At 40.3% G+C, this 121,314-nt stretch overlaps 3 protein-coding genes across 4 annotated transcripts; 2 read left to right on the top strand and 1 right to left on the bottom strand.

The window, feature by feature from the left end:
* The first annotated feature begins 6,858 nt into the window (after positions 1-6,858).
* gpr141 (G protein-coupled receptor 141) lies at positions 6,859-27,919 on the top strand. Its single transcript, XM_062957875.1, has 3 exons — positions 6,859-7,497; positions 22,394-22,549; positions 26,024-27,919. Exon 3 carries the CDS (start codon positions 26,027-26,029, stop codon positions 26,960-26,962), a length of 936 nt encoding a protein of 311 aa, XP_062813945.1. The 5' UTR covers positions 6,859-7,497; positions 22,394-22,549; positions 26,024-26,026; the 3' UTR covers positions 26,963-27,919.
* A 12,924-nt stretch (positions 27,920-40,843) lies between these two features.
* nme8 (NME/NM23 family member 8) lies at positions 40,844-91,216 on the top strand. 2 transcript variants are annotated; one of them, XM_016994675.2, is made up of 16 exons: positions 40,844-40,974; positions 47,774-47,845; positions 47,931-47,988; positions 53,093-53,199; positions 54,770-54,841; positions 57,609-57,725; positions 62,367-62,433; positions 65,502-65,572; positions 65,918-66,010; positions 74,190-74,386; positions 77,073-77,251; positions 79,951-80,095; positions 81,701-81,808; positions 83,575-83,726; positions 86,302-86,446; positions 90,875-91,216. In XM_016994675.2, the coding sequence occupies exons 2-16, from the start codon at positions 47,813-47,815 to the stop codon at positions 91,122-91,124; spliced, it is 1,794 nt and encodes a 597-aa protein (XP_016850164.2). In that variant the 5' UTR covers positions 40,844-40,974; positions 47,774-47,812; the 3' UTR covers positions 91,125-91,216. The 2 variants fall into 2 exon arrangements, with proteins under 2 accessions (XP_016850164.2, XP_062813075.1); XM_062957005.1 differs by lacking the exon at positions 57,609-57,725.
* A 4,503-nt stretch (positions 91,217-95,719) lies between these two features.
* On the bottom strand, positions 95,720-119,032 carry sfrp4 (secreted frizzled related protein 4). Its single transcript, XM_062957028.1, has 6 exons — positions 118,172-119,032; positions 117,986-118,069; positions 107,437-107,502; positions 104,130-104,328; positions 100,070-100,133; positions 95,720-97,977 (listed from the first exon to the last, which is right to left on the bottom strand). The coding sequence occupies exons 1-6, from the start codon at positions 118,617-118,619 to the stop codon at positions 97,789-97,791; spliced, it is 1,050 nt and encodes a 349-aa protein (XP_062813098.1). The 5' UTR covers positions 118,620-119,032; the 3' UTR covers positions 95,720-97,788.
* Between the last annotated feature and the right edge of the window lie 2,282 nt (positions 119,033-121,314).

Genomic DNA, 121,314 nt, shown 5'->3' with positions numbered 1-121,314 from the left:
ACATAAGCATTGACTTACAATTTAGACAATGATTCAATGTGTCTACTCTAGTTGTAACTTTTAAGAAATTTTAGAGTGGTTAGGGGGCTCTTAAACCTCAAAGTAGAGGACCATCTGTTCTACACCACCACCCTCTGTGAGGACTTTGCCCAACATTTTCGGCCAATCGGTCGGATTTGTGATGATTTGGATACCACTATTATTACACCCGGCGGATGTAGCCATGGCACCACCTAGTCCGGTTTCTATGGATTCATTTCAAGATTCTGGAGCGGGTGGTGGCTAAACAACAATTTTTGGATGAAGCGGATTTTCTAGATCCATTTCAATCTGGCTTCAGGCCAGGACATATGGCTTTGATTACCTTAGTGGATGACCTACAAGGTGAACTGGCAAGAGACGTGTGACTCTGCTGGTCATCTTGGATCTCTCAGTGGCTTTTGAAACTATCGACCATGGTATCATTCTGGAGCGACTGTCAGGGATGCGTCTGGGAGGCACTGGTTCCGGTCTTATGGACCATCTCCAGAAGTTGGTATTGGGTAGTCCTGTTTGGCCCCTTGGCCGGTAGGCTGTGGGGTCCTGCAGGAATCATCACTAAACCACTGGGAGAGATAATCCAGAGTTCAGTATCATTTCTAGGCGAATGATGTTCAACTTTACTACTCCTTTCCATTGGATGCCAAGGAAACCGTCCCGCACCTGAACTGTTGCCTGAAGTTGGTAATTGACTAGATGAGGGTAAACAAATTGAAGCTTAATCCAGGTAAGATGGAGGTACTCCTGGTCTTGTGTAAGGTCGATCCAGGAATAGGGCTACAAATTGAGTTGGACGGGATTACATTCCTCCTGAAATCCCAGGTTCATAGTTTGGGGGTGGTTCTGGATTCTGCCTTAAACCTGAAAGTGACCACAGTGACTAGGACTGCCTTTGCACAATGAAAACTTGTGTGCCAACTGCTCCCATTCCTGGAGAAAACTGACTTGGCCACGGTGGTACATGCACTGGTTACATCCCGTTTGGACTATTATAATGTACTCTATGTGGGACTGCACTTGACAAATGTCCAGAAAATCCAATTTGTCCAGAGAACAGCAGCCAGGTTATTTAGCAGAACTGATTCCAGGGAGCACATTGGTCCCCTATTGAAACAGATCAATTGGCTTCCAATTTGTTTCTGGCGCAATTCGAGGTGCTGGTTTTAATCTATAAAGCCCTGCACGGTTTCTGGCCAGGTTACTTGAGACACCATGTCCTTCATTACAGACCGGGCAGACCTTTAACGTCTAGTAAAGACACTCTCTTCTTCACTCAGTCCAGGGTCAACATGCATTCTTGGGTACAGCTTTAAAGCTATGGAACCCGCTGCTGGAGGAAATTAGATCGGCTCCCACATTAATGTATTTTAGGAAAGGTGGGAAGACCTTCTTTTTGGAAGCAGCTTTTTTAAAAAATATAATCTTTATTAAAGCTTTTTTCCAATATACACATTAAAATTAAAATAAAAAGATAGAAAGAAAAAGAAAAAAAAAGAAAGAGAAAGAGAAAGAGGGTAAAGATAAATACAGAAGAACAGATAGAGGAATAGATAACTGAAAAGAAAGAAAAAAGAAGAAGAAAAGAAATAAGGTAGAATGTGATATAGAAATAGAGGAAATGGGGCAAAAAAAGAGACTGAAAAAAGTAATTAAATAAAAAATAGAAATAAATAATAATAATAATAATAATAATAATAATAATAATAATAATACAGCCGCTATTAGGACCTCAAGATTGAACTTCAAAGACTCTGGCAGAAAACAGTGTGGGTGGTCCCAGTGGTGATGGGCACACTGGGTGCCGTGCCAAAAGATCTCAGCCTGCATTTGGAAACAACAGACATTGACAAAATTACGATCTGCCAACTGCAAAAGGCCACCCTACTGGGATCTGCACGCATCATCCGAAAATACATCACACAGTTCTAGACACTTGGGAAGTGTTCAACTTGTGATTTTGTAATACAAAATCCAGCATATCTATCTTGTTTGCTGTGTCATAATAATAATAATAATAATAATAATAATAATAATAATAACAACAACAACAACAACAACAACAACAACAACAACAACAACATATAGAGATAGGTTCATATAAGGTAATAGAATAAACAACAAAAGTAGAGAAAGAGAAGGGAAATTACCACTGGAGCAGAAAAAGGAGGAAGAACACAGGGAGAAAGAGAAAAAAGGAGGAGAAAAAAAAGGAAGAAAACCTCCAAGAAGATGCCCGGAAGTCAAAACCATACAAATCTCTTGTTTTTATGGGGGTTTTTAAAAAAAAAATTTCTATCTGGACCCCCCCTCCCCTCACCTCCCTGCCCCATTTTCTCTATTTCTATATCACATTTTTGGAAGCAGCGTTTAACTTGAAGGCAGACATTTTAGGCACATGGGGTATTTTAGACTGTTTTAAATTTTTATTGCTTTAATACAAAATATCTGTTTTTAGTTGATGGTTTTATGTACTGTATATATATATAAGATGATGTGAGCCACCTTGAGTCCGCTCTGGAGAAAGGTGGCATAGACATCTCCAAAATAAATAAATAAATAAACTAAAAGTGAGATCTAAACCTGTATTATGTGGTTGTTCATTGTGTCAATACCTACCCACAGGTATGTATACAAGCATGCAGACACAAAATAGTTGTGCATTGCTTTAAAAAGATAGTAATACAGTTTGATAAAAAAAAACCCATCTATTTTTGTTTTATTGACTATTCTAAAGCCTTTGACTGTATGGGTCATAATAAATTGTGGCAAGTTCTTGGTAGTATGGGGATACCAAGTTACCCTGTCTGTCTCCTGAGGAATCTGTATAATGACCAAGTAACAACAGTAAGAACAGACCACGGAACAACAGACTAGTTCAAGATTGGGAAAGGAGTACGGCAGAGCTGTATACTTCATCCTTCCTATTCAACGTGCATGAAGAACATATCATGCGATGTATAGGGCCTTATGAATCCAAGGCTGGAGTTAAGATTGCTGGAAGAAACATTAACAACCTTAGATATACAGATGATATCACTTTGATGGCTGAAAGTGAGAAGGAGATGAGGAGCCTTATAACCAAGGTTATAAGGAAGTGCTCTGGCTTGGGCTGGTCCATGAGGTCATGAAGAGTCGGAAGTGACTGAACGAATAAACAACAAGCAGTTTCAAAAAAGAGGGCAAAAGATGACATATTTGTATATTTGTCTTTGCTGATTTAAATATGGAGATGCAGATAAACATATCAATGTATAAAAGAAGGAGGTAAAGGTAAAGGTTTTCCCCTGACGTTAAGTCCAGTCGTGACCGACTCTGGGGGTTGGTGCTCATCTCCATTTCTAAGCCGAAGAGCTGGCGTTGTCCGTAGACACCTCCTAGGTCATGTGGCTGGTATGACTGCATGGAGCGCCGTTACCTTCCTGCTGGAACGGTACCTATTGATCTACTCACATTGGCATGTTTTCGAACTGCTAGGTTGGCAGGTGCTGGGGCTAACAGCGGGCGCTCATTCCGTTCCAGGGATTTGAACCTAGGACCTTTTGGTCTGCAAGTTCAGCAGCTCAGTGCTTTAACACACTGCGCCACCACCAGGGGCCCTGTATATAAGAAACAAACCTTAAAATATTTTTGTAATTTAAATATAAATGCAGTATCTTTGACCATTAATGGCACCAATTGACCTATTTAACTCTGCCACTGGTTGCTCAGGTAATAGCTGCTGATTGTCAGCTGCTTTCATTTCTGTACAGTTGGTTTTTATTTTTGTTTAAAAAAATAATAGACAGCCCTTCCAAAGCTACAACAATGGTAAATATGTGTCTCTCTGTCCCCTTCCACACAGCTGAATAAAATCACACTTTTTTTTTTTTGCTTTGAACTGAAATATATGGCAGTGTGGCCTCAGATAACACAATTCAAAGTTGACATTGTGGGATTTTCTGCCTTGATATCCTGGGTTATATGCCTGTGTGGAAGGGCCCTCTGTATGTTACTAAATACAACAAACAGTGTTTTGTGGAAAATACTAAGAATTGTAATCCTACGTCATGTATAATATCTACCATCCTTAGAGGATTTCTCAAAACAGGCAACTGTCCTCTATACAGTAGGATATATGGCCACCCTTACTCACAAAAACATACAAACAAACAGAAACAATTGCACTGAAGCACTACACACAAATTTGAGGGTGGCTTATCCATAGACTACTTCAGCTTTGATCAATGACTCCATAATATAAAAGTTGCAAAATTTATTTCCAAAAGAAAATACAGATGATGGTTTGGTGGATATTAGAGTTTCTCTCATAGCACTGGAGGAAACCAGTGCCTGCCAGTGGGATATTATTCTTAAGGCCCACTGGCACTGCTGTTTTCAGCAGTAGGCTGTTGTATGATTTAAATAAAATCTCTCCTCTTCCACTGGGTAGTTCAGGTCATTATTTGAATTCTTTGAATGTTCTTCTCTGTTTGCCAGACTCAGAAACCATGACAACCATTTGCCAGACTTCTAGCAGTGAGTTTTTATTTTATATTTCCTTTTATGCCATATATCGAAATCTCCTTTATCACAACTGGAATATCTGGGGATATTGATTATTTGCTCAGGGCTAAATCCTGCCAGGCCCATAAATCTGTGTGGAGTAGTTGACCTTCAGAGTCAGATGGAAAGAAAAAAGGCACAACATTGAATAGACTGGATTTTCAGCTTACTTCTCAAAATCTAAACATCCACCCACCTAGGGCAGGTTCTTATATGACAAGAGTAATTTTCAAGCAAAACCAAAAACAGCATCTAGCTGCACTAGATTTCTCACAAAATATTAGTCATTCTCTCGAGGAGGGAAGTGAGTGATCCAATACCAACTAGTAGATGACGAGGGAGGGGGTATGTATACTCACGGATTCAATAAAGGGATTTTGAATACTCAAGGACTTGAGTGGGGAAAATAAAAATAGGAAGACTTTGGGTTACCCGTATGCACTACCATCATACTGCCATGGAAGCCATCAACACCAGAGCACAGTGCAAACAGAAGAGAATCGGTGGTGGTGGGTGAGAAATTACAGCAGGAGTTCCCAACCTTTTTTTTTGGCAGTGCCCCACCTAAGCATCTCTAAAACCCTAAGCACCCCTCAGTTTGGAGTTGGGTAGCACTCAACTCCTGAAAATGCAGTCCATGTGCTGCAGAAATGGACTCCCACCAGAAGTGCCCTTACATCATGTTCTGGCCTCCATGGGACTCCATTTCCAAAGCGCATGAAAATGAAGTCCAAGTTGCATGTGATGGGGTCCCATCTTGCAGACCATGAGCAGGGATGTAACCCAACATTCGACCTCATTGGAAGTCCCCTGGAGAGTTTCCAGGCAGCTGGAGCCAGGGACACAAATATGACATTCCTCCCTAGCAAAATGGTAAGAAATTAATCTAAACCACCTGTAATGAAGTACGAATTTTTGGTTTGCAGATGTTATGTTTAATTGTGTATTTCTGTTTTTAAAGGGTAAATATGACAGTTATTGCATCTCAGCACTCAGAGGCTGGTTGACATGGAGAAGTAGGCGGAGCCAACTGCCGTTTTGTTGAAGAAGTGCAGAGTTTAAAAAAGACAGTCAGTCTGTGTTCTGATGAGGCACAGAGAAGATTGATCCTAAATTGAGGGGATCAAGGGAGACTCAATTGTTCAATTTGAGTCAGATTAAAATAAGTTTGGTGACTTATTTAATGTAGTCTGTGTCCTGGTAAGGACACAGAGAATCTGTGATCGCATATCACAGGGATGATTATGGTTTAAAAGTAGCAGAGAAAGAAGTTCTAACTATTATAAGTAAAATAAGTGACACTTTAGGGAGTTTGACTCATCTTATTCTAGCGTTGTAACTGTTAATAAAAATACCTCCTAGTGAGAAACATCATTGTAACCACTAAGCTTTGTGCCTGAATAAACTTGTTCTTGTTTTTCCAACATCGAAGCCTCTGTCACATATATTATAAACCAAGTTACATTACCATCTAGAGGGAATAAGAAGAAGAAAGAAAAATAAAGTAAAAGGTCTCCTCTCTGAGTCTTTGGTGGTCACATCTTTACAAAGTGGTGGCAGCGTTATTGGTTCCTTAAAATTGGTAGCAGAGGTGGGATTAAAAAATTCCCCCCTGCCTGAAAGAACCTTTAGTCGTTCTTAGCTCCTTTACACCACCAATCTCCCACCTCATATAGTTTAAAAGCAATGAATTAATTAGTAAAATTAATATATTTTGTTAATCTCTTTTGTTAACCAGAAATAATCCTGGTGAAAAAAATGAAGAAAAAGCTAGGATAGCAGTCTGTGTAGCCAGGTTTGCTGCTTTTGTGGCAGGCACATTCAGGATGGAGTTCACTCGTGCCAGGCATGTAGCCGGGAAAGGGGGGGGGGCTTGAGGGGCTTCAGCCCCCCCCCCCCCCCCCCGAAATTTTCACAGTGGTCCGCGAGAAGGCCTTACTGGTATGTGGCAGTGTTCATACCATGTGTCGATTCACTCATACAGAACCTTACTGAAAGGTTCATGTCAAATGAAGACATTTTAACCAGTTTCCAGGTTCTCCTCCCTGGGTTTCCAGGTCTAGACTAAGTTCACCATATGGAACAACTGTTAGAATACTTTGAAAAATGACGCAGCACTTGCTTCCATCAAGGCTGAGTACATAATGTGGTGTAATATTACACCATCAATTAAGAAAGATACTGAGGTACTTAAAGTGTTGGAACTGGGTGACAAAACCTACTATCAATCAATAAATTTCCTTTTGACTGTGTTAGCTATTTTACCAGTAACGACATGCAGTGTGGAAAGATCGTTTTCAACCATGAAGAGAGTGAAAAGTGTATCTAGAAGTTTAATGACAGACCAGAGACTTAATGGATTAGCAATGATTTCCATCCATCAGGACATCACTATCAAACCAGAAAAAGTGATTGACAAAATGGCCGGGGAGAAGAAAAGAAGACTATTGCTGTAAAGTAAAAAAATAAGTCAAAAAGTATTCTAAACATTTTGTTAATGAAAGTAAATAAATAGCATTTATTATTTAAACTGTTATGTTTATTCAAATCATGATCTGATCACCATGCTCAATATATCCCATATGCAAGGGGGTATTGGGATAACAATACAAAAGGTTTGCTAGGGTAGATCCTCTCTCATTCAGACTCAGCCCCCCCCCCCCCCGAATCAAAATCCTGGCTACGTGCCTGACTCATGCAGTTGTGGGGCTGGCTTTATAACTTTAACTGGACATTTTAACCAGCAGACAATGAGTATAGAGTTACAACAGGGAAGTGAGTACCTTGTGGTTTGGTGGTTCTCGCAATGTTTCAGGAACAGCAGCACTTCTTCACAGTTCTTGAGCTTTCAGTTGCTCAATTTATTTTTTCTCTCTTCCTTGATGCACCTTATCTTTACAGACTTATGAAAACAAGGTAAGAATGTTAAAATATGTTTCACATTTGGACTATAGTTCTTATCAAATCTTTAGAATGTATGTTGATGAACTGACATTGGAAATGCTTAACATTCCTCTCCAAAAAGAGAGGTTGGGGCAAATACAGTAGAGTCTCACTTATCCAGCACTCACTTATCCAATGTTCTGGATTATCCAACGCATTTTTGTAGTCAATGTTTTCAATGCATTGTGATATTTTGGTGCTAAATTTGTAAATACAGTAATTACTGCATAGCATTAATGTGTAATGAACTACTTTTTCTGTCAAATTTGTTATATAACATGATGTTTTGGTGCTTAATTTGTAAAATCATAACCTATTTTGATATTTAATAGGCTTTTTTCTTAATCTCTCCTTATTATCCAACATATTCGCTTATCCAACGTTCTGCCGGCCCGTTTATGTTGGATAAGTGAGACTCTACTGTAATTTTAGAAGTACGCAAAAATGAATTGGAATAAGTAACAAGCAACACTGAGTTGAACTTATTAAAGAATTCTTTCTTCATATTTTTAACGTGCTTGATAAATTCATAGCACAGAAATGATCCTTATCAACTATAACTCCCATAATTCTCCAGTCAATATTGGTTAACTGGGAAGTATGGCAGTGTTCTAGCAGCCATGAAAGCCTTTGACAATACAATACAATATTGGTCATGTTGGCTGTATAATTCTGGGAGTTGTAGCATTTCAAAACTTTGAACAAATGTGAAAGCAACGGCAGCTAAAGAGCAAAAACATGTTAAGCTGATAAATCACTGGCTCAGATGTTTCTTCAGCCACCGGGAACTTACGCAAACTACTTTCCCTACTTCAGCCCTTTCTCCAAACAACAATCACATTGTATAGTAGGTGAGTACTTTTATTCATGCATTTCTCACAGGTGACTTAGGCTGAGAAGCCTTTGAACACATCTATGACTGAGGCAAAAACTGAACCGGGTATTTTTTAAAACTTGTAGCACATTATTTCTCCTGGCAATAAAAGTCTCAATGAAGGTAAAGGTAAAGGTTTCCCCTGACGTTAAGTCCAGTCGTGACAGACTCTAAGGGTTGGTGCTCGTTTCCATTTCTAAGCCGAAGAGCCAGCGTTGTCCATAGACACCTCCAAGGTCATGTGGCCGGCATGACTACATGGAGCGCCGTTACCTTCCCGCCGGAGCGGTATCTATTGATCTACTCACATTTGCATTTTTTCGAAATGCTAGGTTGGCAGGAGCTGGGGCTAACAGTGGGTGATCATTCTGCTCCTGGGATTTGAACCTGGGACCTTTTGGTCCGCAAGTTCAGCAGCTCAGTGCTTTAACACACTGTGCCACCAGGGGCCCCTCAATGAAGTCATAGGAAGTCAATATAAGATCATATTTTATCATTTTAGCGGTAATTTATTACTTTAAGGGAAATAAAAAATAAAGGTTACTTTTTTAAAAATTTTTACAAAAAATATAAGTTAATTACTGAGAATATTATGACAGTAACAAGGTGCCAAGAAAATGTAGTGCAGGCCTCCTTCGTGATAGCTTCTGTGTCTGGCTCCATCCTCTTCAGACTTTCTGTCTGCTTTTGCACAGAAACTCATACACAATTGAAATCCCTACCTTATCAGGGTTTCTCAATCATGCTGAGACTTTCAAATATTTACAAACAAACCAAATACACTTTGAAGTGCTTTTCCTATTTTCACACTGAATGTTCAAAGGTCTGAATAAGAATGCTGAAGGATTCTGGATGTGGGGTTGTTTGCTATTCTCCATGCCTACCAAGCCTTCCTCTACCACCCAAGGATTTTATCTGGTCTGTGTTAAGTAAGGCAAATCCTTGAAAGATCTACAATATGATCATCTGAATAGTTTAGTCTGCCAAATACATTTCCAATAGGGATTAGCCTAGAGGGAGTAATACTTATAGGAGAATCATTGTGCCACAAAGGTTATTCCAAGAATCAGCACAAAACAACATCCCAGGGTCTTGCTGTCTTTCTTTCTTCAAACAAAATGCAAGCCCTGAAGACCATCATCTTCTTCTTCATTCGGTCAGTCGTTTCCGACTCTTCGTGACCTCATGGACCAGTCCGTGCCAGAGCTCTCTGTTGGCCGTTGCCGCACTCAGTTCCTTCAAGTTCATGCCAGTCACTTCAAGGATACCGTCCATCCATCTTGCCCTTGGTCGGCCTCTCTTCCTTTTTCCTTCCATTTTCCCCAGCATCATGATCTTTTCCAAGCTTTCCTGTCTTCCCATAATGTGTCCAAAATACTTCAACTTTGCCTCTAATATCTGAAGACCATATCCTACAGTTATTTTACTTGTGGCTCCCGTAAGCAAATAGCAACAGGTTTTAGGAACCCTAAAATGTTAACAATCAAGGAAGATAATATTGCAGCTACTGTAGCTAGCTCTTATCCTTCTTTGCATTTGGCCATCTTAAATAGAAGTACCAACTGACCAAAGCAAACAAAATAAATAAAAGAAGGCAGAGAGGTCTAGAAGTACAAAGGGTAGGAAGGGCTAGAGGATTTCACATTCAAAGTTCTTTATTGTCTGGTATCTGATATTACAATTGCAAAGAATTTGCTTGTAATATTTAACATTGTAAAATGTCACCCTTGTATGTCAGCCTTTCTTGTATCATATTCCTGACAAGTAGCCACCAGCTAGTTAAAGAAATGAATTGGATTCAAACAAGTTTCTTTAAGTTTCCATTGAAATCAGCATGAGCAGTCCCACTGAATTGAGTCAATCGAAGTGTTAACTAATAATGCAATAACATGTATGTTTACTGAGAAGGAAGCCTACTTGTGTGTCATGGATTTTACGGGTAAGTGAATGTACAGTAACAATTACAGGTTTTGTCTGAAGCAACATTTTGCATAATATGGGAACGTTTTTAGAGTCAAAGAAAAACATATTGCATAATATGGAACTTCTTTAGAGTCAAAGAAGCCAGATTTGCTTAGTTTCTTCTGAATTTTTCAGCAATTTCCTTTGTCACAACTAATCTTTTATTTTTTCCAGGATAATTATATTATCATCAGATTAGAGAAATCAATATCAGCACAATGACTGATGAAACATTATTTTCTCATTATTAGTTTAAAAAAACCTAGCAATGCTTAATAGCTATGAGCCTGCAAAAAAGGAGATAATTTTAAGCTGGTAAAATATGTCATTATTTTTTAAAATGAATTAATAAACATGGCTTCAGAAAATTTCAAAGAAGACACTTCTTCGCTCTGGGTGTGGGCTACTTCAGAGCTGTGTACTTTAAATCAGTGGCTCTCGCACTTTTGAATTTGAATGCAATGGTTCTTCACTGGATTTGGATTTGAACTTACAGAATCCCTATCATTGGGCAAATTGGCCAGGGCTTCTGATTGATGAAGTCCAAAATATCTGGAGGACTGAAGTCATGGAAAGAGATAGGGCTGGACATTTGGATTGCTGGGTTGCCCATGAATACTTATGTTAATGTAGATGAACATTTTGCTAGAGTAATCTTGCAAAATAAGGATTGTGGAGGTGAGCCATAATTATTTTTGACTATACGTCTCCTTTTTCAGTCCCTCTTTCTCTTTTCTTGCTCTATCTTTCTTCCAGAATAATTTGTCAATCTATATATTTTAGAGTATTGCTAGGTAAAGGTAAACGTTTCCCCTGATGTTAAGTCCAGTCATGTCTAACTCTGGGGGTTGGTGCTCATGTCCATTTCTAAGCCGAAGAGCCGGCGTTGTCCGTAGACACCTCCAAGGTCATGTGGCCGGCAGGACTGCATGGAACATTGTTACCTTCCCGCCAGAGTGGTACCTATTAATCTACTCACATTTGCATGTTTTCGAACTGCTAGGTTGGCAGGAGCTGGAGCTAACAGCAGGGACTCATTCTGCTCCCGGGATTTGAACCTGGGACCTTTTGGTCTGCAAGTTCAGCAGCTCAGCGCTTTAACGCACTTCACCACCTGGGCTCAAAGAGTATTGCTATTCAGCTGTAAAAAAGTATCATCCAAATACATATACCAGATTTTAGCAAGTAGTCATTAATATAAAAGCTTCTGGTCCATTTAAAATATATATATATATATATATATATATATATATTCAGTTGTTTCTAGCTACGTCATCAAACTATGACACATAATAGCCACTTTTAAAAAAAAGGATGTGCTAAAGTAAAATAGTGTCCACATAGATAGGATTGCACATTCTTTTTCTGTTTCAACAGTCCTAACTGGCAGGAAATGGGTTTTGAAAAACCCCTTTTTGTATTTAGACAAAAATAAACAAACTCCAAGCATGTATATTCCTACAGCATAGTAAACAACATCAAGATTTCTGTCAGGACAGTTAAAGGGGATTCATAGTATCTCAACAGATTACCACTGTGTTATAAATTCCAGACAAATAAAACAGATCCTAAATTAAGTTATTTTCCTTGGCTCTGGTCCTACTTACCTGTTCAAATGTATTTCCCTCTATGAAACAGTTTGTAGATTAAGATCTTACGGGGAAGTCCTGCTCTCGGCCCCACCGGCCTCACTTGGCTGTGGAACCATGCGTTCGTCCCATCATAGGAATATTTAAAAGTTAAAGTGAACTTTGAAAGCGCAATGACCCAGGACTGTTTATGGGCAATGGCTATGTCTTTGTGTGATATATGATGTTATTTTATGTGATGTGTTTAATAATGTTTAATGTTTTATTAGGGGAGGGCCAACTTTGATGTTTTATGCTGTTTTTATCGAGGGCATTGAATTGTTGCCAACACTGTGAACCGCCCTGAGTCTTCTTCAGGGTTGAGAAGGGTGGTATATATGAGAGACCACAAATTAATAATAATAAATAAATCTGTCACTGTCAATATAATCACCACTCAACCTTATGCATTCAGTAACATTGGAATTTAGCATTGATATTCACGTGGATCAAACTGAAGAAATTATCTGGGTTTGCGGTCACTGTTCTTATAATGTACTAGCTGTGCCCGGCCACACGTTGCTGTGGAGAAGTATGGTGGTATATATTACAGTAGAATCTCACTTATCCAACATTCGCTTATCCAATGTTCTGGATTATCCAACGCAGTCTGCTTTTTATTAGTAAATGTTTTGTAGTCAGTGTTTTAAATTCATTGTGATATTTTGGTGGTAAATTTGTAATACAGTAATTACTACATAGTATTACTGTGCATGGACTACTTTTTCTGTCAAATATGTTGTATAACATGATGTTTTGGTGCTTAATTTGTATAATGATTACCTAATTTGATGTTTAATCGGCTTTTCCTGAATCCCTTCTTATTATCCAACTTATTCACTTATCCAACATTCTACCGGCCTGTTTATGTTGGATAAGTGAGACTGTACTGTATATTTATAATCTTATATTATCTGATTAGAACTGGATTATATGAGGCCCCTTGTACTCAGCTGTATAAAATGCACACTGAAGTGGATTATATGGCAGTGTGGAGTCAAAATAATCCAGTTCAAAGCAGATAAGATTATAAATGGGTTATATAGCTGTGTGGAAGGGCCTTGAGTCTACACTGCCATATAATCCAGTTAAAATCTGATAATCTGTATTTTATAGGCAGTGTGGAAGAGGCCTAAATGAGGCCTAACTCTGCCTGTCCCCTGGGCGAGTGGGTTGCTAGGAGACCAAGTTGGCAGAGCTTAGCCTTCTAACTGGCAGGAATTGGATAAAAACAATTATTCCTTCTCCCTCTAATTAGGACTTTATCTTTCTTTTCTTTTTGTTGTATGAACGTAGAGGCATGGATGAGGGGTTGTGCTGCCAAGTTTAGTGTTTCTGGGATGTGTAGTTTTGTTGTTTTGTCCTAGGCCGAAATTTCATTACCCTCTTATATATATATATATTTGCATTAGTTCAGTACACATATGGACTCAAAAGAACAAAGAGTATAGAAGGACCAAGAAAAAAAGCAAATCTCAGCAAGTTTAACCATAATTTTGAGGGGTGAACTGGGAAAATGGTTCTATTCCCCCAATAATTTTAGAAGTTATTCCTCTTGGTTTCCATATCTGTAAACATATAGCACACAACACTCTATTTCATATGATAAATTGGCAGTAATGTAATATAGTAGTTTTCACTTGTTGGACTTTGACTGCAGAGATTTTGGATTGCAGAACAGGAGAGAGAGGGACAGAACATCTCAAACACCACAAAACCATCTCCTTAAGACTTTCTTGGAGTTATTTTCCCAACATCAGTGAGAAACACATTATTGCAAAGGGAATAAACTCTCCCCTAGGAGCAAATCTTTAGCAAAGTTTATGGGTCTTAATTGTCTACTCAGAACTAAAACTCCCTCAATACTTGGTATTATAGCAGGGTTAGTTCACAATGATATATTGCTGCTGGTACAATCCGAAATCTCTGTCCCACCTCTTCGAGGGTTTGAGCTAAGGCCAGAGATCCCTGGGAAATATGATAATGGTAGAAGTGGGCAGGCCTGTAGCGAGGGAGTGGTTTTAGGGGTTCAACCCCCCCCCCCCCGAAATTTTTCAGGTTATAAAAAAAACCTGGCTTACTCATGAATTTTAACTAGTTAACCAAATCCCCATGCTAAGTCTATGAGACGCAAAACATTAAGAGTCCCTCCAGGCACTATTTCAAGCAGATATTGACAGGTTTGTAGCGGTGAGAGATGTGTGCTAGGGGTTCAACCCCCCCCCCCCCCGAAATTTTCAAAACCCCTCCCGAAATTTTTTTCTGGCTACGGCCTTGGAAGTGGGAGATGCTCACATCATCCTTTTCAATTAAAAAGCCTCTGTACTTCAATATCGTAAGCACTTTGTACATTACTCCAGGCCTTTGGAGGCAATGTGACATGCCTCCCCCAACCGTTATCATCATTATTGCTGATGACAACAAAAATGAAGAAAACGAAGAAAACTCGACCTCAATCGGGTAGAGCTTTGGATTCTGTAATGAAGGAGTTATTTTCTTTGTTGTCACTATAAAAACCCTCCTCAAAAGCCTTATTGTCACCACATTTTCTAGACAGCTTTGTGATTCTGAGGAGACAAGTGGCATTTTAACGAGAGCACCTTCTGTTTTCTTGAATAAAATGGAGGAAATGAAGGGTTTGGGCAGAGCATGTCACTCATCCCCAACGTATATATTGTACACAATTGTATTAATGTCCTTGGGATATTTATTGGAGGATTGAAGAATAAAGAGAAAGAGCATGACATGACATGTGGCAAAGATTTTCACAGATGAAAACAATATTGAAGTAACCACACTAAAGACACTGTTTGTGTGGTTATGAAATGCTACATTCAAACTTAAGAGAAAGATAATTTCCCCCTTCTATCTCACTCCTTTTTAAAAAAAAATCATACCTTGAAGCACTTTTCTAATATATTTGTCTTATTAGATGTGTTATCATATGTTTAACAGGCTTGGGTCAATCTTGCTGATTCTTAAGAGCACCACCAAACAATGTGTACTTCAGCTTGATACTGTGACAGTAGATGGTGGCAATATGTATCCTTCACTTGCCCATATGCCATCAAAGCATGAGCTTCCTTGGCCTGGAACACTTTCCCGTATTGGTGATACTCAAAAGACATGTAATGAAAGGTATAAAAACAAGAAATATGGTTGTTAATCTGATAGTCTTCATCGCTGATACTTCACCTTGTTGATGGGAAGCTTCCCACCGGAGTGGAAATAATCTATCGGACAGATGGCAAGCTATTTAACCTCAGCAGACTGAGAGCCAAAACCAAGGTCACCACAACATCTGTTATAGAACTCCAATATGCCGATGACAACGTAGTCTGTGCGCACTCAGAAGAAGACCTACAAGCCACTCTAAACACCTTCGCAGAAGCATATGAGAAGCTCGGCCTCTCATTGAACATCGAGAAAACCAAAGTGCTCTTCCAACAGGCACCAGCTAACCCCTCTGCAATGCCAGGAATACAGCTTAATGGTGTCACATTAGAAAACGTTGACCATTTCCGCTACCTTGGCAGCCACCTCTCCACAAAAGTCAGCATCGACACTGAAATACAACACCGCCTGAGCTCTGCAAGCGCAGCATTTTTCAGAATGAAGCAGAGAGTGTTTGATGATCGGGACATCTGTAGAAATACCAAGGTGCTTCTTTACAAAGCCATTGTCCTCCCAACCCTGCTATACACCTGCGAAACGTGGACGGTCTACAGACATCATACTAAACTCCTGGAGTGTTTCCATCAGCGTTGCCTCAGAAAAATCCTGCAAATCTCTTGGGAAGACAGGCGGACAAATGTCAGCGTGCTGGAAGAAGCAAAGATCACCAGCATTGAAGCAATGCTCCTACGCCATCAACTCCACTGGACTGGCCACGTTGTCCGAATGCCCGATCACCGTCTCCCAAAGCAGTTGCTCTACTCCGAACTCAAGAACGGGAAACGTAATGTTGGTGGGCAGGAAAAGAGATTTAAAGATGGGCTTAAAGCCAACCTTAAAAAATGTGGTATAGACACTGAGAACTGGGAAGCCCTGGCCCTTGAGTGCTCTAATTGGAGGTCAGCTGTGACCAGCAGTGCTGTGAAGAGGCATGAATGGAGGGCTTAAGGGAGAAACGTGCCAAGAGAAAGGAGCATCAAGCCAACCCTGACCGGGACCACCTTCCACCTGGAAACCAATGTCCTCACTGCAGGAGAACATGCAGATCAAGAATAGGTCTCTTCAGCCATCTACGGACACACCGCCAAGATGGAAGACAATCATCCTCGAACTATGAGGGATCGCCTAAGTAAAGTAAGTAATCTGATAGTGTGAAACGGGAGGGATATTACACCAATTTCAAACACTGGTCAACTTATTGGGGGGGAGGGAAAGGAATCAAAAGGTGGCATAGATGCAGAGTTCAACAGGAAGGAATCGGGGAGCTAGGAAAGAGACTTACTACTTCTCTATATTATGACATGCTTCCTTCAGTTCTGTCATGTGGTGAGAAAGCTATTAGACAAGTATTACAAAGTTATTTGACAAGTATGCATCAACTGATGATGAAAATGGCTCTCTAGGGTGCTATTGGCTTTTCCAGCAACATCCAGAAGGTTCTTCCTTTTATAAATATAACATACTACTTCCTTCATTTTGTTCATTTCATTTCTATACTCATCCTTTCAATCATGATTCATGCTTGTGGTTCAGTGATGCTGTACCTTACATTCTGTATCTTCTGTCACTATACAGATGACCCTTGTAACAGTCTCCATAATCACTATTTTGTACTACAACTATTGCTATCAGGTATTGCTAATAGTCAACATGGATTTACCAAAAACAAATCATGCCAAACTAATCTAATCTCTTTTTTTTGATAAAGTTACAAGCTGGGTAGATGCAGGGAATGCCGTGGATGTAGCATATCTGGATTTCAGCAAGGCCTTCGACAAAGTCCCCCATGACCTTCTGACAAACAAGTTAGCCAAATGTGGGCTAGACAAAACTACAGTTAGGTGGATCTGTAATTAGCTAAGCGAACGAACCCAAAGGGTGCTCACCAATGCATCTTCTTCATCTTGGAAAGAAGTCACGAGTGGAGTGCCACAGGGTTCCGTCCTGGGCCCAGTTCTGTTCAACATCTTTATTAACGACTTAGACGAAGGGTTAGAAGGCACAATCATCAAGTCTGCAGACGACACCAAACTGGGAGGGATAGCTAACACTCCAGAAGACAGGAGCAGAATCCAAAACGATCTTAACAGATTAGAGAGATGGGCCGAAACTAACAAAATGAAGTTCAACAGGGACAAATGCAAGATACTTCACTTCAGCAGAAAAAATGAAATGCAAAGATACAGAATGGGGGACAATGCCTGGCTTGACAGCAGTACATGTGAAAAAGATCTTGGAGTCCTCATGGAGAACGAGTTAAACATGAGCCTACAATGTGATGCGGCAGCAGAAAAAGCCAATGGGATTCTGGCCTGCATAAATAGGGGTATAGCGTCTAGATCCAGGGAAGTCATGCTCCCCCTCTATTCTGCCTTGGTCAGACCACACCTGGAATACTGTGTCCAATTCTGGGCACCACAGTTGAAGGGAGATGTTGACAAGCTGGAAAGCGTCCAGAGGAGGGCAACTAAAATGATCAAGGGTCTGGAGAACAAGCCCTATGAGGAGCGGCCTAAAGAGCTGGGTATGTTTAGCCTGCAGAAGAGAAGGCTGAAAGGAGACATGATAGCCATATACAAATATGTGAGGGGAAGTCATAGGGAGGAGGGGGCAAGCTTGTTTGCTGCTGCCCTGGAGACTAGGATGTGGAACAATGGCTTCAAATTACAGGAAAGGAGATTCCACCTGAACATTAGGAAGAACTTCCTCACTGTGAGGGCTGTTCGGCAGTGGAACTCTCTGCCCCGGACTGTGGTGGAGGCTCCTTCTTTGGAGGCTTTTAAGCAGAGGCTGGATGGCCACCTGTCGGGGGTGCTTTGGATGCGATTTCCTGCTTCTTGGCAGGGGGTTGGACTGGATGGCCCATGAGGTCTCTTCCAACTCAATGATTCTATGATTCTATGATTCTGTGTATGCAGTTACGGCTACATATTTCAGGAAGCTACTAATGCCATGGATAACTGGCTCAAGATGGGTAGGTTTTAAGGTTTTAACTATTAACCTCATCACAAAGAGTTAAGGATTCACCACATATTGTGGCAAATCCATGGGAGTCCTGGTTGGGGGGGGGGGGGCGTGGAGAAGCCGTTGCTCCATGTGCGACTTGCTTCCCCCATCCCATGTGTGTAAGCGTCATCGCCCAGCTTCCCCCCATTGCTCCTAAGGCCATGTTTCCTGTCCTCTTTCACCACAGAGCCTGGCCAGAAGTTGGTGTGCATCATGGGAAGGGCTCTGTGGTGAAAAGGGAGGAGAGGTGGTGTAGGATGGGGAAATTAACTCATCTGATGAGGTCCTATAGTACATGCGGCTTCTAGCTCTAATGGACCTAGTGAGATTCAAGGAGATGCAATTCAGTAAGCAAAATTCAAGGATATTATTGCTATTATTATTATTATTATTATTATTATTATTATTATTATTACTGTATTATTATTATTATTATTATTTTATTGTATGACACAGCAAACAAGATAGATATGCTGGATTTCATTTCACAAAATCACAAGTCGAACACAAGTGTCTAGGACTGTGTGATGTATTTTCAGATGATGCGTGCAGATCCCAGTAGGGTGGCCTTTTGCAGTTGGCAGATCATAATTTTGTCAATGTCTATTATTTTATTACGACACAGCAAACAAGATAGATATGCTGGATTTCGTATCACAAAATCACAAGTCGAACACTTCCCAAGTGTCTAGGACTGTGTGATGTATTTTCGGATGATGCGTGCAGATCCCAGTAGGGTGGCCTTTTGCAGTAGGCAGATCATAATTTTGTCAATGTGTATTGTTTCCAAATGCCGGCTGAGAACTTTTGGCATGGCACCCAATGTGCCGATCACCACCGGGACCACCTGCAATTATTATTATTATTATTATTATTATTATTATTATTATTATTATTATTATTTTCACATATTGAGTTAGCTTGCAGTCTGATCTCTCTGTTTTATCATTTTATTCATTCTATGGCACACCTGCAATGGAAAATGACTCTTGTACTGATGGTCAAGCTTACCAACTAGTGATAAGATCAAATGTGAAGGTTTAAAATCTTTGAAAAAAAGGGAATACAATGACTCTTATCTATTGTTAGGATTTATTTCTGTTGTAAATGCAAAACACCAGGACAGACAATACCTCATTTGTAACAAAATCTTCCTGAACCGTTCCTTGGCACCTGCTAAGCAGAAACAACAGCTAGAAACAAACCACCCAAACCTAAAGCAACAGGACACCAGTTTTTTCAAAAACCACAGGAAGTCCAAGATACCACTGTGGCTTGCTTACAGAACTATGCAAAGACCAATAATGAAAATGCAATGGAAGCATTGCTTCTCTTTAATTACAAATGTTCCATCCAACATACAATTGCAGAGGATCTCATCAAACCATGTGTGATGGAAGAGAAGGTGGTGAAAACTTTTTCAGTATCCTGTGTTCTAACAACACTGTGTCCAAGTGTATACAATCTCAGACTATATTGAAGATTAATAATTAAGAGAGGAATAAATTGTAAAGCATTTTCAATACAATTGGACAAAAGTACAGGTGTCACCAGGCTTGCAGTATTGCTTGTTTTCATGAGTTATCCATTTGAAGTGTCTGTTGAAGAAGATTTGTTTATATGCACACGTTTGGAGACCAATGCATCCAGGGAAGGAATTTTTTAAATCATCAGCTGTTGTGTGCTTAAACACAATATTGATTGGGATAAGTATATCAACATATGCAGAGACTGAGATAAAACAATGGTGGGAAAAATGAAACGGATGGTATTAAGGATTTTAAAAGGAACTCCACATTGTACCAGTAGTAGTCATTGCATCTTACATCAGCATGCTCTTGCGACAAAGAATGTTTCATCTAACTTAAAAAATGTAAAAATGGTCAATTATGTAGAGTCTCAGTCACTCCAGTAAAGACCTTTTGCAAAGGCTTATGAAAAAATTTGGAAGTCAGCATCAATCGCTTCTAATTCACGTAGAAGTTAGATGGCTTTCAAGAGGCAAGATCCTGGTTTTTTGAGGTGCACAACAAGCTTCTGGTTTCTTCATAAGGGAGGCAAATACGCTGAATGTTTACAAAACAAGAAGTGGCTCATGTAATGTGCACTGCTTACCTCACCAACATATTCTAGAAAACCAAATGTGTGAATGAGAAAAACTATGATATGTATATCAGCTTTAATTTAGATCTTGTTGTCACTGAGATACTGGACTAGGAGAAGAAAGCATTTGAAGTTTTTCTCATTCACACATTTGATTCAGAAATGAAGTCTGGTTTTCAGTGACGTCATTTTGTCTGTCAGTGTAAACATGGTTGTATCTTTCCGCTCAGAGATGTGGTAACTTCATTAAGTTTTGTAGAATATGTCGGAGAACATTTCAGACACCAACAGGAACATTGAATGGTACAAAACCCATTTGTCAATTGAAATAAACCTAGTATTGTCCATGTCAGAGCATGAAGATCTTATTGAAATTCAATGTACCTTTAAAAACAAAATTTGAATCTGTGCCACTTAGTAACATTTGGGTAGGTCTGATAGATGCTTTTGAACTTTGGTGCTGGAGGAAAATCCTGAGAGTGCCTTGGACCGCAAGAAGATCCAACCAGTCCATCCTCCAGGAAATAATGCTCGGCTGCTCACTGGAGGGAAGTCAAAGTTGAAGTATTTTGGCCACATCATGAGGAGATAGGAAAGCTTGGAAAAGATCATGATGCTGGGGAAAATGGAAGGAAAAAGGAAGAGGCCTACCAAGGGCGAGATGGATGGACGGTATCCTTGAAGTGACTGGCTTGACCTTGAAGGAACTCGGGGCGGCGAAGACCGACAGGGAGCTCTGGCGTGGACTGGTCCATGAGGTCACGAAGAGTCGGAAACGACTAAACGACTGAGCAGCAGCAGCAGATAGATGCATAGGTGTCAGTAGCCAGATTTGACAAGTAGTAGTCTACCTATAGAAGCAAGCTTTTCAACTTATGCTTTCACTAAAACAAATTTAGGAGTAAGGTGGGTGTCATTCCAGATTTATGTATTAAGCTATTGGACATTAAGTCAAATTTCAAAGCTATAGAATCATAGAATCATACAATCGTAGAGTTGGAAGAGACCTCATGGGCCATCCAGTCCAACCCCCTGCCAAGTAGCAGGAAATCGCATTCAAAGCACCCCCGACAGATGGCCATCCAGCCTCTGCTTAAAAGCCTCCAAAGAAAAGCCTCCACCACAGTCCGGGGGAGAGAGCTCCACTGCCGAACAGCCCTCACAGTGAGGAAGTTCTTCCTGATGTTCAGGTGGAATCTCCTTTCCTGTAGTTTGAAGACATTGTTCCGCGACCTAGTCTGCAGGGCAGCAGAAAACAAGTTTGCTCCCTCCTCCCCTCATGTATTTGTACATGACTATCATGTCTCCTCTCAGCCTTCTCTTCTGCAGGCTAAACATGCCCAGTTCTTTAAGACGCTCCTCATAGGGTTTGTTCTCCAGACCCTTGATCATTTTAGTTGCCCTCCTCTGGACGCTTTCCAGCTTGTCAACATCTCCCTTCAACTGCGGTGCCCAGAATTGGACACAGTATTCCAGGTGTGGTCTGACCAAGGCAGAATAGAGGGGGAGCAGGTCTTCCCTGGATCTAGTCACTATACTCCTATTGATGCAGGCCAAAATCCCATTGGCTTTCTTAGCAGCTGCATCACATTGTTGGCTCATGTTTAACTTGTTGTCCATAAGGACTCCAAGATCTTTTTCACATGTACTGCTGTCTAGCTAGGCGTCCCCTATTCTGTATCTTTGATTTCCATTTTTTCTGCCGAAGTGAAGTATCTTGCATTTGTCCCTGTTGAAGTTCATTTTGTTAGTTTCGGCCCAGCTCTCTAGTCATGAATGAAGATGTGGATGGTGATGGAGAATCTGTCTTTGAGAAGACTGTAGATGCCAATCTAGGAAGGTACGATGGGTCAGGGGTCAGGTCATTCCCATGACATGGGAAATATTTGGTTAGTGTGGTACCAGTCCTTGCTCATAAATAAATAAAATTTTGAACTGGAGGCATGAAAAACCAATTTAACTGATAATGTAGTATATGAAAATATAGGACATATTTATACTTTTCATGATTTTGTGGTGAAATCAAATGTTTTAAACCTTACAAAGTAAGAAACTGTTTTTACTTCTGACACCTTCCTTTTACTTCAGCTCTAATATCTTGTATTTCTCCTTATAACTGCAGGTGAAACTTCTAAACAGGAGGAAACTGTATTTTCCATCACTCAGTATTGAAAAAAGCCAAGCTAGACCCAAAAGAACAAAGCTTCATGGAAACTGAGGAATGCTCAGAGTGAAAAAAAATTACATACTGTGATTACTCACCATAAGAGATGTACAGGTAAAGATTGTAAAGAAAGGATAAAGAATCAAAGACAGGACTAAAACCTTTAAGCTTTTGAACCCAGCTAACTAAAAATTAGCAAAACAAAAAAATGCCTAGGCCATATCAATGAACATCTCACTGGTAATTTGTACCTAATCAAGTATTTCCAGATTCCAAAACTACAACTACAGTACTATGCACATCTGACTTAGGAAAAATAAATAATAAAAGAACAAATAATAAGTTAACTTAGCCAAGAGCAAATCTCTTTTAAGACACTGAAACCTACCTGTAGGTTTACATGTTTAGGATAGGCGGCACTTTTTATAGCTATTCCCAAGCCTGTAGCTGGGGGTAAAACAAATCTTGGTTTACTCATTAATTTTAATTGGTTAACCAAATCTCCATGGCAAATTTATGAGAAGCAACAATTAGAGTCACTCCAGAACTGCAAGCACTACATTGACCATATTTGGATTCTTCACACTATCATTACTTACGTGTTGTCGAAGGCTTTCATGGCTGGGATCACAGGGTTGTTGTATGTTTTTCGGGCTGTATGGCCATGTTCCAGAAGTATTCTCTCCTGATGTTTCGCCCACATCTATGGCAGGCATCCTCAGAGGTTGTGAGGTATGGAGAAAACTAAGCAAAGAGGTTAATATGTACCCTAGACTTTCCACAGATATATATTAACCTCTTTGCTTAGTTTTCTCCATACCTCACAACCTCTGAGGATGCCTGCCATAGATGTGGGCGAAACGTCAGGAGAGAATACTTCTGGAACATGGTCATACAGCCCAAAAAACATACAACAACCCTATCATCACTTAACTTTCTACCAATTTACATTGCAGTAGCAGCAACAGCTGACATAGTGGAAGTGACCAAATTGGTCTCTTCACAGGTGGCAGGCAAAGGAGATTTGACCTGGATTGCAGGTGAAAACTGAGGAAACTGGAAACTGAAGTGTCTACCATTAACTGGTTCATCTAATCCAAGCCCTGCCAAAGAAACTATGGAACAGAAGCAAAGAGAAGAAGCTGTGTCTAATTTTTAGACCTTGGACTTTATATGAACAGGACTGTTTCTCATGACCAAGTGAAAGCTCAATTAGTGAATAATCCACAGACCCCATTGCTAAGATATCTATTTCCTATGGATAAGAAAAGGCATCTAATATTTCAACCCAAATGGCTCAACAACTTTCCCTACTCTTTTCATGTACAAGATGCACTCTGTAAGTACGGTGTGGTGTTTGGAGAGAAGTTGAGGGCAAAGGTGGTCACCAGAAACTTGGTGCATTGGTTGCTAAACCATTTGTGCAATGGAAAGATTGAATACAAGTCTTCAATAGATACCAAAAAACAAAGTACCATCAGAACAACTTGGGCTTGGCTGAAAACTTCTTGCTAATTCACAGTGGAAAACGTCTTGATGCAACCCGTCATCATAGTAATGGAAATCAGAAGAAAAGCAGAAGAAAACAGAAAGAAACTTTTGCCAATTGTGGAAACTATTATCCTTTGTGGCCAAAAAACCCCTGGTTTTAAGAAAGATCAATGATTCAGAACCTATTACCTGTGAAGAACCTGATGATGGTAATTTCAGGGCCTTGTTGAGATCTCCAGCCAGATGAGAAGACACTGATCTGAAAATTAATCCCGGAAAAATGTTTCAACCCCTCCCCAAAAAAATTTTTCTGGCTATGGGTCTGGCTATTCCCTCTATTCTCTTATTTACTTTCAGGTTCTAACTTTCTTCCCTTCCCCCAAAATTCTTGTGGACTACAGCCCTGCTTCTTAAACTATGGGTCTCAATGTTGGGGGTCCCAAAAATTAGCAACATTTGAAGTTTTCTGATTGTCATCTAGTGACCATTTTGCATATTTAAATGACTCTGTTGTGCAGTGTTTGTAATGGACTCTGCAGAAAATACTTCAGCTGTACTTCATAAAAACGGAAAGCTAGCCTGTTTAGCAAGCCTTGACGATGCTGATTTGTTATCATTAAATCTATATATATCACGGCAGCGGACAAAACAACAAAAGTAAACACCCCACAACCCCGAAAATTGACAGCACAACCCCTCATCCATGCCTCTAGGTTGATACAACAAAAAGAAAAGAAAAATAAAGTCCTAATTAGAGAGAGAGGAATAATTGTTTTTATCCAATTGCTGCCAGTTAGAAGGCTAAGCTCTGCCCACTTGGTCTCCTAGCAACCCACTCAGCCCAGGGGACTCTTTACCTTAACTACCACCAATTCCTCAATACTTTATTTCCCATACCACCATACTTCGCCACAGCAACGCGTGGCCGGGCACAGCTAGTATTTTATATACCTATATATCTGGAGTAAAGGGTAAGGTGGGGCCCCTGGTGGCACAGTGTGTTAAAGCACTGAGCTGCTGAACTTACGGACCAAAAGGTCCCAGGTTCAAATCCCGGGAGCTGAATGAGCGCCCGCTGTTAGCCCCAGCTCCTGCCAACCTAGCAGTTCGAAAATGTGCAAATGTGAGTAGATCAATAGGTACTGCTCTGGCACTCCATGCAGTCATGCTAGCCACATGACCTTGGAGGTGTCTTCGGACAATACCGGCTCTTCGGCTTAGAAATGGAGATGAGCACCAAACCCCAGAGTGTGTCACGACTGGACTTAACATCAGGGGGAAACCTTTACCTTTACCTATATATCTGGAGTCATGTAAAAATTATCTCAAGCTGAAAGGAGTCGTGAGTGGAAAAGTTTAAGAAGCCCTTGACAAGAGTCTTGATAAAAATCATCCCCTTCTATACCTGCATTTTTTTTAAAAAAAGTAAAACCTCATCTGATTTGCAATGACAAGTTTACCATCACATATTTAATGTGGTTGTGCTGTAAAGATGGCACAAGTTTGTATTGCCACGTTGAACTGCAATTAGACTACTGCTAACATAATCCACGAATATGATTATACCTAGGAAAGATACTCTTAGGTATGATCATACTGTACAAAACTAAGCTTTAATGTTTGAACCTATAAAATGTGCGTGCTTTCCATCGCAAGCTAATCACAGGCTGAAAAAGAAAAATAGAAAGGAACGTAGGAATCAGGGTTGTTGTATGTTTTTCGGGCTGTGTGGCCATGTTCCAGAAGTATTCTCTCCTGACGTTTCACCCACATCTGTGGCAGGCATCCTAACGTAGGAACCTTAACGTAGGAAGATTAACGTAGCAATCTTTGGCTCATTCCGACTTCAGGCAAATGTTGCTAGCTGGAGGGCATCAAGGACAAAAAAGTGAGGAAATCCAGGTTGAATATAATAATTCACTTCTATTTCAGTCACAATAATCGTGTCCAGCTACATACACAGTGTAGTGCATATTCAGATCCTTTTTGTATCTTCCACAATACTGGCCATACATTCATAGACTTACACCTTCAAAACTTGCTTTGAAATATATGGTAAATGGAATTGAATGCTTCCTTTCTTTTTGTTTTTCTTAGACCATGACAAAAGGGAATTCTGGAACCATGGCTGAAGAGAAAGGAATGCTGCTCAATATAAACTCAACCCAGTCTCCAATAACAACAACTTATGATCATATTTTGAATCCTGTCTTGATCACTATCTACACAGTAGTGTTTATTGGAGGTGTGTGTGGAGTCATCAGGATGTCCTCTTTGCTGGTGAAAATGAATGCATTATCAGTGACCACAACAGCAATCATAAACCTGGTGGTGATCCACAGTCTCTTCCTTGTGACTGTACCATTTCGACTCTATTACTACATCACAGACAACTGGATCTTTCTAACATTCTTTTGTAAACTTGTGAGCATAATGGCACACTTGCACATGTACCTCACCTTTCTATTCTATGTGATTATCCTATTAATCAGGTGTCTTATTTTCTTTAAGAAGAAGGATAAGGTGGAATTCTACAGGAATTTGCATGCAGTTGCTATGAGCACAGCTGTGTGGTTTCTGACTCTTGTTGCTGTGGTGCCTGTAATGTATTTTTGGTATGGGAAAAAGGGGGAATATAGCAACAGCAAATGTTTTAACTTTCACCAGGAATTAGAGGTCAGCAGAGTGAAAGTAGTGAACTATATTTTAATTGGCATCATGATTATGATAACGTGTGCCCTTTCGGGTTTACAAGTTTTCATGCTTCTGAAGGTGGTGAAGATGATATCAGGGTCTATTTTCCTACATCAAGAGTTTCGAGCCCAGCTGAAAAGCCTTGTTTTTGTTTTAGTCTCCATTTTTTGCTTCCTTCCTCATCACTTATTTCGGATTTATTATATTCAGCACGTAAACAAGAATCCGTATTTGACTAAATACAATGAGGTCTTATTGAGTATAACTGCACTTAGCTGCCTTGATTTGTTTTCATTTGTGATTGGTGAAATGAAACTCTTGAGGCCAAAAATCTGTTGTTAATGTGGTACGTATTTCAGTGGTTCTCAACCTGTGGGTCATGACCCCTTTAGGGGTCGAATGACCCTTTCAGAGGGGTTGCCTAATGTATTTGCATTAAGAAAACTGCCCATAGACCAATAAGGTCAGCTTGTCAGAGAAAGGTGTATAACTTTGTTTCTCAAAAAAAATTCTAGTCAATATAAATATTAAGTTGTGTGTGTTTATGTATATGCACCTGTGTGGATATACACATACCCCGTTTCCCCAAAAATAAGACAGTGTCTTATATTAATTTTTGCTCCCAAAGACATGCTAGATCTCATTTTCAGGGGATGACTTATTTTTCCATGAAGAAGAATTCACATTTATTGTTGAACAAAAAAAGAACATTTATTAAATACTGTACAGTAGTTGTCATCACAAACCAGCATAACCAGACAAACTGAAATCCTATCAAGAATTTCTTGTGACTACCATTATTTCCATGTACAATAATAGTACAATGGTACATACATTTACCGATCCTGCATGTTCTGGTGTTCTGTTCAGCAGGCATGCTTCCAGACAAAAACTTTGCTAGGTCTTACTTTCGGGGGAGGCCTTATATTTAGTAATCCAGCAAAACCTCTACTAGGTCTTATTTTCCAGGGATGTCTTATTTTTGGGGAAACAGGGTATATATGTACACCCTGAAAGAAATTGTAGAGAATTTCAACAGTGTGTCTAACTTCATCCTTGGAGCTTGGGTGAGTCTTTCCAGGTGTTGGACTGCAAGCAACATCATCCCTCACAAGAAGTTCTAGGGATACTTGGAGTTGCTCTCCAGTAACTCGCTTGATTCATGCCAATTTTATCCGCTGTTTCATATTTACATACTATTGCTACCTTAAGAAAAAAAAGTCTGTCTATAATGAAAGGTTGGCAAAAGAAAAAAAGGAATAACAGTGACACAAAATCATTAAAAGTCTTTGTCATGTGTTTCTGTTCCTATTTATTTTAAGTGTAAAGACATAGATAGCACTTAAAGCCTTTTGGATATAAACTTATTGAGGTTTAATGTAGCAAATTATCCAGAGAGTCCTTTCATACTGCACAATTATAATGGTACGATTTCACTTTAGCTGTCATGGTAAAATCCTATTTAATTCTGAGATTTGCAATTTAAGGCTAAATGTTTGGAATTCTCTGAATGAACTCTGGATATGTAACTCCATAAAGGTTGAGGGTGGGGGACTCACAGTCATGATTATGCCTTTAAATTTACTTAAACTTGTACTGTCCTTTTTTTCTTCTGACAATTTTGCACAGCCTTGGAAATTAGCGTTTTGAATGCAATCTGAGCAATTTCAGTTGCTTTTTGAAGTTCTAGTGCAGGGGTCCTCAAACTTTTTAAGCCGAGGGCCGGTCCACAATCTTTCAGACTGTTGAGGGGCAGGATTATCATTTGAAAAAAAAAATACAAATAAATTCCGATGCACACTGCACATGTCTTATTTGTAGTGCAAAAACAACAACAACAACAACAAGAACAATGAAAGAACAATACAATATTTAAAAATAAAAACAATTTTAACCAACATACATTTATCAGGATTTCAATGGGAAGTGTGGTCCTGCTTCTGGCCAATGAGATAGTCAAGTTAATTAAGATTGTTGTTGTTGTTGGTTGTTGTTGTGTGCCTTCAAGTCATTTCAGACTTTGGGTGAGCCTAAGTCTAAAATGTATTTATTTATAATTTATTTATTTACTGCCTTTATTTACTACATTTGTATCACACCCTTCTCACCCCAAGGGGACTCAGAGTGGCTTACAAATTATATGTACACACAATATATTATATTATTAGCATTGCACAATATTAGCATTATATATTACTATATTGAACTATACCACTATATTGTAATATTATTAGTAATATTATATGTGTCACGACCCAGGCTGCAGAGCACCAATAACCATACACAGAGGCCAGAATCTATCTAATATCTTTATTGAGGAAATATATAAAGTTAATAAAAGCAAGTGTAGGAAATAGTTCAGAAGTAGACCTTTCAGGAAAGGTCAAAATTAGTCCAGAGAAACAATGTCCAATATGAAATATTAAGGTCCAAAGTTGTAATCCAGTAACCGAAACACTCACTTTGCCAAGCAAAGTGAGGGGAGAAGACAAGGTCCTTTAGTCCATGAAACTTAGGCAAGGCAAGGAAATAACTTGATTCTTGGATACAAGGCTTAATTCAAGGCAACAAAGAACAAGGAGCAAAAACAGGATCCGTGGTAAATTCGTGGCGAGGTCCGGAAGGCAAGGCTGGGTCCGAGAAGCAAAACAAGGTCCTGGGAAGCAAGCAAGGCTGGAAACGGGAGCGTAGTCCACACACAACCTACTCCCGTAGTTGACGAATTGACTCCGCAAGATTCCTACGAGGGCAAAACACCTAAGTAGGGTCTCGTTTTCCCGCCAGAGAACAATTCTCTGGGGAACCAGAACCGAAAGCCATTCTCTGAGTCCAGATGCATGACTCCCTAAAGATTCCCATGGGAAGCAGGTTTAATCAACCATTTGTTTGGCCGCGATTCTCAGGCTTCTGCGATTAGCCTGTTGAGCTCCTCTCTGTTGTTGACAATAATCACGGCGAGAAAAAGGGGGAGATTTCGGCTCAGGGCTTGTTTGGTAAACTTCTGGGAGGCAAATCTCCTGCAGGTGCAGGGGCTCCATTTCTGGCTGTGAAAGCTCCAATTCTGGCTGAAACGGTGGGAAACCTAAGTTTTCCTCTTCATCTGTCATAACAGCGCTAGGAACGGGACTACATGGCCCATGAGTCATCACAATATGTAATATAGAATATATAATTAATATTATTATATGGTATTATTATTAGTGTTATATTGTATTACATTATAATATTATTATCAATATTATATGTATATACAATATATTATATTATAAAACTGAGGGCGGGGGCCAGGTAAATGACCTTGGAGGGCCGCATCCGGCCCCCGGGCCTTAGTTTGGGGACCCCTGTTCTAGTGTATAGTTTCTCCTATCCTTTGAATATAAAATTGAATATAAAATTCTATACAGTGACACAGAATACTGAACTGTGCCTCTCTATCCAGATTTTCCTGGTTGCCTCATCACAGCATTCCCATTTCGTGTTATCTTAAATTTAGTTGGTCATTATCATCCATCCCAAAACCATATCCAGGCTCCATGAGCTCCATAGATGTCTTCACATTTGCAGGGTGAAAGCAGCTGAGTGTCATTGATACATTACAGATGCTGTGGTCCAAACATTAACATAACTTCTCTCTCCTTGGTTGAAGCAAGGAGATCATGTCCTCAGTTCTGGATCCTTCCATACTGTAGAAACTGGTTGCTACAATATTAACATGGTAATAAATCCATTTGGGGTTATGGTCCACACATTAAAGGATCTATCCAACTCTCTTTCCAAATAAAATCATCACTACAGATAGCTCCTTCAAAGTTCAGACAAAAAATCAAAGTGAATTCACTTATGCTGGAATCACAAGATTTCACTTGCACTTAAAATCTTTTAATCTATCAGACAAGATAAGACATTTCTACCTCTGAAAATGGAGCCTCCGGTGGCCTAGGGGATAAAAGCCTCATGACTTGAAGGTTGGGTTGCTGACCTGAAAGCTGCCAGGTTCGAATCCCACCCGGGGAGAGCACGGATGAGCTCCCTCTTTCAGCTCCAGCTCCATGCGGGGACATGAGAGAAGCCTCCCATAAGGATGGTAAAACATCAAAAAAACATCCGGGCATCCCTTGGGCAACATCCTTGCAGACGGCCAATTCTCTCACTCCAGAAGCAACTCCGGTTGCTCCTGACACGAAAAAAAAACCCCTCTGAAAATGCCTCTGCCAGTGATGGGGAGGGAAGGAACCATTTTTTTCCTTTTCCTGCCTCAAATAATTATATAGTCTCACTCCTGTTTGGGCTTGAGTAAGTACAGGGTGTTTGAAAAAGAACTCCCTATTTCACCATTTAATTAAATGGTGAAATAGGGAGTTCTTTTTTAAACACCCGGTATATCAGGGATTCTTCCATTTTGGTATAGTGTTCAGTTGAGGGGAGTGTTAGTGCCATTTAATTCTATTTTGGTTAGACCTCATCTGGAATACTATGTCCAGTTCAAGAAGAACATTAAGAAGCTAGAATATATCCAGAGAAGAAACTGGTAGAAGGTCTGGAAACCAAATTCTAGGAGGAGTGTTTGAGGGAGCTTGGGAAAGAGAACACCAAGGTCCCATATAATGCAGTTTCAGAATGCATTGAACTGGATTATATGAATCTGCACTATCATATAATGCAATTCATTGCAGTTAAAACTGCATTCTGAAACTGCAATATATGGCAGTGTTAATGGAAACTGAGAATTGGAATCATAGTCATTAGGGCTGTGCATAGATCCATTTTTCAAATGGGCTCTGGCTATTTCAGCTGCTTCGGCCAGCCGTAATGGCACAAGCGTCGCCACCAATTTTTCCCAGCTGCAACACACCACATGGCTGCCGAAAATGATGCTTTTCATTTCTTTCGGCTGCACATGGAGTGCAGAGAGGCAGCCGTGTACATACAGGGTTTCCCTGTGAGACTGTGAGGCCGTGAAGCCTGCTGAATGCCTGATTTAATCAGAAGAAGAAAGTCACTAATGAGTTAATTTGCTCAGTGTTTTATTTCAGTGTCTTTGCTGCTCTTAGGATTGCTTCGCTTGCTTTTGGACACAATTCCAATCTTTTCTTTGGCAATTTCATTTATTTTTCTTAGTTTAATATCTTTCATTCCTTCTTTTTTAAACCATTTCACTAGGGAAGTGAGGGTGGTGATGTGTTTGGGGGGCTGTGAAAGGGCATTTGGGGGTGTTTGCTTAAATACTGGGGTGGTTTACTGAAGGGAGGGGATAGTGTGACTCCCTTAAGTCCCCATGGAGAGAATTCAATTCCTCCGCAAGTTTAGTTGAAAGATATTAGGGGAGACAACCCCAGAAAAAGTGGTTTCTTAAGTGTGATGCCTTTACTCAGGTTTAGTTGAAGTATATTAGAGGAAAGGAGATGTGAGATTGCATCCTACTGCACCCAATATGTCAAATGTCAGGGGGAAGAATGACAACTTTCACCAATTTCTTATACTTCCACACTAGAAAAAACAGGAGCCCCAGAATCCTGTGCCTCAAAAGTCAAGGCCACCCAGAAAAATTTTATCATCAATGGTATTGAAAGGTCACAAATAAGTCCAGGAGGGCAAGCAGAGCTGTGTTTTCCCCATCCCTTCCATAGAATTAATAATCCACCAGGTTGATCAATAATAATAATAATAATAATAATAATAATAATAATAATAATAATAATAATAATAATTTTATTCTTATACCCCGCCCCATCTCCTCGAAGGGACTCGGGGCAGCTTACATGGGGCCAAGCCCGAACAGAACAATATAAAAACAAAACAATAAAACCAATCAATCAGACAATAAAAGCAAGTCATAAAAAACCGCATACAAGATAAAGTGTTAAAATCATGGATTGGGTTCAAAGGATCTAGGCCAAAGTGCTAAAAGTGCAAATATATCATGTCATCAGGGAAGGGTGGTTATGATAGCTATAAAGTGCCATTATAATACTGGGGAAGGCATACACTGTTAAATGGACAACAAGTCGATTATACAGAGATCAGTCGCCAAAAGCCTCTCGGAAGAGCCAAGTCTTCAGGCTCGTCTGAAAGGAGAGGAGGGTAGGGGCCTGCCTAATCTCCCCGGGAAGTGAGTTCCAGAGCCGGGGGGGCCACGATGGAGAAGGCCCTCTCCCTCATCCCCACCAGCCGTGATTGTGAAGGTGGTGGGAGCGAGAGGAGGGCCTCCCCCGACGAACGAAGGCATCTGCATTCCCAAAAGTAGACTGAAGCTGATGTCTGGGTTAATACAACTCTATATTGCCAGTTACCATATACTCGTACTTTCACAGCATGTAACTTTCTTCTCCAAAATCTTGGTTTGATACATCTGTCTATAATGTCCACATTATACCGCATTTCAAATATCGTGTTGCCTTAGGAGAGGTCTTCATTGAAGATTGAACCTATGATTTATTGTAGAGAAGAAACCAAAACTATTCTGCATCATGCTAAAATAGTTTTCAAGAGATTTATAAAACTGAGTGAATATAGCCAGACTGAACCGTTTAGAGGAAAAGCCAGTCTTAATATCCTTTGAAAACCCATGCAGTTTCTCCTAACAGAAAAGTCATTAAGTTTAGCCCTGGAAATCATTTGATTTTGATTACTCTCCAGGCTGTTATTTATACAGCACTTTTGTTCTTTCTTAAGGTCACCATATAGTCTCCAAGGCAACAACGTTTTTCTTGATTCATGCTGGGTGCATTTTTATAGGCAAAATGTTCCCGTAATAAAAACCATTCTATAACACTGATAAAAAAGGTGAGGGGAAAGCTTCTGTCCTCTGCTACCTTGGACTAGTTGAAATCTGAAAACAGGGCCATTTTGTAAATCATTTAGCAAATGAAAGAATCAGTGAAGAAAAACGTCTACACTTGATAAACAACAATACACAGGAAACAACTTCTCTAGAAGTCAGAGTCTGGAGAACAATTTGCGCAGACAACATTGGTGGCCTAGCATTTTCTCTGGTTCACATTCTTGAGAAGCTTAACCAAATCCTCAAATTTCATTATATAAGAAGTTGAGCTTCTTATCATACGGCAGATTTTGAGCATTTCACTCTGACACAATTTGATTTGAATCCTGTACATTCAAGTACAGTATGTCTGTTTCATACCATTAGATAAAAAGGGGCAACTGGCCTTAGACAGACAAGAGGACAAAGCAATAGTTCTCCTCCTATGTTTCTGTTCATGCCTTTGGTCTTTCTCTTCACCCCATTCTACATTCTTCTTTCCAATGTTTGTCGCACAGATTCACATGGTCCGCTTGTTTGCTTCTTGTTCTCTACTTGTCCCTATCAGTCGCATCTCTCATTGTCTCTCCCTCCTGGGCACACAGAAGACTGGACAACTTGGAAGGTGCTGAACAGACTGCGCTCTGGCACCACGAGATGCAGAGCCAACCTTAAGAAATGGGACTACAAAGTGGAGTCCGCAACATACAACTGTGGAGAAGAGCAAACCACAGACCACCTACTGCAATGCAGCCTGAGCCCTGCTATGTGTACAATGGAGGACCTTCTAACAGCAACACCAGAGGCAATCCAAGTGGCCAGCTACTGGACAAAAGACATTTAGTATTAGTGCCAAGTTTTTTTTCTTAAAAAAAAATCTCTATGTTTGCAAATCCATTACAGCTTGGACCCTCGGTTTGCTTCTGACACGAGAAATAAATAAATCTCTCATTGTGAGTCTTGCTTCTCTCATGTCATGTTTCAAATGATAGAATTTATTTATTTATTTACAGTATTTATATTCACATTATATACATATAGGGCAAACATTCAATGCCCATAAACACATCGGACCGAGACAGAGACAGACAGACAGACGCAGAGGCAATTTAACCTTCTCCTGAGGGGATGTTCGATTCTGGCCACAGGGGGGAGCAGCTGCTTCATCATCCACTCTGACGGCACTTCCTCACTTCCTCATTCCAACATCGTAAATTAGTTAAACTTGCCTCCGCACTTTTATAAGTGGTACCTTATTTCCTACTTGATAGATGCAACTATCTTTCAGGTTGCTAGGTCAGCAACGAGCAGGGGCTATATTTTATTTTTAATTGATGGATGCTCACCCCACCACGGGCTGGCCTCGAACTCATGAGCTCATGGTCAGAGTGATTTATTGCAGCAGCTGCTCACCAGCCTGCACCACAGAAGCAGCATGTTTTACGTCTGCCGTGTGGCCTGGCACCTACAACTTTCATATTCAGCGTGGTTTTAGCCACTGAACCCTTGTCACTTCGTTGCACATGTCCAAATCATCTCAGATGGGATTCTTTCATGTTCACAGTGACTGGAGCTACTCCAAAGATGGGGTGGACTGTATCGTTTGGAATCCTGTCCTTCAGGGTAACACCCATTGACCACCCGAGCATTTCCATTTCCATAGTGTGCAGAGTTTGCTCAATGGCCTTAGTGGTCAGTCAGCACTGAGTGGTGTATAGAGTGACTGGTCTCACCACTGTCCTATAGATTTTCGATTTTAGGCAGATTGGGATCTTCGTATCACACATTATGCCTGTCGTTGCTCTCCACTTCATCCATGTGGCATTTACATGCCCATGAGCATCTGATAGTACATTCCTAGCAGAGGTGATCTTTGAGCTGAGGTATTTAAAGCTGATCACTTTGTTGAGGCCAGTGCCATTGATATTGATGGAGCCATCCTCTACCATTGGTCTACATTCCATGTACTCGGTATTTGAGATGTTGAGCTGTAGTCTGAAATATTGCAGGTAATTTTTCCACATTTGCACTTGAATCTGCAACTCTACTCAGACTCGGCAACTAACGTAACATTGTTGGCATACAGTCGTGCCCAAGGATGCAGTTTTTGTATGTCTCTGGTGATTGCGTCCGTGCATAGTATGAACAGCAATCGTGACAGAGCCCATCCTTGATGAACTCCAACTCAAACAGGAAGGACTCACTTATTCCTGCTGCGCACCTTACCACACTTGTTGGAGTTGTGTACTGCATCTTTATCCAACATATATATTCTTCCAGTACTCTTTGTGATTTCAACACCATCCATATAAGATCATGTGGAACCCATTCAAATGCCTCCTCATTATCTAGAAATGTGGGGTAAGGGCCGGGCTGTGGCGCAGCTGGCTAGTAACCAGCTGCAATAAATCACTACTGACCGAGAGGTCATGAGTTCGAAGCCCGGGTCGGGTTAAGCCCCCGACCATAAAATAGCCCGGCTTGCTGTTGACCTATGCAGCCCCGAAAGACAGTTGCATCTGTCAAGTAGGGAAATTTAGGTACGCTTTATGCGGGAGGCTAATTTAACTAATTTACAACATCATAAAAACTGCCAGCAAAACACGAGGAAAGGAATGAGGAAGTACAGCCACTAGTGGACAGTGAAGCAACAGCTCCTCCTGCGGTCGGTATCGTGAAGCTGGAAAAAAAAAGTTAAATGCCTCTGTGTCTGTCTATATATGTTGGTTGTCTGTTGGCATTGAATGTTTGCCATATATGTGTTCATTATAATCCACCCTGAGTCCCCTTCGGGGTGAGAAGGGCGGAATATAAATACTGTAAATAAATAAATAAATAAATAAATAAATGTTACGGTTCTTCTCCCAATGTTTTCCAATCAAAAGTCTGGTGGCATGAATTGTGCTGATGGTCCCACACCCCTTTATGAAGCCACCCCTTCTACCCTGCCATACAAAATACAGATAATCTGTTTTGGCAGTGTAGACTCATATAATCCAGTTTACAGCAGATAATGTGGATTATCTACTTTGATAATCTGGATTATATGGCAGTAGATACAACTTTCCACAGAAAATAAATCTGTGAGCTAATCTTCCTAGAACATTCAAAACAGTGTTGCGGTAAGATTTAACTGTTTGTCAGCTTCTGCACATTAAGGAGAGAAAAGGCATCATCTTGTAGGGAGATCTGTATTTGGTTAAGCAACCAAACTCAAAGGGTGCTCACCAATGGTTTATTTTCATTCTGGAAAAAAGTGGCTAGCGGGGTACTGCAGGGTTTGGTCCTGGGCCCAGTACTGTCCAGCATCTTTATTAATGACTTAGATGGTTTAGAGGACATACTTATCAAGTTTGCAGATGACACCAAATTAGGAGGAATAGCTAATACTCCTGATGACAGGATCAGAATTCAAAATGATATTAACTAATTAGAGAGCTGGGACAAAACTAACAAAATGAATTTCAACAAGAACAAATGTAAGGTACTATGCTTAGCCAGAAAAAAAAATGAAATGCACAGATACAGGATGGGTGATGCCTGGCTCGACAATAGAACATGTGAAAAAGATCTTGGGAGTCTTCGTGGACAACAAGTTGAACATGAGTATGACGCAGCAGCTAAAGAAGCCAGTGGGGTTTTGGGCTGCATCAAAAAGAGTATAGTGTCTAGATCAGAGTTTCTCAAACTCTCCTCCAGATGTTTTGGATTTCAGCTCCCAACATTCCTAACAGCTGGTAAGCTGGCTGCGTCTTCTGGGAGCTGGTATCCAAAACATCTGGAGGAACAGTTTGAGAAACACGGGTCCAGATTAAGGGAAGTCATGGTGCTTCTCTAGTCTGCTTTGATTAGATCTCACCTGGAATATGATGTCCAGTTCTGGACACTACAATTTAAAAAAGATATTGACAAGCTGGAAGGTGTCCAGAGGAGGGCAATTAAAATGATCAGAGATCTAGAGACCATGCCCTATGAGAAGTGTCTTAAAGAGTTGGATATGTTTAGCCTGCAGAAAAGAAGGTTGAGAGGAGACATGAAAGCTATGTATAAATATGCGAAATGATGTCATAATGAAGAGGGAGCAGGCTTGTTTCTTGCTGCCCTGGAAACGAGGAGCAATGGATTCAAAGTACAGGAAAGGAGATTCTGCCTGAACATTAGGAAGAACTTCTTGGCTGTAAGAGCTGTTCAGCAGTGGAACACTCTGCCTCAAAGTGTGGCGGAAGTTCTTTCCTTGGAAGCTTTTAAACAGAATCTGGATGGCCATCTGTCAGGGGTGCTTTGATTGTGCTTTCCCTGCATGTCAGGGGGTTGAACTAGAAGGCCCATGTGATCTCTTCCTACTCTATGATTCTATGATTTTGCATCATGCCACAAAATATCTTCGCTCACCCTGCTGATATTGAATTAGTATTTCCACTTCTTGCTCTTTTTTTCTGACGGACTGATCACTGTTAATAGCTTAATGGGAGGCAAATACAATGCACCCTCAATATCCAGGAGCCCCACCATGGAAAACAACATATGTAGATGTGCAAGTCTCATTATATACATCCATCCAGGAAATAGAGGGGAAATAACCACATAGTGGTTGGAGGCCAGGTTTTGTGGTTAATGTGATCACCTTCCTGACCTCAAACCAGACCTGTAAATCTAATCACTCACACAGTACAACTGGATCCCCCAAAACTGTACCAAGTGCATTGTAGGCTGGATCTATACTGTCCTATATCCCAGGATCTGATGCCAGATTATCGGCTTTGAACTGTATTGTATGAGTCTACACTACCAGATAATTTGGCATAAGCACATAGTCTGGGATCAGATCCTGGGATATAGGGGCAGTGTAGTCAAAGTGTCAATCTAGATGTGCCCATGATCAGCAGATTGCAAAATGTAAAAAAACACAGTTTTAAAAGAAAGCAAAACTAAAGCCGCATCAGCAGTTACAATCATTTTGATTCCATTTAATGACATGAAAAAATACTTTTATATTTATTTGATAGTGGATTTCAGATTACCCATAATGTGCACTGTACACTTTGCTTATCCACTATTGCAACCTCATTGTTTTTAACCTGATGTTTTAATTTTGCGTTGTGTTTTTTAACTTATTGTGTATATTTTTTTATTGGTTTTGTTTTTGTCCTGATGTTTTATATTTTATCATTGTTTGTATTTTGATTTTACTGTAAGCCGCCCCGAGTCCCCTTCGGGGGAGATGGAGGCGGGATACAAATAAACTTATTATTATTATTATTATTATTATTATTATTATTATTATTATTATTATTAATCTCTTCTCACTTGCAAGGTGTGTGTTGAACACAGAAGGAAACTATAAAGTTTTGAGAATTCCTGCAAAGGAGTTTGCTTGACAGAACTTGGCCTTCTGAAAAATGGAGACTGGAATGAGATCAAGGATGGCAACTTTGTAGAAATCTGGACTTATTTTTTTCTCTTGTGCCATAGACCTCCACGCTGTTGATTTCAACACATGGGCTACCAGTAAATCAGTTGAAGGTTTGGAACAATGGGGTTTTAAAACATATTACAGTAGAGTCTTATCCAACACTCGCTTACCCAACGTTCTGGTTTATCCAACACATTTTTTGTAGTCGATGATTTCAATAAATCATGATATTTTGGTGCTAAATTCGTAAATACAGTAATTACTACATAGCATTATTTCGTATTGTACTACTTTTTCTGTCAAATTTGTTGTATAACATGATGTTTGGGTGCTTAATTTGTAAAATCATAACCTAATTTGATGTTTAATAGGCTTTTCCTTAATCCCTCCTTATCCAACATATCCGCTTATCCAACGTTCTGCCGGCCTGTTTTTGTTGGATAAGTGAGATTCTACTGTATTTGGAAAAAAAGACCAGAATGCAGAATTTTGTATTGTGAACTCCCATAGTTCCACCCTATGAAATCCTGGAATTTGCTGTTTTTGCTGTTGTATGCCTTCAAGTTATTTCTGATTCATGGCGACCCTAAAGCATGGGGTTTTTGACAGATAGATAGATTTTGCTCTCTTCTGAGGCTGAGAGAGTGTGACTTGCCCATTGTCATGCATTGGGTTTCCATGGGCAATTGTGGATTCAAACTCTGTTCTCCATAGTTGCAGTCCAACACCAGGGCTTCATTACAAGAAATGCTTTGAGGTAGTTTGGCAGTTCCTTCTTCTGAGATAGATATATATATATATATACTAGCTGTGCCCGGCCACGCGTTGCTGTGGCTTAGTCTGGTGGTGTTGGTCAGTCTACATTAGGTTGTATTGATGCTGTGACCTCCACCCTTCTTTATACTCACATTAGTAGTAGTTTTTGAAGTCTGTTACCTTCTTCAATTTTTGTGTTGATTGATAATTGCTTGAGATCCCTGTTGTTTTTGGTTTGTTGTTAATTGTAATGTCTGATTCTGCTGAGTGCGGTTTATATTTTTATTGTGGTACAATAGTCCTTTTTTTGTTTTGCCTGTGTAGGTGTTTATTATTATTGTTGTTGTTGTGATTATGAAGGTTGGATAAGTTAGATGCTACTGTATTGTTTTTTGGAGGCCCAGTGTAGCACTGACTGGCCTCTCAGCCTCAGTGCCTGGCTCTTTCTTGCCTGTGATGGTGTTGATTCTTATTGTTGTTGTTGTTGTCGTTGTTATTATTGTAATTGTTTTTTTGGAGGCCAAGTGTGAATGTAGGGATTGGGGAGGTGGATGAGTTGTGTTGTCAAATTTTGTATTTGTTATAGTCACAATGCGTTGTTGTGAGTTTTGTGGGTCTGGATTGTGGTTTTGTGGTGTGGTTGTGTTGTTACAACTGATAGGCAAGGTTTTTGTGTTGTGTTGCCAAGTTTTGTATTTCTGGGGCGTTTAGTTGTGTTGTTATAGTCACGATGCGTTGTTGTGAGTTTTGTGGGTCCTGTGTGGTTTTGTGGTGTGGTTGTGTTGTTACAACTGGGAGGCAAGGCTTTTGCATTGTGTTGCCAAGTTTTGTATTTCTGGGGCATTTAGTTGTGTTGTTATCGCATGATGCGTTGTTGTGAGTTTTGTGGGTCTGGATTGTGGTTTTGTGGTGTGGTTGTGTTGTTGTAACCTGGAGGCAAGCCTTTTGCATTGTGTTGGCAAATTTCGTATTTCTGGGATGTTTAGTTTTGTTGTTATAGTCACTGCGCAAACAACTTTATCATTTTATATATATAGATATTCCAGAGGAAATGCATAGGCTGTATTTCAGAGGGTCATCATTGGCTGTCTCCCATCTAAGATCATAGAATAATAGAGTTGGAAGAGATCACATGGGCCATCTAGTCCAACCCCCTGTCATGCAGGAAAAACCCAATCAAAGCATCCCCAACAGATGGCCATCCGGCCTCTATTCAGGTGAGATCTTAAATGTCTTAGGCCTCATCCAGACCAGGCCTTTTCCCCTTCTTTGGCCTGCTTGACAGTTGGAGGCTGTTGGTAACCATGGCAACAGCAGCTCTAACAGTCACTGCATCACCTTCTTCCACAGTTCTCATCTTACCTGAAAGCAGTTACTGCTTATTCAATAACACAGCATCTATAAGTACCCAAACCTGTTCAAAAGGTGATGTGCCATTACGCATTATTATTATATTGTTGAATGTAATGACTTTATTGTTTAGTTTATTTTTAAAAAATATTGTTGTTAATCACCTTGAACGCTGGCAGCATGGCAAGAGAAAAACAGAATAAGGACAATAAGCAATAATAACGTGGGAAGAATATTAAAAACTAAATGAATATATCTATGGCCATGAAGACAGGGTGAAAAGGAAGAAATGGGCCAAGAGGAAGGTGTTGCGACTGCCTTCCACTTTTTCAAATATCCTCAATATCAAAGATCATATGGATCCAGAATAAGTCTCCACAGTCTTTTACGGATTCACTGCCCAAACTCTACCTTTGGAAGACAGTCATACTCGGCCAGGAGCGATCACCCATGATGACTATAATATAATTTTATATTTTAGTCTGGCTCATGCAGGGTTCCTCAACATCAAAGTGAAGAAGTACAGAGTTGGGCAGAAGTTTGATCCATTAATAGCCAGCTCTCCAGCTGGATCTACACTATCCTATATCCCAAGATCAGATCCCAGATTATCTGCTTTGAACTGGGATATTTATTTATTTATTTATTTATTTACAGCATTTATATTCCGCCCTTCTCACCCCGAAGGAGACTCAGGGTGGATCACATTATATATACATATAGGGCAAACATTCAATGCCCATCAACACATCGAACCGAGACAGAGACAGACAGACAGATGCAGAGGCAATTTAACCTTCTCCTGAGGGGATGATCGATTCTGGCCACGGGGGGGGGGGGGGGGGGGCAGCTGCTTCATCATCCACTCTGAAGGCACTTCCTCACTTCCTCATTCCAACGTTGTAAATTAGTTAAACTTGCCTCCCCACTTTTATAAGTGGTACCTTATTTCCTACTCAATAGATGCAACTATTTTTCGGATTGCTAGGTCAGCAACGAGCAGGGGCAATATTTTATTTTTAATTGACGGGTGCTCACCCCACCATGGGCTGGCCTCGAACTCATGACCTCATGGTCAGAGTGATTTATTGCAGCAGCTGTTCACCAGCCTGCACCACAGATATTCCAGTTCAAAGCAGATATTGTGGGTGAGTCTGCCTTGATATTCTGAGTTATATGGCTGTGTGGAAGGGCCCTATGTCTTCACTGCCAGATAATCTGGGATAAAGAGATAAACTGGAATCTGATCCTGGGATATAGGGCAGTGTAGATCCAGCCTCAGAAAGAGGTCCACAGGTGGATAAGGAACTTTACTCAGAGCCTAATTCACCCCATATTATGCTATGTTTTTTTTTTACTAAACTAGCTTGGAGACCCGGCGATGCCCGGGTCATTTGAGAAAGGCATTGTTTGCCTGTGTTCCAAGTGTAGCCTATATCCAATGTCAGCTGGGTTCAGTGGGTGCGGGTGAGCTCCAACTCCCATATGCAAGTCCCATCGTCCAGTGTCCATCCCCCTCCAAACAGAGCCAGTATGTAGAATAGGTCATGAGGGCTCCATGTACCATGTTTGGTCTTGATCAGTCATTTGTGTGGGTCGCGGTGCTCTCAGGAAGTGAGTGAAGGTATTGGAAGTCCCATCGTCCATGGTCCATCATCCTCCAAACTGCACCTGGGTGCAGAGTGAGTCATGGGTGTTCTCTGTTTGAAGTTTGATCTTGATGAGACATTGATGGGGGTGACAGTGGTCTCAGGAAGTGAATGAATATACTGCAAGTCCCATCATCCAAGGTCCAAGCTCTTTCAAACCTCACCAAGATGTAGAGTGGGCCATGGTGGCTCTATGTGCCAAGTTTGGTCTTGATCAGTCATTGGTGGGGGTCACAGTAGTCCCAGGAAGTGACTGAAGATATTGTAAGTCCCCTCATCCACGGTCCCTCTTCCCCCAGACTGCACCAGGATGTAAAGTGGGCTACCCTGCACCTGCGTGTCAAGTTTGATACAGTTTTGTCATTCATGGGCATCACAGTGGTTTGTGGGAGGTGAATTGGATGAATGTACTGCAAATCCCATAATCCTTGGTCCACCCTCCGTCAAACTGCTGCAGCATGTGAAGTGTGTCATTTGGGATATGTGTGCCTGGTTTGGTTCAGTTGTGTGATTTGTGGCAGTTGCTGTGGTCTCAAGAAGTGAGGGAAGGTACTGCAAATTCCATCATCCTTGGTCCATCCTGCCCCAATATACATCAGGATGTAAAGGGGTCGACAGGAGTTCTGTGTGCCAAGTTTGGTCCATTTCTATCATTGGTGGGCATTGCAGTAGTCTGTGGGAGTTAAAGTGTTTGAAAGTACTGCAAATCCCATCATCTGTGGTCCATCCTCCCCCAAATGGCAGCAGGTCATAAAGTGCATCGTGGGGATGAAGTGTGCCAAGTTTGGTGCAGATCCGTCATTCCTGTTGGTCTCAGTGGCCTGGGATAGTGGCGGCCAATCAAAACGCGAGCACATATTCCGCCAGGCCAATCAAAACGCTGATACATACTCCGATTTCACTTTTATTATATATATAGATTAATATTGAGGAGTAGAGAAGAGTGGGGTGCTGAAGTTTTTCAATGAGTATCTCAGAGGTTGTAAACGTCATATTTGTGCAGCAACCCCCAGAATCCCCAATCATCAATACCTCAGTACAGTGGTTCCTAAACTTATTTGGCGTCTCAGCCACACACTCAGTTGTGTAAGGTTTATATAGGATCTGTGTGCATTTGTTTGGCCCTTTGCAAATGGCAGTCTATCTATAAATGCTAGGAATCATGCCACCCTCCGATTGCTAGACTGCAGGTCCCAGCATTACTAATGATAAGAGTAAGGAACGCTGGAAGCTGCTGTTAAGCAGCAGCTAAGGTCACTTGATGCCCACCCTTGCAATACATGGCTCCTTGAAAATTATATTGCCATTCAATAAGAGAGGTTGGGAGAAGCCTTTTTGCCTGCTGGCTCTTTTCATTTAGGTCCCTTCTACACTGCCATATAAAATCCAGATTATCTGCTTTGAACTGGATTATTTGGCAGTGTAGAAGGGGCTTTAGAGCCATGCCACTCAAAGTGGTGGCCCCTGGACCAGGGCCTTGGCAGTTTCCCAGACAAAAAAGAATTTGTGCCAAGTGGGCATAACTATAATGTTTCCTGGCACGTTTGGGGGAAAAATTATTGATATCCCACATATGAGAAGAATTGGTTAGATTCTTTCCCCAAAATATTCCTCGATCATGGACAAGCCATTGGCTACTTAGTAAAAGGTAAAGGTTTCCCCTGATGTTAAGCCAGTCATGATTGACTCTGGGGGTTGGTGCTCATCTCCATTTCTAAGCCGAAGAGCCGGTGTTGTCCATAGACACCTCCAGGTCATGTGGCCGGCATGACTGCATGGAGCACTGTTACCTTCCCGCCGGAGCGGTACCTATTGATCTACTCACATTTGCATGTTTTCGAACTGCTAGGTTGGCAGGAGCTGGGGCTAACAGCGGGCGCTCATTCCGCTCCCGGGATTTGAACCTGGGACCTTTCGGTCCGCAAGTTCAGCAGCCCAGCGCTTTAACATACTGTGCCACCAGGGGCCCCTATATTGGCTACTTAGCTTCCATGATAATATAAAATGAGAGAAACATGTTACATGAGCATATGTCCTGGGTGTTTCAAAATGATAGACCCATTTTCAAAGCAGTATGTATGGTGGGAACATGTTGGAATTACACAAAAAGTGACAATCTCATACGTTATCTACGGTAATTATTAAGTTTTACTAGTCATTTTGAGCCAGAAACAAATCTAAAAAATCGACTCTACAAATTGAGACTATCATTATGTAACAAAAATTTTAATTTCCTTCTGTTCCTGCTTGGAAAGTGATATTTCCTGTTTAATTATGCAGTGCTTACTTTGAAAGTCATTGTTATACTCCAGAAACTTTGTTTTTGTGGCTGCCATGAACTACGTTGAATTGGTCGAGACAAAATGAGATATTCATTAAAAATTATAGCAAAATGTGCTGCAGGATGTCCCACAAAACTAAAGTTTCTACAGTTTAATAAAGTTTTCCCGTGTTTTTATGATGGAACCAATTCAGAAATGACATTTACAACCCAGGAACAAAAACGGTGTTACATAGTGTATCTCATTAGGTCTTATATTATGGGATTGCCTTCTTGCAAATGACTGAAGCAAGGAGCTGCTTGTGAGCTGGGAGAGGCATTTAGCAGTAACCATTTGAACTCTATGCCCCACTCTTTTGAGTGGCAAGAGTTTTATTTATGGGAGGTTTGTGGTTTTAGAGATGATATAATTTCAAATCAGGACTATCTTTTTAAACACCTGTATTTTCCACACTTTATTTATTTATTTATTTATTTACAGCATTTATATTCTGCCCTTCTCACCCCGAAGGGGACTCAGGGCGGATTACATTACACATATAGGCAAACATTCAATGCCTTTTAACATAGAACAAAGACAAGACAAACATAGGCTCCGAGCGGGCCTCGAACTCATGACCTCCTGGTCAGAGTGATTCATTGCAGCTGGTTACAGCTGGCTTGCTCTCCAGCCTGCGCCACAGCTTGAGCCCATCTATATTCCACTTTATCCTCACGATTACTGTATGGCCATGCTAAAAGAACTGGGCTAATGTTTTTTTTTTCTTCCTAGTGTCATTACAGGGGTGAACCTGGATATGGCAAGTCCCGATCATCCTAACCATTCCACCACACTGGCAAATGCCACATCTCTCTGGCCGGATTTCCCAATGTTTAGTGCTCCTTCGCCTATTTATTCTTCTCCTGTCCACTTTCCCCTTGTTCATGGAAAATAGAACAGTATGGCTGGTGGGGACGAGGGACAGGGCCTTCTCGGTGGTGTCTCCTCGGCTGTGGAACTCCCTCCCCAGCGATATCCGGCAAACTCCATCCCTCCTGGGATTTAGAAGAAAACTAAAAACTTGGCTCTGCGCCCAGGCATTCAGCGAATAAGCTCATTGGCTGATGTAATCGGGTCACAAATCTGTAATTGTAGCAGTATTGAATGACTGAGGATGGTGCAATATCGCTGCCTTGCAGCGTTTTAATTTTTGTATACTTTTTATCATGTTTTAATTGTTTTGTTTTATAGTATACTTGTTGCTGGCCCTCGTGGCAGAATGTAAGCCGCTCTGAGTCCCCCCGGGGAGAAGGGCGGGGTATAAATGCATGTAATAAATAAATAATAATAAATATGACTGTATACAATCAAATGTAGATTCTGCAAGTTAGTTTTGGAATTGGGAAGTGATGTGTATTATCTGATTAGCTAATATAAGATTATTAAGATAATAATAATAATAATAATAATAATAATAATAATAATAATAATAATAATAATAATGCATTTGTTACCTGCCCCTCCTTATAGAACAAAGATTAAATAGTTATCATTAGAAACTGTACTGTGGACTCTTCCACACAGCCATATAAACCAGAATATCAAGGCAGAAAACCCACAATATCTGCTTTGAACTGGATTATCTGAGTCCACACGGCCAGCTAATCCAGTTCTATGTGGATTTTATACAGCTGTGTGGAAGGGGCCTGATATAGCTCACCACAATTGCTCTGTCCTTGGCAGAAGTCCTTTTTTGCTTATCTCAACCGTGCTACACCCTCTGCTGGTATAAAATATTTATTCCAGTAAATGTTTTCATGTACAGTAGAGTCTCACTTATCCAAGCCTCGCTTATCCAAGCCTCTGGATAATCCAAACCATTTTTGTAGTCAATGTTTTCAATATATTGTGATATTTTGCTGCTAAATTCGTAAATACAGTAATTACAACATAACATTACTTCTTATTGAACTACTTTTTCTGTCAAATTTGTTGTATAACATGAAGTTTTGGTGCTTAATTTGTAAAATCATAACCTAATTTGATGTTTAATAGGCTTTTCCTTAATCCCTCCTTATTATCCAAGATATTCGCTTATCCAAGCTTCTGCTGGCCCGTTTAGCTTGGATAAGTGAGACTCTACTGTACCTGTATTAAGGATTGTGGTGTCAGTATACTATGCAGAAACTTGTTGGTCTTTGATGACGCTATAATAACTATCCTATATTATATGTGGTAGTATAATCATAATAAGAGTTCGGTCTGTTAGCACAGTGCGATTTGTTTTGTAAGCAATGACAAAGACTAAAGATGGTGATATATGATAGATAAAAAATATTCCTTGTAATATATTGCTGTTTTTTAATTTCAAAAACCTGAAAAATCTCTGTATCTTCTGAGTTCCACATGCTTGGGTCTTATACGACATTTTGTCATCCAAATTATTTGAAGGGATCCAAATTGGGGAGGTCCTTAAAATGGCTGCCCTTGCTTACTGCATATAATCAGATATAAGTTTAGAAATGTTAGTCAAAAAGTCTGAGGGTCATTCCACACTGCCCTTTATCCCAGGATCTAATCCCAGATTATCTGTTTATCCCAGGGTATCTGGTAGTGGGGACTCATATCTTCCAGTTAAAACCAGATATTCTGGGATAAGGTCCTGGAATAAAGGGCAGTGTGGAAGGACCCTGAATTAACTTATGCATAGGTCAATGTAAGTATTATACCCTAGCTCTTATCTTAAAACAAATCATCCTTTAACTGAGTGGCCAAAGACAAGAGCTTAGTCTGTCCCAGGAGAACCTAAAAGAAGATTTGACTGCTTTAGTCTGACTTCCACAGTGGAAGATACTATAAAATTATCTTCAAATCATGTGCAAAATTTATTTGGTTTGCTTCCATTGCCTTTCTACCGAACTAAATGTCAAAATTCAATAATAATATTTCTCTCAATTATTTCAGTTCAATATTTTTTACATTTGCATAATTGTAAGAAATAAGATGGCAAGCAAGAAGAAAGAAATTCAGCTACAGGTACAGATCTTTTTTTCTTAATTATTCAATAAGTCATTGGAATATCTAGCATTTAAGAGCTAACAAAATTCTATGTTTACTGTAGGCAGTAGTAACCAATCAAGCGCAATGGGAGGAGATGTTGCTGAATAAAGGTCTAACAGGTACATTTCCTCTTCTTTTCCTCTTCATATCATATATTATACATATACTAGCTGTGCCCGGCCACGCGTTGCTGTGGCAAAGTGGTGGTGGTATTGGTTAAAAAAAATTATTTGACGTTATTTGCAATTATTTATTAATTTTATTGTAAGTTATATTTTATTTATTATATTTTATTATTTTCTTGTATTATTTTTAGTTATTTTCTGTTATTATAGTATTTTATTGTATTAATTTTCAGTGTTTTTTTATTATTTTTATTGGGTTGCTAGGAGACCAAGTTGGAGGAGCTTAGCCTTCTAACTGGCAGCAATTGGATAAAAGCAATTATTCCTCTCTCTCTAATTAGGACTTTATTTTTCTTTTCCTTTTGTTGTATCAACCTAGAGGCGTGGATGATGGGTTGTGTTGTCAAATTTCGAGGTTGGGGGGCCTGTAGTTTTGTTGTTTTGTGGGTCGCCGTGATGCCATCACTCTTTTATATATATAGATGTCAATGGTACCTTCTGTGCATTTAAAACTATATGTACCACCTATTCAATATCTACATTTCAATATCTACATGAAATAACTGGGTGAGGTCATCTGGAGTTTTGGAGTTGGGTGCCATCTGTTGTAGTTGGGTCAAGGGGCAGCTCTGGTACTACTGCTAGTAGGAGAAAAAGGGATCACAGGGAACAGGGGTCTGATGAAGAACAGCAAGTGAAAAGGATTCGTGGAATACTTATGGCTCCTTCTGAGGATGAAACATTTGAAGGATTCTCTAGTGGGGAAGAGGAGATGCTTTATTTATTTCGTGTCAAAAGCATTGCATAATAAATAAGTGATAAAATAAAGGAATCACAAACAGCTAAATAGTTTTGGACCAAGGAGATGCTAGAGGATGATGAGTTGACAGAGAGTAGAGGGATTAAAAGGTCAACTCGGGAGCAAGAGTCTGATGGGGAGAGGGAAAGAAAGAAGATCAGGGAAATACTTATGGCTCCCATGGAAGATGAAACGTTTGAGGGTTTTTCCGGGGATGATGGGTCTGGGAGTGAGATGGAGAATGCTGATTGGACTCAAGTAAGTGTGGATGATGAGCCAGCTCATGGATCTGCATCAGGGGATTGGCAAGCCTCTCATACTTCTGGGACATGGGGAGATCTAAGTCTTGAACGGAGATGGAGGGACTGGAGAGATGAGGGGCGAGGTCCTCTAACAAGATCAAGATCAGCTGCAAGGAATAAGGAAAGGGCGGAGGTCTCATCAGCATCAGACTCCGATGAGTAAGCTAAAAGTGGAGTTTGGAGAACAGTTGCTTTGCAGAAGGCAAGGTGTCTTTTGCGACGTTGCTTTGTAGCTGCCTGTCTCCTTGGGTCCTGGCTGTACAGTTTTGTGTGTTCCTGTGTCTGGTCTACTTTCTGGATTGGCGTTCCTGGCTCTTCGACTCTGGTCTGTTCCTTGGCTACGACTTCGCTTGCTCCTGCTTCAGCGTTTCCTGCTCTGGCAATCCGTTTGGTGTTCCTGGCTCTTCAACTCCGGTCTGTTCCTTGGCGATGACTTCGCTTGCTCCTGCTTCAGCGTTTCCTGCTCTGGCAATCCGTTTGGTGTTCCTGGCTCTTCAACTCCGGTCTGTTCCTTGGCGATGACTTCGCTTGCTCCCGCTTCAGCGTTTCCTGCTCTGGCAATCCGTTTGGTGTTCCTGGCTCTTCAACTCCAGTCTGTTTCCTGGTGATGACTTCGTTTGCTCCCGCTACAGTGTTCTCTGCTTTGGCACCCCGTTTGGCGTTCCGTTTGGCTCTTCTGGCTCTTCGACTCCGGTTTGTTTCCTGGTGACAACATCGCTCGCTCCCGCGCTCCCTGCTTTGGCGTTCCGTTTGCTTTTATGACAACGGCTTTGGACATCCCCAGCGGTTTCTGGCTTTGTTTTTAAAGCAGTTAGCCCTTTTTGACTCTCTGTGCCACAGCGTTGTGTGGCGTTTGTTTTCTGGAACGTTTTGACTGTGTTTAAACCGGATTATCTGGCTAGATAATCCGGATTATCTCTCTACTCCTATTTTAGTGCCTTTTTGTTGCTGAAACTACTTCCTTTTGTTTATAACACTGAAGTTAAGTGTTTTTTGAGTTCAAACTCTCATTTAATAAACGTTTGTTAACACTATTTGTGCGTGTGGCACTTTAAGAGGAGTCTGTGTCTTGACACCATCTCTACGCAGCTCTACTAGTTTTCCATCTAATTCCAGGGAAACTCCTCAGATTCTAAACCAGTGCCTGGCAGCTGTGACTGATTGGATGAGGGTCAACAAGCTGAGGCTTAATCCAGATAAGACAGAGGTCCTCCTGGTCAATTGCAAGGCCGATCGGGATGGCAGCCTGTGCTCAATGGAGTTATACTCTCCCTAAGGATGCAGGCCTGCAGTCTGGGGGTTCTCCTGGATTCATCGCTGATGCTTGAGGCTCATGTATCAGCGGTGGCTGGGAGGACCTTCACACAGTTAAACTTGTATGCCAGCTGCAACCATACCTCAAAAAGCCTGACTTAGCCACAGTAGTTCATTCCTTAGTTAAAAGACAACTCGAAAACTGCAGTTAGTGCAAAGGTCAACAGCCAGATTATTAACTGGGGCAAGCGTTAGAGAGCATACCAGGCCATTTTAAAGCCGCTCCACTGGCTTCCGACATGTTTCCGGGCCCAATTAAAAGTGCAGGTGATTACCTATAAAGCCTAATACGCTTTGGATCCAACCTATCTTTGAGACTGTATCTCCTTCTATAAACCGGTGTGGGCATTGAGATCAGCTGGGGAGGCCTTTCTCTCAGTCCCACCACCATTTCAAATATGGTTGGTGGGGATGAGAGAGAAGGCCTTCTTGGTGGTGGCTCCCCAGCTCTGGAATACCCTCCCTGAATAAATTAGGTTAACCCCCACTCTTCAAGCCTTTCAGGTGAATTTAAAAACATGGCTCTTCAGACAGGATCATCAGCTTAATGAGCCACCAATTGTACTGCTCCACAGTTTGATTGTTATGGCAGATAGCTGGCTTATTCACAGGTTCTACTGTGCTTTGGGAATTTTTATAATTTTGTACTGTTACATTTTATTAGTGGGATTTTATATGTGCTGTTGTTTTTACTTATGTCATTGTATTTATATTTGTGTATTGTTGTTTATATGCAGCACTTGGAGTGCTTTTGTGAGCTGCCCCGAATCCCTTCGGGGAGATGGTAGCGGGGTACAAATAAAGATTTATTATTATAATTATTATTATTCACAGTAATAGTGGTAGCAGTAGTAGAACTAATTATGTGCCTTCAAGTCAGTTCCTATCATAGAGTTTTGCGATAGAGATTTATGCCATTGCTTTCCTCTGAGGTTGAGGCAGTGTGACTTATTCAAAATCACCAATTTTCTGAACTGTATGGGGATTTTAATCCAGGTCTTCCAGAGTCCTAGTTCAACATTCAAATCACAATACCATGCTAGCTCTCTGCACGTACAATTTTGTGCAAAGATGCATTCAACATTGTATCTAGTTTAGCCTCAATTGCATCAGCAACCAGTATCTGTTATGCAGTAGGGCATATCTTAAAATCAGACTACAGTAACCTCCATTAATCAGCTTTCCACAAGCTGGAGGCCTCCAAGCTGTACTATAATATTCTGTCTGTTCCATACAAGGTTCTGTTATCTCCAATCATCAAAAAGAAAACAAGACAATCCTAATCTTTCATCCCACTTCTATTCCCAATGATAGTTTGCAGTATATTGGCAAGGACTTCTGGCTTGAAGTTGTTTAACAATTAGAGCAACAAAATGCCTCTTCTGCACACAGAAACTAGATTATCAAAGTGTGTATTCTTAGGGTAAACAAGTGTGCGGTTTTGTGTAAATGATCTCAGTGCATTCTGGTTCCCAGAAAAAAACCCAGAGCTCAGAATTCTTTATTTTCAGTCTTTTGCACCTGGCTCCTCTTATCATGGTTTTAATGAAAAACTAAATGGGTTGTATCCTGAAAGGAGTCTATCAATTCCCATGCTAATATTCCATGACCAAAAATGGAAAAAAGTATACTTTAGGCTTTAATTCCCAAACAGATCCGGCCCTAGGTAATCTTCAAGTGTAGGCGAACAGAATTTTGGCGCCCCCCTCCCCAAACCAATCACTGAAAAATAAAAGCGTTGGATAAGCGAAAATGTTGGATAATAAGGAGGGATTAAGGAAAAACCTATTAAACATCAAATTACATTAAGATTTTACAAATTAAGCACCAAAACATGTTTTACAAGAAATCAACAGACAAAGCAGTCTCAACTGCGCCCCCGTATGTTTTGCGCCCCAAGCGACCGCTTAATTTGCCTCATTGTTGGACCGGCTCTGTTCCCAAAATCCCCCAGCCAATGTAGCCATAGCAATGCTGGTTATGGATTCTGTAAGTTATTTTCCAAACAAGTAAATTTTCCAGCCTCTACCAATATTAGGATGCATCTACAATGTTGAATTAATGCAGTTTGACACCATTATAAATTCTATGGAGCAATGCTATGGAATCACAGAAGTAGTAGTTTGGTGCGGCATCAACACACTTTGTAACAAAGTCTAAAGACTTTGTAAAACTACAATTCACATGATTCCCCAGCATCAAGCTATGGCAATTAAAGTGGTCTTAAACTGCATTAATTCAACAGTGTAGATGCACCTTTAGTTTGTGGACTTTTGCTTTTTAACACAGGGCCACATCAACTTCATATTACTATATCATAATGTATATACAACCTTTTTGCCATCTCACAATGAAGGTATTCAGGCAATATACAATGAATATATAGCATAGTAAATACCTACATTTACAGTGCAGTAAGTTTTGGATTCCAGTTCAGGCTGCTTCTCTGGACCCTTCTACACTGCCATATAAAATCCAGATTATCTGCTTTGAAATGGATTATATGGCATTGTAGAAGAGGCCTCTGTGTGGAATGAAGGGCGGGGGGCTTTTTTTTATCCTTTGCACCAGGCAGCAACATTTGATCTGGACCTGCTAGATTGCAAAAATGGAAGAAAATCGTATCTGCTTTTTAAAGTTTATTTCATTGGAATTCATTATTGTATCTCTGTGTATTTTTCAGTGGTAGATGTTTATCAAGGTTGGTGTGGACCTTGTAAAGCAGTGATGAGTTTATTCAGAAAACTTAAAAATGAATATGGTGAAGATAATCTCCTACATTTTGCAGTGGTGAGGATCTAATCACTAAGATTTCTAATACTAACTCTTTGGGGGAGCACTGTGTGTGTGTGTGTGTGTGTGTGTATGTATGTGTGTATATATATATATATATATATATATATATATATATATATATATATACACACACACACACACACACACACACACACACACACACACACACAGTAGAGTCTCACTTATCCAACGTAAACGGGCCGGCAGAATGTTGGATAAGCGAATATGTTGGATAATAAGGAGACATTAAGGAAAAGCCTATTAAACATCAAATTAGGTTATGATTTTACAAATGAAGCACCAAAACATCATGTTAGACAACAAATTTGGCAGAAAAAGTAGTTCAATACGCAGTAATGCTATGTAGTAATTACTGTATTTATGAATTTAGCACCAAAATATCACGATATATTTAAAACATTGACTACAAAAATGTGTTGGATAATCCAGAACGTTGGATAAGCGAGTGTTGGATAAGTGAGACTCTACTGTATATATAGTGTGAATCTATACCATGTATGGGCCAGTTTTAGATGAGCTAGCCGAAGTTCTGAGTTTATTTAGAACAGGGCGTAGCTCCAAGGCAAACTAATTTAAAACCTAGTGTGGTTGCAACACTCACAGACATAAGTGCCATCAACCACTATTGTTTGTATTTGTCAGAATAAAAACGGCAACATCTAGCCAACCTTTTCCCAATCATATTCTAAATCAAAATGTTTATCTTATTTAAAGTAGGTAATTGAATCAACTTCCTAAATTCACACTTATGTAAATCCAGATGATTAATTTATTCTAGTTCAGCTAAAACTAGCAACAAGATTTAGACATTTATTTCTTTTTCCATTGTATATTTCTTGTTCCCAATGAAGCTTGATGACATTTAAGATATTTTGGTTGGTTCTACAGCCGTGTCCTGATTATGACTTTTGTTTTAAATTTATTATTTTGTGTGTGTGTGTGTCAGGAGCAACCGGGGTTGCTTCTGGAGTGAGAGAATTGGCCGTCTGCAAGGATGTTGCCCAGGGGACGCCCGGATGTTTTGATGTTTTTACCATCCTTGTGGGAGGCTTCTCTCATGTCCCCGCATGGAGCTGGAGCTGATAGAGGGAGCTCATCCACACTCTCCCCAGGTGGGATTCGAACCTGGCAGCTTTCAGGTCAGCAACCCAACCTTCAAGTCACTTAGTCCACTACGCCATCTGGGGGCTCCAGATTATAGACCAGATAGTTGCTTCTTCTATAATCACTGAGGTGTGTTTTGTATCATAAACTAGCAAGTTGTAGGATTTATGTTTTTTTAAGTAACTAAAAGATAACTATTGTAGTTAATTTTGAATAATGAAAAAGTCAGTGAAAGAACAACAAAATTGGAACAAAATTTTGGAGAATAAGATGAAAACCAAAAATACTTCATTGATTCCTTTACATTAGTGGAAGCAAGAGAAAAAGATTAAGATTTAGAGAAATAAAAAAACAAATGAATGTGCCAATGGATGGCCAAATTTTTAAGCACATTTCATGAGAAAAATAGGATTACTTATCTACATATTCTTCATTCAAGGCAGAAGTTGAGAACATTGTGCCTCTGCTTCCATTTAAAGACAAATGTGAACCTAAATTTATCTTCTGTCTGGTAAGTATATATTACTTGATTTGTTTTTCTTGGTCTCTTTGCTAATTTGAAAGTGACTTTTATTGAAAATATTGATATGACTGAAGTATTATTCATACTATTTGAAACATTTGACTGCAGTTGCACCCACTAATAGTATTTACTAGAAGTGTGCATTCATATAGAATTGCTGTTCGTTTTGGATAGTTTCATTTGTGCCATCTCATTTTTGTATTCGTGTCTTGCTAATGAAAATGGGCCGCCTATACGAAGTGAATTTTTGTCTAGCTTATGAAAAAATGAAAATGTTTGGTCGATTGGCTGCAATGGGAGGGCTTCTGAGGCTCACCCCCCCCTTTCCCCCGCTCAGTTTTTGGGATAGAGGGGTGAAAATTGCCACACATGGAGGGTATTTCAACCCCTTTTAGCCCACCAACTTTTAAAACTTTTGGGTCTTCCCCAGAGTACTATTGTTATTAATATTATTATCAAGACCCATTGATCCACATTGGATGTACAGCGTTCCCTCCCTACTTTGTGGTTCGCTTTTCACTCCCTCACTGCTTTGCGTTTTTTTCTGAGCGGTGGCACATGCACAAATGGTGCCATTTTCCCTTTTGCGCATTCGCCCTCCTTCTCATTGGCATCCAGCCGGGCCACTCTGGATGCCAATGAGAGGGAGGCGCATGTGCAAAAGGGAAACTGATAGGCGCTGGAGAAGTGGCCGCCAAGAAGAAGTGCAGGAAGAAGGCTTGCAAAGGGGAGAAAGGTCACCTAACTACTAATATAATGTGTAAATATTAAAATAAATATAGCGCCCCTACTTCTTGGATTTTCACTTATTGCGGGTGGTCCTGGAATGTAATCCGCACAATAAGTGAGGGAACACTGTAATTGGGAGGCACTGCTCTCCCAGACTCAGCTTAGGGTGCCGGAATAACTTCTGTTCTTAATATTAATATAAATATTATTATCAAGACCCATTGATCCACATCGGATGTAATTGGGAGGCAGTCCTCTCTCAGACTCAGCTTAGGATGCCAAAATAACTGCTGTTCTTAATATTAATATAACTATTATTCTTGAGACCCATTGATTCACATCGGATATAATTGGGAGGCACTCCTATCTCAGACTCAGCTTAGGGTACCAGAGTAACTATCGTTATTTATATTAATATTATTATTAACACCCATTGGTACACATCAGCTGTAATGGGAAAGCAGTCCTATGTCAGTACCTGCTTATTGTTACTGGGCCGAAACGAAAGGAAAATGAAAGCAAGCACAATGATTGTGTGGCTTTTAGTTTTGTGTCACCTCTCATTTCCTAGGAAAATGTTGTCATTTGTTTTGTGTAGATGAATGGTCGAAACAAAACAATAGCACGAAGGAAACTAAGGAAAATGTTCCATGCACATCTCTAGTATTTACTCATATAAATATATATTTTATGACACTAATTTTCAGTTTCCACAACCAGGGTGCTCTCTGGATAGCTGCTCTGTTTGAGGAACTGCATTTCCTTTTTCTTTCTTTCTTTTTCTTCTCTCTTTTCTATTTACACATCAAAAATTATCAGGGGGAAAAAGTAACTGCATTTCCTACAAACCTCAGCTATCAGTCTGGAAGTTTTATATCTACTACATACCAATATAATGGTCTAAAAGTTATAAGGTTTCAAACAAACAAAAAGAATGCATTCATTGTTCTGCAGTCATTTCTATATTTGAGTATAAAATTATATCATTTAATTCAGAAGAGTTGGGAAACCCAACAAGTTTTGAACTAGAACTGCTATTAGTCCCAGTTAGTATGGCCAACAGTACATCTGGAGAGTCAAAGGCTTTCCTCATTCTTGTATAATTGATTGTCAGATTCCACAGTTCTGACTAATTGATCAAAATTTGTCTTTGAAAAGATGACTTCTAGTTAATTACACGGACCAATTTTTAAGTCCGAACATTAAAAAATGCTTGTTCTTAAAAAAAGGAGAAGAAACGAATGTTCAAGGCTTTTCATGGAGCACCAGCCTGCAATTCCTTTACAAGAAAGAGGTTAATTGGTTATTCCAATTAATTGGCAGGCTCTGTCATTTTCCCCCAAGCTCAATTCAAAGATACTAGATTCTTCGTCATCATCATCTCCAGATACTTTTTCTCATAGATTCCTGTCAATTTTGCACATATTAGTGTAGGGTAGAAGCTGATGGCGGGCCAAATAAGCGGCCGGGGGGGGGGGGAGCAGGTGTCTGCTTCCTCAGGTGCAATGGTGGCTTTTAGACCCGACCCTCCCGTTTTCTTACTGGGTTGCCATTGTAGCTGCTGTTGGATTGCAACTTTCATTATCTCTCATACTGGCTAAAGCAGTCCCATTTCAATTGGAAGTGTGGGCCTGCTTTTGGCTAATGAAATATCAAGTTAGTTAGAATTGTTATTATTTAAGTTGTTTCAGAGTTATGACCTTAAAGTAGTTAGAACTTCTTCCTCTGCTACTTTTAAACCGCAGTCACCCCTGTGATATACGATCACAGATTCTCTGTTCCTTACCAGGACACAAACTACATTAAATAAGTCAGCAAACTTATTTTAAACCGACTCAAAATGAACAATTGAGTCTCCTTGATCCCCTCTGCACTTCTTCAATAAAACGGCAGTTGGCTCCGCCTTTTTTTTGTTTGTTTTATCAGGCCTGGCCCCATGTAAGCCGCCCCGAGTCCCTTCGGGGAGATGGGGCGGGGTATAAAAATAAAGTTATTATTTATTATATTATTGTTATTTTTTTTACAGAACGGTGTGATGGTAGATCTGGTGAAAGGTGCTAATGGACCTCTTCTAAATAGAAAAGTTATAGCGTTCATAGAACAAGAAAGAAAAATTATAGCAGGAGAAATACTCAGGCCAGAGGTAACAAAGCCATGTTTCATTATCGCTTTTTCAAATTAAAATACAATCAATCAATCAATTTATTAATGCTCCGACCAATGGTCATATGCATATACAGAAACAACATCAAACAAACATCTATACAAAACACTATGAAATCCAACACTTAAAAGTAGGATGCAAGCAGGATAAAACAGAACATACAAACTATACATTGTGAGGTGCAGCAGCACAAGTGCAGCAAGTGCAAATTAAAATACTGTATTGGGTTTAAGCTGTTGTCCAGTTTTGTGCTGCTGGTTTCTCTCATGATTTGGATGAAACAGAGTGTGCAGTTTTTAAAATTTGTTTCATACTGAGTTGTGTGCGAAATAGTCCAAAAACAGTCTTTCTAACCCCTCCAAAATCCTTAAGTCTGGCCCATTAGATGTGCATTCATACAACGTAGAGCATCTCTGTTTCACAGATCACCTCGGAAGTTATTGACACTCAGGGCCCATCTACATGAATTGGGGAGGGGATAAATGGCCTCTATGGCATCCACATAACACACGGGACCCATTCGGCCTAATGGGGAATGAGGATATTTAATATGGCCTTCTCCCATGTTAAAAAAATTGTGGAGTCCATTCACCCCTTCCCCAACTCATTTGGCTCAGATGAGGCCTGAGGTAAGCGTTGACAGCCGTGCGGTGCTGAATCAAATCTGGCATCACTGGACTGAGTGGACTCTATCCAGCTGCACATCTGGCTCAGTGTGGCACAGTGCAGAATCCAATAGTGCTGATTGGGAGTACTGTACTTTGGATCAACATCAGTGTATGTGGCCTGTGTAGATGAGCCTTCTCATTTATTATTTATTTATTTATATTCCACCTTTTTCACCCTGAAGGGGACTCGGGACGGATTACAATGCACATATACATGGCAAACATTCAATGCCATTAGACATACAATATATAGACAGACACAGAGGCAATTTAACATTTTCCAGCTTCTGGCTTCATGAGGGTATGCTCGATTCCAGCCATAGGGGGAACTGCCACTGCATCGTCCACTTGTGACACCGAGTCCTTGATGGTAGTACTTCCTCATTCCTTTCTGCACACTGCTGGCATTTTTAATGGTGACGTAAATTAGTTAAATTAGACTCTCCACATAAGTGGTACTGAGAATTTTCTACTCAACAGATGCAACTGTTTTTCTAGCTGCTTAGGGGGGCAGTAAGCTAGGCTATTAGTCGGTTGGGAGCTCAACCGGACCTGGGCTTTGATCTCATGACCTCTCGGTCAGTAGTGATTTATTGCAACTAGCTATTAACCAGCTACGCCACAGCCTGGGCCCACATAAACTGAGATTTTCCAAACTAACAGTGGTTGTTAGGAAACCAAAGCTGCAATTCAATCAGAGCTCCCCTCTCCCATTTCATTATGCTAAAGGGGAAATTCTTACTTACGAAGTTGCCTATATCTTGTCCCACTGGATGTGTGTCACAGGCCCCTTCCCCACATCTGAATAAAATGTCACATTATCTGCTTTGAACTGAATTATATGGCAGTGTGGACTCAGATAACCCAGTTCAAAGCAGATATTTTGGATTATCTGTCTTGATATTCTGGGTTATATGGTAGTGTGGAAGGGCCCAATGCTGCACTTTCCTGCTATCACTAAAAATCTTCCCAAAATGATTTGCTATTCCTACTGCCCAAATCCCATTGGTCCTACTGGAAATATGGCATATGGGCAGCATTTGCCTTATTTCCAGGAAAAAAAATGTGGTATTTTTGTGGTGTGTGGCACAAAGTGGAAGGGCTTCGCTTGGCCAGAAGATATAAGAAACATGTTGCTCATTTGTATACACAAATCAGTTATGACCTAAAGCATTTTGTATACACAAATTTATCTGATTTCTTTATGAAACTACAGCAGGCTGTGGTTTTGATAGTTACTGTTAATCAGCAATATTGTGATAATATTTAAAAATGGTTTCTTTCTGAACACTGTGGGGTATGCAGCCAATCTGAGGCACATGTTCGTCGTGTTCAGTGGGGCTTACTTCTAGGTGATGTAGCCTTAAGCACAGCTTTCAATGAAGGCCCTTTTATATGCCTAACAGCAGATTCTCATGATGTCTATTGAGATACATATCCCACAGAGTTCAATGAGACTTTTAGACAAGCAGATGAATCTAGCTTTGCAGCCGCAGTCAATTTCAGACGAGATTAAAGGACCAAAGCAGATGTGATACGGGAGAGCCATGATCTCTCAACTTTTTAAAACAAATAAAAGATGGTATGTATCAGGAGTCTTTGATTACATCTGAAGGACTGAATATGGGAAGATTAACCCTTTCACCATTTTGTATGACCTCAAAGGAGGTATTGCATTTGGAGTAAAGAGAGGAAAAGCTATGATAAAATATGCTTGGATTTAGCTTGGAGAAATGCCACAATGGTAGGAAGGGGATTAATCCATTCCCCTCAAACTTCCTATCCTGATCTAATTCTCCTTTCTCCCATGCTGCATCAGATCAATGTCAACCATATGTTCACCTGATATCGTTATTTAAAATGTTTTACCTACCCCTAAGGCAGTTGATGAAGATCAATCATAAGACAGCCTTTGTACCCCTCTCTCTAGCAAAGAAGATAGAAAACAAATGGAAAAGACAGGAGGAAGAAAGCAAATTGTGTGACAGTTTGGCACTCTCCAAAGTGTGCTCTCCAGTTGTTTCAGAAGATCACTGATCTCCTGGCTTATATGAGTTTTTTTTTACAGTCTTTTTACATCCACTCTGATCTTGTTCTCTGTGTAGATGGAAGTGTTTGTTAGTACCAGCAGCAGTGGGATTATAATGAAATAGAATTGAGGAAACATAGTTGTTCATCTTAAGCTGCAGTAGCATGTCTGCAACTAACACTGCAATACAATCTGAGCTGGGAAAGATTCTATTCCAGCTGGTCTTACCATAGTTGCGTGTATCTGCTTACAGCAGGCATGACAAATAACAACAGTCTCCACAACCCTTTCCTGGGCATGTGTGAATAGCAAAAATAGAGAAAAGGATGTTGTAATGAAGTATGAATTTTGGTTTACAGATGTTATGTTTAATTGTGTGTATATGTTTTAAAAGGGTAAGTATTAGAGTTACCAGTGCATGGGGGATGGTGACCAGCTCAGTATTCTGAGGCAGGTTGCCATAGAAATGTAGCTGCTTTTGTAGAAATGTAACTATTTCGAAGCTGGCAAGAAAGGGGTGGAGTTAGCTGGATGAAAAAGGAGGGAATGTTTTGAAGAAAGTTCAGTCTGTAATCAGAGGAATTACAGGGAAAGACTGGTTCTGAGGTGGTTAGAACCAGGGAAGTTCAAATCTCAGTCTGTGCTCTGATGAGGAACAGGGAAGATTGATTCCAGGTTGATGGGATCAAGGAGACTCAATTGTTCATTTTGAGTCAGTTTTAAATAAGTTTGGTGACTTATTTAATGTAGTCTATGACCTGGTAAGGCACAGAGAATCTGTGATAGTATATCACAGGGGTGACTGTGGTTTGAAGCCACTGGATAGTCCAAGTTTCAGACTTTGGGAACCAATCCCAGCTGGACTCACAGAGATCCATTGAAGTAACAGTTAGAAAGGAGCAGAGGAATAGGTTTTAACTACTTTAAGTAAAAGAAGTGATACTTTAGAGAGTTTGATTCATCTCATTCTAGTATTGTAACTGTTAATAAGAATACTTCTAACTGAAACATCTTTTGTAACCACCAAGCTTGTGCCTGAATAAACTTGTTATTGTTCTTTCAACATCCAAGCCTCTGTCGCATATATTCTAACCCAAGTTACACTATCCTTTAAAGTAAAAGTAAACATCTCCCTGCATCTTTGGTGGTTGCATCTTTCCAAATTGGTGTTAGTCGTTCATAGTCCTTCACAAATTGGTGGCAGTCTATATTAGTTCTTTACAGATGTGTTTTAAAAGAAACCTTCAAGTGGCCTCAAGAAAAGTTTTTCTTTACTTATGGCTTATCTGAATAGGCTCTTACACTTCATATGTGGATACTGTAGGTTTTGAATTAAAAAGTCTGTTGAAATACGTTGAACTGCTGTTCTCGTTTGTGATATGGGAAGGAACCTGTTCCTCTTCATTCATTGTTGTTTCTGCTATTAGTACCAATTTTTCTGTTAAAGATGTAAATGATGCTACTACTTCCCATCTCTTCTACTTCTATAGCTTTGATAGAATGATTGTTGCTGATTTACAGTGAATAGAGGAGAAAAGTAATGGGACTGAGGGAACTTGCTCCACTCCTCTCCTGTTGCAGCAATTATATAGAATATTAGTAGTAATGGTGACAAATGGCCCTTCCAAACAGGCTCTGTATCCAAGGATCTGATCCCAGGTTTTCTATTTATCCCAGATTATATGGCAGTACGGACTCATATATTCTGGTTTAAAGCAGAAAACCTGGAATCAGATCCTGGAATATAGGGCCTGTCTGGTAGGGCCCTGGGATCTTCTCAGACAACTTGCTGATATATAGAAAACCTATTTAGAGACCCCTTTTATATATTGACTGAAACGTCATTTCACAGTTGCAGTCTTGAAGAGAACATGTTTTAATTCAAAAATTCTGAATCAGCATTGAAATTTGAATATTTTTTAGTTACAGGAACTTGTAATAATGGAAGAAAAAGAATTTGAGGAAGAACCCGAAGAAGAAGAAGCTGTTGGCAAGTGTTTCTGTGGGATTATTATATGCAATCAATTTTAGGTAGAAATTAAACTGAGAGATACTTGGCTGTTTGGAGATAGGAAAGATAGGTTAAAAAAAACTTAGTACCAGTGTTTTCCATATGGCTTTTCGATGGGGTCAGGACTGCCTCAGGTGCCCAATAATGGAGGGAAATTACAGTAAAATTTAGGAAGACAGAGAAGTCCAGCTATTCCCTAAACTAGCCTGATACTAGGACATGCAGTGGAGGAAATGTTGAAATAAAATGAATCTATAGTCTCAGGGGAGATCTGAAAAAATTTCTCTTTATATTGAGCACATTGCAAGGTTTGCAAAATAGAGATCTTTGGTAACCCATAGGACCAGTGAATCTGCTCCTTATACAACCTCAAGGGACAAAGGTATTCAAAGGTTCATTATTTTAAGCCTATTTCTGAAGAAACTAAGTACATGTGGGCTGAATTGGTGGATGGGAGATGTCCCGAAAAAAAATCACTTTATTAGTTGGTTGAATATAATAATATCTTTCTCAGACATATAAATGATGCAGCAATACAAATGATTGCTGCTGCATCATTTTTATATCTGAGAAAGATAATACCTATATTCAATGAACCAATTAAGTGATTTTGTTCTGTACATTATTATTATTGGTATAGCTTCTTATCTGTAACTGGACATTTAAAAAAAGACTAAGAAGTATAGAATTACCTTGCTGATCAGAAAATAAAATTATAATGCTGTCTTTCTTCATATATGGATTTCTGAAAGCCATGTGGTATTATTTTTGATAATTTTGATAGTTTTGATAACAGGATTTTAAGGAAGAATATGGTACATCTGAATTACTGACAGCCTTGCTCCCAGATGATCATTTTCAATCATCATTTGATTGGTATTCCATGCAAAAGTTTTTGTGGCAGATATCTAAGTGCACTGATATCTCAGTTTCATATTTCTAGGTTCTAATTCAGCAGTATGGTGTTGCTTTGATGTGTATTTAGCTGCCTCATGGAACCCCATAATTTTTATAGAGTTTTCTTAAGCAAGAAACACTCAGAAGTGAGGGTTTGACAGTTCCTTCCTTTGAAATATCATCTACAGCACCTGAAATTTATTGCTGATCTACCATCTGCTGATATCTAACTGTAATCATCCAAGGATCTACAGCAGCACCATATGTCCCCACTATTTTATCCTTGAAAAATTCAAAGTTGTGCTGGTAGTAGTAATAAAAATGTTTTCTCCTTCCCTTTTCATTGTAGATTATCTTTCTAGCTTGTAAACCCATTCCAGATGGCTTCCTAACCTCTGGATACAGATTTGGGGATATATTGGAGCTGCAGTGTAGAAGGGAGACCATTCCCTCTTGGTTCTGCTGGATTCTTCTGTTTTGTCAGCAGAAGTCATCCATTTGCATCCTATTCTCTGTTCTATTCTCAAGCTGTGGACCTGATCTTTCCGAGGAAGTGCAACTCTATTATTGTTATACCCCTAGGCAGCGAGAGCACTGAAAACCAACACAGAGGCCAATAACAATATAATATCTTTATTAAAGCAAATAAAGTTCCAAAAGGAAATAAGCAGCAAAGATGAATAAGCAGTTGACCTTTCAGGAAAGATCAAAATTAGTCCAATAAGTAAAAGTCTTATGTCCAATATTAAAGTCCAAAGTCCAGAAACTGAAACACACTCAAACTTGGCTCGAGTATTGAGTGGGGAAAAGGATCAAAGAGGCAATAAGAGTTCTCTGGAGGAAATGTCCGAAAGCAGGATTTCAAAGCAAGGTATGAACTAGATGAACAGGAGCTGAAACGCATTCCAAACTTGGGCAAGGAGGCAGACCGGCACCCGGTCTACTCAAGAGTAGCACACCTTCAGGCCACTTGGATTCCAAGAGCTAGAGACGATGATGCTTCCCAGTCAGAAGTAAAGTTGACACCGCGAAGGAAAGTTCCCAGCGCCATACTTTTATTGAAGTTCATAAGCTCCCCCAAACCAGGTGCCTGACTCCCTAAAACTTCCCAAGAGAATTGAGCTTGTCACAGTCACTGTGCCAGGTGTCTAACTCCCAAATTCTTCCCAAGAGAACAGGGCTTAACCATAGTCACCACGCTCCGCTAATCTGGCGCTTCTCCGCAAGCTTTGTCTTTGCGATCTCTCTGTTTGCAAAATGCCCTACGATCAAACACTAAACCTTCCGGAGAATCTGGGAGAGCCTGCACAATTTCAAGGGCATCCTTAATTGGCTCTGGTTCGGAGATGTCAACATGAGGCATCTGGAAAGGAGTTGAATCTTGCTGACATGGGAGAAAACCAAAGTCTTCTTCGTCCTGGGCAGTAATGGCCACAGGGTCTGGGGCCAAAGGTGCCCTAGGCATCATAATTATGAACAGGCAGCAATACCAGGCCCAAAAATACACCAAATAAATAATAAACTCATTATTATTATTATTATTATTATTATTATTATTATTATTATTATTATTATTGTTATTATTATTATTATTATTATTATTGCCCACTTTCTTCTTTTAAATGAGACTCAAATGGGCTAATGTTGAAGCCATCCATAACAGAATAATTGTAAGATGTTCTAGTCCCATGTCATTATAATAATTCTTCTTAAAAGTTCAGACCAATGTAAAAGCAGTCATAGAAATGAGGCTATAGTATCTACCTATTTTCCCCAAAATAAGACAGGGTCTTGTATTATTTTTTGCTCCAAAAATGCTTTAGAGCTTGTTTTCAGTGGCAGTCTTATTTTTCCAAATTGACTTTTTAAATGAACTATATCTAGGGCTTATTTTTGAAATAGGGCTTATATTTCGAGCATCCTCAGAAATGCTGAAAAATCATGACAGGTCTTATTTAAATTCTGGTGAAAATAATTACATTAAGTGTACTCCAACATAGATATTATATGTGCTTGCCTTCTCTTAGTGTAACAAGCAGGCTACTATTAAAAGAGAGGTTTTATATTTTAAAAAATCTGGAAAGTTACTTATTATATAATCTTGTGCAATTGTATATATAATTTTACATATTCTATCATTTTTCTTTTAGAAAAATACACTGTTGTTATTATAAAGCCTGATGCAGTTGCTCTTGAAAAAGTTGACAAAATTAAAGAAACAGTAAGCAAAACTCTTTGAAAAACCTTGTATTATCAGATAATCTTCAAAGGATGACTTTGTGTATCTATTGAAGTAGTTAAGAGAAACATATGCAGCAAGCAAACAATGGTTTTAAATGTGCCTTTGGAATCTTTGTTGCTAATATGTCATTTTGCTTCTTTATAGTGGCATGTGTGCATTCCTTTTATTTAATTTAAATGTATTGATTGATTCATAGCTCAAATCAGATAACTAATGAATTGTTTTTTTTAAAATCTATGTGACAGCTTGAACATAGTTTAAACATAGCCTGATAACCTATTTTTTCTTCTTCTACAAAATGTGATGGCTAATCTACAACTGAAGATTGTTGGAGCTGGCTTTAATATTATGGCAGAAGAGGAGAAGACATTAACTGAAGAACAAATTAGGGACTTTTACCAAAGCAAATCGGAAGAGGTAACATGGATTGCCATTTATGTGAATTGGGCATTTTATAATGAATACTCCAAGTAGTGTGGTAGTCTTGTGCCTCACTAGACTTCAATTTTCACCATAGCTAGTCATGATGGCTGGGATACTGGGATCTGAAATGCTTCAACATCTGGGGAACATTGGTTGCCTGTGTGTTGTTTAAGGGAACACCTTAGTTTACAAAAGCTTCCCAAGCATTTTAACCAACATTCTGCAGCATATCATTGAATGTCACCTATTACCAATTTGTTCATCAAAAGGGTGCAGTGGGCTCAGAGTTCATGGTTGGACAATATTTTGATTTCTACCAATCAAAGGTAAAGGTAAAGGTTTCCCCTGATGTTAAGTCCAGTCATGTCTAACTCTGGGGGTTGGTGCCATCTCCATTTCTAAGCCGAAGAGCTGCCGTTATCCATAGACACCTCCAAGGTCATGTGGCCGGCATGACTGCATGGAGCGCCGGAGTGGTACCTACTGATCTACTCACATTGGCATGTTTTCGAACTGCTAGGTTGGCAGGAGCTGGAGCTAACAGCGGCCGCTCCCGCCACTCCCGGGGTTTGAACCTGGGACCTTTTGGTCTCCAGCTCAGTGCTTTAACGCACTTCGCCACCGGGGCTCCACCAATCAAAATGCCCACAATTTTTTCAAATTTTGAAGTCAGCAGAAATATCAATCAAGCTAGATCAGGAGTGAGGTTTATGCAGCCACTGAGATGCATAACAAGGCCCCTTTCTTTTTGTGCGTTCAAAAATCCCCAGAATTCCCTGATAAAACACCTTTCTTTAATTAGTGAAATAGTACCAAATGTTTGAAGACGCAAACAGGGTTTCGCTTTTATTACCTTTGTCATGCCAATCCCTTTCCAAATCTCAAAATGCACCAAAATTAACTCCCAGGTGAAAAATGGAACAAATTTCTGGTCACATCTATGTCTCATATTGGGTTTATTTTCTGACAAAAATCTGATGTGATACCTGAAGATGAAAGTGGGCCTTGATGCAGTTAGCTATTCTGGGAGTAGGTACTACAAAAAAGAAGGGGCTAAAACCCAAAAAAGAAAGAAACAAAAAATAAAAAAAATTGTCAGGTTTGTGTCTGTGAGATTTCTTGCACCTATGACCTCATCTGACAAGGTTACTTTTGGCTGCATGTGCTGAATATTCTATAGTTTTATGACAGAGCCTACTGGCTCCCATCCCACAACACTGAACTACTCCGTCATAAGGCTATAGCAGATCTGCCATATGCCACCACTGTGGCAATGCAGGAGGTTTCCCATGCTACATTTGAATCAATGGGAGGAAGCTGGGTGGTGAACGCGCCCCCCTGAGGGATGAGGTGGGCCGAAGCTGGGCAATGCAGGGTGTGGGGTGACGGGTTACCCCCGTCCCCCCCATCAGGTACCACTGGATTCACCATGATGCATGGCGATTCTGGCGGCCCATCTGAATAAATCAGGTCATTTTAGGCATTAGAGGTATCAGATTACACCTTGCATTCTAGAAAAAAGAAGCAATGGTGAACACCGACCCTCTCCACAAGAAAGAAACAGTCATTTCTGAGGGTTGTTGTATGTCTTTCAGGCTGTATGGCCATGTTCCAAAAGTATTCTCTCCTGACGTTTCACCCACATCGATGGCAGGCATCCTCAGAGGTTGTGAGGTATGGATAAACTAGGCAAGAAAAGGAAAAAAATATATATCTGTGGAGAGTCCAGGTTGTGGCAAGAGTCCTTTGTCATTAATGTTTCAGTTAATCACCCTAATTAGCATTGGAAAGGTTTTTGTCCATTGCAAAAACCTTTCCAATGCTAATTAGGGTGATTAACTGAAACATTAATGCTGGCTTCCCAGTGACAAAGGACTCTTGCCAAACCCTAGACTCTCCACAGATAAATATTTTTCCTTTCCTTGCCTAGTTTATCCATACCTCACAACCTCTGAGGATGCCTGCCATAGATGTGGGCGAAACGTCAGGAGAGAATACTTCTGGAACATTGTCACACAGCCCGAAAGACATACAACAACCCTGTGATCCCGGCCATGAAAGCCTTCGACAACACAGTCATTTCTGAATTTCAGCGAAGCTTGTAATTTTGTTGGTAGGCTGAAAACAAAAATAAAGAGAAACATTATATTTTTGTATAAGCAAAAAATGAGATTAAATTTGGGTTATGAGCTAGTTAAAATGTAAAACCAAATTATATAGTATTAGCTAGTGGTTGGAGGGGCAAAAATCCATCTTCCTGTGGTGAACTCCTAAGTAATACATACTCTCTCGTGTAATGTCCATGTAATATTTCTGTTTTCCTACTGTTGTTCCAAAGAAGGGGTCGTGCCATAAAACCTCTGTCCTCCAGTTCCCCCCACATGGATAATATTTTTCCATTTATAACTCCTTCTACCTAATAGTTTCACCATATTGCTGCTCAAAAATCAGATTCAAATTCCAGAAGGGACATAAAATGAAGCAATTTTAGCTTTCTTCTATTATGGATGAAAGTACAGTAGAGTCTCACTTATCCAACACTCGCTTATCCAACATTCTGGATTATCCAACGCATTTTTGTAGTCAATGTTTTTAATATATCATGATATTTTGGTGCTAAATTCGTAAATATAGTAATTACTACATAGCATTACTGTGTATTGAACTACTTTTTCTGTCAAATTTGTTGTATAACATGATGATTTGGTGCTTAATTTGTAAAATCATAACCTAATTTAATGTTAAATAGGCGTTTCCTTAATCTCTCCTTGTTATCCAACATATTTGCTTATCCAACATTCTGTCGGCCCGTTTACGTTGGATAAGCGAGACTCTACTGTACTCTGTAGGCTAGCTTTGTTATAAGATTAATACGTTGAAAAAAACACTATTAATGTTTTTAATTAAACATGGCCACACAGCCCGAAAGACATACAACAAACACTATTAATCTTTGGAAATTCAGAAAGCAGGATTTCCTTCTTTCAACTATCTTTCATGGGACAGGTGACCAAAACGAAGGGAAGGAAGAGTATATTGGGATGGCAAAGATGTTTCAAAAATATTGCTGAATTCCCATTAGTGTTCTGAAAGAGAGAGAGAGAGAGAGAGAGAGAGAGAGAGAGAGAGAGAGAGAGAGAGAGATACACACACATGAATCTTCTGTGTACCATGTTTTCATAGTTAATTTTTAGGTGTAGGTAGTCATGATAACTCCCCATTGATCAGCTGCCAATGTAAATATTTTGGACAATATCAACAAAGTAATTCATTTTTATTCCATCAGAAGGAGATTTTTTAAAATCAATGGATCTTGCATGATTTCTCAAGAATAAACCACCCCTAAGTAGTTGACATTACAATCGGGCTGGCTCAGAAAAATACGTTGTTCCTTTCTTCTCCAATAACTATGAAAATTACAGCTACATGGAAAGGAAATGTGGAAGTCTGAGAATGTGCCAGATTATATCACTACTAGCTGTGCCCGGCCACGCGTTGCTGTGGCTTAGTCTGGTGGTGTTGGTCAGTCTACATTAGGTTCTATTTATGCTGTGACCTCCACCTTCTTTATACTCACATTAGTAGTAGTATTTGAAGTCTATTACCTGCTTCAATTTTTGTGTTGATTGATAATTGCTTGACAACTCTGTTGTCTTTGGTTTGTTGTTAGTTGTAATGTCTGAATCTGCTGAGTGCGGTTTATATTTTTATTGTGGTACAATAGTCTTTTTTTTGTTTTGCCTGTGTAGGTGTTTATTATTGTTGTTGTTGTAGTGGTCATGAAGGTTGGATAAGTTAGATGCTACTGTATTGTTTTTTGGAGGCCCAGTGTAGCATTGACTTGCCTCTCAGCCTCAGTGCCTGGCTGTTTCTTGCCTGTGATGGTGTTGATTCTTGTTGTTGTTGTTGTTGTCATTGTTATTATTGTAATTGTTTTTTTGGAGGCCAAGTGTGAATGTAGGGATTGGGGAGGTGGATGAGTTGTGTTGTCAAATTTTGTATTTGTTATAGACACAATGCGTTGTTGTGAGTTTTGTGGGTCCGGATTGTAGTTTTGTGGTGTGGTTGTGTTGTTACAATCGGGAGGGAATGCTTTTGTGTTGTGTTGCCAAGTTTCGTATTTCTGGGGCGTTTAGTTGTGTTGTTATAGTCATGATGCGTTGTTGTGAGTTTTGTGGATGCAGTGTGGTTTTGTGGTGTGTTTGTGTTGTTACAACTGGGAGGCAAGGCTTTTGCATTGTTTTGCCAAGTTTTGTATTTCTGGGGCGTTTAGTTGTGTTTTTATAGTCATGATGCGTTGTGAGTTTTGTGGGTCCGGATTGCGGTTTTGTGTTGTGGTTGTGTTCTTACAACTGGGAGGCAAGGCTTTTGCGTTGTGTTGTCAAATTTTGTATTTCTGGGGCATTTAGTTGTGTTATAGTCACGATGCGTTGTTGTGAGTTTTGTGGGTCCGGATAGTGGTTTTGTGGTGTAGTTGTGTTGTTACAACCGGGAGAAAAGGCTTTTGTGTTGTATTGTCAAGTTTTATATTTCTGGGGCGTTTAGTTGTGTGCCAAGTTTCATATTTCTGGGGCGTTTAGTTGTGTTGTTATAGTCACGATGCGTTATTGTGTGTTTTATGGGTCCAGATTGTGGTTTTGTGGTGTGGTTGTGTTGTTACAACCTGGAGGGAAGGCTTTAGTATTGTGCTGCCAAGTTTCGTATTTACGGGGGGTTTAGTTGTGTGCTAAGTTTCATATTTCTGGGGCGTTTAGTTGTGTTGTTATAGTCACGATGCGTTATTGTGTGTTTTATGGGTCCAGATTGTGGTTTTGTGGTGTGGTTGTGTTGTTACAACCTGGAGGGAAGGCTTTTGTGTTGTGTTGCCAAGTTTCGTATTTCTGGGGCGTTTAGTTGTGTTGTTATAGTCACGATGCGTTGTTGTGAGTTTTGTGGGTCCTGTGTGGTTTTGTGGTGTGGTTGTGTTGTTCCAACTGGGAGGCAAGGCTTTTGCATTGTGTTGCCAAGTTTTGTATTTCTGGGGCATTTAGTTGTGTTGTTATTGCATGATGCGATGTTGTGAGTTTTGTGGGTCTGGATTGTGGTTTTGTGGTGTGGTTGTGTTGTTGTAACCTGGAGGCAAGCCTTTTGCATTGTGTTGCCAAATTTCGTATTTCTAGGATGTTTAGTTTTGTTGTTATAGTCACTGCGCAAACAACTTTATCATTTTATATATATAGATGGGCCTTTCCACACAGCCGTATTTGTTAATCTAGTCCAGTGTGGCCAACTCTAAATGGCAACAGTTCTCCAGACTTTCAGAAAAGTATTTGCCATAATTTGCTATTTGATCTGTTTAAATGGAGAAGACAAAAACCAAAACATGCCAAAATGCTAAGCATGTCACTGAGGTGTAATCTCTCCTGGTAGAGTCTGTTAATACATATAGTGAAAAGATACTGGAAAACCTAATATTAGATTCCATGTTTTCTCAAGTACGAACTCACGTCGTTGTTTTTTTAATCCAGCATCTTATTTTTATGTATCTACTTGGAAATACATTTTTCAAATGTTAGAGGAAAACAACTAGGTTATAGTACACAGTCTTGAATTAATCGTGAATTAAATGTCAGTAGTGACTCAACTGGGGGCCTATGAACTGCCATATAAAATGGTGCTTTGAACTGGATTATATGGCAGTGTAGAAGAGGCCTGGGTTGGCTAGAAACCAGAATTTCAGCCCCCAAAACCTGGCTGTTATTGGGCTGCTTGGAAACTGGAGATGGTGGTGTGAGTGTAAAATTGAATACATTGCAGAGGCAAAGGAACAGAAATGTTATGGCTCATGTGAACTACTGTATCATGAAATTGGCTTTGGGAACCTGCCTGATATAAAGTATTTTAGAAGGAAAAGGAAAGCAAGTTTGGGAAGGAAACTTAAATAGGATGAACTATCTATACAATCTTTCCCATGCACTAGTTAGTCAAGAGAAGTCAGTTTTCGGTTACAACATTAATCCCTCTCTCCGTATGTTTTTCTTTTCTCCCTTTTCAGCTGGTCCTATTCCTGCTCTTGTTGTTAGTTCACAACAGTTTCAGTTAATTAAAAATTAGACATGGAAGTAACTCTAAAAAAGAGAAAGCAGAAAAGTAGAAGAATAAAAGACACATACAGCACTCCTTCTCTGGAGAAAAGTCAAAGGCAAAATGCTTCAGATGCAAATGAGAGCAATTCACTGACTGCTACACAGCATGTCAAGAGTTTAGAGATCAATACAAATGAAACCAAATGTCTACTCCCCAGTGAGGCTCTGGTCAAAGAGACAAGGGAATATTTGGCGGCGGCGGGGGTTGGGGGATTCATTTTGTCTACTAAGGCAAAATACCTATGGACGCCCCTGTTTGTGACCTATAATTTTAAAGCTGTTTCAACATCATTCGTTGTCAGACTACACCGAGAAACCAGAGTTCCTCTGAAAGACAACGTACATGGTTTCAGATTCAATGACTTTGCAGAGAACTCAGGCGGGGGGGGGGGGAATCTTTTGAAATCCCACCGCTGCCACCAAATTGCAAAGATGTCAGGAAGGGGGAGAAATCTTTTTTAAAATCCCACCTCTGACACCAATTGCGGAGATGTGGAGGAGTTTTTATTAATTAATTATATTTTATATTATCGCTGCCACCACTTATTAAAGATGTTTTTATTTTAAACGCTGCCACCAGAGGTAAAGATGTTTATAATGCGGCCACCAGATGTTAAGGGGATTATCCACTCTTGCCACCACTATTGGAAGATATAGCCACTGGCTACTTAGAGAGGAGACTTTTAAAATTTTATTTTTCTTCTTTCTTGTTTGCTTTTGATGGTAAAATAGATTTCAGAGACTGAGATGTTAAAAAACAATAACACATTTATTGAGGCACAAGTTTAATGGTTACAATAACTTCTTTTTTAGAGGTACTTTGAATAACAGTTGCAAAGCTGTATTAAGATGTTATAAACTTTAAAATTCCACTTCTTTCTCTCCTGCTTTAACTGCAGTCACCCTGTGAATTTCAGTCACAGACAATCTGTTCCTTATCTGGAAACAGACTACCTTAAAATAAGCCACCAAACTTATTTTAAACTGACTCAAAAATAAACATTTGAGTCTCCCTGATTCTCCAACTGAGAATCGGTCTTCACTGTAATTCCTCCAATTACAGACTACCTTAAAATAAGTCACCAAACTTATTTTAAATTGACTCAAAATCAAACATTTGAGCCAACCTGATCCCTTCACTGAGAATCAGCCTTCTCTGCACCACAAAAGGGCACAGACTCTAAAATCAACCTTCCCTGTGGTTCTCTGACCACAGACTGAGTTTCCCTCCAAATTCTGCTCTCGCTTCAGCTAAACGCAGTTGGTTCCACCCCCTTCTCCATGGCAACCACTCATGAGTGCAGAGTAACTGAAATACTGACTCTTTTAAAACACAGTTAAACATGGCATCTGTAAACTAAAAAAATCACACTTCGTTACAGACTTGAATGACGTTGAAACAGCTTGATGTTCATGTTGTTACATGTTCATTTATAATGTTTTTATGACACAGGAGGCAAAACTTTTTGACCACCCTCATATATTACATGTGTGTAGATTGATGTTCTTTTTGATAAATAGGTCAATTTAAAAATAAATAATATTCTTAATGAGAAAACTTTTCACTGGGAAAAAAAGCATTTTTGTGTGTTTGTTGTCCTCTTGTTGAATTGCCTTGTTGACAGTTGTCCACAAGATCAGAAACTCTACAACATCAAGAGCTCTGCAGTCACAATTTGCTGCTTGCCATTACAATGTCACTACAGACCATCTCTGTCAACTGAAGGAAAGTTTCTGAACTGCCTATTCTAAATGCCTGATTTTTTTGAGACACATTTATGTAGCAGAAGTAATAGAATGAATACAGAAGACTGTTTGTGAATTTGTATACGTTTGTTACATTGAAACCTCAGATTATATTACTCAGTTTTCTCAAATGGAATTATTGGAAGATGGTCTGCTAGTTGGAATGATATATTATGCAACAGGGTTTGTTTTTGTAAAATAAGGAGAAGCGTGTCACTGATTAAATCAAAGGATAATAAGATCTAGTATTTAATGGCTGTCTATTTAATGGCACATTAATCGTAATGGTCTTTTTTTTTCAGCCTGATTTTGAAGACTTTGTTACATTTATGTTGTCTGCACCAAGCCATATTCTGATAGTCTCTGAAGGAAAACAATCACAGCATGTTATGCCTTATTTACAAACATTGGAAGAAGAGGGTGAAGAAGACAAGGAGTGGGAAATGCAAGAAGGTGAAGAAGCTATGCATGGAATGCAGAAAATGCACGAAAAACCAGGGTAAATTGCTGCTTTGTGGGCATGTGTGGAACTTAAGTTTTTTACAATTTTAAAATTCCCTTGGTTGTAATGGGCATACTCTAATTCTAATTATTTCATTCCAACCATGTGTTCTGCTTTGCTCTCAATGCACTCAATAGGGTGCATTGGGAGCATGTTTAACTTCACCAATCAATTTTAGTGGGATCTCACTTCAGCTAATATTGGAGCAAATTAAATAGGCAGTTTGCAGTAAAAGATACAGCCATTTCCCTAAAAAGAAAATACAGGATCCAATTCAGATTAGTAGAAAATCAGGATTGCTAGATGGGGAAGTTTAAACTTTCTATCATCAGATTTTTATCTTTAAACATTGCTCCCTTTCTAGAAAAAAATTGGATTTTGAAAAGAGTAAGCCCACTTCATTGGTATCAGTGACACCCCCAGCTCTTTCTTCATGAAACTCAGTTGAAGAAGGCAAACTCTTAAATAACAGCTATGCTGGCTAAGGAGAGTTTAACCACCCTCACTGGCACATTCTTGTTTGAATCCAAATTGGGACTACAAAACCCAATTTTAGAATACTTTCTAAAGCATGGTTGAGCATACAACTGTGCTTTGGCAGTCTGAAAGAAAATAAAAGTAATAAAAAGAAGATGAAAATAGATAATCTTTTTCGGTGATTCCCCACTACCATTCTAGAATTCTAAGAATGACTAGTAACCCAGTGTTGCAATTCGCCAGCCTTCGTGGTGAATCAGCAGGGCAGCGGGGCAATCCTTGCTCTCGTGCCTGTCTCACCCATAGCAACACTTTTCCATCACATATGGAGAACAATCACCGCATGGCTTTCTCTTGCGCTGGCCTCGTTGCTCCTTATGAAATGAAGGAAGGCTCTCATGTTCTGGGCGCGCCGTTGTAAGACACTTGCAGCACAGTTGAGCTATGAAGCCCCACTGGAAGTGGCTATGCATCATGTAATACGTGGTGTGGCTTGCAGCAACCAGTGTGATGAAATCCTCATCTCCCATTCAATGACTGAATTACGGAAGACCATAGGGAGCTTACTCATCTTAGGCTGGATCTACACTGTATTATATTCCAGAATATGACCCAGGATTTTCTGCTTTGAACTGGATTATAAAAATCTACATTGCCAGATAATCTGAGATAAACAGATAATCTGGGATCAGATTCTGGGATATAGGGCAGTGTAGATCCAGCTTTAATTTTTGTGATTCCCCCTCCCCCCCCCCAGCTTGAAAATGACTTTTTTCTTGGTACTGTCCCATTATCTGGGCCAAGGCCACTAGGAGGCACTAGAGAGGAAAGGATAGTCCAATTTATGGGGGTGGAGGGTGGGTTGAAGAAGGAAAACAATTGCTCCCTGTTTTCCTGTTATTCACCTATATCCCAGACGTGGAAACAACTCTTGCTTATGAAATGGGAAGTGGGGAGGGGGGGAATAACCAGCAAAAATGGAGGGAAATTGGGGTTTCCCTCCTTAACCTCCCCCCCCCCAAATGGACTATTCTTCTCTCTCCTGCACCCCCTAGTGGCCTCCGCCCAGATAATGGAACAGTACCCTTTTCTTTTTAGAGCACATCTTCCAGAAACTCTGGGGAATTCTGGGGTTTATAGCCTTAACAATTACATTTTCTAACCTCTATTCCCACTTAGCACCTATTTTTAGAAATCTGCAGGAGAAAATTATTTGACTAAAAGTGGAGTAAATTAGCAAGTAGATTTTTGCAGATACTGGTTATTATTGTTGTTTACATACTGTATATACTCAAGTATAAGCCTAGATTTTCAGCCCTTTTTTTAGACTGAAAAAGCCTCCCTCAGCTTATACTCGGGTGAGGGTCCTGATTGGCTTATATTTGGGTCAGCTTTACTCGAGAATATATGGTACATTAATTATTTTTCTCTATTATTATTGGTATTTTTACATTTATTATTTTTCTCTATTATTATTGGTATTTTTACATTTATTATTTTTCTCTATTATTGTTGCTACTATTACATTTATTTTACTCTATTATTAATAATAATACAATTATTATTTCACTCTGATCTTATTATTATTATTATTATTATTGCATTTATTATTTTACTCTATTTATTATTACATGTATTATTTTCCTGTATTTTTTATTATTATTATTATTATTATTATTATTATTATTATTATTATTACATGTATTATTTTACTCTATTATTATTAAAAGGATACATAAGCACATTTACATTGAAGAAGATGAGAATAATGATTTGATCAGAGTTGGACAGTCTTATCTTAAATTTGAGGTTTATGTAATTATTCAAAAACATTTAACCTACTGATGCCTCAATTAATGTAATTTTATTGGTATCTATTTTTATTTCTGAAATTTACCATCCTCGGCTTATACTGGAGTCCATGTTTTCCCAGTTTTTTGTGGTAAAATTAGGTGCCTCGGCTTATATTCGGGTCGGCTTATACTCGAGTATATACGGTATACTACATTATTATTATTATTATTATTATTATTTTTCCTTGTCTTACTTAAGCAATGGATTCCTCATGAAGTAGTGTTTATAGTACATCTCCTCTGCCCATGAAATTGTGTCCCTGGTTGTTTAAAAAATATTGCTTGATATTAACATCTATTTTATTTCATTTCAACCCTATTAAATATTAGTATTTTTAAAAATTCTTTTTTAGCTTGAAAGGAGCCTTGGAAAATCACGAGTTACTAAATGTATGTGATATTCAGGACAGTGTGGAAGAAGCAAGTAGACAACTTGCCTTCTTTTTTCCTAATTTTGCCAAATCGAAGAAAGGCCCAGATATTGAAAGAACATTGGCTTTGATTAGACCTGCCCTTTTAAGAGAAAGAAGAGGTTAGTGAAGATCACCACATTTTCTATCTATATTTTATTCCTTCAATATTGTTAACAGATTTAACTAGAAATATGCCAGCTCAGAGGTGGAAATTGCAGATACTGCCAGATGCTGTTAGACTTCAGTTCCTAGAATTCCTCACCATTGGCTATCCTGTGGCAGTGCTGTTGGAGTTATAGTTCAGCAATATCAGGAGGACCACACAAGCCCTACCCCTATTTTAGGAGGATGTGTTCTGGCACTGTTACTGTTTGATGAATTTTTATGCTAGAATAAGCAGAAGACACCGTGCAAGGTTCCATAGAAGAGATTCTGGACAACAATTCCTAAGATTCTTGGCCTCCTAGCTGGTAGACGTTGACACACAAAACACTGAGAGGGTGCCAGATATGGGGAGATTCCACCGCTTCTTAGTTATAAGGTTTTATGATAATGAAATTCCATAGGAACAGTTGAAGAAAAGGAGCATAAAGTTGCCAGGATCTCAGGAGAGATAATTACATTGTCGTACTACTTTCCATCTCTTCCTCTTCTGTTACTTGATGGAATGATGGTTGTTGGATGACAGGGAACAGAGAGGAAACGCAAAGGGAATTGATTCTCCTACTTTCCTTCTGATGAAATCTGAGTGATAATGGCAAATAACATTCTTTGCTGGGGCACACTGATATAGATATGGAAAAATCTATGTTAGAGATAACAATAATCTAATTAATAAAGTAAATATCTTCTGTCTGATATCGACTCCATGGTAACTTGCACAATTTCCATTTTTCCCTTGCAGCCATAAAAATTTGAGCAAGATTTATTGTTGATATTGCATTTGATTGCTTTGGGAATGTTCTTAACTGATCTAACCTCTATACATATTACACTGCTTCTGGCCTTTTTGAATGCCTGAAAAGGAAAATGACAGTGGCAGAAATTGTAATTCTTTGGTGTTACCCTGTCTTGGTGGGGAGAGCATAAAAAGTCAATGCTTCTTTTATGGTAGTCTTTCCCTGGATGGGCACTTTGCCACCTTCCTTCCATGTTCTTGGTTGTCAACTGCCAGTACCCTTCTCTCTACTCTTCTTTCTTTCCATATTACCTGAGGATACAAGTGAGTCAGCTGTGGACAATGAAGGGTGGACAAGAAACCCACCAAATGTCCTTCATCTCTGCCACTGTTTCTTCACACACCACTTCCGCAACGGGCAAATATGGTCTAGAGGTGCAGGAGCTGGCATTACTTTTTTCACTCAAACAGCCTTCCTGCCTAACCAACCTTCTCTTCACCTTAGAGGAGACACATAGGGCAGCACCAAATGACTAAAAGCAGGTGTAGCATGCTCCAAATGTCTTTTGCCATTCCCATAGTCCCATGGGAAAGAAAGTGAAAGATTTTGAAACAGTTGAAAAGCAACTCACTAATGCCTTGAAAGATTTCTCCAGCTACTACAAAGAGAACCACCTGAAGCCCAACCCTTCCAAGACACAAGTGTGTGCTTTCCACTTACGTAACCGTGAAGCCAACAGGAAACTGAAAGTTACTTGGGAAGGCCAAGAGCTCGAACACTGTTTCCATCCTAAATACCTTGGTGTCACCTTAGATCGAACACTAACATATAGGAAACACTGCATGAACACCAAGCACAAAGTAGCTGCACGCAATAACATCCTGCGGAAACTGACTAGCAGCGCATGGGGTGCAGACCCACAAGTAATAAGAACATCAGCCTTGGCCCTGTCTTTCTCAACTGCAGAGTATGCCTGTCCTGTTTGCTTGGCACAAGTCTGCCCATGCAAAGCAGGTGGACATAGCACTGAATGAAACATGCAGAATCATCACAGGATGCCTTAAACCTACACCTGTTGATAAACTCCACAAACTAGCTGGCATTGCCCCTCCTGACGTGCGACGAGAAGTTGCTGCTAACTGCGAGAGAAAAAAGGTCGAACATTGTGAAAGCCATCCACTGCATGACGATCAGCCTCCTCCCACCAGACTCAAATCAAGGAAGGGCTTCATGAGAACCACCACTCCTCTTGATGTTTCTCTAGCAGCAGCAAGGGTGTCCCTCTGGGCAGCTAAACCTGGCAATTCTAACTGGATGGCCCCCCATGAGGGTCTTCCTCCAGGGGCAAACCAAGAATGGGCAACTTGGAAGTCCCTAAACAGACTGAGAAGCGGAGTGGGCAGATCTAAAGACAACTTGGCAAGGTGGCACTACCTGGAGGAATCCTCCACCTTGTGTGACTGTGGAGCAGAAAAAACAACTCCGCATATGTATGCTTGCCCACAATGCCCTGCCTCATGTACGGAGGAGGAGTTGTTTAAAGCTACGGACAATGCGGTTGCTGTTGCCCGCTTTTGGTCCAAAACTATTTAGTTGCTTGTGATTTCCTTTTTCCCCCCATCATTTTGAAATGTATTTGTCGTGTAATGCTTTTGACACGAAATAAAATAAATAAATGGGAAAGAAGTAGTCCATCAGACCTCTACAAAGAGGGTGATAGGCCAGCATCATTATAGGATCCCTACTCTAGTAGGTTTGCCTTTGAACATTTATCTTTGATCAGTTTGAATAATGGTATAAGTTACAGTCCGGCAAAATCTAGAGAAGTCTCATTGCCCTTCCAACACCTAATGGTGTGGGTTAGCATGATACAATGTAGTGGGGCTAGATAGCTGTTCTTTTTTATCTTTTGCATGCAGACTCTATTCTGAAGAGGATTGCAGAAGATGGCTTTGAAATAGCAATGCAAAGGGAAATAGTCCTAACAGAAGCTCAAGCACGCTTGTTTTACAAAGAGCATGAAAATGAAGATTATTTCCCAATTCTGCTAGAAGAAATGACCAGGTAATTCATTTTGCAACAGTTTAGAAGTCTGCCCCATGAATGAGAATAAAACAGTACTCAGAAATATACTGTAATTTTTTAATTTAATTATTTTATTTATCGTATCAGAAGCGAATAGAGGGTACCATTATCATGTATTTAAAAACACAAACAAAGTTTAAAACTTGGCATTACAGTGTTCCCTCACTTATCGCTGGGGTTAGGTTCCAGGACCACCCGCAATAAGTGAAAATCTGCGAAGTAGGGATACTATATTTATTTTAATGTTTATACATTATTTTAGTAGTTATACACTATCTTAAGTCTTTATCAACGAATTCTGTGTTGATAAATCGCCTCCTTTTCCTCCCGTTGCCGCTCGGGCTCCTTTTCTCTCCCTTTGGCTTCTCCTTCCTCAGGCTGTAAATTGCAATTTTTTATGATTTATAATAGTCTTTTAGAGTTTATTGAAAAAACGCGATACAGCGAATCCCGAAAAGTGAACTGCGAAGTAGTGAGGGAACACTGTATACTAAATGTCCTTTAATCGGGAGCTGGCCACTTGGAGTGCCTCTGGTGTTGCTATAAGAAGATCCTCCATTGTACATGTGGCAGAGCTCAGTCTGCATTGTAGTAAGTCAGTGGTTCTCAACCTGTGGGTCCCCAGGTGTTTTGGCCTACAACTCCCAGAAATCCCAGCCAGTTTACTAGCTGTTAGCATTTCTGGGAATTGGAGGCCAAAACATCTGGGGAACCACAGGTTGAGAACCACTGTAGTAAGTGGTCTGTGGCTTGCTCTTCTCTACGCCTGCATGTCGTGGACTCCACTTTGTAGCCCCATTTCTGAAGACTGGCTCTGAACCTCGTGGTGTAAAAAGAAGTACATGCACAAGAATGAGCAGCTATATCCATAAGAATATTTCAGAGAGATGAATTCTCAACCATCTATGTTGGCTCTCTATACTGATTAGTGAATCACAGTGTTAAAGTCAATTGTTTAATGTCCTGAATCATGGAATATCAAAGTTAGAAGGTCTTAGGCCCCTTCTACATTGCCATATAAAATCCAGATTATCTGCTTAGAACTAAATTATATGAGTATAGACTCATGTAATCCAGTTCAAAACAGATAATGTGGATTATCTGCCATGATATTCTGGATTATATGACAGTGTAGAATGTCCTGAGTCTTGTAGTGAGATTGATGGCATTAACTGGACAAAGTTGAAATCATGTCTAAAACTCATAAAATCTGTTCCATTTTGAATGAGTTCTATAAATTAATAAATCTAGTCCCATCTTTTCCAATTTTTAAAAAATAAATCTATACATTGAATGAAAGTGTCTCAAACTATATTGTGGTTGAATTAAATATTTTGGATTTTTTTTAGTAGGCAATTTCTTTCAGAGGTCATTGATTTTTTTATTCCTCTAGTGACTAGTCTCTTCGTCGTGTACAAAATTCTTCATTTGAAAATGCCGAACTCAGCTTTTTGAATGATTAATGTCCTTAGAACAAAATTAATGTAGTTTGCATTAAATATATATTAAAATAGTCATATTACAAGGAAATAGATATGGTTATAACAAATATATTTTTTAAAAAATTCTGCTGTCTTTCTATAGTGGGCCAACTCTTGCACTTGCTCTGGTACAAGAACGTGCAATACAAAAATGGAGAAGCTTGCTGGGCCCAAAGATAGTTGAGGAAGCAAAGGAACAATGCCCAATGAGGTACTTGGATGAAATAATTATGCAGTAGAAATGTATAGATAAATGAAGTTATGTATGTTTGCACTCCAAGCATGCAAGTCATTATCATGTGACAATAGTGCCATCATCTGGACAGTTCTTAATACTTCTTTAGCACCTTGCAGCAGAATTTAGTGCAGTTACAAAATAAATAACTGCAAGAGTATACAAGTGAACATGTAGCAAAAATTTGTTTATTTGCAAGACTAGTGGGCATGCTATTATATCTCCTTAAATGAGACTGCATTAAAATGCATATGTCAAAGGTTGGGGAAGGGGAAAATGTGTTGGCAACCATTAATGGGGTGTGTACTTGTGTGTACATTTTTGCCATGTTTATAAGGTGGAATGAAGTATATAAGTCTACAAATGTGGCTAGATGTTGCAACCACAAGATCTGCTGTTTAACTCTGGCTTACAATACACATCATACAATCGTCTAGTATTAGACTACAACTTCCAGTGAACACTTGTGTAATTTTAGTAGGTCCTTATCAGAGTTATGCATCTTCCTATCAATGTTATTAATAATCTTGAAATATTTACATTCACTTTAAATTACGAAATATAGACAGAATCTATAGTACAATCTTTCCTTCAGATTTAACTGAGGCAAACTCCAGTGTGGCGAGTTCTCAAACTTTTTCAGACATTGAGCCCTTTTTGAAGTAAACTATCGGGTTCTCTTCTCCCAGTTGTGCTATGGGTCAGTCTTCCACCAGAAAAAGCACCAAGACACATGCTGGTAGATTCCAACAGGTTTTTATTGTACAGAATACCAGAACCTTCTCTTTGGCCCATTTATATAGGGGCTCTCACATACCAGAGGGTAAAATGAGGTTTTATGGTTGGCCCATTTTATGGCTGGCATCTGTTCTTTGTCAGCCGACCGGAGATGTCAAAGATTGGAGATCATGAAGTCAAGAAATGTTTGTATAATGTGTGTGTGTGTGTGTGTGTGTCAGGTATGGCCAAACGTTAGACCAACATAAATTTAACAGTGTTATCAGTTGAAGACCCCAGGGGCTATCCAATCCAACCCCTTTCTGCAAGCAAGGTGAGAGGAAATTGCAGGGTTGTTGTATGTCTTTTGGGCTGTGTGACCATGTTCCAGAAGTATTCTCTCCTGATGTTTCACCCACATCTATGGCAGGCATCCTCAGAGGTTGTGAGGGAATTGATCTGGAAGGTGAGAGAGGTGAGGAAAAAGGCTTTTGGGGGCAAGAGAGGTAGGGGACGGGGAGAGGTAGGAGCAGGAAAATGAGGGAAAGCTTGGTGGAGAGGAAAGTGCAGAGCCCTCAGTATGTTTCGCTGAGCCCCAAAGGCTCCCCAGAGCACACTTTGAAAACTGCTACTCCAGTGCTTTCTTTATTCATGAATCACACTCCCTCGAACTTGGCCATAGAAGAAAAAGATTGTCTTGGATGTGGCTATGTGGTTATCTCTCCTTCCCAATCACCTGGAGAAGTTTGAGCACCATAATGTGGCATTTCCATTGGCACTGCAAAACAAATGCACCACAAAAATCTAGTGTCGGGATCCTCAAGCTGGCAAAGGATAAGAGAGTAGAAAATAATGCGAAACACACATAAGCCCAAAATGTTCTTCACAGTGCATGCAAATATGAACCACATTTGTGTATATGTATTTAAAATTAGATTATCCACTGTAGAAGCATTGGCCATTGCAACTTGAGAACATGAAACCACCATGCTATATATCAAATTTTCTAATTTATTTTCCCCTAGTTTACGTGCGGAGTTTGCAGTTGATAATGCGCCAATCAATCAGTTGCATGGCAGCACAACTCCTGACCAAGCACAAAGGGAATTAGAATTCTTTTTCCCTGTGGAAAACACTTTGGCTGTCATTAAACCCACTGCTCTTGAAGAACATAAAGGTAAATGCCATGAGAAAGTTGCACACAGTTATCTTTACACATATTTATTTATTGTGTCAGAAGCGAATTGAGAATATAATGAATTTAAAAACCATAAACAAAATTAAAAACTGGGCATTGTACTAAATTTCCTTTGACTGGAAGTTGGTCACTTTAAGTGCCTCTGATGCCGACTATGACAACAACAACAACAACAACAACAACAACAACAACAACAACATCTTTATTTAACTGCTTATGTTTTATTCTTTTGTATTGCTGTGTATTGGCATCGAATTCTGCCAGTTTTGTAAGCCGCCTTGAGTCCATTCGGGTGAGAAGGGCAGGATAGAAATGATGGAAATAAACAAACAAATAAATAAATAATAAACAACAACACTTTATTTATATTGTGTTCTATCTCCCTGAGGGGACTCAGGGCGGATTACATAACACACATATGGCAAGCATTCAATGGCGTTATACAATTAACATTGACAAAAAAAATACATAGATCTTATTTCCAGCATCTTAGAGGCTGTGCCCGACTCCGGCCACACTGGGGGTGGGAGGGGGGTGCTGTTGCCCCATCTTTCTTGCCAAGGAGCTTTGTCGTCCTTAGATGTCCTTCCGATCGATGTCCTTAAGGGTGCCTTTATTACCTTCCTGCTAAAAGCGGTACCTGTTTATCTACTTGCATTTCTGTCTTCGATATGCTAGGTGGGCAGGGAGCTGAGGCTAATGGCGGGTACTCATCCCGACCCAGGCTTGAACTGCCAACCTTTCAATTGGCAGGATTTTCTCCAGCTAGTGGTTTAGCCTACTGTGCTAAGCCCAGCCCCTTCATACATGTTCGAATGGTTAAGCAGGAGCTGGATTAGACCTGCTATCCTGCTTTTGATGTTGATGGGCCTACTGGCTCACCTGCTCTGGTGGTCAAGTCACATACAGAGTGTTCCTCAAAGAGAACCTACTGAAGGTTCAGCCCTCTGCCGTTAATGCCAAAAATTTGCTATCCACAGGAGCTGTAGCCAGAGGCTAGGGATGTGACTATTTTTGATGGTGTGACCTATGGTGAGATCTTGTGAACTCCCCTCCATATATGATGGAAATATGAAGGTCTTCTGTGCCTGAGCATGGAGTGAAAGGAATGTACAATAAATCCAACACATGGGTAGACAATGTATAATTTTCAAATGAATTGTATTTGATTAAAATGCAATGTGATGTTATTTTGTGGAATTATTATGATGATTTAGAAAACGCCTATGGCAGGCAATATGAAAGAGATATAGTGACATAATAAATCAGTGTCCAATATCTGGTGGACCTTTCTCCTGGCACAAAGCAAAACTCGTACAACCCAATCAGTGCTGATATTTGTAGGCAGGCAGCATTAATATTGGATTGGTGACCTTGCCTTTTTTTACAATAGCTTCCCAAAAGTTACAGTACCCATTATCTCAATACACAGCAGTTCACAGGCAGTAAGAACTGGCCAAATGATGACTTCCTTGAGGAACACAAGGGTAAATGTTCAAAGATAAACCAGCTGAAGCAGAGATTCTATAATAGTACTCCACTTTCTTTGCAGAGGTCTGATATGTTGCTTCTTGGTGCACAAGAGAGGCAGCCATATAATACGAATGTAGAGAAATTACTTTTGTGACATTAATACCAAGAATATGCCAATCAGCATAGCAATTTCTGATGTTTACTGAGGATTCTGGAAGGTGTAACTTCTCTGAGCTCTTCCTGTAACTTTGTTTCACTTCCCCGTGGCTCTAAATTTTAGTTATGGAAAATTGGTTAGGGAGTCTGGCCATCTTCTGAAGATATTACTCAAGTTCCAAATATACCTCAAATTCAACTGATCCCTTGTTTCCCAAACTGGCCCAAATAAATTCCTGATTTCTCAGTCTCGGTTTCATACCCAACAATATTCAAAGTAACATAATTTCTCTCCTAAATTCTACAATTAAAACAATGACTTATGCATTGGGCCATTCCTCCATCCAAGGAAGGAAAGGGTAATTATCTCTAATTTTCTACATACAACAAATACCTGGCCATAGAGAAAAACATATATGTGTAGCCTTTATAATACTATTTCCCACACCATTCCTAAAGGATCCTAATCAAGTCCCTATCTATACTAACCATTTAATGCAGTTCAGAGCTAGTTTCAAATTGCGATGGCCAGACAACAAAATACCACAAAAGAATATGAAAGAAAGCCCTGAATGTGTATCAGTGTTCTGTGGTTAGTGAAATCACTATCTGGGCCTGAAATGACTTCAGGATTTCCTATGTAATAATCTACAGAGCAATATTGGTTTGAAACTTCATTACATTGTCAGTGTAGATCGACTCTAGAGAAACAAATGTTGATCAGACACAAGGAACTACAAGAGGGACGGAGTATGGGAAAGCCACTTAAACAGGCAAAATTACAATTCAATATCCTTGAAAAATATCAGAACAAAATGGTATGATACACATGTAGTGATAAATTTTAATTTGCATCTGATAGTTTAAGAGCTAAAATCTTTTGAATTTCAAAATAATGTGACTTATTTTTACTTTTCCTTCCAAGATGAAATAATAAATAAAGTAAAACAGGCTGGATTTATCATTTCTGAAATGAAAGAAACACAGATAACACCTGAGATGGCAGCACAGTTTTATAAAGCTCAAGAAAATCAACCATTTTTTGGTCAACTTGTAGATTATATGTCAAAGTAAGTGTGTGGTTTTTTAAATGCAATATGGTATAAGCACATCCCTTCTAATTCTGAATTTATGAAGAAGGCTAAAATGCCTGATATTTTCAATATGTGTTAAAAAGTGATGCAATATATTATCATTACTTTTTGTTAAAGAAATAATAAGTGAAGTGAAGTGAACAATGTGACTTTTAGCACATATTTCCAAGCCCATGCTTAAGATGATTATTGAATCTAAACGTGTAAGATCACCCTGACATTACCCAGTGAAATTATGCTTGGGAACACAGTAGAATCTCAGTAACTGCTGTGTGATGGTAGAACATCTTGGTGAAGTGGTCATCAAAATGATGACAGTGTGTATTGCAAGGAGTGCATTTACAAGAAATTGATTAATGGTACCTTACAGCTAAGACCTGAACATGGGAAGAACTTGTGTTGTATTCTCTATTTTAAAAAGTACCAAAATGAAGTCAAGATTAGCATCATTTGGTCTTCATTCCAAAAATTAGGACCACTGGAAAACCAAGTATTTTATAATGTACTAGCTGTGCCCGACCGCGTGTTGCTGTGGCTTAGTCTGGTGGTGTTGGTCAGTCTACATTAGGTTGTATTTATGCTGTGACCTCCACCCTTCTTTATACTCACATTAGTAGTAGTATTTGAAGTCTGTTACTTTCTTCAATTTTTGTGTTGATTGATAATTGCTTGAGATCCCTGTTGTCTGGTTTGTTGTTAATCATGATGTCTGATTCTGCTGAGTGCGGTTTATATTTTTATTGTGGTACAATAGTCTTTTTTTTTTGTCTGTGTAGGTGTTTATTATTATTGTTGTTGTAGGGTCATGAAGGTTGGATAAGTTAGATGCTACTGTATTTTTTTGAGGCCCAGTGTAGCACTGACTGGCTTCTCAGGATTGTGGTTTTGTGTTGTGGTTGTGTTGTTACAACCGGGAGGCAAGCTTTTGCATTGTGATGTCAAGTTTTGTATTTCTCAGGCGTTTAGTTGTGTTGTTATAGTCACGATGCGTTGTTGTGAGTTTTGTGGGTCCTGATTGTGGTTTTGTGGTGTGGTTGTGTTGTTACAACCAGGAGGCAAGGCTTTTGTGTTGTGTTGCCAAGTTTTGCATTTCTGGGGCGTTTAGTTGTGTTGTTATAGTCACAATGTGTTGTTGTGAGTTTTGTGGGTCCGGATTGTGGTTTTGTGGTGTGGTTGTGTTGTTGTAACTGGGAGGCAAGGCTTTTGCATTGTGTTGCCAAGTTCCGTATTTCTGGTACGTTTAGTTGTGTTGTTATAGTCACTGTGCAAACAACTTTATCCTTATATATATATACTAGCTGTGCCCGGCCACGCGTTGCTGTGGCGAAGAATGGTGGTATGGGAAATAAAGTATTGAGGAATTGGTGATAGTTAAGGTAAAGGATAAATGTTTTCCCCTGACATTAAGTCCAGTCATGTCTGATTCTGGGGGTTGGTGCTCATCTCCATTTCTAAGCCGAAGAGCCGGCGTTGTCCGTAGACTCCTCCAAAGTCATGTGGGATGACTGCATGGAGCGGCGTTACCTTCCCACCGGAGCAGTACCTATTGATGCACTCACATTTACATGTTTTTGAACTTCTGGGTTGGCAGAAGCTGGGGCTAACAGTGGGGGCTCTGTCAGTTCCCCCAATTCAAACCTGCGGCCTTTCGGTCCAGAAGTTCAGCAGCTCAGCGCTTTAACATGCTGTGTCATCAGGGGATATTATTTCCTAAAGGTTGTGAATATACAATATTTCTGATTGTTTTGTTTTTTTTGTCTGTTGGAGGCAAGTATGAATGCTGCAATTAGGAAAAATGATTAGGATGTAATGGCCTTGCAGATTTAAAGCCTAACTGTTTCCTCCCTGAGTGATTTTTTTGTTGGGAGGTGTTAGCTGGCCCTGATTGTTTCCTGTCTGGAATTACCTTGTTTTCAGAGTGGTGTTGTTTGCGATATTTTATATGCTTCTACTGTCTGTGGCCCTGAGAAAACAGAGGATTGGCCAGACTTTGATGATGGGAATCCTTTGTTGGGAGGTGTTAGCTGGCCCTGATTGTTTCTGGGTGGAATTCCCCTGTTTTCAGAGTGGTGTTCTTTATTTAGTGTTCTGATTTTAGAGATTGTATTGTTCTGTTTTATTATACCACATTAATTTTTATATATTCTGATTTTAGTGTTTTTGAATACTTGGAGCCAGATTGTATTCATTTTCACGGTTGACCGCAACACAATAATAATAATAATAATAATAATAATAATAATAATAATAATAGTAAGGATAGTAATGATAGTAATAATAATGACTTTGGTAATACATAGTGCTTCACTGCCTTCTCAGCTTCCTTTCTGGAAGAATCCTTTCTTGGGAGGTGTTAGCTGGCCCTGATTGTTTCCTTTGTGGAATTTCCAATTTCCTTGCTTTATTTACTTTCTTTATTTCTTTATTACTGTCTTGGTTTTAGAGATTATATTGTTCTGCATTATTCTATCCTAGAAATTATTTCATATCAAAGTAGAATCTCACTTATCCAACATTCGCTTATACAATGTTCTGGATTATCCAACACAGTCTGCCTTTTCATAATCAATGTTTTTGTAGTCAGTGTTTCAAATTCATTGTGATATTTTACTGGTAAATTTGTAAATACAGTACAGTAGAGTCTCACTTATCCAACGTAAGTGGGCTGGCAAAATGTTGGATAACCGAATATGTTGGATAATAAGGAGGCGTTAAGGAAAAGCCTATTAAATATCAAATTAGGTTATGATTTTACAAATGAAACACCAAAACATCATGTTAGACAACAAATTTGGCAGAAAAAGTAGTTCAATACGCAGTAATGCTATGTAGTAATTACTGTATTTATGAATTTAGCACCAAAATATCACGATATATTGAAAACATTGACTACAAAAATGCGTTGGATAATCCAGAATGTTGGATAAGCGAGTGTTGGATAAGTGAGACTCTACTGTAATTACTATATAGCATTACTGCGCATGGAACTACCTTTTCTGTCAAATTTGTTGTATAATATGATGTTTTGGTGCTTAATTTGTATAACGATTACCTAATTTGATGTTTAATCAACTTTTCCTGAATCCCTTCTTATTATCCAATATATTTACTTATCCTGCCGGCCTGTTTATGTTGGATAAGTGAGAGTCTACTGTATATTGATCATCTTATATTATCTGCTTAGAACTGGATTATATGAGGCTCCTTCTTCACAGTTGTATAAAATGCACACTGAACTGGATTATATGGCAGTGTGGAGTCAAGATAATCCAGTTCAAAGCAGATAATATAAGATTATAAATGGGTTATATAGCTGTGTGGAAGGACCTTGAGTCTACGCTGCCATATAATCCAGTGCAAATTAGATAATCTGTGGAAGAAGACTCAGTGAGGCCTAAATCTGCCTGTCCCCTAACTGAAACCTGGCTGTCCCTTGGTTGCTAGGCAACGAAGTGGGCAGAGATTAGCCCTCTAAACTGGCAGCAATTGGATAAAAACAATTATTGCTCTCCCTCTAATTAGGACTTTATTTTTCTTTTCTTTTTGTTGTATCAACCTAGAGGCGTGGATGATGGGTTGTGTTGTCAAATTTCGAGGTTGGGGGGCCTGTAGTTTTGTTGTTTTGTCCACTGCCCTGATGCCATCACTCTTTTATATATATAGATAGATTGCTCCCACTGGCAAGACAGTGCTTGAGTTAGGAATACAGTATATAAGGAAAGGCCATCATTCTGAGACTGAGGTTCGAGGATCTTTAGGGATACCCTGATCTCAGACTGGAAACATATTGACCACTGCAGTACTGTTAGAACTAGTGTCATGTGGATCCTATAAGATGTAATTACAATTACTATTACAATTCCTGAACTATCTTCAACGGCAGCAAGATCTAAAGCACATTGCAGTAGTCCATTTGGGAAAATTATCAGACCATGAACTATAGTAGTCATGGAACTCTCTGTCCAAGGACAGCTGATTGGCCAGCCAAAGTTTTCTCTGGCCACATAGCTGGTCCCAGCTTCATAAAAAGAGTTTGCTTATACCTATAGGCACAAAGGATAAAGAATAAAGATTCTCTATGTCTAGAGTCTTTATATCTTCTACAACTATCTATAGAAGCAATAATGATATCATATAAAGATTGTCTAAACAAGTAGAAAATGTAGATGGAGGGTTCTTCAAAATAAAAAAGGATGGAAGCTAACACAATTACTTTCTTATGCACCAAGAGTAGTTTAGTTTGTCTATATTTCTGGTGTCTGTAACATGCTCTTAGCACAGGGTGCACACTCCAACAGACTCTCTCAGCATGTGATATTTAGTAACTAATTCAGCACAAATGATGGAATCCTCAAAGTAAGATTGCTTGCATTTCTTCAACTGTTTTATGCCTTGGTTTTCCAGTGGTCCATCCATGGTAATGATTCTCACCAAAGAAAATGCTGTAGAAGACTGGCGAAAATTAATGGGACCCACTGATCCAGAGAAGGCAAAAGAAACTAATCCGGATTCATTGCGGGCTCAGTTTGCAAAAGATATTCTGCGCAATGCTGTTCATGGGTCATCAAATGAAGAACAGGCTAAAACAGCCATTGATTTTGTTTTTGGTGATGTTGATTTGGAGAGCTTGAAGCAGAAATATGTTTATGTATAATAATCTTTCAAAAGATAGTTATTTTGAAGTAAACAGAGTTCCCTGCAACATAGTATGTTTCTAATAAATACTGTTGCTTTTGGATTGTGCAAGTTAAGAATGCTATCTCCATTTCATAAGTAACTAGCTTGGGGACCCGGCGGTGCCCGGGTTATTAGTAGAGGGCATTGAGTTATTTTGGGATGTGAGGAAATATCACTCAAGTTTGGTCCAGATCCGTCGTTGGCCGAGTCCAGTGCTGTCTGGATAAGGGTGAACTACAACTCCCAGAGGTAAAGGAGAATCACCCTGAAACCCTGCCTGTATGCTCAGTTGGGTATGATGAGGCAGTGTGCCACGTTTGGTCCAGATCCGAAGTCAGCTGGGTTCAGGGCTGTGTGTATAAGGATGAACTACAACTCCCAGAGGCAAAGGAGAATCACCCCAACACCTTGCCTGTATGCTCAGTTGGGCATGGTGAGGAAGTGTGCCAAGTTTGGTCCAGATCCGAAGTTGGCTGGGTTCAGTGCTGTCTGTATAAGGGTGAACTACAGCTCCCAGAGCAAGAAGTGAGTGAAGCTACTTGATTCATCCTCCCCCAATCTTCCCCAGGATGGAAAGGGGTTCATGGCGGTTCTGTGTGCCAAGTTCGGCACAGTTCCGTCACTGATGGGCATCACAGTCGCCTGTGGGAGCCGTAGCAATTGAAAGTACTAGAAATCCCATCACCCACGGTCCATTGTCCCGCAAACGGCACCAGGGCGTAAAGTGCATCATGGGGATTAAGTGTGCGAAGTTTGGTCCAGATCCGTCATTCCTGGTGGTCACAGTGGCCTGTGATAGTGGCGGCCAATCAGAAAGCTGCCACATACACACATACATACATACATACATACATACATACATATATACATACACCGCCCACCACATACATTGACTTTTATTATATATATATAGATATAGAGATTGTGAAAATGTTATCATGCCATTCAAGAAGGAAATAGCTTCCTCTAACGTGATATCTTGTATCATCATCAGATTTTATGTACAAGAAAACTGTACATAACTGAAGATTTAGATTCAAAGACAGAGATGTGGCCCATGGGGTCATTTCCAGTTTATAATATCGGCTCTGTTTCTACAAATGTAGTTTATGGATGTTAGGAACGTTCATAATTATTAATTCACAAGTCAAAATGACAACAACACTGGGTTCCCTAGCAGTCAGAAAATTCTATCAGGAAGAAGAAAAGAAGTCTGCACAATTTTCCTTTTGGTATGTGATGTCCCAAAGCATTGCAGTGAAAATATTTTACAGAGAGAAATGCAGAATTTGTGCAAAATTCCTGTTTTATGTGTGCTCCCCTACATACTCACATACATATTATTTGCAGAACAATTCCATCACTACATTTCAGAACATTTGACTATCAGGAGAATACTGTGGAGGGATATTAGTTGTATCCTTCAGCGGGGATAAAACTAGCATAGTATTTTGTCCTTACATGTGAGGATGAAATGGGAGAAGCTTTACTAGCTCTTTTGGCATGATTTAGGTTTAGGAAATAATCTAAGAACAATATTCTAAATTGGCACACTAAATCACATAATATATTATATGGACCTGAAATATATTGGTTATTTAAAACACAGTCATAACTCCTAGAGCTAGTCACAACTGAGAAGCGGTTTCCTGGAGGTGATCCCAGTTACTTCTGTGAATAGATCCTCTAATAATAATAATAATAATAATAATAATAATAATAATAATAACAACAACAACAACAACAACAACAACAACAACAACCCTGGCAGAATATGTAAAGCAAAGCGAAAAACCTACTTTGATTGAAGTCAAAAATCAGAAACTCCTCAAAGCACAGCAGACAAAAAACCAGTACAAGAAAACCGCACTACAAACTAGAGCTGACAGCTGGCACAACAAAACATTGCATGGAATGTTCCTTGACAAAACTGAAGGAAAAGCTGATAAGGAGAAGACATGGCTCTGGCTCACAAATGGGACCCTGAAGAAGGAGACAGAAGGCCTGATCCTTGCAGCCCAGGAGCAAGTAATAAGAACAAATGCAATTAAGGCCAAGATCGAAAAATCAGCTGATGACCCAAAATGCAGACTGTGCAAGGAAACTGATAAAACCATTGATCATCTCCTCAACTGCTGTAAGAAAATTGCACAGACAGACTACAAACAGAGGCACAATTACGTGGCCCAAATGATTCATTGGAACTTATGTCTCAAGTACCACCTCCCAGCAGCAAAGAACTGGTGGGATCACAAACCTGCAAAAGTATTGGAAAATGAACATGCAAAGATACTGTGGGACTTCCAAATCCAGACTGACAACGTTCTGGAACACAACACACCAGACATCACAGTTGTGGAAAAGAAAAAGGTTTGGATCATTGATGTTGCCATCCCAGGTGACAGTCGCATTGACGAAAAACAACAGAAAAAACTCAGCCGCTATCAGGACCTCAAGATTGAACTTCAAAGACTCTGGCAGAAACCAGTGCAGGTGGTCCCGGTGGTGATCGGCACACTGGGTGCCATGCCAAAAGATCTCAGCCGGCATTTGGAAACAATAGACATTGACAAAATACGATCTGCCAACTGCAAAAGGCCACCCTGCTGGGATCTGCGTGCATCATCCGAAAATACATCACACAGTCCTAGACACTTGGGAAGTGTTCAACTTGTGATTTTGTGATACGAAATCCAGCATATCTATCTTGTTTGCTGTGTCATAAATAATAATAATAATAATAATAATAATAATAATAATAATAATAATAATAATAATAATAATAATAATAATAATTCTTGCCTACCTCTCCCTATGGCTCGAGGCAGGTCACAGCACAGTAAAAAAACACACAAATATTATAAAAATTCTACAAACACACATATTAAAATGCAGTTCCATAAAAACTACATATCAAAGCATTGGCCCATGTAGTGAGCTGACTGGACCTCTAGGGTGTTTTGGGGGCTCTGGGCCAGGGATCAGTGGGCATTCAATCTTCCTGGACAGAATGGCTGGTCTTGGCGGCTTATAGCAAAGTGGGGAGAGTGGCCAGGACTCTCTGGCTGAGCTCCTTCTCAGACCTGGATTGCGGGCTCTTTTTCCTCCCAGGGCCGAGAAGCCACCAAAGACAAACTGGTCAAAACAATGTGGCAGACTCTTCCAGCATTTGGGTGAGAAAGGGAAAGGAGCTATGAAATGCTCCTTTCTCTGGATGATTCCTAAGCCAGCCTATGTCTATGTAGGGGAGAAGGGAGCCAAGAGCTCACTGGTTGAGTTCTAGTTCTGACCTTTGGCTTGTTGGCTCTTTCTGCTTAGACTCCAGTCCTCTCTCCTTACTTTGGGTGACAGATTTAAGCTCGGAGCCACACCAAGACCCCTTGGGTTCCCATGTGGTCCTTATGTTACTAGCTGTACCCAGCCATGTGTATATGGGATACCTGCAAATCTCTCACACAGTAGTTCAGATGGGAACACATTACACTTTGCTTTGGAAAGTAGGCAGCTGTATTTGGCCACAGTCAAGTTCTTTAGATAATTTTCCTGCACGGAAAGGCCCAACATAATCTATGGATAGGCACTTTGGGAGCAAGATACATATGAATGAGAGTGCAGCTCACAAAAAGCAATATCCACAGTCTGTTTGATTGATTTGAGATCCATGTTGAAATCCAGGTGAGTTAGGAAGGATACGGAAAGGCCGATGGAGGAGGCTTTCTTAGAACTGATCTTAAGCCAGCTGCTTATATGATCATCCTGAGCTAAGTGATGAATTAGACCAGATCCTAGACTGAAAACTCTGATCTTGAGCCAATATTTAAGCGCCCACCACCAGACTCGAATTGACAAAAGTGGTTCCTTGGATTCAAGTATCAAGGCACAGGATGCTACACATCTGGGGAACTGGCAAAGGACCCTCACAAACTGTGTTTGTTGTTGGTCTATTGTTGACATCTAGTATTATCAAAAGTGACTCATAATTCTACACATGAAATTAAATTTAATGACAATATTTAGAAGTGGCATAAGCTTTATTTGTTTATTTTTTCCGGGCAATTACTGGTTCTTTTACGAGGGCTATCCAGAAAGTAGGTTACGTTTTGGATTTTAAAAAGGACAAAGTATAGGATAAATCATTTACCATATGCAGCTGAAAGACGCATCCCAAAACTACAATCTCATGTAATCCCTATTGAAATTTAGCCACGTTTCATATAGATAAATGAGTTTGAAAAGTACTGCCCAGTAAATTGCCGCCTCTCTCCTCCGTTTCCAACAATGGGGCCGTTTTGGCTATGCTGCAGGAAAGGAGAAGGGAGAAGAGCTGAGGACACAAGCGGGGAATTTACTGGAGCAGTACTTTTCAAACTCCTCTATCTATATGAAACGTGGTTAAATTTCAATGGGGATTACATGAGATTGTAGTTTTGGGATGTGTCTTTCAGCTGCATATGGTAAATGATTTCTCCTATATTTTGTCCTTTTTAAAATCCAAAACGTAACCTACTTTCTGGATAGCCCTCGTATTATACCAGCATTTCAAACCAGAAAGTAAATAAAAATACAATGAACTACAGAGAGTTTAACATTTATTGTTCTGTACAGTAGAATGTCAATCATGCTTGCTTACATTATGAAAAAGGATACAAATGCTATGCTGGCAATCATTTACATTAGTTTTGCTTTGATTTTTTAAAAAAGCAAATTATAAAATATTTGTTATTTTCAGAAAAAACATCAGAAACTAGCAGTTATAAATGATTAGACAAGTTTTAGACATTCCATTAAATGTGCTAATAAGTACAGTGAGAGCTGAAACAGTTATTAAAATAACAGTGAAATATTAAGTTGACAATATAAAATGTACATGTATTATTAATAACATTTAGTCAGGGTGTACAACAGAAGACTTAAGAAACTGGTGCCACTGCACTCTCATACACTAACATCTGGGTTAACCTACTTTTTTCTTTTCAAGACCGAACATGCAAGGTTTATAATGGGTTATAGAGGTGATTAGTTTACAGCTATAGAAACTCCCAGAGCAGTGTTAAAATAAGTAAATGTGAACCTCCAGTCACCTTTTGTGGATAAAGCACAGATTATCAGTTTGACATAAGTAAACCTGGGAGGGATAGGATAAGAGATTAGAACCAACAACCAATGAGTGCAATGCACAACCATTCAACAAGCCATCATTTCTGCGTACAGCTGGTTCTCAATGAACAAAATACAGAATGGGGCAATGTGAGAAAGGTGGCCCTCCACATGTTTGCAGTTCCATCAGCCCTGGTAAGGAATTGAAGAATCTGCAATCAAAACATATCTGGAGACCCAAATATACTCCTTTTGTTTTAGAATCAGCAAAAGCAAGGTAAGACAAGGTTTGTCTTGCCCCTAGAAAAGGCCATAGTGGTTGCTGCTTACAGGTAAATATGTTCAAAACTGGGAACACAATACTTTGCTCATCCCTATATAAGAAAAGTAGCTCATCATTACATAAGATTATGAAATGTCTTTGTCAAAAATGCATTCCAGTACTAAACCCATATAAAAATCCTCAGCATCCTATTGTATATACACCTACGGCCAAATGTTTTGTTTATACTCAAACTCCAGAGCTCCTATTGATGCAAACCAAGATTTAACTTTAAAATTCTCCAGTGTTTAAAACATAGATCCTATATTGGCAATTTTCTACTTGCTTTCAACTAATTACATTCACTTATTTGTCTCTGGATCACATCCATCATATGAACCACTAAAATTTACTTAAATCAGAAAAGGTTATGTAAAACTGAATTCCATTTTCAAATGTGAAGGCAAAGGATTGGAAAGAAACTCAAGGCACCTATTAGCTTCCGAAAGGTTTACATTCATTTCAGTTAAGTGAACCAATCTATGTGCAGAGCTGCTAACTTTTTGTAATTGTAAAAATAATTTTTAAATAATTGTTTGCTAATTGGCACCATCTATTGAAAGGAATGGGATATCCAATGTATGAGAGGTTCACGTTTTATGTTTTAATGCACTGAGATTTCTGGATTAGGGAAAATATTTGTCTGATAAAATATTACCAACACCTAAAATGTGCTAATATATATTTAAAACACATTAAAAAACAATATTGCAAAGCAAATTTGCTATTTGCCATAATTTCAGTTCAGAGTATTACATATTTGCATTCTACATTTTAAAATCTTTCAAAAAAATTTACATGTGGCAAGAATTATTTTAAGCTTTCCAACTACTTTTTGGAAGCACTGGTTTCTAGCTAACATATTTATATACAGCAATTAACATTCTTTTTTAAAAAAAAAAAAAGCTGGCCCAAAGAATATTTAAAAATAACTGTCTTTTACTACACAAATACAGACAATGTTTAGTGATAAAAATAGCAATAGAGTTCTCCGTTCAGATGGAAAGTGGATGTTTCTTGTAGAGCACTTTTGTAATGGAGACCTTAATAAAGAAGCAAATTTTCCTCATGCTATTATGTGAAAATAAATCTTTTAACGGTAAATTATTGTAAATAAGGTCTATTTGGAACATAGCAATAAATGTCTACATTGATGGATTCAGGAGTACACCTATACCACTTTGGTCAGATTGTGAGTATTGGCAGGAATAAAAAATGTGATTCAATTTTTTTTGGAATTAACGTCTTTTTGGTCACTTCTTGGTTTAGTTATCTTCTTGGGACCAGAAGGGGCTGGGTTGGCTGTCTTCAAATTTTGTTTTGGTACCCCGTTGCGTCCGGAGCTTTTGGCACTCTGACTTTTATTAGGAGCTACTCGCAGCTTCTGTTCTTGGAGACGCTGTTCCCATCGCTATTAGAAAAGAAAGGAAACACATTAGTGGGAGAGAGAGAGAACTCACAAATTAGTAACCAGTGATGACCAACGACTTGCAGGACAATGGAGTGGATCCACTCTTGATTTCAATCTAAAGTTTAAAGAACCTGTCCTAAGTACCAATCACATCTGCTCTCCCCACATAAAATAATATAAAAACATTAACTACGTTTTCCTCAACTAGTGCTTCCAGAAGTAGATTTAACAGGACCCTACAGTTGCTGTTTTGTCAGGCAACAAGCAAATAAAAAAAAATCCACATTTCTGAAATCTAAATAATACTTAGTAGTTGGATGAACAGAATAAAAAGATGAGGGGGAGTGTAATGTTTAAAGAGATAGATGGAGAGGAAGGTCAGACTGTAGAGAAGAAAATTGTAGCAGCAATTTATTCAAGCTATCGACTACCAAAAACCAAATAAAACAAAGCACTGCTGAGCAGCTCTTTGAGGGCATAGCCACACAGGAGGAAGAGGCTACACAGTTTTTTTTAATTATGTTCAATGGGAAAAACACAAAAGAGGGATGACTTTGCTCGTTATACATTTTTAAGGATGGCAATTCCACAGAAAATGCCCAGTGTGGAATCAGCTGAGAAAAGAAGTACCTGATCTTTATTTAGAGCAGAGTTTCTCAACCTGGGGGTCGGGACCCTGGGGGGAGGGGTCGTGAGGGGAGTGTCAGAGGGGTCGCCAAAGACTATCAAAAACACATATTTCTGATGGTCTTAGAAACCCCTTTGGTTGTAGGTTAAATATATATCCCAGCAACTACAACTCCCAAATGAAAAAATCAATCAGCCCCCCCAACCCCACCAGTATTCAAATTTGGGCATATCAGGTATTTGTATCAAATTTAGTCCAATGAAAATACATCCTGCATATCAGATATTTACATTACAATTCATAACAATAGCAAAGGAACAGTTATGAAATAGCAACAAAAATAATGTTATGGTTGGGGGTTACCACAACATGAGGAACTATATTAAGGGATCGCAACATTAGAAAGGTTGAGAACCACTGATTTAGAGAGACAGTGTGGTTCACTGGTTACAGTGTTAGACATGAACTTGGGAGATATGAGCTCAGGTCCCTACTGGGTCATGGAGTTCCCTTGGTGGCTTTCAGCTGTCCAAAGCTCAACCTGACCTATCTCAGAGGACTGGTGTGAGAATATAATGAAAGGAGGAGACCCATGCCTATGAAGATGTAAGTGTAACTAACAAATAAGTAATAAATAATACATGGAAGCAGATGGATATCATGGATTAAAGAAGCAGATGGATCTCATCTTTCCCATGTTCCCAATGTTGGTTGACTTCTTTCCATGAGGATCACTTTTCTCAAACCTTAATCTGTTTTTCGTCCCATCCTTTTGCTTTTGACCCAATCTATCACTGAAGTAGTGATTCAAATTACCATATCCCTCTATTTAATCATTAAAATCTGTTTATTGATCCAGTCCATCTAACCTAAGCAGGAGTGATGGAGACAACACTGCATGAGAGCAGCAAGGCAATAAAAGTGAACGTCTTTCTGTTCAAAGCAAAACTGGCTGTGTTTTTCTGGTAAAGCACAACCAAAGGGAATTTCCAGCAAGATAAATAGAGGAAGGCAAAAAATCCCCCAAAACAGTTTGGAAAAGGTTTTGATGAGACTGCCAAGGAAGTGGTCATTTCAATGTATCCTCCTGCAATCCTGTGGTGCAGAAGGAAAGGCCTGAGTGTTGTGTTCATGTAACAACAGCTTGTTTATACACAGAGGAGTCTGATGTTTCTGTGCAGCTGAATATATTGGCTTCATGGCTAGCCGCAACAATAGCCATAGCCCTTGATTGTGCCATAGCTCTCAGAAAGTTTCCTTTCCTGTGCTGCTCTATGTTAAGTGGTGAATGTGTGCAAAATGTTTTACTTGAATTATATCATGTTTACCTAACATTTCTATCCCTTTGTTACTTTTTACTCTTTGACTGCTGATTGGAAGCCAATTTTCCTTCATAGAAAATTGAAAGGAGGTGTTCATAGCATTTTTAGAAAAGATCATAGAAATATCAAATAAATGTCTTACCTTAAACCTTTTGCTTAAAGGTTCCTTCCATTTTTCAACTGAGCACCCATCAAGAAGCATCAACCTGAAATTATGGTAGAAACAAGAGGGAAACAAAAGAACATAATCACTTCTAAGTTTTGAAGATTCCAGCATAGTAAGGTATGCTTCAGACTTCAGACAATATCCCATTTACCTGGAAATAAGATTCCACTTAAACTCTGCATGACTTGATAATTACAAATATACATTATAGGATATCACTGTGAATTTATTTCCTTGAGTTTTAATGTTTGGCTGGACTATGCCAAATTATATAGACCAATCCTATGGCAGTAAGGGAAATAAAGAATGGCATAATGCTCTTCTGATTTATTAAAGTAACCGTAACAAATAAGGTCACAATTCAATACAGCTAAAAATTAAAGGGAAACAAAGCTGCTCATATCATATAATTTAACTTTCACAAGATGCAAGTCTCTTTATGATGAATCTAGATATAATATTATGATTGTCCAAAATAGATACATCATTCATTGGTATCAATAGTAATTATATATATTTATCAAATACAGTAGAGTCTCAGTTATCCAACATAAACGGGCCAGCAGAACGTTGGACAAGCAAATATGTTGGATAATAAGGAGGGATTAAGGAAAAGCCTATTATACATCAAATTAGGTTATGATTTTACAAATTAAGCACCAAAACATCATGTTATACAACAAATTTGACAGAAAAAGTAGTTCAATACACAGTAATGATATGTAGTAATTACTGTATTTACAAATTTAGCACCAAAATATCACGATGTAGTGAAAACATTGACTACAAAAATGCATTGGATAATCCAGAATGTTGGATAAGCAAGTGTTGGATAAGTGAGACTCTACTGTAGTTTAAAATCAATACCCATCACATCTGCCTTAAATCTATTTCCAGGAGAGAGGGATTGATTTTTGAAATTAGTTGATTAGTTTATCCCTCCTGGAAAATGAAATGCTACTTATGGAGTGTGACCCAGTATAGTAAAGGTAATCACGTTACCCATAAAGTTAATTTTGGATTTGACTCTCCAAACAGTCTGCATCTATTTTTAAAACAAACTACACTACATAACACAATGTATGTTCCTGGGTTATAAATGTGATTTCCTAATTGGTTCTATCATAAAAACACGGGAAGAGTTTATTAAACTGCAAAAACTTAGTTTTCACAGGACATCCTACAGCACATTTTGCTATTGTTATTCAATAAATACCTAATAGCGTCTCAATCAATTCAACATAGTTTGTGGCAGCCACAAAAACAAAGTTTCTGGAGTATAACAACTACTTTCAAAGTAAGTATCACACAATTAAACAGGAAATAACACTTTCAGACCAGGAACAAAAAAAATTCAAATTTTGTTACAAAGTGCTTTCCAACGGTCCAGATTTTGTGTCCATATCTTTATATACTACATAACCATGATTGTACCTGAGTTTGGAATCTAAGCAATACTGGACTGGGTTACTACTTGAATAAGAGACTAGGAAGGATCTTCAGATGGGACAAGGAAATAATGTCCTGTCTGGAGATGTTCCATCGATCTGAGCTAGCCATACTGGGCTAAATGGAGATAGAACACCTTAGAACTAGCCTAGTGAGACTGGCTAAGTCTCATTCCACATAAAGGAGCTTCCAATGTTGTAGTACCTTGTCCTCTACTACATCTTTCTCTCCACTCTTAGGCCCCTTCTACACTGCCCTATAAACCAGGATCTGATCCCAGATTATCTGCTTTGAACTGGATTATATGAGTCTACACTGCCAGATAATCTGGGATCAGATACTGGGATATAGAGCAGTGTAGATCCAGGCTTAGATAGGGGGCCCTTCTACACAGCCCTATATTCCAGAATATCAAAGTATAAAACCTCACAATATCTGTTTTGAACTGGGTTATCTGAGTCCACAGTGCCATATATTCCAGTTCAAAGCAGATAATGTGGGATTTTATTCAGCTGTGTGGAAGGGGCCATTGTTGTCTAGTAGGAGATTTTATCCAGGGTTTTTAGGTAAGCAACATAAAAACAAAGAGCACAAACCAGCAAGAGATTATTGTACACAAATTCGATACTTCTAAATTGAATGTGGCTGTGATATAGATGGTCCGATTTTTGTTCATCAATACTATCATGCTATTGTATTTTTGTATTTGAGAGAAGAAGAAAAATAACTGTAAGGTATGAGAATAAATCCCTGTGTCTTTGTTGGCCACAGCACTGTATCAAACTGAGCATTGTGATGAACTTTACTGTGATGATCTTAGTTCAACATAGCCTTCTATGTCCTTGAAGCCAAGATCGAGGCCACAATATAATCATGAAAATCATATTGTGATAGAACAAAAATGTGGTATTTACTTCAGCACTCTTCCAAGTAAGACACCATTACTGCTGACATTTTTAAAAGCCGCTGTAACTCAAGCCCTGTTTATGTATCACCCAGTTCAATGAGAAACACAATGTTTTGTTTTGCTGTCTTGTTCAAATCCCTTAAGAAAGCATATAAAAGGAAAACCTCAGTGACCTTTAGAAGCATCACTGGAAAACTTCTATGGGACTTAGTCTGATCTTTTCCCAATTCTGAGTTTAATTTTGAAAGCCTTTGTTCACACGGATGCATTGTCATGCTAAAATGCCCAAGCTTAACCAAAATGTTGCTTCTTATGTTGCACACACCAGCCCATTTTTCCTCCCACTATTTCTCTAATCAAAACATAGATATTCAGCTTGTAAATCACAGTCACAGAGTTAGAAGGAGCCCAATGGGCTACCAAGTCCAATGCCCTAATCTGTCATCCTATTGTGGTTTTCTCAACTTCCTTTTCAAAGTATTCATACAGTCTCACCTCTGGATGTGGAAGCTCAGATTTATCACTATTCTCATATAGGGTGCCTGAAAATTATCTTTACTATTTCAATTCTATACACAACTGTAAAGATAATTCTACGCAATGGTGTAATATTAGGTTTTGAAGTGCAAAATCCCTTCATGACAGCCTATTAGCAATGCCCTCGTACAAACTCAAAAAAGCATGTGGCTAGGCGGAACTATTGTTTCACAAACATTTTTGGAATTTTGCATCTCTGACGAAAGCAGATCTTTTGTAAAGCTAATGGGTCTTCCTAATTCAGGATTACTCCTGAGCAGAAATTGCTAATCAAAATCCATTGTTGACATACAGGACCATAGCCAGAAAAAGTTTGGGGGGGGGGGGGGGTTGAAACTTTTTTTAAGCAAATCATGAAGAGTAGTTCCATAATGCAAAATAATTTGGAAATCGGGCTCCATCAATAAACTTCAGTGGACACTTAAGACAGATAAACTTCAGTGGACACTCATGGGAATTTAGTTAATCAGTTAAAATTCATGAATAAACCAGGTTTAAAAACAAAAACCTGAAAATTTTCGAGGGGAGGGTTGAACCCCTAACTTCCCCCTTGGCTACAGCCCTGTTGACATATTCCAAAAGCATTCGCGGTTCTCTAAATATTGGCATTAATAAGGCCGAAAGGACAGACTCCACCAATGAAAAAGAAGAATTAACAGGCTCACAAATGTAAACAAATGCATATACATTCAAATGAATGAATGGGGGGGGGGGGGGGGAAACAGTGGAGACTGAAAAATCAACAAAACTCAGTGAGTGCTAAATAATATGGTGATTGGTGAGTGAATTGGAATACTGTTGAGAGAAGGAACGGGAGGATTCAAAATGCAGACTTTTGTTGCAATTTTTCTTTACTACTCTCAGGATTTCTCAATGCGTTCTGTAGGTCCTATTGGGAGAATAAACTGGCTGATAGTTACAGACCCAAAGCTACCCACTATATTTCATGGCTGAGCACAACCATATCACTTACAATGGTTCTCCATTGTGTATGGAGCTACTCTGAAATCAGGGCCATCCTCATTCATTTTAGTTGATGGATCACCTCCAAGGATACAATTGGTTTTCTTTCCTTAATATTCTTAATATGGAACTTGAGACATTTGAATATCAAACTCTAGCTGTGACGTTACCATTGCTTACCTTGAGCGCCACTCATAACACATTATGAGGACATCTTGATTTGGTAGAAGGGGAGGGCACTGGCAGGAAGAATTCGTATAGAGAGGGACCAGGGAACGGGGGACTGGAAATGAAGATTTCAGCACCTCCTTCACATCAACCATCGTGGTGATTTCATTGCAGCTCCCTCTCTCCGTGCTCTTTACTTTAGCATGGATAACTGCAGCACATAGAAGAGAAGTAAATGCATCATTCCACATGAGTGAAAGTTTTGGGAAAAATTAACAGCCTGGTGTGATATTATATGGCAGTGTGGACTCATATAATCCAAAGCAGAAAACCTGGAATCAGATGCCTTAAGAACAATACAAATTAAAATGGACATTTAAAATAGAATTATAAAATACAATTAAAACAATTAGAGACATTTAAAAACCATACAATCACAGTTAATCACATAATCCACAAGCATAATCCGGGCCGTTACTAAACTGCAAAATTGCAAAAACTTTGTCTTTACAGGAAGACATCCTGCAGCACATTTTGCTACAGTTTTTCAAATATCTCACCGAGTCTCGACCAATTCAACATAGTTTGTGGCAGCCACAAAAACAAAATTTCTAGAGTGTAATAATGACTTTCAAAGTACATACCACACAATTAAACAGGAGATAACACTTTCAAACTAGGAACAATTTTTTTTCAAATTTAGGCTATGAAGGAAAGAAGCTCAACTCTTAGAGGAAGAAAATATATTATCTACTGGTTGTGTATCCCTTATTTGAAATGTTTGCGACCAAGAAGGTTTTGGAATTTTTTTGGGGGGGGGGGGGGATTTTGGGAACTATTTTTTCATAGATGTGTATAATGAGATATTTGAGAGATGAGACCCAAGTCTAAACATGAAATTCATTTAAGCTTCATATACACCTTATAGCAGGGGTCCCCAAACTAAGGCCCGGGGGCCGGATGCGGCCCTCCGAGGTCATTTACCTGGCCCCCGCCCTCAGTTTTATAATATAGTATATTGTATATACATATAATATTGATAATAATATTATAATGTAATACAATATAACACTAATAATAATACCATATAATAATATTAATTATATATTCTATATTACATATAACATTACTAATAATATTACAGTATTAGTGGTATAGTTCAATAAAGTAATATATAATGCTAATATTGTGCTATGCTAATAATATAATATATTGTATGTACATATAATTTGTAAGCCACTCTGAGTCCCCTTTGGGGTGAGAAGGGTGTGATACAAATGTAGTAAATAAATGCAGTAAATAAATAAATAATAAATAAATACATTTTAGACTTAGGCTCGCCCAAAGTTTGAAATGACTTGAAGGCACACAACAACAACAACAACAGCAACAACAGCAACCCTAATTAACTTGACTATCTCATTGGCCAGAAGCAGAAGCACACTTCCCATTGAAATCCTGATAAATGTATGTTGGTTAAAATTGTTTTTATTTTTAAATATTGTATTGTTCTTTCATTGTTCTTTTTGTTATTGTTGTTGTTGTTGTTTTGTACTACAAATAAGATATGTGCATTGTGCATCAGAATTTGTTTGTATTTTTTTTTTCAAATGATAATCCGGCCCCTCAACAGTCTGAAGGATTGTGGACCGACCCTCGGCTTAAAAAGTTTGAGGACCCCTGCCTTATAGACACAAACACAGCCTGGAGGCAATTTTATACAAATTTTGAAAAAAAATTGAAACGTAGGATGAACCACCGGAAAGCAAAAGCACCACTGTCTCAGTTGCTCATGTGGATAATTTTGAACTTCAGAGCATTTTGGCTTTCAGAATTCTCTATAAAGGATGTTCAACCTGTTTTATTCGAGTGCTCAGCCAATTTGGCTAGATACTACTACTACTACTACTACTATGACTAATAATAATAATGTTTATTTATACCCTGCTTTTTTTTCTCTACAAGACTCAAAGTGGTTTACATTAAAAGCATGTCAGTACAATCCTAAAACTACAAATATATTGGTTAAGTACTGAGTCAACTTTCACTGTGTTGAAGAAAAGATTGTCTATGCCACTACTTCTTAAAGCGTGGCTGTTGCGGTCACAAAAATTGGTGACAGTAAAAGGTTTCTGAACGTTATCCATTAAATGCAACAACAGTGTTTACAGTGAATCATGGAAACAATTATTCAGCCGTACTCTACAAAAAGGAGAATCAGCCTATTTAGTAAGCCTTGTAAATGCAGATATATTTTCAGTAAATGTTTGATTTTATACATGTTTTATATACAGTAGAGTCTCACTTATCCAACATTCACTTATCCAATGCATTTTTGTAGTCATTGTTTTCAATATATCATGATATTTTGGTGCTAAATTCGTAAATACAGTAATTATTACATAGCATTAATGGGTAATGAACTACTTTTTCTTTCAAATTTGTTGTATAACATGATGTTTTGGTGCTTAATTTGTAAAATCATAACCTATTTTGATGTTTAATAGGCTTTTTCTTAATCTCTCCTTATTATCCAACATATTCACTTATCCAACATTCTGCCGGCCCGTTTATGTTGGATAAGTGAGACTCTACTGTACTTATATACCTGGGGATCATGTAAAAATTTCTTGGGTGGAAAGAAGTCGCGAGTGGAAAAAGTTTAAGAAATAGAAAAAGAACTTTTCCAGGGATTACAAAAGGATGCTGCTACATGGTAAAGTATATGTGTTGGCCCCATTTCATTGTATAAGGTCTCTTAGGCAAGAAATACTCAGATAGTTTTGTCTGTTCCTTCATCTGAAAAGACCTAATAATCTCCCTCTCTCTAACAGATGCAGTTATGGATATGCTGAACCTTAAACACGACATAATAACCTGCTTCTTTCTCATAAATGCAAGTATGAATATGTTGAGCCCTAAATGTGACTTAATAATCTCTCTCTTATATATGTATATTGAGCCTTAAACATGACCCAATAACACTATGTAAACTGATATTTGTTCCTAGGTTATAAATGTCATTTCCTAATTAGTTCTATCATAAAAACATAGGAAAAGTTGATTAAATTGCAAAAACTTTGTTTTTATGGGACGTCCTGCAGCACATCTTGCTCTAGTTTTTCTAGTTTGTGGCAGCTATAAAATTGATGTTTTTGGAGTATAACAACTACTTTCAAAGTAAGTATTGAACAATTAAACAGGAAATAACATTTTCAAACCAGGAACATTTTTTTTTCAAATTTTGTTACATAGTGTAATCTCTCCCTCATAGATGCAGTTATGGCAAGAATTGTTCCTTTGCTCCCAAGAGCCTTACCGTAGCTGTAGTTTTTGCTCAGATACGTGGCCAACGTGGGCTTCACCTTCTTACACTTGCAGCGATCTTTGGAGCAAAAATAAGACAAAATACAGAGAGAGTTGAAAGAAACTACATAATTTGGAAAGGAAGAAGCCGGACATTTTTTGAGAGGAAGAGGAGGGTCACTTTGGGAAAGGACAGTTTGGAGAAAAGGGTCAGTTTGGGAGAGGAGAGTGTGAAGAAGATGATGGGAGTAATGGCTGATACCAGAATTAAAACAAAAGAACAAGTACTGTTCAAAAGTATGATTTGGGCATGACAAGCAATGATTGCATGGGGATGCAAAGATGAAAAAGTGGATGATAGAAAACTGTCAGAACCCTGCTACTAGAGCCTGGATGTGGCTCTGAGTTTCAGGGTCACTGACATTGATAAGACACCTGCGTCCCAGGACTCGGAGGAGAAACGGCTGATGGACTTGGCGGGGAATTTGCGCGGGGTTTTACTGAGCGGGAAGAGACTGTTCAAATGAGGGGGAGGGTATATAAAGGAGGGTTGGCCGGAGCCTCCCATTCTTGGCTTTTCTGATGTTCATGTTTCCTACAGTAAAAGTTCCTGGTGATACCACAAAGAGTCTCGTGTGTTCATTCAGGAGCGGCTGTGGTGAGCTGACACTAAGCCAAGAAAACGGACACCATCCCGCTGTAGCGGTGAGGTGTAACATGCAAGTGGAGGATGAAGAGCTCTTGGGCGCCGGAGGAGGAAGGTCGGAAAGGGCCACTCCCGAGACGGACGCTGAGTTCCACCAGCTGGCGGCCCTGGCGTCATCCACCGCTTATGCCCAGCCAAATGGGGTAACCCAGAGGCGCGGAGTGGTGCGGGGAGATAGCACCGGAGGAGAGGAAGGTTCACCTTCCCCAGGCCCGCAAAAGATGGTGTTTCTGGAGGAGAGGATGTCGGCGATGGAGACCACCCTGGCAGTGATGTCGAGGGCGATGGAGCGCCTGGCGGTTTTGGCGGAGCCGGAGCGAGGAAGGGAACTCCGGGCTAGCTCAATGTGGGACGTGAGCATGGGAAGCAGCCAGGGCTTTGCAGACCTCCCAGCACCGAAGGGAAGGGAAATGCGAAAGGAGCCCGGTGCCCGGCCCAAGATCCAAACGAGCCTGACGCGGGTGGAGGAGAGTGACGACGAAGGGGAAAAGCCTCCGAGAATCCCGGCTACGCTCCCAACTGAGACCCTGGTGCCCCTGGCGAATGCCGGGCGTGGCACAGGACAAAGGGAAGCAGCAGCGGGGCCCACTGGCCCGCAAGGGGGCTTGCGACGGGCGGAGGATTGGGGATTGCCACCACAGGGACCCCTACCGAGACGAGAGGAACTAAGGATCGAGTTTGGGGGAGAGTCCTCTGAACTGGATTTTTTCCTGACCACGGTGAGGGGCTATATGGAGGACAATGCCCACACTTTTAGAACGGAATCCAGCCGGGTACGGGCCATTGGTGCAGTGTTGAAGAGGGGAGCGGCCAGCTGGTACGTTCAACTACACGCGCGGCGCGACCCATGTCTGGGGTCACTCCGACGCTTTATGGGGGCCCTGGAGACCCGTTTCCGAGATCCACTGGAGCAGATCCGGGCGAGGGAGGAGTTGAAGACCGTCTCCCAGGGGCAGAGGTCGGTATCTGAGTATGCGGAGGAGTTCCAATGCCTCGCTGAAAAGGTGCCGGAATGGTCTGCAGTGACAAAGATAGAACTCTTCAAAGAGGGGCTCAGGCGGGAGATCCTCTCCTGGGCGGTGCATCGTGATGAGCCTGACACACTGCGCGGATGGATTCAGCTGGCGGGGCGCATCGAGACATCGCTGGCCCAGGCGAGGAGGCACCGAGGAGGGCTACAGCAGCGGCCGCAGATGAAAGAGGGGAGCCGGAAGGAGGGATCAACCCCAGCCGGGAGGAGAACGGAGCCGACAGGGAACGTGAGCACCAGCAGGAGGGGCTGCTTCGTGTGCGGCCGTTTGGGCCACAGGGCTGCCGAGTGCTGGCAGAGAAAAGGGGAAGGCGGAGGCCCGCCCAAACCAAGAGCCGTGGCAGGGAAACGCGCCGAGGAAGAACCACCGATGAGGCACCACTCGGGGGGGTTGGTAAGTCAGGACAAAGCCATGATAGTGGTCCCCATTCAGCTGGAAAGTGGCAGCAAACAAGCAACCTGCAAAGCATTTGTGGATTGTGGATGTTCCAGGAACATCATCTCCCCTGAATTAGCCGAGGGATTGGGATGCGAAAGAACGAACCTAGAATCCCCAATAGCTTTTTCGCAGTTGGACGGATCCACAGCATCGGGATCATTAGCTAAGTACAGTACCGAAGATGTAAAGTGTAAGATAGGGAGTTGGGAAGGAAAGGTGTCATTTGTGATATCACAAATAGCCAGCTATAATGTTATACTAGGCATGCCATGGCTGGGGCAGGCCAACCCGCAAATCAACTGGGAGGATAAGAGCATGATCTTCAGGATGAAGTTGGAAGGAGGGAGCCAGGAAGTGGAAAGGGAGCCGGGGAAAAGGGGGGAGGAAGACTCTATCAGGATAGCAGAACTGGCAGATAAATTACCCCCAGAGTATCGGGATTTTGTGGACGTATTTGATGAGAAGGAAGCAGACAGTTTCCCACCGAAGCGGAGAGTTGAAGTGAAGATAGAGCTAGTCCCAGGAGCAGAGCTTCCTAAGGCAAAAATATACCCAATGTCGGCTAGGGAAAAGGAGGAACTGAGAAAATACATTGATAAAAACCTAGCGAGGGGTTTCATAGAGCCTTCAAATTCCCCTCTAGGGGCGCCTGTGTTGTTCAGGCGCAAAAAGGACCAAACGCTGAGGCTCTGCATTGACTACAGGGGCCTGAATGCAATCAGTTCTGGAAATAAATACCCCCTACCTTTAGTGAAGGACTTGATCGCCCAGTTATCGGAGGGACAGATATTCACTAAATTGGACTTAATTGAAGCGTACCATAAATTGCAGATTAAACCAGAGGACAGGTGGAAGACGGCCTTCTCCTGTGCATTCGGATTATTCAATTATCGTGTGCTCCCTTTCGGTTTGTGCGGCGGAGGCGCCGCGTTCATGCAATTAATCAACGAAGTGTTGCATCCATTGTTGTACAAGGGAGTCTTTGTTTTTTTAGATGACATATTGTTAGTATCTCGGACTAAGGAGCAACACATAGAACTAGTCAGGGAAGTCCTGCAAAAGTTGAGAGAAGCAAAACTGTATGCGAAGCTTGCCAAGTGCGAGTTCAATAAAGACCAGATAGACTTTCTGGGGTATAGGATTTCCTCCCAGGGAGTGGCGATGGACCCTGCGAAGGTAGAAGACGTGAGGGGGTGGGAAGCCCCCAAAACACGGAAGCAGCTGCAATCCTTCCTAGGGTTCGCAAACTTCTATAGAACATTTATCAAGGACTTTGCGCGCCTCACTTTGCCATTAACGGATTTGTTAAAGACTAAAGGTAGGGGAGAAACAGCCAAAGTGAAGGCCCCGGGGGCCAAACTGACCTGGACAATAGAATGCCAGGAAGCTTTCGAAGCCCTTAAAAAGCGTTTTACTGAGGAGCCTGTCCTACAGCACCCTGATATGTCTAAAGCCTTTGTATTACATTGCGATGCGTCAGACCGGGCATATGGGGCAGTTCTGCTACAGAAAGACGAGGGGGGGAACCTGAAGCCATGTGGCTATCTGTCAAAAAAGTTTAGCGATACAGAAAAAAACTGGCCGATTTGGGAGAGAGAAGCCTTAGCGATTCTAAAAGCACTAGAGTGCTGGAGACACTTCCTGGAAGGAAGTGGAACACCGTTTGAGGTGTGGACTGACCATAGAAATTTACAGTATCTAAGATCCCCTCGTAAACTATCAGCGAAGCAAATTAGATGGGCCCAATATTTCAGCCGTTTTGATTTCAGACTCAGATTCTTCCAGGGGAAACATAATATACTCGCTGACGCTCTCTCTCGGATGCCTCAGCACGGGGGAGGAATTCAGGAATCTGAAGGGAGTATTTTTCTTGATAAGCAATGGGGCCTGGCAGTACTAACTCGAGCACAAGCGGCCAAAGAAAACAAACGTACTGCCATTTCCACGGGGGGAGGAGAAATATGGGAGGAAGAGTTGAAGCGAGCGTATGGAATGGACAAATGGTTACAAACAAACAAAGAAAAGGGAGAATTGTGTGGGGATTTGGTGTTTGTAAATAAGAAATTGTATATTCCTGAATGTTTAAGACGAGAAATGTTAAGGAAGTACCATGATAACAAGGGTGCGGGTCATCTAGGCCCCACCAGGACTATTAAACTGTTGGCCAAACAATGCTGGTGGCCCGGAATGAGGAAAGACGCCAGGGGATACGTCACGCAGTGTGAATTATGTGCAGAGGGAAAAACACCACCGGGGAAGCCCCAGGGGCTATTGCAGAAGGTGGTGGAGCCCAGGAGGCCATGGGAATGCGTAGCCATGGATTTTGTAGGCGAACTACCCCCCAGCAGAGGCCACAGATACATTTGGACAATATTGGACCTATTCTCAAAACAGGCACACTTTGTGGCTCTGCCAAAACTTCCTTCAGCTGAAAAACTTGCTGATTTGTATGTGAAGCATGTATATCGCCTACATGGGTGTCCCGACAAGATAATTAGTGACCGGGGAGTCCAATTTACTGCAAAATTTTGGGGAAAATTCTTACAGCTGTTAGGAGCAGAAAGGAACCTGAGCTCGGCCTTTCATCCCGCGACCAACGGGGGGGTCGAACGTACCCAACAGACACTGTGCCAATTCTTAAGGATGTACACCAATTATAGACAGGATGATTGGGCGGACCTTCTTCCGTTTGCTGAGATGGCTTTTAACGGGGCCGTACATTCGGCCACAGGTCGTGCCCCATTCGAAATAGTATACGGACAGGAGGTGGCACCTTTCCCCAGGCTACCCGAGTGGAAGGAAGGGGAGGGCCAGACCGACGAGGAATGGCCGGCCAAAATCAAGCAAGGGTGGCAAACCGTGGTAGAGGCATTGCGGGAAACACAAAAGAAGTACAAGCTCTTTGCGGATCGTAGGCGCCGAGAGGGGGACAAATTGGGCGAAGGAGATCTGGTTTGGCTGAGCACAAAAAACCTGAAATTGGGGTTCCCATCCAAGAAATTGGCTCCACGCTATATAGGGCCATTCAGGGTAGCAAAAAGAATAAACGAAGTGACCTATGAGCTGAGGCTACCAAAGGACCTAGGAAAGGTACACCCGGTATTCCATTGCAGCCTGTTAAAAAAGTATAAAGGAACTCTGGACAGCGGAGAACAATAGTTGTGTTTAATCTTTTCCTTCCAGGACGAAGGGGAGGAGGACGCCATGTCAGAACCCTGCTACTAGAGCCTGGATGTGGCTCTGAGTTTCAGGGTCACTGACATTGATAAGACACCTGCGTCCCAGGACTCGGAGGAGAAACGGCTGATGGACTTGGCGGGGAATTTGCGCGGGGTTTTACTGAGCGGGAAGAGACTGTTCAAATGAGGGGGAGGGTATATAAAGGAGGGTTGGCCGGAGCCTCCCATTCTTGGCTTTTCTGATGTTCATGTTTCCTACAGTAAAAGTTCCTGGTGATACCACAAAGAGTCTCGTGTGTTCATTCAGGAGCGGCTGTGGTGAGCTGACAGAAAACTGGAATAGTTATCTATATGATCGGGTCCAATTTCAAATTAGGTATAGGAGGATGATACTCAAGAAGATAAAATAAAATAAAGAACAAATGGATGACATATATAGAATGTTACCCATTCTATATACGTCATCCATTTGTTCTTTATTTCATCCCCTTTTGAAAGGAGACGCCAACACAAGCATCTTATAGAAATTAAGAAAACTGTATGCATGATTAAAGATAATAGTATAGAATAAATACATGGTTGGAGGGAGGAAGGAAGGGTGGGCAACATGGGTGGCTTTAATATTAAAAGGTAAAGGTAAAGGTTTTTCCTTGACATTAAGTCTAGTTGAGTCCGACTCTGGGGGGTGGTGCTCATCTCCATTTCTAAGCCAAAGAACTATCCATAGACACCTCCAAGGTCATTTGGCCAGCATGACTGCATGGAGCACTGTTACTTTCCCGCCGGAGTGGTACCTATTGATCTACTCACATTTGGATGTTTTTAACACGTGCACAAGTATTAAAGCTGTTAGGTATAATACATCGATATTTTGTAGAACTGTACGAATATATATATAGAAGAAGGAAGAAGAGGCTGGGTACATTTCGGAGAGAAGGGGCATCTTTGGAGAGGAAAGTTTGGGGAAGAGGGTCAAGTTTGACAGGTAAGGGGTTTGTTTTGGAGAGGAGGGTTAGGCCCCTTCTACAATGCCATAAAAATCCAGATTATCTGCTTTGAACTGGATTATATGGCAGTGTAGAAGGAGCCATAGGCACTAATCACTAACCTAAAACTCCTGTGATACTTAACTAAAATAAATTAAAGCACAATAAAACTTGATTAAATAAGTTTGGTTAAAATGGGATTAAATAGCAAGAAAGCAGGGGTTATAGTGACATGTTTTGGAGAGAAGAGTCATCTTTGGAGAGTAAAGTTGGGAGAAGAGGGTCAAGTGTGAAGGAGAAGGGGCCTGTTTTGGAGAGGAGGGTCATCTTTGGAGAAGAATGTTTGGAGAAGAAAGTCAAGTTGGGGAGAGAAGGGATCTGTTTTGGAGAGGAGAGTGAGGAGAAGAAGATTTGGAGAAGAGTTCAAACTGTACATTGGGGAAGGAAGAGGCCGGGCGCATTTTAGATAAGAGGTTCGGTTTTGGAGAGGAAAGTTTGGGGAAGAAAGTCAAGTTGGGTTTCTGTGAGTTTTCCAGGCTGTATGGCCATGTTCCCGAAGCATTCTCTCTTGATGTTTTGCCCACATCTATGGCAGGCATCCTCAGAGGTGTGAGGTCTATTGCCAACTAGAAAAGTGGGGTTTATATATCCCAACCTGGAAAGTCCAGGTTGGGAGAAAGAACTCTTGTCCATTTGAGGCAAGTGTGAATGTTGCAATTGGCCACCTTGATTAGCATTGAATGGCCTTTCAGCTTCAAAACCTGGCTGCTTCCAGCATGAGGGAATCTTTCGTTGGGAGATGTTAACTGGCCCTGACTGTGTCTTTTATTTAAAAAAATTATTGATGATTTTAATACATGTAATAAAATAAGAGGAGATGGGAAAGGGGAAAGGAGAAAAGGGAGAAGAAAAAAGAGGAGGGAATGAAACACACACAAAAAAGAAACAGAGTAAAGATTTAAAAATCAGGGAAAGGGAAAAAATGGTGGGGGTGGCAGGGTTTAGGCTTGTATTTCCATTCTTCTTCATGGTGATTTTGTAAGTAAGAGTTTCCTCTTTTACAGTCTACAGACAACACTGGCTCTTCGGCTTAGAAATGGAGATACTTGTAGCCAGATTAAAAATGAACAAAATCTGGCTAACTGTATTTTAAAAACTCTAAAATCAAGACAGTAAATAAAGAACAACATTCAGAAGATTCCCCCAGGCAGGAAGCAGCCAGGCTTTGAAGCTGAAAGGCCATTAAATGCTAATCAAAGTCGCCAATTGCAACATTCACACTTGCCTCAGACACGGGTTCCCGAATCACGAAGAGTCGTTCCATAACGTGTAATAATGTAGAAATCAGACTACATCGATAAACTTGCGGGGTTTTGGTTAACCAGTTAAAATTCATGAGTAAATCATGAATTAACCTGAAAAAATTTTGGGGGGGGGGGGATGAACCCCTCCCCCCTTAGCTACAGCCCTGCTCACACCTCTGAGGATGCCTGTCATAAATGCGGGCGAAATGTCAGGAAATAATGTTTCTGGAACATGGCCATAGGTAAAGGTAAAGGTTTCCCCTGATGTTAAGTCCAGTCATGTCCGACTCTGGGGGTTGGTGCTCATCTCCATTTCTAAGCCGAAGAGCCGGCGTTGTCCGTAGACACCTCCAAGGTCATGTGGCCAGCATGACTGCATGGAGCGCCCTTACCTTCTCGCCGGAGCAGTACCTATTGATCTACTCACATTGGCATGTTTTCGAACTGCTAGGTTGGCAGAACGGAGCCCCGATGGCGAAGTGGGTTAAAGCGTTGAGCTGCTGAACTTACAGACCAAAAGCTCCCAGGTTCAAACCCGGGGAGCGGTGTGAGCGGCTGCTGTTAGCTCCAGCTTCTGCCAACCTAGCAGTTTGAAAACATGCCAATGTGAGTAGATCAATAGGAACTGCTCCTGCGGGAAGGTAACGGTGCTCCATGCAGTAATGCTGGCCACATGACCTTGGAGGTGTCTACGGACAACGCCGGCTCTTCGGCTTAGAAATGGAGATGAGCACCAACCCCCAGAGTCGGACATGACTGGACTTAACGTCAGGGGAAAACCTTTTTTTACTAAAGGTTGGCAGACGCTGGAGCTAACAGCGGGCGCTCACTCCACTCCTCAGATTTGAACCTGGGACCTTTTGGTCTGCAAGTTCAGCAGCTCAGTGCTTTAACACACTTCGCCATCGGGGCTTCTTTGAACATGGCCATACAGCCCGGAAAACTCACAGCAACGTGACTTTCTTTCCCCAAACATTCCTCTCCAAAACCAACCCACCTCTCCTCACACCTCTGAGGATGTCTGTCATAAATGCTGGCGATGGGTCAGGAAATAATGTTTCTGGAACAAGTCCATACAGCCTGGAAAACTCACAGCAACCCAGTGACTCTGGCCATCCACAACAAAGAGAAAAAAGGGTCGTCTTTGGAGAGGAATGTTTGGAGAAGAGGAAGGTCAAGTTTGAGAGAGAAGGGGTCTGTTTGGACAAGAGAGTGAGAAGAAGAGTTGAAACAATGCATTGAGGAAGGAAGACGCGGGTCACATTTTGGAGAGGAGGGTGATCTTTAGAGAGGAAAGTTGGGGGAAGAAAGTCAAGTTGGGTTGTTGTGAGTTTTCTGGGCTGTATGGCCATGTTCCCGAAGCATTCTCTCCTGACATTTCACCTGCATCTATGGCAGGCATCTGGGAGCGCTGGTGGCACAGTGTATTAAAGCGCAGAGCTGCTGAACTTACGGACCAAAAGGTCCCAGGTTCAAATCCTGGGAGTGGAATGAGTGCCTGCTGTTAGCCCCAGCTCCTGCCAACCTAGCAGTTCGAAAACATGCAAATGTGAGTAGATCAATAATTTCAAATTTCCAAATTTATTTAATGCTTAGACCATAGGTCTTTCGCATGCAAGACAAACAAACAAATACACAAAACCAGACCATCAAATACAATATAAAACATGCCATTAAAACCCTATATAGCTCATTAAAACATTAAAATGCCTGCAAAAGAGAAGGCTGAGAGGAGACATGATAGCCATGTACAAATATGTGAGGGGAAGCCATAGGGAGGAGGGAGCAAGCTTGTTTTCTGCTGCCCTGCAGACTAGGAAACGGAACAATGGCTTCAAACTACAGGAGATTCCACCTGAACATCAGGAAGAACTTCCTCACTGTGAGAGCTGTTCGGCAGTGAAACTCTCTCCCCCGGGCTGTGGTGGAGGCTCCTTCTTTGAAGGCTTTTAAACAGAGGCTGGATGCCCATCTGTTGGGGGTGCTTTGAATGCGATTTCCTGCTTCTTAGCAGGGGGTTGGACTAGATGGCCCATGAGGTCTCTTCCAACTATTCTATGATTCTATAAATATCAATGTCAGGATATGCCCTTCAAATACTACATATTTCATGGATTAGCACCAACATAATTAAAAACAAGATAAAACCAAGTAAGTACAGCATTATTAAAACTTTAGATCAATAGGTACCGCTCTGGCAGGAAGGTAACGGCGCGACATGCAGTCATGCCGGCCACATGACCTTGGAGGTGTCTACAGACAACACCGGCTCTTCGGCTTAGAAATGGAGATGAGCACCAACCCCCAGAGTCTGACATGACTGGACTTAACGTCAGGGGAAACCTTTACCTTATGGCAGGCATCCTCAGAGGTGTGAGCTCAGTCGGAAACGAGGAAAGTGGGATTTATATACAGTAGAGTCTCACTTATCCAACATAAATGGGCCGGCAGAATGTTGGATAAGTAAATATGTTGGATAATAAGGAGGCATTAAGGAAAAGCCTATTAAACATCAAATTAGGTTATGATTTTACAAATGAAGCACCAAAACATCATGTTAGACAACAAATTTGGCAGAAAAGGTAGTTCAATACGCAGTAATGCTATGTAGTAATTACTGTATTTATGAATTTAGCACCAAAAAATCACAATATATTGAAAACATTGATTACAAAAATGCGTTGGATAATCCAGAACGTTGGATAAGTGAGACTCTACTGTATCTGTGGAATGTTCAGGGTGGGAGAAAGAACTCTTGTCTGCTTGAGACAAGTGTGAATGTTGCAACTGGCTGCCTTAAAGAACATTTGTTGGAGAGGAAAGTTTGGGGAAGAAAGTCAAGTTGCAGAGAGAAGGGGTTTGTTTTGGAAGGGAGAGCGAGGAAGAAAGGGAGAGGCAAGGGAGGCGGGTGTCCTCACCGTGTCCGGATCGCTTGCACTCGGGGGGCAGAGGCCTCTCCTGGACCATGATGTCGTCGGACAGGTCGAGCCACTTGATGTCTTCTGCCAGACAAAGACAGAGAGAGGGAGGAAAGAGGCGTGAGGGCGGGAGTGGGCCGCTTCCTGGGCCGGGCCGTGAGGGCCCTGCCTGCCCGTCCGCCTTACCTTGGGGCAGGTCGGTGACGATGGCCTCGGGGGCGATGCAGACGGCGCGCTCGTAGAGGGGCAGCTCCTCGCAGGCCAGGGCGGCGGGCCAGCTGTGGTTGTAGCGGCGCAGGAGGGGCTGGCAGCCGTCGCGGGCGCGCTCGCAGAGGGAGCGGCAGGGCTTGATGGGCTCGTGGAGGAACTCCGGGGCGCAGAGCGGGGCGAACATGGCGCAGAGGAAGAAGCCCAGGACGGGGCTGCAGCCCTGCGCCACCAGCTCCTGGTACTGCTCGATGGCCAGCACGGCGTTGGCCTGGGTGCTGTGGTGCAGGTGGTTGGGCATGCGGGTCAGGTTCCAGGGCATGTGGCGGCACATGGGGATGCGCACCGGCTCGCAAGGGGAGCCGCCCCGCCACAGCAGAGAGCCCCACGACGCGCCCAGGAGCAGGGACAGCCACAGACACAGCATCGCGGACGGGAGGAGCAGGACGAGGCTTCTGTTGCGGCCTCAAGGATCTCCCTGCCTTGGGACCAGGGACCCTCTTTATAAGCCGCGCCGGCCGTGACGTGGGACGGGTCGCCCTCCGCGTGACATCATCACCACCGCGGCTCCCTTTGATCCCCGGCGGCATCGTCGTCGTCGCAATCCTCATCATCATCACCGCCACGGATTTCTGACGGCGCGCCTCTAAGCCGCGCTTCGTTTCCCGCCCAGCGAGAGATCCCACGCCTGCAGTTTCTGAGGGGAAAGTGGCGTTTCTGGGAAGGAAACTGCCCGACGGGGACACGTTCAGGTGCGTGGAATGGCAGAGTCTAGCGCCCAGAAAGAAGACAGATAAGTAGATAAAGCCACGATTAAAGTTTCTTCTCTGCTCTTGGAAGTCTCACTTTTCGAGACCCCAGCCCCCCCCCCCCCCCCACACACACACTGCCCTAGAATGCAGTCCAACACAGTTAAAGTGCATTCTGAAACAAGAATTTTGTTTTACGTGACAGTGGCAGCTCGGATAGTATATGCTAGATCAGGGGTCCCCAAACTTTTTAAACAGGGGGCCAGTTCACGATCCTTCGGACCATTGGAGGGCCGGACTATAGTTGGCCACTGAGCAATAATAACAACAACAACAACAATAAAAAAGAGGGTTGGAAGAGACCCTTTGGGCCATTGAGTCCAATCCCCTTCTGCCTTTGTGCACCGAAAGCACAAGCAAAGCACCCCTGACAGATGGCCACCCAGCCTCAATGTTAATAATAATAATAGTAATAAAATTACGATCTGCCAGCTGCAAAAGGCCACCTACTGGGATCTGCGCGCATCATCCGAAAATAAATCACACCGTCCTAGACACTTGAGAAGTGTTCGACTTGTGATTTTGAGATACGAAATCCAGCATATCTATCTTGTTTGCTGTGACATAATAAAATAATAAAAAAATAATAATAACATAATAAAATAATAATAATAATAATAATAATAATAATAAAGAGGGTTGGAAGAGACCTCTTGGGACATTTAGTCCAATCCCCTTCTGCCTTTGTGCACCAAAAGCACAAGCAAAGCACCCCTGACAGATGGCCACCCAGCCTCAATGTTAATAATAATAATAATAATAATAATAATAATAATAATAATAATAATAATAATAAAGGGGTTTGGAAGAGACCTCTTGGGACATTTAGTCCAATCCCCTTCTGCCTTTGTGCACCAAAAGCACAAGCAAAGCACCCCTGACAGATGGCCACCCAGCCTCAATGTTAATAATAATAATAATAATAATAATAATAATAATAATAATAATAATAATAATAATGGTTGGAAGAGACCCCTTGGGACATTTAGTCCAATCCCCTTCTGCCTCTGTGCACCAAAAGCACAAGCAAAGCACCCCTGACAGATGGCCACCCAGCCTCAATGTGAAGGAGGAGGAGGAGGAGGAGGAGGAGGAAGGGGGGGTTGGAAGAGAAGAAGAGACCCCTTGGGTCATTTAGCCCAACCCCCTTTTGCCCTTGTGCCATGGGGGCCGGATAAATGGCTTCGATGGGCCGCATCCGGCCCCCGGGCCTTAGTTTGGGGACCCCTGTGCTAGATATTGGAAAACCTCAGAGGTACCTCCCTTAGCAGAACTGGAACAATATATTTTAGAGTTGCTGATGATGGACAAAATAACGATGCACTTAAGAGGAGAACCTTTAGAGAACTGTTAATGAATGGCAACCAATGATGATGATGATAATAATAATAATAATAATAAACTTTATTTATACCCCGCCACCATCTCCCCAACGGGGACTCGGGGCGGCTTACATGGGGCCATGCCCAAAACAATACAATATCACAGCATCCAACATTTCAATGTAAAATTAATCTAAAAATGTACATAGAGGAAGCTAATAGACTGAAGGCAGGGAGGAAACAGATATAAATTTGGAACTTATAATATTTTATATATCTATATATATAAAAGAGTGATGGCATCACGGCAATTCACAAAACAACAAAAGTACAGGCCCCCCAACCTCAAAATTTGACAACACAACCCATCATCCACGCCTCAAGGTTGATACAACAAAAAGAAAAGAAAAATAAAGTCCTAATTAGAGGGAGAGCAATAATTTTTTTTTATCCAATTGCTGCCAGTTTAGAGGGCTAATCTCTGCCCACTGGGTTGCCTAGCAACCAAGGGACAGCCAGGTTTCAGTTAGGGGACAGGCAGATTTAGGCCTCACTTAGACTTCTTCCACAGATTATCTAATTTGCACTGGATTATATGGCAGTGTAGACTCAAGGCCCTTCCACACAGCTATATAACCCATTTATAATCTTATATTATCTGCTTTGAACTGGATTCTCTTGACTCCACACTGCCATATAATCCACTTCAGTGTGCATTTTATACAGCTGTGAAGAAGGGGCCTCATATAATCCAGTTCTGAGCAGATAATATAAGATTATCAATATACAGTGGAGTCTCACTTATCCAACGTAAACAGGCCGGCAGGATAAGTGAATATGTTGGATAATAAGAAGGGATTCAGGAAAAGCCAATTAAACATCAAATTAGGTAATCGTGATACAAATTAAGCACCAAAACATCATGTTATACAACAAATTTGACAGAAAAAGTAGTTCCATGCGCAGTAATGCTATGTAGTATTTACAGTAG

The sequence above is a fragment of the Anolis carolinensis genome, chromosome 6 (assembly GCF_035594765.1).
Source record: "Anolis carolinensis isolate JA03-04 chromosome 6, rAnoCar3.1.pri, whole genome shotgun sequence".
NCBI classification, from domain to species: Eukaryota; Metazoa; Chordata; class Lepidosauria; order Squamata; family Dactyloidae; genus Anolis; species Anolis carolinensis.
The sequence above is the reverse complement of the archived record's forward strand: the minus strand, read 5'-3'. Positions and strand labels throughout refer to the sequence as shown.

Coding starts and splice junctions, on each gene's coding strand:
- gpr141 (XM_062957875.1), top strand. CDS start 26,027: ATGACAAAAGGGAATTCTGGAACCATGGCTGAAGAGAAAGGAATGCTG.
- nme8 (XM_016994675.2), top strand. CDS start 47,813: ATGGCAAGCAAGAAGAAAGAAATTCAGCTACAG. Junction 83,727..86,301: donor TGCTCTTGAAGAACATAAAG/GTAAATGCCATG, acceptor TTTCCTTCCAAG/ATGAAATAATAAATAAAGTA. Junction 86,447..90,874: donor CTTGTAGATTATATGTCAAA/GTAAGTGTGTGG, acceptor TTGGTTTTCCAG/TGGTCCATCCATGGTAATGA.
- sfrp4 (XM_062957028.1), bottom strand. CDS start 118,619: ATGCTGTGTCTGTGGCTGTCCCTGCTCCTGGGCGCGTCGTGGGGCTCT. Junction 104,329..107,436: donor GAGCAAAAACTACAGCTACG/GTAAGGCTCTTG, acceptor TATGTGCTGCAG/TTATCCATGCTAAAGTAAAG. Junction 97,978..100,069: donor CTTTAAGCAAAAGGTTTAAG/GTAAGACATTTA, acceptor CTTTTCTAATAG/CGATGGGAACAGCGTCTCCA.